Raw genomic sequence first — 144,179 nt, forward strand, 5'->3', positions numbered from 1 at the left:
CTTTTCCCATAATTGAGCTGCTGACTACTAAGGTTAATGGTCATCCTTCCAAGCCATCGTCATAGCTGGACAAGATGCTTAAGTGTTCTTGTCAGCTTGTCTGTACATTGTTAATTACATACTGTTATCATAAGGGGTGGGGGGGAGGCCAAAGTCAGCATTGTCACCAATTGATGATCTACACTCACCGACCACTTTATTAGGTACACCTGTTCAATGGCTTATAAAAACAAATAGCTAATCAGCCAATCACATGGCAGAAAATCAATGCATTTAGGCATGTAGATGTGGTCAAGACAACATGCTGAAGTCAAACCGAGCATCAGAATGGGGAAGAAAGAGGGTTTAAGTGACTTTGAACGAGGCATGGTGGATGGTGCACGGCAGGATGGATCCATACTTTCATGTTGTTAACGACAAATTCTGAACCTGCCATCTGAATGTCGCAACTGAAAAAGAGACTTGTAAGACCAGGCATGATTTTTCCAATCTTCTATTGTCCAATTTTGGTGAGCCTGTGTGAATTGTAGCCTCAGTTTCCTGTTCTTAGCTGACAGGAGGGGCACCCAGTGGGGTCTTCTGCTGCAGTAGCCCATCTGCTTCAAGGTTGGTCATGTTTTGCGTTCAGAGATGGTATTCTGCATACCTTGGTTGTAACAAGTGGTTATTTGAGTTACTGTTGCCTTTCTATCATCTCGAACCAGTCTGCCCATCCTCCACTGACCTCTGACTTCAACAAGGCATTTTCGTCCACACAACTGTCGCTCACTGGATATTTTTCCTTTTTCGGACCATTCTCTGTAAACCCTAGAGATGGTTGTGTGTGAAAATCCCAGTAGATCAGCAGTTTCTAAAATACTCAGACCAGCCCTTTTGGCACCCTCTATATTGCCATGTTCAAAGTCACTTAAAACCCCTTTCTTACCATTCTGTTGCTCGGTTTTAACTTCAATAACTTGTCCTGTCCAGGTCTACATGCCTAAATGCATAGAGTTTCTGCCATGTGATTGGCTGATTAGTTATATGTGTTAAGAAGAAATTGAACTGCTGTACCTAATAAAGTGGCGGATGAGTGTATGTTTAGGACTGAAATCACATTGTTCTTGTACTGCAGTGTAGACCTCATTAGTTCTACTATTTCAAGAATGGAGAAATGTCAGATCAGACTGTTATTTTTTTTTTAATTAACATTTTACGTTTGATGTACAGTTGTTTTGTTGTTCCGCTCATTTTAAGCCAACAGGTGGAGAGACATAAAAAGTAATATTTACAAACAACAAAAAGCATTAAAGCTGGGGTATGTGATTTCTGATAGGTCAAAGTTAACATGAGCTGTACACTTTGACCAATCAGAGCAAGGCTCCGATTCTCTGTTCTTATTGGCTGTTTGGACTGTCCATTCACTTTGGCAAGACTTTGTTGGTGTAGAGCGTGTCAGGGAGGGACCATAGGGGAGGGACCAAACAGAACAAGTGGAGCGGTTGAGGTATTTGTATCTCTATCCCAACTGCCATTTTCTCCCCAAATCCTCCACCCCAGCTTTAATCAAAATAACATTTGATTTACATGTTCGAAAATGGGTGAGAAGTTTAACAATTTATTTAAAAATCACTGGAGAGGAAGCTTTTACGCCTCACAGTGACGCTCTTGTTGACGTCAGCGGGTCTCACAGCTGTAGTTTATTTTGCTCTTTCCGCCATGGCCTGCTACACTTTACAGTAGACATCGAGGCTTGGAGCCAATTAGGCTTTAATCACACCTCCACCGATACTGCTGATTTATCAGCATCTAAAAGCCAAGTTGTGATGGCCGCATCAGCTCCTACTCATCAGCAAACGATTGGATAAATATCTTTTTCCATCATTGTCTTGGGATGGCCTGTTGCATCCAAGGGGTTTAATGGTGACAAAGAGCCGGTGTGGTGCTGTAAACCCAATGCAATACCTATAACTCATAGCAGGGAGTCATCGGCGGCTCAATAATCCAGCCCATCGGATGTTCAATAGTATGGTGTTGGAGAGAGGGAGGAAAACAAGATGAATAAAAGATGGAAGAGGATCAGACAGAGAAGGGAAAGGAATTTAACACGCACCTCAATTCCAAGATAAAAAGTGACGAGTGGGATTTATCTATACGCTAGATGGACTGATGCGCTCCCTCTCTCCCCGGACCACAGAGATCCTTATCTTGATAAAGAATGATCTGTGATAGAACTGAAGGTCTCCATTATTAAGGTGGAGGTTTGGATTGACAGGCATGACCTGCAGCAATGTTTCTCAACCTGTGGGAGGCAAGCACAAGAGCAGTCACAAAACGAAATTTAGAGGCCATTAGAGAACAGCACGATTAGCGTTCACTGTACCTTCCACTGTATTTGTCTTCGAAGGGCAATTCGTTTTGCAGCCAAGAAAACACAGAAACACAGATAAACGACACAAGATTCATACAAAATACAAAGAAACAAACGACACAATGAAATACAGTGATCTTGGCAATCAATAACAACAGCCACAGCACCATGTTGTGACCAGCATGTTTTGATGTCAGTACATTAGATAGATAGATAGATAGATAGATAGATAGACAGACAGACAGACAGACAGACAGACAGACAGACAGACAGACAGACAGACAGACAGACAGACAGACAGACAGACAGACAGACAGACAGACAGACAGACAGACAGACAGACAGACAGACAGACAGACAGACAGATAGATAGATAGATAGATAGATAGATAGATAGATAGATAGATAGATAGATGGATGGATGGATGGATGGATGGATGGATGGATGGATGGATAGATAGATAGATAGATGGATAGATGGATAATAACATTACGCAAATGTTCTCCCTTCCCCTGAATTCAATGGGGAGATGGCTGTTGGGATGAAGGAGTTCCTAAATCTATTGGTCCCCATAACAATAATAATCTAAACCAAGAGCCGAAACTCACAGCGGGTGCAGTCAGATAGGATGCAGTGTAGTCATGCTACACCTAATGATAGTTACACAGTGTAAAGATAGAGGGAACCTCTACGTCACATCCTGACAATCAAGATATGATTCAAGACTTCCAGGCGTTGTGATGGGTTTGTTATTGAATAATTGTTCTGGTTATATTTACCAGAACTCTGACTTTGATTTATGTCTGTCCTATTTTAATGGCTTCCCACCATTGGAGTGTCATTGTGTCCCCAACCACTCACAATGTTCCAATGGTATCCCTCTTGGATGTGGAGGAAGAGAGGATAGCTTAAAAGAAAATAAGTAATTTTAAGAAAACAGAAGGAGTCAGAAGCGGAACAGGAGAAGTCCTGCAGGAGGAGAGAGGGGTAGAAGAGGTGAGTGTGTGAAGGAAAGGGGCACTAATAGAGGTCAGAACCATTAAGCAAAATAAAAGGGGGAGAGAGTGAGATGCCCGACCCTATGGTTTTGAGGGGTTTTCCACCCAAGGATCAGTCCAAACCAAGATTAGAAAAGAGACTCAAGGACAGCTGGATCAGCGAAAAAAGTGCAGAAATGTTTAACCAGGGACTTCTGAAACAGTAAATGGTTCATTGAGACACACGCTCCTGCAAAGACTTAAACCACACACATACACACACACACACACACACACACACACACACACACACACACACACTCACTCGCTAGACTATTTTCTTTCCTCTGGGCTTTATCTGAAAGAGGAAGTGATTGGTGTTCAGCAGAGCAGAGAACAGAAACACTCTGTTATCTAGCAGTGTTCCCTGGATGCTTCTCTTCCGCACACACGCGCGCGCACACACACACACACACACACACACACACACACACACACACAGTCACTGAATGACAATCATGCACTGCTTGTACATGCATGCAGTATTCCATGAGTAGAACTGAGCGCTTGATTAATGATTAAATCCACTTAAGTGTAAAAAAAAGAAAAAAGTTTAAAAATAGGGAACAGAGTTTAATTAAAGGGCTGGAACAAAAATCACTGTTGCAACCAGAGCTGATGCCGTGTATTGACTGGTAATGACAGTTGACGATGGAGTTCAGAGGAACAGCGGAAAAGAAAAAGTGGCTGTACGTTATGTAGGTTGTGTGGTGCATTGGAGAGTACAGCATCTCGCTCTCATGCTGGTGTTCAATTTAAGTCACATGCGACCTTTAATATTGACCTACAAAAACTTAATCTTAATCTATTTTAAATTTAACAAGGTGTTAAAGGTCACATATTATGCTCATTTTCAGGTTCACTATAGTAATTTGGGTTTCTACTCGAAAACTGTTTTCAGGGTGTAGTGTCCAAAAAAACAGTTTGTATTTCTCACAGTACCATTGCTGACGTCCTGTTTTCAGCCTCTGTCTGAAACACTCTGTATCTTTAAGCCCCGCCTTCCAAAAAGTCTGCTCTGATCTGAATCTAATAGCGGTTTAAATCTTACTGGCAGTATCTGGGGGTTGTGCTTATCACAGGTGGAGGTAGTGCTACATGAGGTTGGTAATGAGGGGGTGTGTCCTCTCCACTTATGACGTTGATTAAGGTTTTTGAACAGAGGTTTTCAGAAAGGCGGAGGCGGGAAAAAAAGAGAGAGGGTTGTTTCTCGTACTTTGGGAGTTTCTCACAGGGAAGACCTACAGTATATTAATGCTGAAAAAAACATGAAAAAATGCAATTTGCATTATAGGTGGTGAGTCTTTCTCCAGCAAAATGTTTCGTAGTTGTCATGCACAGATATTGCAAAATTGACAGTAGTTAAAAAGTAACTTACTACGTGTGTTTCACATGCATTGACCCCACCTTGGATTAAGAAGGTTTACAAAAACAACATTCTCAGCTGGCATTTACTTGCTCTTTAATATCCATCAAATATATGAGCCTAAATTAAAAAGAAATACTGTAGATGTATGCAAAAATAAAAGAAGCACATGCATTAATCCGGGGCTACATTTGTATATTGGAAAACATACATTGTGAAAGATATCAGCAACTTGAGTAGCAATGGTCCAAAAGTGGCACAGGGGAAGCACAAAATGTCCACCGAACATGTGATAAAACAAACAGGAGATTAAATCATAACCTGGCCATCACAAGCCTCTTTCCTAGCTTCTATACCACCGTGTTTGAAATAACCCTGATAACCTTGACGTGTGAGATCAGCCACACAAACTCCTGCCGTTCCCTAGTGAACAGTACAGACCCAGGAAGCACCAAGTTGAAATGTCGATGAAGGAACATTCGATGTGGCTGCTGATGCTGGTTTTCATCACTGTCTGCTTGTCTGGTGGAGGCTTAAAGATTTTGTCTGTACAGGAAACACACACACACACATCATAGCGAACGTCATAGTGTAGCTGTTCGATAAGTGCAATGTCACTTGCAAGCCTCTTCCTTCAGGTACACCATGTTAATTGACAGTAAGTTAGTTGTTTAAGTCTTTATTGAACATGTTTAAAAAAAATAATACAAACTAAAATAAAACGATTGAGCAGTAAAAAAAGGAAATAAATAAATTCAAAACAAACAAATGGGATCCTCAGGATCCTAAGCAACAAATACACAACTCAAATAACATAGTTCATGTTCAAAAGGGATAGGAAGAAGTTAAGAACAACTTTTCTGGTCCTACCCCCTCTTATTTTTTATAATTGTTTACAAAAAAATAAATGTTCAGTATGAATCAGTGATGTTTTAGCTTGTGGGTTAAAGTTCTTTATTTGTCAATCTAACACACTTAGGGCCGGTTTCGCAGACATGGATTAAGCCTAGTTCTGGACTAAATTGTACTTTCAATGGACAATCTCCATTCAAAATTCCATTTAGTCCAGGACTAGGCTTAATCCATGTCTGTGAAACTGGCCCATAGACTCACACAAGGTAGCTCACACACTAGGGGCCACATCAACCAAGAATGGATTGTGCATGCTGCTACCTCCATGAATTGCGGCGAAATATACCTGCAATCTGCCCCGTTTTAGTAACTTGAGTAGCAATGGTAAAATAAAGTTTATATTTCTTTCTGTTTCAGTTTGCCCTCATTTTGTGTTTATGTGAGTAAACTGTTTCAGGCTGCACCGTGCGCCTGAACGCTTTACGCACAGTGCCAAGACGATCGTCCAGGATTTGATGGTGATGAATGTTGAATGCTTCACATCCTAACAGGTCGGCTGTTACACACAGATCACATGTTAATACGGTGACATTGTTTTTAATAAAGCAGCTCTTATTCAATAAACCTGAGCTCCATCATAACTGTTTTTTCCTATAAAAGTACACAACCCATTTCCTGTAGATGATATGACTCAATATCAATTCAATATGATTTAAAGCTGACAAGCGTTGAATAGAGGGAGGGAGACAGAGAGACAGATAGAAGGTAGTACAGAAATATATGGAGCTATTTGCAACAAGGCTTATTTGCTTATAAGGGAGCAATTTTGCGCTGGATTTTGAATATTCCCTCATATAAATCAATATAAATGGGCCAGGAGCACCGTGCAGTTCCACCTTTGAGCTTCCTCTGTGGATAGGGTGCTCTTTTTTTCTCTCATTTGAACCGGTTTAGCGGCCCAAAAGTGGCACAAACCGTGGTGCTTGGTCTTTTTTCGCATTTCCCCTCCCACACCTGTGACACCACAAATGCAATTCCTCAGAGGGGGTCCTCACTCAGGGTCAGCCATATTGCGGCGCCCCTGGAGCAGTGCTGGTGTTGAGTGTCTTGCTCAATGACACAATGGTAGAGATGGTGGGCACTGTGCATGTAATACCAACAACTAGTTTTCCAACTCACACAGTCCTGTCCCATGCTGGGGATCGAACCGGCCACCTCGTGGTTACTGGTCGGCCCCTCTTTTCCTTCTATGCCATTCTACAACCTCCATATGGGTAAGTGAGTTCAGGGGTAATGTAGTTTCTGTCTACGCAAGACAGACACCATGAGTGTTTCCCCGGGCTGCACGGGGGAAAACCCTTGGGCCCTGTTTTTAACCACAAACCAGTTTGATTTGTCAGTGGTCACCGATGCAGCGACTGATTAGATTGGCCTAAGTAATGAGCTCATGGCCATAAAGCTGCTAAAGTCATTAACCTGATAGAACCCTGCTGTAATGGGTGGCATTATTCTGGCATGGACCCCCGCCACAGAGGCCATTACGAGCAATTCACTGTCTCATCACCAGGGCTCTGCTTTTAGCCTCATACCTCCACCCCCACCGCCTTACCAAATCCCAACACTAACTGCAGCCCTAGCCCCACAATGCCATGCGCAGAGGCAATAGGCAATAAAGACAATTATATTAAGCAACCATTTGAGATCCCATTAGGGTTTGGCTGGCTGGAGCTTCAGCTATTGGGAGATGTGAGGGGTTTGATGCATTGATTTGCCTCTTGTAATGGACAGGAATACATCGTATTGCCCAGGTCACGACTATGTCCTCAGGTGGACTGCTTCATATCATCTTCAGATGTTAAACATCACCGGACAATGTTGTTCTCAGGCTGGGGTAAGGTTTGGTAATCCAAAATCTGCGTCAAACAAGTTTAGAGGTCTGTCTCATATTAAATATTTACTGTAACTGGCTGGTAAAATACTATGGGACATTTTTTTAAGTTTGGGGATGGACAAGTCCGTCTGACTGACAGTGATGGTTTCCCAAAATAGCTGTAAGGCTCACAAAACCTTGATAGAGCGAGTGACATAACAGCTGTGATGAAAAGATTACTGACTGTCTCCTCTAATCATCCTCATTGTGTTTGTGTGTGTGTGTGTGTGTGTGTCAGACCTTTTTTAAACTCTTTGAAGATGATTTAATCACCCTCAGGGCTACTCATTGAATTGGGGTGTGTGCGTGCTCGCATCTGCATGCGTGTATGAGCACAGTATAGTGTAAGTCAGTGACTGTGTGTGTGTGTATATGTGCGTGCCTGCATCTGTGCGTGTGTGTGCAGGTGAAGTGGATGATCTTGCCTATCTTCTTAAAGTCTGTGGGTCTTTCATTTTGTCAACCACTTGAGAAAACCAGACCGGCAGCTGAATCCATGCAAATACTAGGACACTTCATAGTGCTAGGTAGTTCAATAGCATTAGTCTCCAGAAATCATCTAATGAGTAGCACCAATGCAGTCGTGTTAGGTTAAACTGTGGCGGTCCATCCTGAAGCTGACCAGTTAGTTTTCGACATAGTGAAATAACTCATTCTATCCATCCAGATGTGGGAGGGAAGAGATATGGAACAACATGAGGATGCTAAGAGAGAATGAGAGAGATAAAGTGATGGAGGTGGAGATAAGAAAGGAAGAGCAGGCACTGCCCACTGTGCCCAAAGCATTAGCATAAAGTCCCTGTGCTGTTCAACACAAACACAACCTGAATTTATATCATTCAAAACCAAAAAACTCAAACACAAACATTAGGTTTAATACAAGTGGGGAGCCACAAAGCAAACAGGTAGTGAATACAGAGGGTGAATGAGGAATGAACAGAAATAATCTAATGTTGACATGAGAGAGAGGCGGCAGGTTATAGAAAGAAGAAACACAGAAAGGGAGGCTGAATTACAATGTTTTAAAGCTATGCAAGTCTTGCTCTCCAAATGTCAAGTTCAAATCCACACATTAAGATCAAGGAAATGTTTTTTTCCCCTAGGGCAAATCCCCTCAAACTCGCTATCAAGCTCAGTTTTTGGACATTGGCACTTCAAAAAGAACTGCAAGGTAGACAAGGGCAAGGTATAACCTGAGGGCTTAATAGTACAAACTCTGCATGATTGCCACAAAAGCACTGAAATTGTCTCTCTGTGTGTGTGTGTGTGTGTGTGTGTGTGTGTGTGTGTGTGTGTGTGTGTGTGTGTGTGTGTGTGTGTGTGTGTGTGTGTGTGTGTGTGTGTGTGTTTGTGTGCGTGTGTTTGTACAGTAAACTGCCGGAGGGCAGCCTCACTCAATTATGTGTTTTTTCCCGCCTGGATTTCCCCAGGCCTTTTGGGAATTCAACAAAGCAGCGCAGCAATCAGCAGCTGGCTCCTGTAACCTGCTGGACTGCTGTCTGTCTGCTGCAGACAGGGCAAAAAAACAAGAAAAGGTTGGTTAATGTCCACTTGTTGAACACTTAATATATCACATTATCACTGTGTAGTTTCCTGGAGAATAATGGAAAACAACCCCCAAACATTCTCTGGGACATTAAGTTATCAATGGATTCAAATATATGCATCTGCGAAAGACGATGAACTCTGCAGATGTGATATTATCCCTTTTACACACAACAGCTGACCCAAAAATGATCCAGAAATGACCATTATATCATGATATTGCTTTTCCATGTGCCATGCTTTAATAATGTTGGAAAAACCCCAACAACTGACTTTTAGGTAATCATCATTCATCACACACAAAGCAGATACACACACACATACACATACACACACACACGTAAATACACACAAACATCTCCTGCTTTGGTCTGATTAGTGGCCGGAACAATTACTGTAATCGTGTCATCTCAACCAAGGAGCAGATAAGGAGTGAGACCTCCCCCCTCCAGCTCGCCGCTTCTGTCACTCACATCGCCACACACACGCACACGCACAACAAGCCAAAAGAAAGACAGAATAGGAGAAGGCGCCACTGTTACTTTTACATACATTGAATGCATGATACAAAACGCATCAGAATGGATCAGATACCTATAAAACTATATTCAGGTTCCTAAATGGTAACTATTATTTACACAAAAAATACGTTGAGTTTAATATGTTCCCCTTTCTAATAAAATACTTAATTGTTACTCTCTTGTTCTCATTAGACTTGGCCTCATCCAGTGTGCCAATACACATGACCCATACAACATCACACACACTATGTAACCATTAGGCTCCTCCCGCAATTGTTGCTCCCTCATACAGTACTGTTTGAAAGTTTGTGAACCCCTTGAGCCTTTTTAGCATGTCTGACCTGTATGGGTTCACTTTGGTGAGCCTGCACTGACCTGGTTTGATCTCTGTTTTATATAGTTCTGCCCAATTTCTTCCCTAAAGATCTCTCACTACATTGGTCCATCTCATCACTCAATTTGGCCCATCTGATTGTGTTCACCTGCACGATTTAAGCAATGCAGCTCAGGGTTCACAAACTTTTGCACATACAGCAGTTGTCAAATAATTTCTTTTATCTGTTTTTTTCAATTTTTTCAAATTCAATTGATTTCTGGAAAAGAAACATGTTGAATTGATAAACAAACATCTGTTATTCCATATAAAAAATACTGGTATTGATAAAAAATGAATTAATAATGGTTAAAATAAATAAAATTCCAAAAGGCTCAAGGGGTTCACACACTTTCGAGCAGCACTGTATATCCTTTGCATAATTAAAAGATGCTGCGTGCGAGCAAGGGCTCAAGCAGAGTGTGGGGTTGACCATGCTTCTCCCTGTTGATCTCTGACCTCTCATTTGACACAGATTTACCAAATGTATACCTGTGTGAGTGAGATAACAACATGCTAATTCCTCCTCATGCGCTAAGTGGAAGATGCTCATTGAAGCTGAATAGCATAAACAGTCAGGATTGTCCTTAATGTTCTCCAAAAGCCTGTGACCTTTGCTTAGGAAAACCCTCTTGGGAGTCTTAATCACTCAACCAGCCCTCCAGGTTTCCTTCGGTTGTGGGGCGGCGCAAACATTTATTTCAAATGTACCAGCTTGAAAGAAAATAAACAGACCTGTGGTGCATGAAATGTTTTGTGTTGTTGTTGTTGTCATTGTTGTTGTTATTCTCATGTAATTTGCAATGTGTGGTGGTGTCACACAAACAAACACCCACAGACACACACACACATGTGCACGCACACACACACACACACACACACACACACACACACACACACACACACACACACACACACACACACACACACACACACACACACACACACACACACACACTTTAAACGTGTAATTTCCAGCTCTCCTATATACAGTTCTGGAAATACTGACAACATTTCTCCCAGTTTCCAAATAACAATATACTGTCATGAATAGCATTTTTGTAGAAATTCCAGTTGTCTCGAGAGTAAACCAAATTCAAGCAGGCCTGATCATTGAGAATTGTAAATGAAAAAAAAAATTCAGCATGTATACTTTAATTTAAGCATTAACCTATTTCTAGTTTTACTTTTTGCACGGGAAATGATGAAAGACTACAATGGATGACGTGGTCCGTTGACTTTTCAAATTGTTTGTCTCCCATCAGCCATTGAGTGACCATTGGGCTGGATCCAGGGAAGTTTGCGTGTTCCGAACGAATACATCAGAATGAAGAGGCAAGACCTGTCCAAACAAATATTGTTGCAATTAGGACCTTTCTTTTGACAGTATTTGTAGGAAGGAACCACTGCACCCTTTACAGCCACAGCATCCAAGAATCCCCTGCACACCAGTCCACACTTTAAGGATTATTCAAGCAATTCATTCATATTCCTTTATTTCTAAGTAGATATCATTCACAACTAAATATGTCACATAAATTGGACCAATGAAAATTCACAATCTGCTTGTTCTTGTCATAAGCAGCTTACATGTGGTGTTAATCACAGTGTTTTACAGAGAAACGCAAGCTAATTACATGCATGTTATGCCAGTTGTTCTTTTAAAATCATCCACAGCTTTACGGGTGCTGGTGAGTGGATTGTGTTACCTTTGAGCAGAACCAAGCTAGCTTTCTCCCCTTGTTTCCAGTCCTTAGGCTGGGCTAACAAGCCGCAAGCCCCAGCGTATATTTATCACTCGAGAATGGTATCAATCCTCTCATCTAACTCAGCAAATAGAGGTCCATCCTAAAATGTCATCAGTTCATAATGATTTGTCTTGAAATGATTAACTCACCAAGTTGATCTGAATCTCATGGAGGTGCATATCCAGCATGGCTTTCTCGACCCATGTTTTTCAGACTAACCTGTTAATGGATCCACCCACTGAATTGGGACATTTTCTATCTTACAGCCTATATTTACTCTGTACTGTAAAACGTACAGATAGTTGCAGTTCACCTGGGGAAAGGGGACTGGTTTAAATGAGCTCAAGGGATGTCAGGAATGTATCATTTGGCAAACCATCACTACTAACAAAGTTAATCATATTTTAAAGAAGCCCATTAGTTTGCATTGATTTTCTTTGTGATTAAACATAATTGGAATTTAGGCTATGCCATGAAGAATTACAATATTGTATATAAATGTTAAGAAAGTGGTTAACCCTACTCTGCCAAAATGCCCAGTTGGTATCCACCAAAGGTTCAATACTGCTACATCTTGGACCAGAGTGCCCTCTAGTGGTCTCCACTGCTCCACTAATCTCATCCTAGCTGCTATGGAAGCCATTCTATTTTCTATTATATATTCTATTCAGACATTTTGGCTAACACTTTTACCCTGACGATCTTAAAATACGTTTTTAAGTTTTACTAAAGGCTACCTTCCAGTAGGCTAAAACCTAACAAGGTATTTATCAATCACTTTAAAATTCTACTTTTTTAAACTTCATATAAACACATCCATATACATCCTTCAAAGGGGAGCCTATCAGCACATTTCCTTTCAAATGTTTCAACCTTTGACCCCCAGCCTCATATTAAATATTTTCCAGACACAACACACAAATGGAGCCACTCGTTCACAAGCTGTCAATAGATTAGGCAACAACAACAACAACAACAACAACAACAACAACAACAACAAAAGCTCTGTTTATTGTTATATAAAATGATATTATAATAATCTGACATATTATCATATTATTAAGAAAAAGTATTAAGTATATGTATATCATATTAAGTAATAGGCCACTAATTATTTTCTAATGATACTGTATAGTGGCATGCAGTTCGGCCAGTGTTCAGCAGGTGTCAGAAACGATCAGGTCCACACCGCAGCACAATCAAAATCGAATCCTTTGTTTCGTTGAAGGATGTGACTGTACTACCGGTACTTGTTTTTCAAAGTAATAGCTGGCGTTTTTTGTCTTTTTTTAAAAGCCATGGCAACAATTTACATGATATTTTGTACAATTTTAGATAGTTTTAGTAAGATTAAAAGAAATTGTATACATAAATAAATTAATCGGTCAAACAATCATCTGTAATAAACAAAACAAAGATAGCCTTATTGCTGATGAATCACTCCTGAGAGCAGATAGTTTTTTACCATTGTAATAGGCTACAACACATATGTCAAAATTCCTATATACAAGTATAAACTGAACTGAATGTGTGAAATGTGACTGAAATAAAGTGAATTATCTCGAGTTTATTTTGAAAACAATAGCGGGAAATGTCTCGTTATTGTGTATGATTGTGTTTAGTATGACAGGCAGCGGATGTGTCGCGTGACCGACTGGCGTCTTGAACACATCTGGTAATAAACAACTTTCCCCCGTATTTTATGTTAAAGTAGTGTAGTTTAAGTGTTTTTGTTCGCCTAATTTCTAATGAGTAGCGTGTTAAAGTACGAGAGGCCTTTTGACAAACGGAACCTGACCGACTGTGGCTTTTACCCGCTGACTGGACTAACGGTTCCTGTCTGGAGTCATGCTGATGTCCACCCGCAGAGAGAGGACTGAAGTTTTCACCACAAACTAATAGAGTGATGAAAACATGTTCAGTAGATAATGTCAGCTATATTACACGAGGAATTCAACGTCAACAGGTTCTTCCAATGAAAATTAATTGTAGTCCGTATTAAGTATAGCTATAAAGACAAGTTATTACGGTTTGAGAGGTAAACGTTGCGGTAGTTTTGGTAATTTTGACAAAGTATGGACGTTTAAGCGACTATTCGTCTGCGTTCGAAGACCCCGTCGAGCGATTAATGCATTGGTTTGGCTAATGTTAGCGGCACGGACCAATTAAAAAGCGACAGGAGCTAATTCATGTTGCCTTAAAACGTTACAGGAGCAATAAAGCGTCGTCTCGTGTTACCCAGCTAGCAAAAAATCATTTTACTACTTCTTGAGTTTGACAGACGAGAGTTCACCCGGTGTCCGCACTTTTAATTTGAAGGGGTACTGCTCATGCGGAAAGGCGGGTGCTGCTAGCTGCGTGTAGCTCGACACACTGGGTGGACATGGTGGATTCCGTTGGGAAGCTGTTACTCATCGCCAGGCGCTTTTCCTTCTTGGGGGCTCTCGCTCGGTTGTATGCGTAGGTTAGCGGTGTCACCCCTGGGATGAATCCACCAAGGTATGTAGATCGAATGGTGGGCAGTGTCTGGGGATGTTATCCAGTCAAAACGTTTGGAAACGGCCAAAACTTGCCTGTCTATTGCCGCTGCTGCCCCTTCAGTTTGCCTGGCAAATTAGCTGGCTAGCCCTTTTTTTCCTCTTCTTTTGCAGATAGCCTATGTTTGCTCAGTCACATCCTGCAGCTGTTGTAATATCTCACTGAATTTGCATTTCTCCCTTTCCCTTTCAGCCTCCACGCCCTGGTGGATTTAAATTAGCCTGGAATATGAGCAGAAGGAGAGGATAAGCAGCGGCGGTGAGGACTGGCTTCCTGCGGGACTGTGCAGCCCAGGCTTTTTTTGTTTTCCCGTGGACATGCCTGGTCTATGGAGCAACGCTGAGCGAAGCTAGCTGGCCGACAGTGCGGCTAGCGCACCATTTCCAGGCTTGTGGATGTTTGTTTAGCTGCAGAGCTGATTTACTTTGGATCCCCTCCCTGGTTTAAGGAGTCAGCATGGGGGACCCCAGCCTGGACGACGCCAATGTCAAGGTGGCTGTACGTCTACGGCCCATGAACAGGAGAGGTGAGAGGGTTTTCAGTGTGCTCAATGTGGTAGTATGCTGACAATCATAGGGATGTTGTACACAGAGACTGCATCTGTCCATATAGTCTGAATTTAAAGGATATCTCAATGGGTACATTACATTGACACTATACTGCTATGGACTGAATGTCAGGCTGCTATTATTATTATTACTGCACTAAAATCAGAAGTCTTATTGGTAAGACAATCTCGGGCTTATGTGATGCAGAGAAGGCTTCAAGGTGAAGTCAGTGATTCTGGAGAAAGCTTGTGGTCAAAATAACTTTGTCAAAATGAGTGAATATCTCCACAATCCACTACCTGTGTTTGTGCAGACAGTGCACTGAAAAAAAATCCAGTGTTAAAACACAGCCTAGGGGCTATGTTAACTGGCTTTTTGCTAGCTATGGTGGGCCCACTTTGTTAGACACCCTTTGTTTATATACCAGTTTACAGAGGCTGTGTATTGACACCAGATTTTTTTTTTCAGTGCACACAGAGTGTAGACGGGTAGCATAGTGTGGGGATACACACTAAATGTTGACAACAAGCATTCTCCAGAATCTCTGACTTTACCTTTTAACTGTAAAGAAACTACATTTCTCCATTAACACTATCCACACGAGTCTGGCTTCAGTACAAGTTTCTCCTCGGCTAATTTCCCGGGAATTGGATGCAAGGCAGAATTCGCCACCCATTAGTGAAATGAGCTCTTGCAGATTAGAAAAAAAGATCTGGTCTGGATGGCACATGTTTGTACAGTGTTGCTGCCATAAGGACTTCCCTCTCCGGTGGCCGCCTGCCATCCAGCTGGATTTAAAGCATTGCTGCTGCTGCTTTGTGAAATCTGTTAGAAAGTCTAGACGCTTTGTCTCCTCGACTAGTTGATACAGATGCGAATAGCTTCCAGTCACTAACTACAACAGTGCTGTAAGGGTAGTTTTAACGGCGTGCCTATGGGTCGGTATGGCTTAAAGGTGGAGTCAGCAATTATGGAAAATGCTTGTTGTCAAAATCACTTTTTGTCCAAATCAGTGACTATCTCCTAATGATCAGCAACCTGTTTGAATTGTTTTTGTGCTGAAAAAAAAAAAATGTCAATACAGAACGGGCATGTTGCTAGTAGAGCTGCAACGATTAATCGACGAATCGATTATACATTGATTATTAAAATAATCGCCAACTATTTTGAGTAATTTAATAAAACATTTCCAAATTCTCTGATTTTAGCTTCTCAAATGTAAATATTTTCTGGTTTCTTTAATCCTATTATGACAGTAAACTGAAATATCTGTGTGTTTTGGACATAACAATACATTTGAGAACGTCAACATGGACTTTAGAAAATGTATCAACATTTTCCACCATTTTCTGACATTTTACGGACCAAAACACTAATCGATTAATAATCGAGAAAATAATCGACAGATTAATCGATTATCAAATTAATCGTTAGTTGCAGCCCTAGTTGCTAGCTACGGAAGGTCCCTTTGTTAACATTACCCTTTGTGTTCATGCCAGTCTACAGAGCCTATGCTGTTTATTAACACCAGATTTATTTTCAGTGCACACACAGTATGGACAGGTAGCGGATCGTGAGGAGATATTCACTGATTTTGACAACAAGCATCCAGAATCACTGACTCCACTATTTAATGAGGACATCTACTACTGTGCATCATCACTCACATTAGGGTAACATGCATGTGTGTGTTGAGTCCAACAACAACCTTCCCTGGGCTGCAACATGTCTACATACTGTACACAGCCACATCTTTAATTTTGATATTTTTGATAAACCGCCGCCGGTAACAATGGCACAGTGTTATACAAACCTCTGCGTGCAAAAGCGCTGGTCAATTAAATTGCACATTTTTCTGGGAGGCACAGATGACATTTCCTGGTCGATGGCCAAGTCGTGTTTTTGCCGTGGGAGACCATGTGTCCCCATGAAAGCAGGAGGCGGAGAGAGAGCTGCAGAGTGGTTTGACTGACAAGTGGGAGAATGAATCACGTGTTGTATATCCCTCTCTCTCCCTCCCCAATCTGAGCCGGAGAAGTCGGTCACAAGACCAAGGCAGTGGATTGCCACACTTGTTTCCCACAGGCAAAGATGTACAGTACCATTGACATCTAGAGAAACTCAGCAGCAGTCACTGTGACATTTCTCACCGATGGCTCTCTCTGCAAGCTCTGACGTTTGTTTTGGACACACAGAAAATCCTGTGTAATTCTGTTTCCGTACAACAACCCAGGGTCAGCTGACGTTGAGTAATTGACCTGTCAAGGTAATGGTTATCTAGCCGGTGATAGGCTACAGATTAGCTCTGGTGGAATTCTGCCTCAGATCGGGTACATTTACATTTATAGGGGTTAGGGAGTGCATTTCTCTGGCCATATTCCTTTCATTTCTAATAGTTGGTTCTTTGTACCCACTACTACTCAGTATTCCAGGTTCAGGTGATGGCTAACTGTCTTCCAGATTGACTTGACTTAAATACCTCCTCCTTTTCTGTCTTTTCCTTTATTTCCAGTGTTAATTTAACTCAAATTAGACCAAGTATAGAACAGAAAGCCCCACTCAGTACTTGTTTTGAAATGACAATGAAGCAACTCAAAGACGCTCTCAGGAGTAGATTTGAAGGTGTAGCCTGCGTTAGTTTTATTTGCAGACTTTATAGAACAAGTGTGGGCGAAAATGATGTTGACATTGTATCAATGATTTTCAGTCTGGTAGTGGCATTTCCTGTTTTGTTTTTTTCTGTGTGTGTGAGACAATCATATTATTTTACATAGGAGATTTTTAGTTCTAGTAGTAAGGCAATTTATATGATACTTTCATATTGTTACTGCTGCAATATGTCCTTTTTAATTTAGCAAACTAGAATATGTTGTATATGGATATTGGACTGTCACTGGAAGGCTTGGAAGCCATAGATGAAAAGGCTTTTTTATTGGTGTCACATTATTCCATATGGGATGGGCCACTTAGTGGCATGCCATGTAAATAAAGAATAAATTAATCAATCAGTAGCAGCCATACGTCTAGCAACATTGCAAACAAATGCCTGTATGTCCTTCAGCAACGAAAGACAATCGTGCTCTTGAAACAAGGGAACAAGCTGGTAAATGGATGGCTTACCAAAGGTAGTGGGAAAAGGTTTCTTTACCACATGTAGCTCTGAGTGAGCACATCATTCCTCCATCACCTGTCAGTTTAGAAGAGCTGTCATTTAAAAATCTATTTAGTAGCTCTTAAGATAAAATCCATCTCACTGCTTTTTTAAATAGCTCCACATTATTTTGAAATTCAGGCCTGTGCCCATTTAAACCTTTAAGCTCTTCAGCTCTACTGTACCTGTGTCTCCTCCTATCAGGACACAGTAGCACTAGTTAAGGTAGGGCACATTCTCTTTCCTTACTCACCTTCGCCACAGCCAGTGCAGTGATTCAGACTGGAAATAATAAGTGTGCCTGGAGGCTACTGTCTATGTGTGTCCCAGGTTGAGGAGGAGAGGTGGTGGTGTAGCCGCCCGCCTCTAGCTGGACAAAGACAGGAAGGGAGTGAGTCTTGAATGAATATTTGCTAACGTTGCGTAATGCTCTCCATGTTCCCATGGCTGTGGCCTTCGAAGAAACAGAGCAACAACCCCCAGCCAGGCGTAGCAACGGCAGGCAGCACCTCGGCCAAAAGGCTTCCTGACTGATGTGCCAAACCTCAGCACCGACCGGTAGCCCAGGGAAAAGGCTGAGGAGACCGCCAGTGGAAAGTGGGAGCTGGTCATGGAGCAGTCAGATTATAACAATGGCTACATTTGTCCTCTCAACAACCACACCACATCACACTTTCCCCCTGTGCTAAGCAGGAAGCAGGGCTGCAGGATCCTCACTTAAAAGTGGTTCGCAATTTTCCTCCTTGAGAATTTAGATCAAGATTCTCTCATAAAATTCAGTTTTCTTTTTCAACAAAAACCTTTACTGACACTTAGACACCATAAAACAGGTAGAGTGTAAAGTAACAGCTTTAGAATACATAATGTAAATAAATAAAACCTAGCACCCAGTCTGTATGGACAATAAACCACTGTATTTAAAGCTAATTGTCATTAATACTGCAGCTGGACTTGTTCCCAAGCAAAGAAGTTATCATTCAGCGTGACTTTAATGAACGGGGAATATGAGCCAAAGAATTGTCATCATTTGGAAAAGAGATCACATAGATGTATGAATCAAGATCATTTTACAAGTAATTGTGCATCCCTACTGTGCTCAACAGGAAATACAGCTGCTGCACTAGGAGCACATGGGTAATGTAGTCGGCAGCAGCAGAAGAGAAGTCCAAACAGAGATTTCTTTCTCACTCAGCCTCTCTTTGTCTGTCGCTTCCCCTGTTTAACTTCATCTTGTTCTTTCTTCCTTTTTTGTCACTGTCTCTGTTGGCTCACCCTGCTTTTTATTGCTGTGGTGTCTTTGACAGAAGAAGAATTGTAGGGTTGATTCAGGTCCTCTGACCTTTGACACCAAGTTTCCATGGCTCTCTACCCCTGTGTTCCTGCCAGGAACAGAAGTGTGTGGCACTGTCTAAACAGACCATTTGGCCTCAAATCCCTCATGTTCCCTGGTTTGTACAGGCCCAGCAGCTAGCACCTCAGATGTAGATAAGTCTACTTGAGCAGCCCGTGGCACTTTTAGAAAAGGATGCCTGTGAAGTGACAATGCTTTATTGTACCTGCCAGATAAAATGGTCATTTGCATGTGTGTTATCTTGGCAGGAAGAGAGTGGGCAGGTATGGCCAGGTGCTGTTTGACAAAGCGCTCCTTGCAACAATATATTCACTTAATACTTAATCACCAAGGCAATAAATGGTGTCATCTCACATCGAGGTAAGGTTTATTTGAAGTATTTTGTCCGCCATCAAATTAAATTAAACTATGCTAGTGCATGGATGTTTGAGAATCTTGTGCTATTTCTCTATTAAGAGAAACAAATGGCACATGCTCCACTGCTGACTAGCTCATCATACTGTATGTATGTGCTCCTCCCTGCTTCAGAGTAGTCATGCAGTGGCCAAAATTAGCAACTGATGGCTCTAAAAGCACTCTATGTAATACTGCTCTAAACTGTTTGCATAGAAGAAAGGAATTGAAACCACAGAATGCCTTTCCTGTCGTAACACATTTGCTGATGTTTAAAATCATTGCATGCTGTTGCACGCTCCCATGATGATGCATAATGGAGAAAATGATTACTGACAATCATCTGGGGCATGACGTGACTGGGGCCAATGGTGACTTTAAATACAGTGGTAAGATACCCACCCAGTAAACCCTTTCAGTATTAGAGGTCCTGTTTTAATGAAAACAACTGATTGCTTCTGTAGGGCATTTGAGCAGGGTGGATATGTGTTTACATGGGAAGCTTGAACCAGGTGTTAAAGTTGAAGGACATCTTCCTATTATCACCACTCTCTTAGTGATTTGCATCTAAAGGAGTGCTGCTCTAGCCCTGACCTATGACCTCATTCTGTTAGGGGCCAAAATAAGAGGATATCCTTACCAGGACCAGCACGGGGAGAGGGGACAAATATCTCATTCTAATCTTATCAGCTAGGTTAAATGTAATGGTTAAATTAATGGGTTGCTTGCTTTTGCATAAAAGCTTCGGCATTTGTAGTGATATCATGTGACCCGTTGCAATTTTACTGATTAGGGCCAGTTTTATTTTAATTCAAATCATCATCATTTAAGATTAACACATTTATTCAAGTGTTTTACTGAAGCTAGTTGGACAATTAAAACAAAGTATATCAGTGTCTGTTGCTAAGGCTTTCACAAGCAGCCCCTCAGTAAAATAATAGCATCTGCTACTGCTAAATAGTGCAAGTAACCAATTGTTGAATCATGCTTTCTTTTTATATGCACAACCAGTTCTTGCCAAAAACTGGATGCCCAGGCCAGGCTGGCAGAGCCTTGCCTGTGTGTGTGGACAACCATCATAAGGTCTCATTGAATAGAGAGACTTAGCAGTCTCATGACTTTCCAGTGCGGTCCATGGTTTTTTTCCAATGCTTTTGCTGGTTACTTTCACAGCAAGGCTTCTATGAGACGCTTCGAAGACTGACTCAGCTAGGAAAACTAATATGAGGCGCTTAATACTTAGAACATTGAGAGATGTTAATTTGAAGAGTATTAGAAAGAGATCACGTATGTACTCGGTTTTGCCTTTGTGCATTTTTCTTTTACGGCATTTGTAGAAAATGACTTGTGTTCTTTTGATTGGATAGTGGAATTATAGAGCTACATCCTCTGATCAAGTAGCTCCACAATAGGCATACATTATATGCTGACATATGCAAGCTATCAACTTACATACCTGAGTGGATGAAGCTTTACCACTCCTTATGCTGAGTTGGAAATGGCCAGTTGGTGTCCTGAAGGCCACTTCTGTTCACAAACAAACCAGGGTCAGTGTGTTTGTGTGTGTGTGTGTGTGTGAGAGAGAGAGAGAGAAACTGATTGCCTACCGAAATCCTGTTTTATTGATTAGTTCACTGCTCACACACCAAGGTAAAAGGTCAGTTTAAGAGTCGCTGTTTCCCAGCCCGCTCTCAACATTATTTGAACTAGATGTTCCACGGGAAATGATTGTGCTATCCTGCTATTGAACGGTGGAGTCAGTGATTCTGGAGTACACTTGCTGTCAAAATCAGGGAATATCTCCTCACGATCCGCTATGTGTGGTGTGTATGCTAAAAAACAATCCAGTGTTAATACACAGCCTAGGCTCTATAAACAGCTGTGTTGCTTGCTACAGTGGGCCTCCTTTGTTTCCATACCAGTTTACAGTACCTAGGCTGTGTGTTGAAACTACCTAGATTCATCTTTCACATATTTTGATTAAAGGGGTTTTGACCAAGCATTTTCTTAAATGTGTCCACCTTTTAACTTCTGATCCATCCTTTTATGTATAGGCTATGAAGTAACCATCAGACAAATGCCTAGGAAAGTTTCTGTGTCACAGTAAAGTTGTCAAGGGAGCTTGTCAATGTTGGCAGTTTTTTTTCCCACCATGAGAATGATGTAAGGACAAGATGTTTGTTATTTCTTGATGATATTGTTGACAATACTATATCATTGTTGTTTTCTACCACATTTTCCATCAGAAGAGCTTGAGATACATTACAAAATGCCACTGTTTAACAATGTTTGGTTGTGTCGTCTAATCCACAGAAAAGGAATTAAACACAAAATGTGTTGTGGAAATGGAGAAGAACCAGACGATCCTCCATCCCTCCGGAACCAACCTGGGCAAAACAGACTCCAGGTACGTCTGTCAATAGCTGCACTACATTTCTCTGTCCTCCACAATGATGTCGTTGTTAATAATGAAAATGGAAATAATTGTCAGGGGATTCCCATTTCATCAATAACATTTGTAATACAGATGAAGAAAATGATACTTAAGTGAAAACTACTTTCCATTACCAAAACACATCCTCCTTAAATACACCTTTATAGCTCAAGAACATTCCTTAGGATATTCACGTTGTTAAGGTTTTTTCATTGTCAGAGACATCCAGCGTCTGTATACTAGATCCATGGTTACATTCAAAAGATGAACTACTAAGCCTACTACTTAGGCATACTTTCAATGGATTTTCCCTTTTCCATTGCCTGATGGGCGATAAAGTTAATGATACGTCAAATACCAGATAAGAAGATGGTGGGCATGGGTAGAGTTAGCTTTATTTTCCTTTGGCAATTGTAATTTAAAACACAAACAAGAGTAGATCATTATTTATAGCACATAACGAAAAGCAAAAATGGGCTTGTGTGATTCTGTTTTAGAGACTAAACCTGTTTACATATGGCCGTGACTGAGGCAAAAACTCAAGAGGAAATACAAGTTGTTCTGGACACGGTCCCAGTCTTCTTAAACCAGATTCCCAGCTGTGCCGTATAGGTTTTGATTCTCACTATGCTCTGAGCCATATTCAGGTCCTTGGAGATGTTCTCGTGTACTTCTCCTTATTGCTCCTTTCAGAATGCTTGTTATTTGGTCTTGATGATGTAGTGGTAGGCAGGAAGCTGACCAACCAGCTGTTGGGCCTCTTGAAGGCATGTGCATTTCATCTCAAACGACTTGGCAGTGGCACTTGTTTTCTTCTCTTAGCTGTAACTCTGTTTCCATCCTGTTAACCAGCTGCTGTTTGTGGGTAACGTTGCATTGTGCTTGGAGTCTTGATTCTCTCACTGACCATGTTTACATGCTAATTATATTCTGATTAAGGTCCATACTCCGATAAAGACAATAATCCAATTAAGGTAAAGGTGTTCATATGCGAAGCAGCTATGGGACTATCCCAGTTTGCATGTCAATCAGCATATTGTGAATGGTAGAAGACCAGATCAATATTCTAAATAAGAAACTGTTCTTAATGTTTTATCTGGAAAAATAAAGGTTAAATAAAAAAAATAAAAATAAAAGAGGCGTCAGGCGTAAACTGCGGCAAATGCTGAACAATGGATTAAACACTCCGGTGGGAATATTTAGTGCGATACTGGTACATGTCTCAATAATGCGATTAAGAGCGGAATACTCCAGCTGTCTTAATGTGATTATTGTGTATACTCTGACTTTGACCTTATTTTTATTAATGTGAGCACAAACGGCATATGGTCATGTCTTAGTCGCAATATGTTCTTAACCAGGTTCATTTTGGGAGTATTACTGTGGATGTAAACGTGGTCATGCTCTGCACTGATGGAGGCTTTAGGACGTGTTGGATTAGATAGGTTGCAATGGGCAGAACACAAATTGTGTTGCCATGGGAGGACAAACTTCGAAGTTAATCACCGCATCTGCAATGAAAAAGCTGTAGTTAGTTATAGCATATTTTTGAATAATTGTATTAATATGGTGGTTAAAAGTAAGACAGTAGGCCATGCTTAAACTACCCAACCACCATCTTGGAGGAAGCCAGCTGTGTGGGAAGAATGATCTACTTGTGACTGGCGGAGCTGACTGCAGACAGCCAGATCAGGGGTAGTGAATAACGTGGGCTTCAGGCGGAGATGGGGGACTAGACAACAAGAGCAGTGTGTGTGTGTGTGTGTGTGTGTGTGTGTGTGTGTGTGTGTGTGTGTGTGTGTGTGTGTGTGTGTGTGTGTGTGTGTGTGTGTGTGTGTGTGTGTGTGTGTGTGTGTGTGTGTGTGTGTGTGTGTGTGTGTGTGTGTGTGTGTGTGTGTGTGTGTGTGTGTGTGTGTGTGTGTGTGTGTGTGTGTGTGTGTGTGTGTGTGTGTGTGTGTGTGTGTGTGTGTGTGTGTGTCAGAGGAGCCTGCGCCTGGAAGAAAGGCAGCAGCAATAAGACAGAGGCAGACGGAGACAATTACACATAAAAAGAAGACAGACTCCACTCCGCTTCTCTCTCCCCTCACTCCATCGGGTCGTAACTCCCCACCGCCTGGCCTTCCTCCCTTTTTTTTCTCAGCTCTTCCGTTTCCTTGGCAACACAGGGGGAGGTTAATTCCGGGTCGCCGTCGGTGACCGCGAAGCCCCTTCCTCGAATGAGGAGACGATGGAAGAGGGGCAAAAACCCTTGTTTACCCGAGCATCTGTCGACCATAAACTTCCCCGAGTGACTTTTATGGACGACTAAACAAGAGCAGAGCCGTACTTTCTGTCTGTCGGTCTTGTGACAAAGGAGCGAGGAAGCAGCAGCAGGAGGATGGGCTGACTGACTGCTGCTCTCAGCGTGCAGATGCTATTCTTTAAATTTATTTAGCTTGTTTACCATTTACATACTGTTTACGTTGGAGGATGATCTTTCATTATTTGTTAATAGCAAAGAAAGGCTGGAGTGGGTGCACAAGGAATGAAGTATACAATAAACTGAGGATGTTGCAGGTGTACGACTTTGCATTCTTGGCCAACTGAAATATTTGAAGATGACGTGTATTAAGAAGTGAATATTATGTCTCTCTCCTAAGCTGTTGCCTGGGCAACACTACAGCTGAGGTTGTGACAGTGCGAAAACACAGCATGGAACGTAGGGCAGCCTCTAAATTGGGCAGAGCTCTCGTTGTACAAATGCCTCGAGCTGTAGGAAGGATGTCCTGAGGTAGAGGTCAAGTGAAGCTGCCAAAATAGATGGGTCAAATATTCCTGGACTTTCACAGAGGTGACAGGTTGTTTTACTGCAGGGTAGTACAGGAAAAGATTGAGCATTGTCAAGTGATGCGGAGGAAGCCTGGTGTGTGTATTCTCATTCATCTTGGGGCTTTGTTCAGTCTCAACACCCCACAAGTTAGTTGCCATCCTCAGCAGTGGACCCCTGACATAAAGTTTGATTTAGTCAGATTGCAGAATGTCTGCACTGTGCTGGTGATTTCTGTGGGGGCTGTAAGCCAAGGCTGAGATAAGTTATGAATATAAATGAGGGATTGTCTCTATCTCTTTGGCTGTCAGAAACGGCTTGCCATCCAAGTATTTAGTGAACGCAGTTGATCTGATATCCATTAAGACGATTCACTCCAGCTGGGAAGTGCAACTTTCATGTTGACGTGTGGACTGTTTTTGCTGTAGAGCTAACTCTCGGTTCTTCATATGGGTGAATAAGTGCATTCAGACACACTGAGTTATTGCAAGTCTATGAGCCTGGATATAAAGTGCCCATTCATTTCAAGGAGAGGCCATTTTTCCTCGTCCTCCTTTCTGTGTTCCTGCTGACAACATGGCTGGGAAATGATCCTGAGGGAGCAAAACAATGACTTATAGACGTGTTGAAGACTATCTCATGAGCAATGTTTTCTTGGTGGAATTAGGTCAGTTCCTAATTTTGTCTCATACAAGGGTCAGCAGATCGAAAATGAAGGGGGATTCAACTTTCCAAGGAATGCCTTATCAAGGGGTATAGCCCAATAGTTGAAAGTTCTGTATAGTGACTGAGTGTACATATGCTTTCGGTCTGTGTGTGGCCTTCTGAACTTGTCATTCTCTCACTACTTAGAAACGACCGTCTTGTCCGTCACTGAAAGGAGAGAAGGCCATGTAAAGAATTGGTTAAACACTGAGCCTGGAACAAACCTGACACACAATACACCTTGTCCAGCCAGCCTTGTCTCTTAACCACATGCTGTAATATTTAAATAAGGCCCCAAGCCTTAATCAGGGAATTTTAATTATTCCTTTGTTAGAAAGAATTAGATAATAAGGTTGTGGTTTCATAACTGGTTTCCAATTGAATATTTCCACTTTTTCTATAAAGCCTTATAAATAACCGTCACCATGGAGCTGAAGTTACAGTCTGTTCAAAACATCTCTAGACTATTTTTGAGTTCTCCACTATTAATAATTTGAAACCTGACTTTAAGGTCATTTTTCTTTTTCTTTTTTCCACTCCTCAGCTGTCAAATGTGTGTTCTTCTTCTTGTGTCACATTCAGTTTTTCCACCAGCGGTGCACACTGGGAAGGCTAGGCTTGAGTTCCTCACGCTGCCACTCTCAGTGACTCACTGCGGTGGTGACGTTAATCTTATTTTATGAAGTTTGAGTCATTTCGCTTCCTTCAAGCCTATGAAGGATCATCAAGGAAACATTAATGTCATGATGTACAATCTCTCTATGCTCTAATATTACATTACCACTTGTTTTCTTTCTGCTATTGCACCTCCCTAAATCCCTTTGCAACCAGCAGAGATGTCCTAACCCCCAGTGTTTGGACTGCAGGGCCAGGGCACTGTGCACTTGTGTGTGTCTGATAAGCAGACAGCTAACCTCCCTGCAGGCGTGGAATCAGACACTAGGGTTTGAATGATGACCTGAGGCTGTTTGCTTTGGACTGCTGACTATGGCTCACACTGACAACGATCTGTCTCCTGTCAGATACCAGTGAGGCTAACACAAGCAGCTCAGTTTGTTTCCAACACAATTCACAAAACAGACTGAGGCTACGGTCCTGCCTGAAAGTTTGTAACAGTCGACTAACATAATGACAGGGTTAGACATCAAGGAAAGAGAGTGTTATTCATCCACAGGCCACACCGGCTCATTTCCTCCAATATTTCCCTGCTTTGAATTTAGTCTGAAACAGGGTGGAGAAAAGCAACTTGAACAAAGCATGAATTCCGGGTACAGTTTATAGTCCATTTGGTTTGGCTCAGGTAGGGCCTTTGGACAGTTTTTTTTTAGGGTTGTTGCATTAAACATTACTGTTCAGAAGTTCATTTAGATAGTGAGTATAAACTGAGTCTGTCAGGGCTGAAGTGAGAGGATGCTGAGATGAAATGTAAACACATGGACATGCTCCCTGACTGGGGCACTGGTCCCTCTCGCAAATATGTGATGGGGCTTCCATAGTCGTCACCACCTATGCAGTGTGCCTTTCCAACCACGGATAGTCTCACAGCAAGATTGTATGCAAATGCTCAGTAAGGCTGAACCCTGACTGGGGCATTTATTAAATGAGTATGGAGCTTAGGTTTGGCAATGAACACAGGAAATGATGGAGTGTTGTGTGGCTTGGACCTGAACATCCAGAGTCAGGGCCCAGCTGAAGTCTAAATATTTGCCCTTTGTAGACTAATTTAGTGCCTGTGTTAAACGCTTCCACACACAACGTGAGTTCACACTCCATCCTCAGGTTGAAGAATGTTTACTCACTGTTCTCTTCCCACAGTCAAATCTTCAATATTTATCTGCTGGCACAGCTAGAAAATAAATGTCTTGCTTACTTATGAACTGGTTCATTGTTAGCGATGGAAAGATGCTAAACATTAACCATGCTAGCTGTTTGTTTTCTAGGTCAGCCTTGCTGTTAAATGTACAGTTTGTGAAGAGCATGACGGCGCATAACTATCCAGAGGTCACATGGATAGAGAGTAGATAAAATATAGAAACAAGATATAGATATAAAAATAAGGTTTTCATGTCAAGATGCATGCATTAATTCAAATGGATCATGCGTGATGCATCCTTTATAAGCTTGGCCAAAATCAATCAGCGTAGGATTTATTAATATATATATATATATATATATTTGCTTTACTGGCCTTTTCAGAAGGATTCTTTTGAGTTTGGCCCATTTTTAGGTTTTACTGCCAATTGATATTTCAAATAACTTTATAAATATGCAGTAAAACATGTAATATTTTATCATATATATTGCCGGATTGATTTAATGGCTTCAGGCTTCCTCCTTGATACTAGTTGGCAAAGAGAAGTGAAAGTAAAAGCAGACTATGTTAATGCATTTTATTGTACCATAAATCTGCATTGGCTGAATTGGATTGATTTGAATGGTTGGCATGCATTGGAGGAACAATTGCAAATCAATTTGGTTTAAAAGAAATGCAAGGCATTCTACATGTAGAGAGGCTGAGATATGAACTGTCCGGCAACTCACAGAAGTTCCTCGCCATATGGAGCCCTGTGCTGCAGCACATCAGGGACTGAGGTTTATGCCCCCTTGGTGCCACTTGCCCTGTCGGGTGCCTTCTTTAAGTCCTGCAGTAAAGAGGCTATTGTGATGGACATGTGAGATTTGCCCCAGTTTTTTTTTTTGCTTTTTTTTTTAGTTTTTTTAAATGTATTTGTAGCTTGTTTTCTTGGTCATTTTGTCTTATTTATTTATTTCATTTTTGTTTGTTTCTTGTCTGCTTGTGTGGGGGTGGGGGTTGTGTGAGTATTGTGTGTGTCTACTTGTTCAGTTTTTTTTTGTTTTTTTTGTCCGTGTGTGAAAACATTTGTAAAATCCACTAAAATAAAAGTTAAAAAAAAAAGGGAAAGGGAAAGAAATGCAACACATTTGTCTTAAGGCGGCAGCTATATTTAAACTACATAAATCAAGCCAATCTCCTCAGGCGTTGTATAATAAAGCCAGCCTCAGACTGGGAGGTGTAACTTTTCTTCCTTGACATGGCAATGGAAGGTATTCATTTCAGCATCATTAGGCTGCTATTACAAACATGCTGTAGGTGTATAATACTGGACTTTGTGTGCACATTTGTAAAGTGATACAACAGCACCTGAATAGCGATTGTTACAGTATAATCCACTTTATGTCCCCCATTACAGCCGCAGGATATGCTAAGGCTGTCAGCCATACGTATAATCATGTTCACAGTATGTGGGGAGCCATTGTCCTATACAATATTATTCAGTATGCGCTGAACTCAAGTATCAGCCTGTTACATGTCGCGTTGTCCCGTGCCATCAGTATGTACTGTGTTACGCTCATGCCATTTCTGCTTCAGCTTAACATTCCAGTCTCAGGCCCAGCCCCCTGTCTACCTTCAGCCTCCTTTACCATGCTACGTTTCTCATTCCTCCCCACACAGCACCGTGGATGGTACAGTCCTGACAGTAGAGAAAGAGGGGGAGGGGGAGGAGGAGGTGAGGGGCATCCATGCATTAAGTGATTTTTTAAATGACGGTGATCAGAGCATAGGAGTAGGCGGAAGGGAGGGAGGGAGTGGGGGGGACGAATAGACGTGTTCCAAGACCGAGGAAGGCGGGTTCATGGCTCTCCTGACTGCCTCATTCTCCCCTCTCATTGGCCAGAAGGGGCCCCTAGCTTCATTAATGGCTGTTTGAGCGCAAGACATGGGCGACCCTTCTCGCCTGCAGCCTTTGAAGCAGATATGACAGCTGTCATCACTACGAACGTCAAATCCTGCCAAGCCGATTGCCCCCCCCCCTACAACGTGTTAGGAGATACAACCGTGGGCGAGATAGTGGGCCTGCAGGATGCTCCAAAAGCTCTGAGAGGAGCATTCAGAGAAACAAAAATATTGGGGATCAGGACTTTAAAAGAAAATATTTTAATGGATAGGACTTTACTCCCTGCAAACCCCATCCGTGAAGATTGCTGTTGGTAAAATAGTGTGTTGAAACATTTTGGTTGCATCTGGTTTGATCCCTTCTTTCGTTTTAAGAGAATAAGATGCTTTTAACACATCTTTCCCTTCACATTTAGACTCAAAGTGAAGCACCTCTAGAGTCTGCTGTACATTCTGTGGACTCAAAGACAGTGCTAAGAATAAACGTCAAAGCTGTGTAAAGGAGGAGGTGCTAATCGTATCCCGGTTTGACGAGCTGCTGGAATCAATAAACCTTTTGATAGGAATTACTCTGCAATTCTGTTTAGCTCTCTGAAAAGCAGCACGTCAGCATATGAACGTCAGTGTAATATGATGTGTTATTGGCTGGCTGTTTTGTGCAAGAGCTGCAGCTCTGGCAGTTTATAAAGAATGTGCATGGTTAAAAGGAAACAGGTGTGTGTGTGTGTGTGTGTGTGTGTGTGTGTTTGTCTCTGTGTCTTCCACATGATATTGTGATGTAGTTTAGGTCACACAGGGTCAAGTTATATATGATGTCAGCTCAGGTGTAAAGCATTTATGGTCAGCAAATACTAAGACATGGAATGAATGTAGTTGAGGATCTTCATAATGATGAAACCACTAGCAGTCTCTTACCTCTGGCCTCATCATCTGTCTTGACGACGCAGCTTTCTGACAGCCGTGGGTGGAGCCACTACACCACAGATGGTGGAGGGAGATGACAAAAGGGTCGCCTGTAGTAAGAACACAACAGAAGAAAGACAACAGAAGGCAGCGGTGACAAAAATGTTTTCAATAGAAACACCTGACCAGAGATGATTTTATAGATCTGAGAAATGCATTAGAGCGCTGCAGGTTTTGTATGAGTTAACGGGAAAAACAAAACCGCCAGACACATTCTGTTCGCCCCAGGGACCACCAGTCCCAATGTTTTGTCATTTTGCAGTAAGCCTATTTGATTAAAGTGCCTACCAAATGGCTGACGTTAATGTCCTATTTTCATTTCACAATCAAAAGAAAGCCTGTCACTGAGTTCTATTCAAATTCCTCTGCCAGTTTACTTGGCATTAGTGGAACTAGATTCCGCCAGCTTTGATGATTATTCTTTTTCCTACCAACTACAGTATGTGCTTCAAACAAATGTTATACAGAGTGGCAGGTTACCTTTTGCAAGCCTAGATTTAATAAGATTGGACAGGTCAAATATAGTTGTTTTACTACTGTATTCCTTACAGTAGTAATCATCATGATGGTGCTAAATATACTTCCAAAATTCTCTGTCCTTGTGAATTTTCTTTGCACTGAAAATAAACAGAAATCCTCGATAACGGCCGAGTATAATTTTAACATGAGTAGTTATGTTAGAACAGAACACGTTAAAGTGTTTGTTTTCTAAAACAGGAATTTCAAAGAGGCTCTGTTTAAATCTCTTGCAATATTAAATGGAACACATTTATAGCTGTTGGTATCTCATTATTCCATCAGCAGGATTGTTTAGGGTTGTGTAAATGCTCATGTAATGGACTGCTGGGTCTATAAAAGAACAACTCCAGGGCCAGGTTTGTAGCTAACTTTGTGGCAAACATCCGTCACTATACTCGGCTGCCTATAAACAAAGTCAACTCAGGGTCTCTGCTGGGCTCTTGAGAAGCCGTAGCCTTTATTTTTATGACAAGCGGTAGCTCATACTGAAAGTTTGCCACCATCACATCCATGACTTACTGCTGCCAACCCCTCTCTCTCTCTTTCTCGCTCTCTCCATCTCCTGCACACTTCCCTTACGCACTCTGCACTCAATGCATCAAAAGATGCCATGCTGTTTTGTGACTGCATTTAGCTTTTCTTTTTTCACTGTATCAGGTGTGCCCAGTCAAACTGACACCTTTTCTGAACCAGCCCTTTTCTCATCTGAACTCTTACATGCCTTAAAACTACTAGGCCCAACAATGCCAACTGGACTTACGAAATAAACCCACAGTCACATACTGTAAAGGAATAAATTAATTAAATATATACATGTATATGACCTAAATGTGTTCACTTAGAGCGTCATAATGTAGGTATCAACATTTGTATTTTAATCATGCTGGACTGCAGACTAAGTGTTTAATCGGTCCATTTACTGTACAAATACATGATAAAAACTTGAACTGTTGGTAACACTTTACAATAGGATACATTCATTAACTGTTACGTAATGCTTAGTTAATGCTTAATAAGAATCAGCTTAGCAATAACTAACCATTAATAACTGCTAAGTTAATGTTTAATATGCATTAAATAATCATTCACTAATTGTTATGCTTAGTTCACGCTTAACTAAGCATTAATTAACTAAGCATAGTTAATGCGTAACCAAGCATTGACTAACCTTTGATAAGTAAGCAATAACAGTTACTTAATGCCTAAAAAGCATGACCTGACCGTTAATAGCGTTAACAAAGCATTAACTAACAGTTAATTAATGTACCCTTGTTGTAAAGTGTTACCGAACTGTTTAACCCTGGTTGATGCATTATCAGTATAAGTTAATGTAATTGAAAGAATGGTATTGCTATTTTTATGTAGCATTTTTATGTTTCCTGCAGATGATGTTAAAGAAAGCTTTATCTTTAACTTTAAGCAATTGTTTTAGTAGGTGTAATAGTTTAAGTAGGGTTATTTTTATTTTATAACATTGGTTTTAAAAAAATGGGCCTGTCTGGGAGCGTTGACATTCCTCACATGCATAGATCGCCAGATGGGGTGACCGTGTCTTTGGGAGTTCAATTTTGAAGGACTGGGCTGTCTGCTTAACGCACAGAATTCGGACATGTTTGTGTGTAGTGAGTGAATGTGGCTGTTTTTGTTCTGTAAAATATTACACAGATGTCGGGGCCAATTCCCACGTGGCCCTGATCATTCCTGAGCATGACCTCTCTTTGCTAGCTACCATCTGATTCCACCATACACTACCTCATCCCTCTGTAGCAACCCCCCCTCCACCACACACACACACACACACACACACACACACACACACGCCCGCGCACACACACTGACACAATAATTCAACCAGTCTGAGAGATAGTTTCATGTCTCTCCAAGCTCTCAGTGATTAATGCACGGCCTACCCACACATCCACATACACCAACATCCTTACCAAACCCCCAAAGACATTGGACATGTGACAAACAGACCAACAAACAAATTGTAATCAAGATACACGCAACATGGCTATTTCAAATCAAATGTGTGCTAAAGTGTCTTGTGAAAAAAAAACTAAAACATGGAAAGCCTTAGGCAGTGGCTCCAGTTGTGTCTTTGTTTTACTAGCACACGTGTTAATTGATAGAAAACATTCATAAAATGCATAGACTGATGATCGCTAGATAAATGGTTTCTATTCTTGGGTCTGGAACGGATTATACCTAAAGCAATAAAGACTTGACTACAGCCTGCTCTGAAGCAGCTTTCCACGCTGCATCCTCTCTAACATGCATAACACTAAATCTCATCTTCCTATCTCTCCACATGCTGCTGTGGACCTTGACTCTCCCAACATCATCAGGAGTCAGTCCAAGGTAACGGCACACACACACACACACACACACACACACACACACACACACACACACACACACACACACACACACACACACATTCACAGCCATTTTTAACACTGACTTAATGCCATGGTTGTGAATCATCTCTGTGTTAAACAAAGAAGCCGCTTGTTTTTTCAACTCCGTTTGGGAACTGTGTGCAACCGTACAGGCAGTTATACAAAGTAATGGGCTGTTTAAAAAAAATAATAATAGATTTTTTAGCCAGAGGAGTGTTGTTTAATTTATTAACTTGAAACCCTTATTTTCTACTTTTGAAAATACTTTTGGCTTAGCAGCCAAGTTCACTGTAAATCAAGACTTTTCCTGTCCAAAAAATTCCCATAGTGCTGCATAAAGAACATGACACTATGCTTACAGTATGTTCACAGCTGTTACAGCTTATTTAACTAAACACAAGTTACTGGTAAGTTCAGGGTATCTATATCATATTTCCGAGTTGTTATTTAAAAGCTAACTGTTGAAAGAGACACCACATTCACACAACCTACCATTGAATTCAATACAAAGGTCAAAATAGTTATTAAATGCTAACTGCTGAGCTCAAATCGGCTAGTGTTGTTTGTGAGTCTCATACTGTGGCTGTTTTCTCTTCCCAGGTCTTCGCCTATGACTACTGCTTCTGGTCTATGGACGAGACGGATAAAGAGAAATATGCAGGTAAGTACATTAATAGATCCAGATCACAGTTTTTATAAGCTTTACAATTGTATCACTAAAGTGCCATTCAAACAGTTCAGTTTAGAAGAAAAAACTATTCAGTCCTGTAGAATAACGTTTATTTTTTATTTATTTTTTAGATATCGTTGTTTAAGTGCTTTCATTCCTTTTTATTTATAGTGCAGAGAGACAGAGATGAAATGGGGTAGAGAGGGGAATGACATGCAGAGAACTGACCACGGGTTGGATTCGAACTGGGTCTGCTGTGAGGACTGAGCCTCATGGGGGGGACGCTCTAACCACTACACCACCTCCCTAGAATAACACTTCTGTCTGTTTGTGTGTGTGCGTGCGTCTGCAGGTCAAGAGGTGGTCTTCCAGTGCCTTGGGGAAAGTCTTCTCCGAAACGCCTTCCAGGGCTACAATGCCTGTATCTTTGCCTATGGACAAACTGGTAATTAACCATGAGATGCCTCATTGCTCTGCGGTCAATACAACGCGGCTGTATTTTATAACAGAGCCTGTAACTACAGGAATTTGTCACAATATGAACAGTTCATGTTAGCCCTTATTACCGTGGTGCCCTAAAGCCTTTTGTATAACGTTTAAGAGAGGTGTGTCAGTGTGGATGTGTTGTGGCAGGAAGGTTGCACAGCGCTTCTCTATTCTCCAGCATTTAAAGGTCACATATTATGCAAAACGCACTTTTTAAATGTGTTGGAACATAACTATGGGTCCACGGTGTGCCTAGGGACTGCCAAAGTTTAAAAAAAAAAAAATAAATCTCTCCTTTCCTCACCCTCCCCCTTTCTGAAAACCTCTCCAATATACTCCAGTCAGAATTCTCGACGACTGTAACGTCACAGACTTCCCCATATTTTCTTTATATGTCCATGCTTCCCCCCCACATTAGTAACCAGAAACTTCCACCGTGCAGTAGTCTATGATAATCCCACCCCCCCATTTCTTATTCGTCCACGGCCCCGAGATCCGATGGAAAATTTTCCGAGCGACAGCCATGTTGTTTTCCCCGCTAAGCTACAAGATGCCCGTAGTACAGCAAAGCATGCTGAATGTTACATACACCAACACAGAATGCTTTTGCTCATACTCCACTAATTTATCTTAACCACAGCAGTCTATTAATGCCTCGTTTTTAATAACACAACGGATAGGAAGCTACTTGTGCTTTTTTTTAAATGGTGAAACTAAAAGAATTGTTTTTATTGGTATTTTTGCCTGACTGGTGTATAGCTATTAGCTTTGGGACAAGCAACCAGCTTTTGCTCATAACACGCTGTTTATATTCCCCACAGCAGTCTGAAAATGCCTCGTTTTTAGCAAGACAAAGCATAGGAAGGTAATAGAGTCGAAGTCTAACTTTGAAGCTAATTTTTTCACTGATTTTCGTGATATTTTTAGCGGTTAGCTTCCGAGCTAGCTTCGGGAAAATCATTGATCTTTTGCCCATAACAAGCTCTTTATATTCCCCACAGCAGTCTGAAAATGCCTCGTTTTTAGCAAGACAAAGCATTGGAAGGTAATAGAGTCGAAGTCTAACTTTGAAGCTAATTTTTTCACTGATTTTAGTGATATTTTTAGCCGTTAGCTTCCGAGCTAGCTTCGCAGTAGCCTCCATCTTTTTTTGCATTTTTATTGTGAACATGCCGTTTCCATTAGCTTGTAGCTGTCAGTGCATCTGTATGAACATAGTCTTTCATGTAGACAAGGATCGGTCATGTCAAACTGTTCAAAGTGCGGCTGAGCTCCTGCGTTACTAGCACTAGACATTCTCAGGGTAAACCTAACCGTGGTAACAGTACAGGCACGGCAAGCTATGGACCTATGGGCGGACGCCAATGGCTTCGCTTCCAGACAGGGGCGGGGGGAGCTCATAGATTGTATATTTACGAGGGGAGCTGCAGCTCGGTTTCAAAAATAGGCCATCGTGAGATTAGCTGAAAATCAGGGTATAGAGGCATACTACAATAAATGATCTGAACGGTTTTTTCAGCAAACAACTAAAGAAAAACATATTAGGGACCTCTAAGACCATATAATATTGACAGAAAAGTGTATAATATGAGACCTTTAACAAAATACCAAAGTTTAACCAACATCAGACAGGCTTTCGGCTCTGTTTACACATCATTATAACACTACAAATCTTTCAATAAACACACATCAGAGCAGTTCATTCAGTCCAGTGTCTGCCAACACGAATCACAATAAGTTATGCTCTCAGTTACCAATTTATTAAGTCCTATTCATTCAATCATATACAACTATTCTTCCATAAAGTCTGCTTCTATGAGCTCATAGCTTTCCAGTTTTGTTTTGGCATTCAAATCATATTTGGTGATGATGTATAGGACACCTTTTATACTCAGATGTGTTTTGTAATATTTTGTCACAAAGATGCCAAATTTTCCCTTTTTCAAATCACCTATCCCAAATTGACAGTGCATGCATTTGTGTTGTTACCAGGTTCGGGGAAGTCGTACACCATGATGGGTTCAGGGGACCAGCCAGGTCTGATTCCTCGGCTGTGCAGCGCTTTGTTTGATCGAACCCAGAAAGAACAGAGGGAGGAGGAGAGCTTCACTGTTGAGGTGTCCTACATGGAGATATACAACGAGAAGGTCCGAGATCTGCTCGATCCCAAAGGGTAGGAATTTAAATGGCAATACAATCATATACTGTTATGGTAAAAAATTATTCATTTTGGCAGCTTCTTCAAAGTAAAACCCTTCCACTGAAGAGAAAATATTAGGGCCTTTACTGTTAAGATACCTGAGGAAGTATTGTGGCCAACAGTGGTAAATGAGCTTAGGTTAGGTTTATTTCCAAATGCCATTGGGTGAAACAGAGAAAGTGGCTGGTGGATTCTGGTACCACCAGCTGCAGTGGATAAAAAGCTCACTCTTGCATCCTGCGGTCCAGTTCACGTCCAGCAGGTTAGCAGTAAATCATGGGCTCTGGCCAGTGTCTGCTGCCCCAGACAGTATAACCTTTGACCTCCACTCTCTATTTGATCCTTAACCTCTGTAAAAGGGGCCAACGAGAAGCAGACCATCTGACACCCATATGGGCTTAGCTGTGGAGCAGAGAATGATGAAGTTCTCAGTTTTTATCAGGGTCACAGAGCCAAGTGAACTGCTTAAATTTTTGAAAGTTGGCCAGAACCAGCTGAGCAAATATTGCTGCTCCTGCTGCTAATACATCAGATAAATAGCCATTTAGAAATAGTGAGCATGTTGTTTATCTGTGTTTTAAACCTGTTTTCACTTTCTGTCCAGGGGGAGACAAACTCTGAGGGTGAGGGAACATAAGGTTTTGGGTCCCTACGTTGACGGCTTGTCTCGACTAGCTGTAGCCAACTACAAGGTAAAAATCTTTATCTTAAAGGGTCAGTTTTAATTTTTGCTTTCATGTCACATATATTGACACGCTCACTCACTGACGTCTTCTATGTTGCATCCGGCAGTTGCTCTGTGTCAGTGTTAACAGACACATGTGCAGAGGTTTTTAGTTGCATTCTCTCTCACTTTGGCCCGTGGGCTGGTTACAGTGTTGCTGACTTGATGGCAGCAGTCAAGCCAATAAAACCAGAAACTGTCTATAAAAAATGTCAGAATCAATTACATGTTATAGTTTATGTTAGGCTTTGCCATATATTCAAACATCCTCTATAACCAACTGAAGTGACTGTTAAATATATAAGCATGCATAGAATCTCACCAATATACTTCTATAGTATTCTTCAGTCTTAACAGGTTAGTCCACAATGAGAATCAAAATAGCAAAATATGGCATTCTTCATTTATTTATTGTATGATTTATTTTGTCGTTTCCAGGACGTTGAGTCTCTGATGTCAGAAGGGAACAAGTCTCGGACTGTCGCTGCTACCAACATGAATGAAGAGAGCAGTCGGTCGCACGCTGTCTTCAACATCATCCTCACACACACATTAAAAGACTTGAAATCTGGGGTAAGACATTACACGCAGACGTAGGCTCTGGTAGGGCATAGTTCTAACACATACTATTTTTAAATTCCTTTTAAGGAGAACTTTCTCAGATGTTGTCGGGTTAGCTGTATTTCTCAATAGAGATGTAACAAATTGGTGTGGATAGCGGGTATATAAGTGATGCTGTTTAAAGTTGTGGTACCACTATAGTACTTGTACTTCTATTCTGTCAAAAGAATCTAGAAATGTTTGGCTGTACCACAAGAGGTGTTACAAAAGGGATAATGTGTCAGCTGGGCTATATAACCAGGCACTGCTAGTAAAGACCTAAATGACCTAATGATCCTCCATCCTCACTGACCCACTTCTCCTCTCCTGCTCCTTGCTCTTATTTCCTGACAAACTTGCCACTAGCAAATCCTGTTAATAATTCACAGGCTTGACTTTGAGTTTGTGAGCTGATACAGCCTGCTCTGTTTTCAAGGCACACCAAGGTCCCAGAGTCAATCACCAAGTGTGTCAGTCAGTCAGACAGACAGTCAGTCAGTCAGTCAGACAGTCAGTCACTAGCTTCATAAAGCAGACATGTAATGTGTAGACTGTGTAGTCAGAGTGAATCACAGGCTGGCGCGTCCTCTATCTGGATGTGTCAGTTCTGTATTGTCTTTGTTGCTTTATTCTTTTGTCGTCATTCACATTACAAATAATTACATTTCAGATGTAGTTTGCATTCTAACAGCAAACTTCTCTTCTACCTTCTCCACGGCAAGCCCCTCTAGACCAGAAGTCAGCCCATTTCAGTGCAATTGGAACTATATTCTGAAGTTGATTCACTTTTTACACCATGCTGCTTGTTAAGTGTTTACTGGTGCATGTGTTATTGTTCCAATTTGTGTTGGTTTGTGGTGCTTCGCTAATATGATGTTTGTTGGGCCTGCAACTATTTTGATATTTTACCAATATTTTATGTTATTTATCAGGAAATACTGCGGCAGAGTCTCTGGTTCCAGCTTCTCACAAAACATGATTTTCTCTGTTGGTCAAAAATCAAGTAATTTCAGGAACTGGTTATGATTCACTATTCCCCACTTATTATATGTGAATAGATAAATATTAACCAATCAATCGAGATGAAAAATTACCAAAGTAATCAGTAGTTGTGGCCTTAAAATGATTGTACATTTGATTTACTTGCTCAAAAACCTAGATGTAATGTTTACTGTTGCAGATACTCTTGACTTATATGCTGACCTGACTCCACAAGTTTCTGGGTTTACTGTCGTAAAATACAAAAGGTTATCCCCTCAACACACACAGCCTGATTGCCTTATAGCATATGATATGTTGTTAAATAACTCTTGAACTGAGTCATGGTAGAATTGGAGCTCATCTGTGCCCCCTAATGGCTCAATGGATCCGTTTTATAAAGCCACACATGGCTAAATGAGTCATACTCACGTTCAGACAGCTCATCACAGGATATCCTTTCAGAGACGTGCCCTGCTCAGACTTGTCAACCAAAACACTCCATTCAAAGTCCAGTCAGTTTGAACTTTGGCCCCATTAGCCATGCATTCTCACTTGTTTTCTATTTTGTTACCAACGCTTGTTGATGAATAGGTCGAAACCGCTTCAAGGAATTGTTTTTACATTGTTTTGTTTCATCATGAAGCATCTATTGGATTATTTACCATATGAAGTGCCTTTTGTGTGCTGAAACCTTAGAGTATCCTGACAACCTAATGTCTGTGTCATCTCAACTGGTTACATAATACATTATAAAAGCAATACACTTTGCTTTGCTAATTTTTTCCAGTGTTCAAGATAGAAATCTCTTGTTTATTTAATCATTTGCTTTTCTCTCGGGGGTTTAAGCAGAAACTGGTTATGAGGCTGATCAGTATCAGTGCAGTTGTGGTTGATGATTATCAGTGAGTCTCAAGTCTGGGTCTTTTTAGGCTTCAGGTTGTGGGTTTGCTTAAAATCAAATGTATCTCTTTCTCATAAAGAGATTGTTCTTTTTTTCACAATACAAGGGAAACCCGCCTTGCGCACAAACTAATTTTACAGTAATGCATACACACTACTTACCTCAATGGTACAGGATAACACACACACACACACACACCATAAAACCATTCTTCCCCCTGGATGCAGGTGCAGAAGGGCTCGCTATGGCAAGAGCCTGGTGCCTGGAGCCATAGCAGCCCCAAAACACACATATAAAACAAACCAGTCCCACGTTGTGTGTGTGTGTTATTTTCCTGCTAGTCCTTTTGTTATGTGTGTACTTCTGTTATTGACTGTTTATCTGTAAGCGTGCTGTCCATAACATTAGTGTTGTGAAAAAGAGTTTGCCCTCGGGGACAATAAAGTTTAAGTCTTCTTTCCATCACACAGAGCTCCACCTGCATTATTTGACATTATAGAATCACTGTAAAAGGCGTGATATGCAACAGAATCAAGTGTTTGTGTGTCTTACAGCGTATCTATTTTTTTAAATTCCAATTATTAGAAACACATCACAACAATAGAGCCTTTTCAGTGTAAAGGCTTTATTCTTGTGATATCAACATTGTGATCCATGAGTTGGTGTAACGTTTACACCATCTCATATAATTAGAATCACAATGACCAGAGAAAGCAGTGAGCATGTCCTCTAAACAAGAGTGGATCAAAGCATTTGGCCGAACAAATTCAACAGTAAATCAATGGGGAGGTTTCTGATTGAGCCAACAGTTGCTGTGTATTCCTGTGTTGTCTATTGCTGCCATGTTTGCAAATCAGACTAGTGTGCTTAAAACCCAGCAGGGATTGCCTTAATGTAGTGCCTCCTTTATAATTTCTGCCATCATTGCTGTGAATAAAATGCATGCCTTATTTAATTCTGGAGTATGGTGGTGTATTTCACTGTGGACAATATTACCTAATGTGAAAAACATACCAGTTGTGGCCAGTGTTAGAAGGAACATAGTTTTGGCGAAGTTCACCTTTGGTGTAGAATTTCCCCCCAAGATGAACAGAAAGCTGATAAACAATCATCTGTAAAAATCTAGGACACAATGTTTAGCTAATAAACAGTATGGGAGGGACTAAATGTTTAAAGAAAGACTATGCAAGTTGCTAGTTGTGGCTGAATATAAATCCTAGCGAATAAGAAAATAATCAGTCTTTCTTCTGTTTCTTTGCAGACGAGTGGGGAGAAGGTGAGCCGCTTGAGTCTGGTAGATTTGGCTGGAAGTGAGCGAGCAGCAAAGACCGGAGCAGCAGGAGAACGACTCAAAGAGGGAAGCAACATCAACAAGTACGCAAAAGCAGCTGAACACAGATTCACTCTGAACACAAACACAAACCTAGAAATGGGTGTTTTCCTTATCAGGCGGTTCATTCGAGTCCCCTCAGTTTATTTGCACATGTGTTTTTCAGTCTTACTTTCTTTCACTAGACATTTCTTTCTAACCACAGCGTTGTCATTTCACTGTCGACTCATTTTTTGGGGGAAGAGAGATGCACACACTAAAGAAACAGGGACATTGTTTGCCCAACCTTTGGATGCATACATGAAATAGAATAGATTGAACTTGACTGTCCTGTTCCTGTTTGTCAGGTCTCTCACTACGCTGGGCCTGGTGATCTCTGCACTGGCTGAACAGGGAACCGCCAAGAACAAGAACAAGTTTGTTCCTTACAGAGACTCTGTGCTGACATGGCTGCTAAAGGTACATACACCATTACAATAAATGTCCATTAGATACAGAGGAAAATGCTATTCCTTTTTTTGGTTTGACATTCAGTACATGTTGTTTATTTAGTTATTTAAAAAAGTGCAACTTGTTTGCCTTTCTCCAGGATTGTCTGGGTGGCAACAGTCGCACGGCGATGGTGGCTACTGTGAGTCCTGCAGCAGACAACTATGAGGAAACACTATCCACTCTGCGCTATGCGGACCGAGCAAAGAGCATTGTTAACCACGCTGTTGTCAACGAAGACCCCAACGCTCGCATCATCAGGGAGCTCAGGGAGGAAGTAGAGAAACTACGAGTACAGCTGACTCAGGCCGAGGTTAGATAGCTTCCAAATCTTCAAAAATCTCTATTTTTAAGTCACTGCTTTCACATGCACTCATCTGCTATTTTATTCCTCCAGTCTTTGAAGGCCCCGGAGCTGAAAGACCGCCTGGAAGAGTCCGAAAAGTTGATTCAAGAGATGACCATCACCTGGGAGCAGAAGCTTCGCAAAACTGAGGAGGTTGCACAGGTAAGACACACACAGGTTGAAAAAATGTATTTAAAATTGTTTAAATGTGTATATATACTGTATATACAGTATGTATGGATTAGACACTGTGTAAATATGATCTTTGTCTCTATGTTTGTAGGAGCGTCAGAAGCAGTTAGAGAGTCTGGGTATTTCTCTCCAGTCTTCAGGGATTAAAGTTGGAGATGATAAGAGTTTTCTTGTCAACCTTAACGCCGATCCTGCCCTCAATGAACTGCTGGTGTACTACCTGAAGGTAATATATATTAACTTTAATTGAATTTACCGCCTTTGTTTGTCAAGCGTCCCATCTGCCCTTAAACATAACATCTCAACTTTCATAGAAAATCTTTGCACGTGCAAAGTTTCATTTTCATGACCAGGCTTTTGTAAATCATTTATTTGTGCATTGGATAGCCTCAAGATGCCTATTTAAATCAATGATATCGAAATTGAAGACAGAACAAAATCTAATTTAAAATCAAATCTGGCAGAAAAAAAAATTGTTCAGGTCAGTTCTGATTTCATTGATTACCAAATTGGACATTCTTGTGTGTAGGCTTTACTCCAGTAGATATTATTTGGTTGCATTTTTTTTTTCTGTCTCTCAGCTAATAAGATCTAGTAACATTATGTATGTTTTGCCTCAGGAACACACAAAGGTGGGCTCAGCAGACTCTCAGGACATCCAGCTGTGTGGGATGGGGATCCAGGCAGAGCACTGTATCATCGACATAACAGCAGATGCTGCCGTCATCCTCACACCATACCGCAATGCTAGGTAAGGAACGCCTATGTCACAGACCCAGAGTCCAGGCTGAGGGATGAGAACATGTAGCCGTGTGTAGGACAGATCGCCACATGATTATTTAACTGCTGCCTTTATTGTGTTACAGGACTTGTGTTAATGGTTCCCCAGTAACCAGTGCTCTGCAGCTTCACCACGGCGACCGAATCTTCTGGGGAAACAACCATTTCTTTAGGTGATTTTATACAGACTCTCATGTTTCTGTGTTTAACATTTTAAATACACTATTGTTTTTCTTTTAATAAATAAAACAAAAATTTTCACAAATAATGTTGTCAGTTTAGATAAGTGGCACACATTTTTTATTTAACACCTAGTTATTCGTATCTTAAAACACTTCATGACATCTTATCAGCGTTCGTCTCTTATTTCCCTACAGAGATAACAATAAACTCATTATAACAATAAACTAAATCATAAAAAAAGATCCCAGTCAATCAACTGCTCATTCTATCTGCAGGATCAACCTTCCCAAGAGGCGCTCCCGTTCGGCTGAGGATGAGGAGGGTGAGGGCGGCGTGATGAAGAACAGTGGCAGCAACGAGCAGCTGGATGCGGACGGGGACACAGCCAGCGAAGTGTCCAGTGAGGTCAGCTTCTCCTATGAGTTTGCTCAGACAGAGGTCATGATGAAAGCCCTGGGCAACAATGGTAAGGAAGCATTAGGCAAATGCAATATCTATATTGACTCATCTACTTTATCATACTGAGTCATTCTATATATTTTTTTTTTTTCGCCAGACCCAATGCAAGCAGTGCTGCAGTCTCTGGAGAGGCAGCATGAGGAGGAGAAGCGCTCTGCTCTGGAGCGACAGAGGCAAATGTACGAGCAGGAACTGCAGCAGCTCCGCAAGAAGCTGAACCCAGACCGTCTGTCCACAGGCAGCTCTGGAGGGCAGACGTCTGGCCAGCCCGGTACGGGACAGCAGTCTCACTACCGCAGCCTGGAGAGACTTAGTATGGGAGGGATGAGTCATTCAACTAGCGCTCAGAACAGACTCAAGCAGTGGAATGAGGAGAGGTGAGAGTACACACTGAATTACAGGCTTTTTACTTCCATCTATTGTGCTACCATTTGAATACAAATTCAAACTGAACACTTTGTCCTTATTTTCCCTCCTTCAGGGAGGCAGTGTTGGTGAGGAGTCTGCGGCGGTTGAGGGAGCAGATAGTGAGGGCAAACCTTCTGGTGCAAGAAGCTTGTTTCATCTCCGAGGAGCTGGAGAGACACACAGAGTACAGGGTCACTCTGCAGATCCCATCAGACAACCTCAACGCAAACCGCAAGGTCTCTCTCGCGCACACAAATTAGGATAATCATACACAGTTTTCCTATCATTTGCTTTTGCCATAGACAATTCTCTAAGTACATGCTTGTGTTAACAGAGGGATGCAGTGCTCAGTGAACCAGCTATTCAGGTTCGAAGGCGGTGTCGGGGGAAGCAGATCTGGAGTCTGGAGAAGATGGAGAACCGTCTGGTGGACATGAGGGAGCTGTACCAGGAGTGGCAGGACTATCACCAGAATCACCAGGACAACCCTGTGAGTGATTATGACTAAATCTGCCATGTGAAGACGTACAATGACCTAGCCCAGTCATTAGAACAGTGCTGTCAGTTAGCTCGAGTACACAAATACAAGCAAACATAGAATACATTAATTGATAATATAAGGAGAAAAGGGGAGACATACAGATCATAGTTGAGAATTTCCTTTTTTGCTAAATTGCTCAAAATTGCCTTTCCGGTAATTTTTTTTGCCATGCTCTCTTTTTTCCCCCTTGTTCAGGTGATGCGCTCATATTTCCGCCGAGCAGATCCCTTCTTTGACGAACAGGAAAACCACAGTCTGATCGGCGTTGCTAATGTCTTCCTCTCCTGTCTCTTCTACGATGTCAAGCTGCAGTACGCTATTCCCATCATCAACCAGAAGGGGGAGGTACGTAGCGTTACCAACATAATTCCTACACCTTTTACTTAATCTTCATCTTGTTGTCATGAACAAGTTTCCTCAAGTAATAAACCAATGGGGAAGCAGCTTTCATTAGAGTCTTTTAACTTGGTCTATTAGGACTTTAATCAATGTAGTTTATTGTAACCCATCAAGCACTACTTTGAGTGAAATCTCTAGTTCAAACTGATTGATGTCAATGACGATCCAGGATTAAAAGTCACATGATTTTCAGAGGATAATCATGTTGCTTGAATGCTCAAGTACAATAGAAAAATACTAGAAAAGGGAAATGTCTAAATACATTTTATTTGGATTTTATTTTTTGAAAATAAAACTCTGGAGCTTTGGAGTAGACTAACTTTTTTACATTTGCTTAGTGTGATCAGGGTAAAGGTGTTTTCTGATGTCTCCCTCCTCCCTGTGTTCAGGTGGCAGGGCGTCTTCATGTGGAGGTGGTGAGGGTCGGAGGGGGAATAGAGGACAACATGGCTGGAGGAGATGAACCAGATAACAACCAAGACAATGAGGTGGAGGATCGCAAACTGGTCTGCATGGTAAGACAGGCTTAGTATCAGAGAGACCGCTTTTGGTCTAGTGGAGCGTTGCTTTACAGTTCAAGAAGCAACTAAGTGTGTTTAGTTGACCTTAACTTTCATCATGTTTTTAATGTCCTTTTTAACACGTGTGTCCTCTACAGATTAAGATTCTCCAGGCCACTGGTCTTCCCCAGTATCTGTCCAACTTTGTCTTCTGTCAGTATGCATTCTGGGACCAGCCGGAGCCCATCATCGTGGCTCCTGAAGTAGACCCATCCTCCTCATCACCCAGCACCAAGGACCCACACTGCATGGTGGTGTTTGACAGCTGCAAGGTGAAGCATGGGAGCGAGACCACAAGTGTTAAACAAAGAATATGACTATGATATCTGTATGTGGATTTAATTGTTATTTTATTAAGCTGCCAAATAGGGAGAAGAACATCATATATTTAGTTTACAAGATGGTGCAGCAGGGGTCAGTTATAAGTTGTTGGTATAACACTGATCTTTCCTTGGTCTCTTAGGAGCTGGCAGTGTCTGTAACGGAGGAATTCATTGAATACCTGACTGAAGGGGCTGTTGCGATCGAGGTATTTGGACACAGACAGGCCGACGCAGGAAGGAACCCCGCCCTGTGGGACCTCAGCATCATCCAGGCCAAGACTCGCACACTACGAGACAGGTACAAATATACAGCCTTTCCAATACCTGATGAAAGCTTTTTCTGTTGCCCACATTTGCCTATTTAATGTTGTTGTTGTTTTTCTAGGTGGAGTGAGGTGACAAGGCGACTGGAGCTTTGGATTCAAATCCTGGAGATAAACGAGAACGGGGACTTTTGCCCAGTAGAAGTAGTGCCTGGTAAAGATGTTAGGACCGGGGGCGTCTTCCAGCTCCGCCAGGTAATGAGGGATACGCCCTTAACACAACCACATTCAACCTAGTCACAGCAAACCCTGTATGAAAAAATCCAACTATGGTCCCGTCCCCTGTCCTCTCTGAACTTCTGTGTCCTCCTTATGTCCAGGGTCAGTCGAGGCGAATCCAGGTGGACGTGCGTTCTGTCCAAGACTCCGGCACCATGCCTCTGATATCAGAAATAGTGCTGGCCGTGTCTGTGGGCTGTGTTGAGATCAGAAACACCACAGCAGACCAGGAAGGAGATGAGATGGACAGTTATCAGGTAGACTAGTGCAATACAACTGTGTTTGCGTCTTTCAATAAGTCTTACATTTGACTTAACGTGTGAACTGAAACTGAAGATGATCAACTGACTGGTTTTGTTGTATAGGAAAGAGACCTGGAACGTTTGCGGCGGCAGTGGTTGGCTGCTCTCACCCATAGGCAGGAGTACCTCGACCAGCACCTGCAGAGCCTGGTCAGCAAAGCAGGTAAAAACACACACACACACACACACACACACACACACACACACACACACACACACACACACACACACACACACACAGCAGTATGCAAACATTCACTATAAAATGCTCACACATTGAAGCAATAAGAGTTTTGTGGTTTTTAATGTGGGAAGTTTTTCAATGGTTGTGTGTTGTCGTGTCCACAGAAAAGACAGAGGATGACATGGAGAGGGAGTCCCAGCTGCTGGAGTGGCGCTTGACTCTGACAGAGGAGAGAAACGCTGTCATGGTGCCCTCTGCTGGCAGTGGCATTCCTGGAGCACCTGCTGAATGGTACGAAACATGGCTCTGTGTGTGTTGATTTATTTAAAATGCCCCAACACTACTTCTGTTAGGCACATACAAGTGTAAATATGTTGATCTCAATGTGTGTTGCATGTTTGTTCTCAGGGCTCCTGCGCCAGGAATGGAGACTCATACTCCTGTCCTCTTCCTCAACCTAAAACGTATGACACTTTTTGCTTTACACTTCTTCTTCTACATGTTTTTCTACTCTCAGGCTAATTTACAATGTTTTCTTTTTTCAGCTGATGACCTCAGCTCCCAAGACCAGTTTGAAGTTCCAGAGGCTGGAGGTTGGGATGCAACGCTAAGTGGAGAGGACGAGGACGACTTCTTTGACCTACAGATCGTCAAACACTACGATGGAGAGGTAAGGCTGCGTCTGACTGACCTTTTTATTCAGTGCTCCAAATTCATGGATTACTTTGCAAAAATGACCACTCTTCCTACTCTTGTTATATTTACAACTCTGATTTCTGAATGTTACACATCTCACTGTTCTAGTTGAATTTCTCACTCTTTTAGTATTTCACCACATTATATCGTTATTTTCTCTGTGTTATCTTTATTATATGTTATGCTTGTTTATTGTGTTTATTCTTGCTCGCCGTCACTGTTAATAAGGGCAACCTCAGTGTCTCACAAGTTGAAATAAAGGTAACTGAATTGAATTGAACCGTTCCCTTAACCTTGTTTGGCGACCCTGTAGGTGAAAGCCGAGGCGTCGTGGGACTCTACTGTCCACGAGTGTCCCCAGCTGAGTCGTGGAGGGGCGTGGCCTGAGCAGCGTGTTTACCTGACTGTCAGAGTGGTGGTTCAGCTCAGCCACCCCGCCGACATGCAGCTGGTCCTGAGGAAGAGGATCTGCGTCAACGTTAACCCGGGGCGCCAGGGGTTTGCACACAACTTTCTCCGGAGGATGTCCACGCGCAGCACCATACCGGGCTGTGGGGTCACCTTCGAGACGGTCTCCAACATCCCCGGGGTAAGGCCAGGGAGGAAAAAATATCAAGTTTTTAGTTGTTTAGTAGCTGAACAACACATCAGCGGTGTGGGTTATTGAACTCATTTTTATGATGCTTTGCCCCATCAGGACGCCCCTGGTACAGAGGATAGAGAGATGCTGGCCCGGCTCGCTGCCAATGCACACAACAGCCAGTCGGGTGATGACGAGGCTGCCATGGAGAAATACCTCCGCAGCGTCCTCAGTCTGGAGAACATCCTCACTCTGGACCGACTCAGACAGGTAGACTCAAAGTGGTGGATATACATAGAGACTCACAGAAATGTTATCCATTGATCGATTAAGATATGTGACATTTAAACAGTCACAGCAACCTAGGAAATGTGTAGCTTAGCTTATCAAAATTTGTTTTTAAATGATAATTTTAAATAATATAAAGTATTTTCCTTGATACTTGTATTTTTCTAACATGTAAAAAAAATGTCCCGTGTGTGTTTTTAGGAAGTGGCAGTAAAGGAGCAACTGACAAGCAGAGCGAAGGGCAACAGACGGAGCATCAGTTCTCCTTCTGTCCACAGGGTAAGTCACACTTCCAATACCATTATACCATACAGTGTGTTACAGTGCAATAGGATTTCTCTTCATATATTATCTCTGTCTGTCCATCCACAGCTGTCTGGAAGTAGACAAGACCTGTCCACGTCCTGCCTGATGGAAGATAAGGTAACACACACTTTCCGCTTCTTGTCTTTACTTGACTATTTTCAACATAAAAACATTTGGGGATTATTTCTACCTCTTGCAGCAATTATTAGTCTGACAAATAAACAGCCTAGGCTCTGTAAACGATTATGTAAACAAATTACATGTAAACAAATGGGGCCCACTGTAGCTAGCAACATGCCCGTCTTCAGACCCTCAACACCAGATTCCTTTTCAGCGCACACGCAGTAGAGACAGATAGTGGATCCTGAGGAGATAATCCTTGATTTTGACAAAAGATTATTGACTCCAGTGGCAAAAGTGAAAACCTAAATAAACTAAATGTCATGTACGGATCTGTCCATAAGTAGCAGTGAAATCTAGTTTAACATGTTGCCAAATGCACACACTTGAGCTCATTTCACTTATTTCAAAGCACTGACCTGTCATCTCTCTGCCCGTGTGTTTCTCAGGGTCGATGGGAGAGTCAGCAGGATATCTTCATGCCCTCTCAGTTCCACCGCACCCTCCCCCGGCCCGCCTCTTCCCCTTCCACCATCTCCAGCCTCCCTTCTTCATCCTCCACTCCCTTTGGCCTGTCACCATCACAGAACCAGGAACCAGAGCAAGGTAAATCTCCTCTCTTTAACCCCCCCCCCCCAACCCCTATACCTCTCCCCTCTTCTTCTTTTCTTTTCTCTACCATACATCAGTTTTCCTCCATACTCCCAACTCTTCCTCTCTTTCCAGTTTACCTTCATCCTCTCATTTTTCCTTCCTAAACCTTCTTACTGTAAGCTGATTTCTTAGGTGACTTTCAGCTTAACCATGAGACTCTATATTCCTTGCCTTGCTCCCCTTCCTCTTCCACCTCATCTCCGTTTTGTTTGATGTTGCCATAATGCCGTAGTTTAACACACAATGCTCTCATTGATTACATAATTACGCGCTGGGTCTCCACTCTGTTTCCTTCCTTTCCATCAAAAGTGAAATATATCTTCTTACCTGTTGTAGCGTTGCTTGCATCCATTTCTGTAGCCTGATTGGTCTAACACTGTGTAAACCATAATCATAATCTTAACCAAAGCTCTTCAGTGTCTAGTCAATTGGTATTGGTATTCCTATCTCATTGTGATTTCTGTCTCATGTTGGAAATCATGTTACTGTGACTGTGCTCTAGATTAATTCTGTTCCCGAAATGAACATAATTAATCCTTTTGTAAAAACATTTCTGTTTCATAATCCAGTGATTTAGAATGTTTGTCTAAATCACACTGTAATTGATAAATCGGCCATCTGTGTCTCAGTGTGTCTAATGGCTGGCTGGTGCTTCTTCTGTCAGTCTATCACTGTATTGGGGATTTTTGTTTTTTTCCTGGACTCGCTTTCAACTTGCTATCTTTAATCTTTCACACCTCCTCTACTTCCCACATCTGCTCTTCTTTCCTTGCTTCCTTCCTCTCTCCTGCTTCCTTTGTCTCTCTCTCCCCCCCCCCCCCCACCACCACCACACTCCCTCCTCCCTCCCCCAGGTCGTTCAGGACTTGCTGCCTCTTATCTTTCAGTTAAGGCGCTGGTCCCTCAGATGCCCAAACTGCTCAAGTCTCTGTTTCCGGACAAGAAGGAGCTCAGGCCTTCACCACACAACCAGCAGGTCAGCACAGAGATACAGTGTAGTAGAGCAATATGGAGCAGGGTGGGATTCAGTTAGCCATGCTGAATATAGAATGAAGAATAAAACACTCAAATACTGTATGTAATTATTAATGAACATTTCGAGCAGTGTTCGTGTTTCCTTGTCATGACCTTGTTTGTGCTTACTCAGCAGCATGTCCCTCGCATCATGTCATCAGGAGGGGACGACAACCGAGTCAAGACTGAGACGGTGAGATTGGGCCCATGAACTCCAGGAGTAACTGTGGAACTAACTGTGGCTACTGCTTTAACGTTTAATGAGTCACTCCAGCTTTAGTCCCGTTCACCTGACAGTGATGACCTGTGATGTAAAGTCAAAATGGAAGCAGCAGAAGCAGTGGAAGAAGCACTTTCAATATTTCAGCCATCCGTATCTTTTTTCAGTATCTCTGCCTGGTAAATTCCCATGTCTTTTAAACTCCACGCCCCCAGTATGTAGGGCACACTTTATGTTACAGCAGAGATAAGCTAAGATAACCCACATGACCACATTATGACATCAACTGGTGTGTGTGTTTTTTTTTAGCTCCCATAATGCCTTTGACATGCTGAGAAGTATTCAAATTGAACTTCTGTACCCCTTTCATCTGCATTGATTCTTGAGCTGGTCCCATGGGTTGCTCCAATGCAGTAACATCAATGTATATCTACATTGGGAGTGTTTTGTTCCTAAGGCCTATTCATGCACCGAATGGCAACTGCGTTTATTGTGCAGTCAACCAGTATGTGGCTGCAAATGTCAAAAGGAAATCATAGCAGAAGACACAACGGGTCATACAGAGTGCATTCTTGCTGCACATTATAGATCAGACTTTATAGCACCTGATGGGTCGATTATTGTTTCTGATTATTCTTTTGTCGTTTTGCTCTGTCTGCATGCTCTCGTTCGTCCTTATGTTCCTGCGGCTACCGTTGGTTTCCTGTAGACTGCTATACTACGGCCCCCAACCAAAGACAGGCGGTCTGAGTTCCCAGAAGTCCCTCCTCTTCCTGTGCATGACCCGCATGACATCACCCCCCTCAGCCCCCTCAGCCAGTCATCCAGCGGCTACTTCTCCAGTAGCGTTTCTACGGTTACCCTGTCTGACGTGCTCCAACCCTCCTTCTCGTCTTCCTCCCTCCTGGCTGCTGAGACTACGTTACCCACAAACCCCCATCAGCAGCAAGGTGCTGACAGGAACGATGTTGTAACCTCTCCTCCTCAGTGTGGCGCCAAGATGGCCGCCGTCGCCCCAACTGCCAACCATAACAGTGTTGCAGCAGAAAACTCCATCTCTGAACACAAGCTGGTCAACTCAGGAGGAGGAGGGGAAGGCTTGGAGAGGCTGGAGATCTTTGTGGACGATGAAGAGCGTAGCCACGACGACGTACTGCCTGATTGGCTGACAGAAGGGGCTTATGTTACAGTGGGGAGCAATAAGCCCGGGACGGTGCGCTACGTGGGAACCACGCAGTTCGCTGAGGGAGTGTGGGTGGGGGTAGAGCTGGACACCCCTGTAGGTAGGTACACAATTAAAAGGGTCAGTTCACCCAAATTATGCAAATATGTAAGAAACCACCTCCTTTGGCAAAGAAAAAGAGCAATGGTCATTTAATAAATAACCATACTATAATAAATACAATACTGTATTGTCATAGTCACAAATCATATTTGAAGCCAGGCCATGATTGGCTCTCCTGTTAAAGAGATATTAACTGATTTTGACAAAGTGATTTTGATAAAAGGCGTTTTGAATTGCTGACTGTACCTTTAACATCTGATATCTGATTGTTGATGATGACTATCTTTATTTTGCTCTCCATAGGTAAAAATGACGGTTCAGTGGGAGGTCATCGATACTTCCAGTGTAAAGCGGGTTACGGGGTGCTGGTTCGCCCGGACCGGCTGTTTTGTCGCGATCGGAGCAGTCGGCGCACGGGAGACTTCCCCGCTCCTCCGGCTCACGTCCCCGTTCTTCGAGGAGAGGCCATTGTTCCCCGCCGGGGGGAGAACCGCAAGTCCTGGAGCAGTTGAGACAGGATCACTGGGAGCTGGACTGGGAGAGATGAACTCCCCACAGGCCGCCCTACTCTCTTCTATGCAACAGGCTCACACATCACAACTGACATACAGTATACTGCCTATCCCCCCCTATAGTTTGAAACTACGCTCAACACATCCACTTATAGATAGTGGATGAATATAAGAATAAAGAGAGTGGAGAGACAATTCAGAACGAATGCAAGTAAGTTGATGAAAGACTATGCAGAGTATATAGAAAGTCCATGAAAGGACTATGAATCATGTGGGAAGATGATGCTTAATATCTAGCGGTCATTGGGAAGACTGCAGAGAGAGTGAACAAATGTCAGTGCAGACCGGGACTCGTACGGGGATGTGGATCAGATGCTGCCAGTCTGGACGCTTTCTGAAAACTAATATACAGGGATGCAAACTAGTCACATTTTAATATTTTAAACTTGATAAGATGATCATTTCTTATACTTTCCAGTAGCTGTCTAATGGATGTATTGGCCCACTTTTCTCACCATTCATAATGATTGCTTATTTCTCTGTGGTTTTCACTACTAGAAAAGAGACTGAATGGCCGTTCTGATTTTATAACAGCACTCTTGTTACAAGCTGAAAACTAAGTCGAGAATATAGAAGTGTCTACAAGCGCTGCTTTGGTATTTCTAGTTCTCCCTATAATATGTTCTTTGTTCTTTTTGTGAATAAGGAAATTAACATGGATACACATTAGACTTTTTTTTTTAAAAGACACTTTTACAGACTTCCGGCTCGGAGTCATCCAGTTTTTTTTAACCTGTGACGTCTTTGCATCCCTGAATATGATGTCATCTACCTGGTAGTCCTGAGACTCTGTATGTCCCAGAATCCCCCTGGGCTCTGGCGGCCGCCCCTCCCCTGGACTCTCATGGTCTAAGTCTGCAGACCAGGACATTATGACTCATTGTTCCAGACTTGTCTCCTCCTCCTCCTGGACTCCTTGTCTTTTCTTTTGGAAGATGGATCCTCCCAGAATGTGCCTTCACCATGGCCTGGGTTTTTTGCATTTGTGTTTTCTGTGTATTTAATGTCTGTTAAGCTGTGTCTGTGTTGAAGAGAATGCCTTGAGCTAAGTGTGAGGTGATCTCAGGGACTGCAGAGGGGAAAGGAAATGGATGGGCGTGTGTGTCTGTGTGTGTTTTTGTAAATGTTGTACAGTGTTGCCCTGTGTGCACAAATGAGTTCATATTGTCGTAGTATTGTGTCGATGTTGAAGATAACGTGTAAAGCAGGAAAAAAGTGTGTGTCCTTACTGGACAGAGCCACTATGGGAGCAGGTTGTTTATCCTGAGAGGCTTTAAAAGTCGATTTTGCACTGGAGACGTTGGATAAGCGGGACATGTCTGTTGTCATGGTGTAGCCAGACGGAGACATAGATGAGTGTGAACGGTTTCCTCAAACCAACTAGTGATGTGATGAGCTAGATGTCTGTCTGTAAGGCAAATGTGCTGGTAATCCATCAGCTGGACACCAGGAGGCGCTCTTAAGTCGTTCTTTGGTGTTGTGTTGTTGTTGGGAAAAGGCATGTGTAATGTGTTGAGGAATAGAAAGTGAGATGGACACGCCAAGTATTTCACATTGAGAAGAGAATAGGTTGGCTTTTATGCATTTAATCTGTTTTAAGAAAGGTCTATTTTAATCTTTTATTTCTAAACGGTTGAAACTAGCTGGGATCGTATCCAACACGAAAGCAGTTCTGACTGCTTGAACATTCCTGGCACGGTCTGTTGGAGACGATACAAGACAATAAAACATTTGGGATATTTTTTTTTTATTATCTTTTTGACACATTCCAGAGGAACTTAAACATTTTACAGTGACCTTATTCATTGTGTGTGGATTTGTGGGAAAGCGTTAACAGTGCACCACAGCGCTGTCCATTCATACTTTATGGAAACCATCAAGTCATGAAGAATGTAGACGGTGTACACGTGTGCCCCCCAATACTTTTATACAGGTTAAAGGAGCACTCCACAAATGTTGCACATGAAGTCCAGTTTGCTCATCCTAAGGAGCACAGCTCAGCCTGTGAAAAACGGTTTCATAAAGTCGACTGTAGCTCTGCAGGGGGCTTGATAAAGTCTGAAAACTAACTAACTATGATGACATCACTCTGCATGTATCACATGGGGAGAGTCAAATTAAATAAATCATAGTTGCAATATGGGAGATTTTCCATTGTTTATTTTTCTAGCCACTTCCACTTAGGATATCTCGGCTTCTGCTTCTTCCATTTTTAGCATACATTTTTAATTCACCTTTTACAAACTGGACTAAGGTCAGTGTAAAGTGTCTCGAGTCTCACCAAGTGAGCGACAGGCATGTGCTGATGGTGGATGATGAAAAAGTACTTGGTATACCTTAGTACGATGTCTCAATTACAGGGGCTAAGCTGAGTTCATATCCTGATGATGCCGTGCCTGTATATGCTGTTGACATGTTTTTGGTGTCCATAATAGCAGGGTGTGCAGTCTGCAAGCTGGTTTATCCATGTATACTAATAATGAATATAAACAGATTTCCTATGAGAGGATGTGACGATGCCTGCATGTGAATACGCTATCTGGAATACTCTGTGCTCGATAACGCACTCGGTATGTCAAATCATTATCATGTTTATATTGGATACAATATTTTTTTCCATTCTTGTTTTTTTTTTTATCATGCAACTCCTTAATTTGAGAGGCGTGAATATGCTATTTATATTGAAATGCTTGTACACATGCATTTATCGCATGAACATTGAGAAAGCCTTTATTTTAATGAAATATTGCACAAGTGATTCCATGAAAATTGCTGCTATTAGCATTGTAAATTAACCTGTACATGATCAATTGATGTATCTACGACTCTCCATCTATTACTGTATACTTAAATATTACTTACTGTATACTAGATTAAAATATCAATATTTTTTATTTTATTTAATTTTAAATCCCAGACAAAGAACTGAAAGTCAGCGCTTTGGTTTAGTGGCCAAATTATTTTCTAATATGGAGCAATACAATTCATAAAACAATGAGGCACTTTGTCATGTGAGCCTTGAAGAAGATGTGAGAGTAAAGGTTTTAATATTTTTTGGGTGAAAAATCCCTTCTACATTGATTCATTTTTTCTGAAGCGGAAACTATGTTGGAGTCAAAGTTTGAGACGAAGAGACAATATATCACCATAGTCTAGTTATTATTATCGTTTGTATTTATTACTGTTATCTGGCCTTAAATCACAGGACCATGGAGTCCTCTGATTGGTTGTTTGAGTTACTATAGGTGGCTGTCCGGTATGTTATTGGCTATTGGCAGGTTGTGAAGTGGTTCCGTAAATCGGACTCTTGTTGGATCGGTTATTTTTGTACAATACTGTGGTTCATAACAGTTAATGTGGTAATGAAGGAAGGGAGGAAAGTTTTCTCGTTTGTGTGTGTGTGTGTGAGAGCGTGCGCGCGCTTGTGTGTATGTTGGGCGGAGCTGTTTTAAAGGGGGTATGAGATCACTTCAGGCTTTCTGGATGTCCCTTTATGTTATTGTGCCTCAGAAACCATGTGTCCATGCATCTTCTACACACACTGTTTTCATATCAACGCGTCAATTCATTTGCACAAAAATCTCCAGCGGGGAATCTTACGAGTTTACTTCTCGAGAAAAAAACACTTGTATATAGGGGAAGGAAGAAAAAAAATATGATTCAGTGTCCTCAAGTTTCCTGTTTTTAAATCAAACTGAAAATGTCATTTTTGTGTTATGGGAGCAATATTCCTCAACTATATTCCTTTTCTCACTGCTAAACTAGCTCTCAATTAAAGAGATGAGAATCGGATAAAAATCGGGAGCTGTTATTCTGCATGACAGCAGAACAAAAGCTCCAAAATGGTAATTAATAACCAACTTAATCTTCCGGCACTCCTCCTCTGTAACTCTCTAAATGCATTACTTAAATAGCTGAGGTGTGATGCTGACATGCAATAGAAAGGGCACAGCTCCCATGCTGTGTGATGCACATGATCCACAGCGCAACACAAGAGCCATTTCAATCAGGAACTGTAAAAAAAAAAATATAATAATAATCAGTAGTGACTGTTGTGCTCTGAATGGATTTCAATGTTGTGACTGTGTTTCAGTGGTGTCCATCTCTGCCACTGTGGACATTGGAGCGAAAGCCAGCAGCAGTATTATTTATGTGACTGTATCAACCATAAGTTATTTATTGATGTGATTAGTGTCCGGGAATATTCAAACTGCATATCGATTTGTATGAGTCTTTAGCCCCTCAGAAAGTTCTTTTCTTTCTCCGGTTTTATTGTTCTTGGTCTTAAGTGCTTCTGTTTGTGTTGGAATTGGTCCCATATCTGTGGTGCATTCGCCTGCTGTTAACTATGGGATCACTGGTCTGGAGCAACATGTCCTCCTGCCTTAACGTGGCCTTTCATCCTGGAGCCAGACTGGTTTTAACAGGAACAATCCCAGCTCTCACTTAACATGCTGTGGTGCCCTAAACCCTCAGTTAACCACCACCACAAAAACCATAGTCTAATCATGTTCTCATTTATTTATTTCTTAGTTTCTGATAACATTAACACTATTTGATAGTAGGTGATCTGCTACAGATCAGGTTTTGAATACTTCAAAGGGATTTTGGAATACAATTTCCACCGTGGCTCCCCCTGGTGGCAGCTGTTACACCTCTGTCACAAACAAGGGTTTTTTTTTATACCACCACTGCCCTACAGCAGCATGCCTGAAAAGCTTCTTCCTACCTGGGATCCTAATACCACAACCACAGTATATTTACCTGCCCTTTTTTACTACCTCTTTCTTGCCTATCCAGGCTGTTCTGCCAACATTCCCCCCCACCCCTTCCTGGGCCCTGTTCAGCTGACAGAGGGTTATGTAACCTGCTTCACTACTGAACTGGCCGTGTACCAGTTCCTGAATATTAGAAAAAAGCCACACAAACAAGCAATACGTGGCTGTCAGGTGATCTTTCCCTTTTTTCCTTTTTTTTTGGCAATAGTTGAACCTTTCTACAGCTGTATCTGCTTTACAGGAAATTACAGATACAACTTCTCCGCGCATTTTAAAGCCAGTTGCTATCAACACAATGTTGGGCAAAAATATCCTAGGTACACAGCCATATTTAACTGAGCTGGGTTATAAGTGAAGGCTAATAGGAGCTTAAGGAGAGGGCTTGGTGCTTGCTAAGTCAGGGAGTTTTTGTAGAACTGTTACTACTTCCTCTTTTTCTTCAAAAAAAAGGGCCCTTCAGTCTCTGTAACCTTTCACACATGTAGCTGAAGGAAAAATGTAATAATTCATCATGGCTTTGTTGGTAAACAGTATTACTTTATCATCCTGACTGATCATTTTCAATGATGTTTGTGCTATTGTTGATTCTGTGGAGCGGGTTTGTCTTTGATGTGTCATTTGTTTGTGCGAGTGCAACATTGGAGTGGTTGTTATGCATAATATGTATGTGTGTGTATATATGCGCATATTCAGACTTATAAAAAGACAAATCTGAGCACAAGTTTGGGTTTTGATTAATTTAATTTTTAAATGTAATTCAATGCTGCAATCCAAAGAATAAACGTGTATTATAATACATTTACAATTTTCCTTTTTTATCATCTGAACAGTAATCTGGTTAAAAAAAACAATAAAAAAGGAAGATTATTTGCATTTGTTCTTTATTTGAACCAAACGGGTCTAATGTTTAAAGAAATATGGTGGACTGCTGCTGAATGTAGTGTTCTGACTACAGTCCATCAGTGGAGTATTTTGAGGTCAAGAATGAACTTTGGTTCAAGTACACTGCTGTGTTAACACAATGTAAGAATACAGCTGGATGCATCTAATAATGAATATGGATTAAAACAATGTATCTACATTGTAAATGAGCTTTTATTTATATATCTGAGATAAACACAAAATAATCAATTCTATATTTCTCCTGTGCACACTGATCTGAAGTGCTCTTGAACCTAAAGCCATGTATGGTAAAGTCTTGAAGCTCTCACAGTGAGGAGAGCTGGCTCAAGTCTACAGTGAACATCCATTCACAGCTGCCTCCAGTCATTTATTTAGATATTCTCCATAAAGACGGGCCAGGATAAACTATTAACAGTTACTTTAGGACACGTTCACAGTACGTGGCCCAAGTTGGAACAGAAACGCATGCTGTGTTTGTGCCAAACTCCTAGACACTGACATACTGTATGAATAAAAGAAACCAAGACGCACTGCATGGATCAGTTTTTATTCCCTTGTAAATAGAATATCAATAAAAACACACCTTTTAAAAATAACAAATAAGGTTTATCCAACAGATGAAAAAGTAACAAAAGGCATATGTAGATTTTCTACACAGCGATTACAGAACAGTCTACCGTCCAAAAAAGGCACTAAATCTTGAAATAGAGAAAAACAAGAAAGGGTTTAAAAAGAATCAATTCAAACTGATACAAAACACGTCCTGCTGAGGTTTGATATCCATCAATCTATAGATAATGAAGAGTTCATGGCCAAAATGAAATGCAAACCACTGTTTGAACCAGATCCTCATTGGGTGATTAAAGGAGTATATTAATGACAATACATTTCCACCTAAATAACTGAATTTTGGAATAGAACTTATCCAATGTTATGCTGCATCTCCTGTCTTCACAATGGAATACAGGTAAGAAGCGGTCATAAAAAGACACAACTGAAACAGTAGGACAGCATGTGACAATTATACATGGAAGAGCAGAAGCTTTTTATGTCACTTCTAGAAACAAATTGCATTTTTGTGTTTGTATTTCATGATAACTTTTGACTTCTTTCATCAATCCTTTCAAGTTGATTGTAACATAATTACACACTGTGTGGCACTCAGATCTTTGTTGAAAGAAATAAAAAAAAGTACAGAGCCAATTTAGGGTCAAAACCTGAAGGCAAAATCAAATGTAGTCAATGAACAATGACCAATCAATAGGAATGAAATGTGTAAATGAGAAGAGTAACAATATGATAGTGTGAGATTGCTGTCATCAAAAAAAAGATAATTTGTTCTGGTTTTGTTCAGCAAAGTAATTATGTCTAACTAGTTTGTATACTTGACTTGTAAATAACTTATCTGAACAAGCTGGTCCGGGGTGAAAAGGAAGGTTTCTGGATCACCTTGGGAAATGATGTGCAATGTAATAAGATGATCTGAGAACAAATGAACTGTTTTACATGATTAAACTAAAGACAGCAAACTCACACTGATCATTTACAGTTAAGGTCTTTTGGTTTCTCATTTTACTTGTGTTGTGGTTTTCATTGATTTTCCCTTCCAGACCTTTTGGCTCTAAAATGACTAAAAATAACACTTATACAATAGTTTTTCCACTTCACAACAATGTGCTGCTTCAGAACTCTAAAGTCCACCTTCACCAGAAGACCATGAAGGCAGCAATTGAAATGATTTAAAACCCTGAAATAGTCTCAAAACAGCACAATGTCTTTAATGAATCCACAGATTCACTTCAGGAAGGCTTCTGCTTGGCAGATTTCAAAGCAAGAAAAAACAAACATTTCCTAACCCTTAGTGGGATAGTATATTTTGGTGTAAATAATTCAAACAAATGACAGACGGATATATAACTGACTAATGACGCCTCAGAGTTTTACAAACACTTAAAGCAAAGACACCCAAGGACAGCTCTGCTGCCGTACAATTACAGAGAATATCAACCACACAACTTTAGTTTTCTCGGACATTCAGTCTTAAACCAACATTGACAATTTGTGTTCTACCAGGGCGACTATTCCATGGACTCTAGTGGAAGCAGGGGAATACGAATGAATATTTTTTGGAGTGGAATTTCCCTTTACTTGTCCAACTTTAGATCGAGTTTGAGAAGACATTTCCCTTTTTTTATTTTTTTTAAAGACACTGACATTTCTGTTGTGCCAGATCGGCCAGTGAACCATGTTTACGGCCTCGTCACAGTTTGCCGTCGGTCTCCTCTGAATAAACAAACCCGACGGTTATTTTTACTCTGGAGTGTCTGAACTTTGATTCACATTGAAGCAGCTGTGGAGGAACCTGCGGGGTGTAGCTTATAGCTGCAGGAGGGGGGAGTGAGGTATTTGTGTTGAGTTTATAACTCTGAACTAGTAGCTTAGCCTGTAAAGCACCTGGTGATGAACAATGATGAACCCATTAGAATGAAGCCACCTTAGCGTTGGCTGGTACAGAACATCATTGTGTTTAGCTTTCTTGTATTAGTTTCTGATGTACAGTGATGCATGTACAGCTATTGTAGAAGTCCCACCTCGTGCACTGATCCTGGTTTAGCCCACTTTAAAAAATAAGGCACTTCAACTTAAAAAACCTTCCTTTCTTTCATGTGTTTTATGTAACATAGCCTAGATGAAATGAATGTGGATAGCTGGATCACCATATCAATGATTTACTAGACTCCAGTATTATTTACTTTTTTAACAAGAGAATATGTGTAGTCACAGTTCTTAATGGGTCACAAAGAGGTGAACTACACAGTCTAATATGAGCTAAGCTAAAGAGGTAGATACCACTTTCGACGTCTGATAGAATCTCTTAAGTGTGTAAGAGTATCAGCAGTGATCAGCTACTGGACTAACTACTAACTTTTAAAAGTGGTTCCCTAAAATAACTTCTAGGCCACATCGCCACTCTTATCAGCCTGTTTCCAGCCATAATCTGGGGTGTAAGGGCAGGGTGTCATACTGTATGGAATGTAAAGCCCACTGAGGCAAATGTCTATTTGTGATATTGGGCTATACAAATAAAACCGATTTGATTTAAGCACTTTGTGCTTTCAGTGAAAAGGTTCCAATAAACCTCCTTTACACCACCGACCCAGCACCACACTAACTAGGTTGGCCCATAACTAGAAATCACAGTGGAACATTTAGCGGCTGAAGAGCAGGATATTCCCCTTAAGAGGTTGGTCGGAGCGAAAAGCAGAATTAATATTGGACTTGATTGATCTATGCTAATGTTTCTCTGTGTAGTAAGTTGGATAGGCAAACCGGCTAACATGTTAGCCATAGTAACGTTATAAGGTGTTTCTATGTCCGTGCTGTTTACAGCTGCTCCCATGTGACTAAATAATACAGTAAATTCCACCTTATAGATTCAAACTTCTACAACTTTACCCATACAAATAAGTGTTTAGAAAAAGTGCATACTAGAGTGAGATACACAACAATAAGCTAATCATTTCCTCATAAACTATTGAAACAAATGGTAATGACTTCTTTCAAATAAAAAGAAAGTTTGTATTTTGAGACTAACTGCGCGTGTTCTTATCCAACCAGTTTAGTAAGCTATCCCATGTCCAAAAAGAAAAACTTAGGCAATACCCGACTTTAAGTCTAGTGTGGGGACGGAGATACGTGCAGATAAAGGAATTCTACAATGGCTGTACTGGGATAAATATTTCTTGATTTGACTAGTTTGATCAAACATTTATTGTTCAGCTAAAGAACACTTCTTGTTGGTTGTTGTTTCAAGAGAATCTTGAATCTATTATCTTTCTGAGGGGAAAAGAAAGTAAATCAGTTTACCCCCAAACAACTCACTCCTCATTCTGCCTCTCTGGTCCATCATTCATACTGATCAATGAAATGTTTCAACAGCAGGGACTCTAAGCACCATGATATTGATCCAATAAAGTGTCATCAAAAAATGGAAAAACACTATGTGTTTTGAACACATGGCATATCCAGCACAAACAACAGATATGCCTACAAAAAGGAAAATGCATTTTGCTTGCAATAATTTGACACATCTGATGCATCTTTGATTAGCATATCTCTAATACATAATTTCACCCGTGACTATCATACACTCAGAAAATACAACCAAATTTAAACTTAATAATTTGGCTAATGCTTGACCCACCTTTCATCAACAAGAAAAAGATTCATACTGATTTCTCTCATTTGAAGCTAATATGTCTCTATACTGTAAATAGAAATGGGTTAGGGTACATATATACCCCCACTGTTTATATAATGGACTATATATATGTATGTGTATTAGGGCTGTCAAATGAACGCGTTAATTTTGATTAATTCATCACAGAAAAATTAACGCGATTAAAAAAATTAACGCAGATTAATCGCACTTCTATATTGCCCTTTGACCCGGTGCAAAAGAGGTGAGACGTTAGCGGAGCTGCACCTGTATCTTGCGGACACGACCCGCACGGGATTAAAGAGTAAAGAAAGAAGCAGAGCGGGCTCTATGGATGTGTTATGGGCTGCTCCGGGCAAATAAGCATGAAGGTAGGAATATGTTCTCCGCCGTGTCTCACTTTTTGCTAGTTGCGATCGTCTAAACGGACACCAGCACCCTCTCACTCTTCCTAGCATATGCCTGTCTTTTTTCCTCCTTTGTGTATGTGTGTGTGTGTGTGTGTGTGTGTGTGTGTGTGTGTGTGTGTGTGTGTGTGTGTGTGTGTGTGTGTGTGTGTGTGTGTGTGTGTGTGTGTGTGTGTGTGTGTGTGTGTGTGTCATTTAGCCTGCTTGTTTTTTTGTGTTTTTTTTTTTTGGCGCTAGTAGCCTAGTTCCTAAATGTATTTAATGTAGAAGCCTGGCTGAGGGGAAGAGACAGAAGTTACGAGAGACGGCAAGAGAGAGAGAGAGAGAGAGAGATAGACGAACGGTAGCCTATAGGGCCAGGCCTACAGTTGTTTATAAACAGGCATAAAAGTGTCATATAAGTATGCGATTAATTCATCACAGAGCCTGTAATTAATTAGATTATTTTTTTTAATCGCTTGACAGCCCTAATGTGTATGCATGCATACACTCTTTTGGTATATGAATGTATTCACGTTACACTTTAATCTGTACGTTTTTGTTACACTGTTGAATACCTCCCAACTGACTGATCTGTATTGATTCTAGATCACAGTGGTCGTTCATTCTGCCTGACAACCCATCGGGTAAGAGGGCACCTATGAATAACACTTGGTCACCTGGACATTGACACACATTTGTCAACAGTTTCAGCTTTCTACGACGTCTATGTGTTGACTTAATTCTCTTTTTCTAATGACTTTTTATTTATATGGAAGCAAGGAGAGGCTTTATGGATTTGAATATCATTCGCAATTAATTGATTTTTGTTCTGTATACTAATTGTTCATATTCGATACAGCTGCATTTATAGCATGGCAGTATTGTATCTAGAAACCCCTCAGTCATTTCTTTAAATGTAATCAATTTTAATTGAATTTAATTTCAACATTATTCAGTTGTGGTAAAAATATATGATTCTGGCCTGTCTTTGCTTCCATACATTGAGCTTATTTGACCAGGGAAGGGGTAAGAGGAGAGGGTCATTCTGTTTCTTTCTCTCTTTTTTTACCCTTTCTAATCGTCTTCACAAACAGAAACGAGCTTTGACCTCAGTGACACTAAGCTTATTCTGCTGACTCTTCCCACTGGAAGGAATTAACAGCAAACATCTGAAATATAATCTATTGTGGCGAAATGTGCTACATCATTTTTTTCTAAACAATCATTTAAAATGAGCGTAACTTAAAAATTCACGTATGTATCTTTTGAGGCTGTTCAGTTGTGTTGTGATCACAGTGCAAGACCCTGAAACTATCTGAACCCCGTGTCAAATACAGTGTTGTCCCGCTGTGAGAAAAATGCAGTTCCCTATGAAATCTGCACAATGCATCATGTCCTGTCAGACAGTCGGCTATGGAAGATTTAAAATGCCTAAATAAAAACACATCTAGAAAAGAAATCAAGTGGAAAAACAAAATACTTTGCTATGTGCATTTATCTTATGTAGGCTATGCATTTACTGTGCCATAATTACATGATTCCTCATTTATTCATTTCTCTTTATTCGACTTGTTTTTATTCAGATTTAAATCTTCCGTAGCCTGGGGAGTACTTTAACAAATACAAGTTTATAATTATTAATATCATTACTACAATATACTAGTAATGCCTATAAGAGTGTAGCAGAGCAGGTTGGTGGTTGGAGGTAGGGTTGGGAGGTATCTCAGGGTTGGAGTTTACACGACTTTTGGTCATTTTTTCCCCCACCTATTACATTCCTATAAAATCTTGCTTGCATATTAACGCACCTCTGATCCTGTTCCGTTCATCACAACCAACTACTTGAATATTCACTGGACCCCTTCAGTCGTCCTCCAGCGTTTCCGTCTTGATGTCATTATTACCCATACTGCCCCTTGCCCCGACTACCTGATTGGCTAGGACTTGGTTGCCGTGAATGACAGCCGCCTTCTCCAAAGCGATTGGGTCCTCGGACAGTGCGCTATGGATGGTGGGTTCGTCCTGGAGGGAAGGGGAGGGGGGAGACCAGGACACACCTGTCAACCTGGAAGCTTCCGCCTGAGGGCCCGCCCCCGACACTAAGGAGCGGCCAATCAGAGAGGTGGCCCTGTGTCCGGACAAGCCTCCTCTACTCAGGGCCGAGAACCAGCTGGGAAGCAGCGTGGGGAGCTGAGCCGGGAGATGGAGAAACAAAGGGGACGGTTAGTAGAGATTTCTGGCTAATTCTGGATTTGCCTTTTCAACTGTAAATCTGCCATTGTCTCTTTATCTGAGGCCGAAGCTCTTTGATTACTGCAGCTGTAGTGAGGAGGCAGGGCGTGTGTGTGTAGTTGTATGTAAGCGCTTTGAGTGCGAGAAAAGCACTATATAAATCATACATATTATTATTATTATGGAGGGCTGTACTGTACCTGGGTTGGAGAGGACAGGTCAGCTCGACTGAATCCAAACTGCCTGGCGGAAGCTCTCTTGTCAAATAAGGACACCTCACAACCCTGTGACAGGGCCAGCAGCACAAGGGTTAAACTGTATCCAGGTCATTCTACTGTCATCAGAAAGGTGTTGTCATGCTAAGACATCTGACTTAACATCTTTACAACAAGTTATTACACAAAGTTTCCACAAACAGGATAAAGAAAGTAGATTTTGTAATGCGGTATAGGGTATTACCGCATTACGCCCCAACCCTAACTAGAGTCTTTATATGATTAACGAAGGGTTCCAACTCATTGACTATCTACGTCTAGTATACCTGGTCAGGGAAGTCGTTGCCATCCACCTCGTCACTGTTGGACTGACCTCCTGGACTCTGGACCTCGATGCCATGGCTCTCCAAGATGGCTGCTTCTTCAAAAACACAAACCTCATCATAGCGTATCGCCCTCAGACAACTACACACCATAGACTGTGCAACACACTCAGGTGCAAGCAGACAGTGACACAAAGTAAAAATGAAGGGGAAAACAAGTTGCTCTTCTAGATTAGGACAACATGTGGCTACTGTTGCTGGGGAAAATCACAACACTGACAGAGTGCAGGCAGGAATGTGTGTTCCTCACTGATATGCCCAGGTGTGTGTGAAATTCTACAGCTGTGTTTGTGACGAGCAGGATGGCACCTAAGTGTTGGATGGGTGATACGAGGAGCAAGGCACATCCAGTTGATCAACAAGGAAGTGCGCTGGGGAGTATATAAGCGCTTCGTTTGAGAATCCGCTACAGCCAGAGTGGATTAAAGGTTCATAAGGGAAGACATGCATAGAGTTTCTAGGGTTCTTGTTCATTTTCAGTTCTTTAGTCACACTAGCACATATTGTGTGTATAACTCCAACACAGAGGTAGACATTACCAATGTTAGCACGTCTCTTGATATCTTTGCGGCGGTTGGCAAACCAGTTGTAGACCTTAAGAGATGTTACCCTCTCCAAATCTGATAGCTTCTTTCCTGTAACACATATACACACACACACACACACACACACACACACACACACACACACACACACACACACACACACACACACACACACACACACACACACACACACACACACACACACACACACACACACACACACACACACACACACACACACACACACAAACACATTATCAGACATAATTAAAGGGTGTGTTTGTCATAACGTGACTCATCTATCCGTTTTGTTTTCAATTTTGCACTCTCTGCTGACTCTTAGTATACAAAGCAATGGGCATGGCAGACGGAACACCACCTTGTTATTCTAAAGCATCATTGATTTCCCTTACATACAGACTGAATGGAATATATTTCATAGCTCATTACAGTAATAGCAGTAATAGAAGTATCCACTGTGTTACATTTGAACCATATGAGTACCTGACATTGACCGGTTATCAAGGACACCATTGGACAGCTACGTGCCTTTGAGCATGACAAGAACCCTCACCTTACTTTGTACTACAATTGTTTTAACAAACTAATGATCAGCAATTATATATATTCAGGATTTAGTAAAGATCTGTGGAGTATCATTTTACTGGAAGTCATTCATTCTTGTTTTCTCTCCCGACCTGGTTTCTGGATGACAGCGTTGCAGGCGGTGGCGATCTCCTCTCTCTTTGCTTCATCGGGGTACTGGTTATCACCGAAATAGCTTTGGAAGGAAGGAGGGAGGGAGACGGACACACAGACAGTCACACACACACACACACAATGCCAATTAGACAATGTAATTTGTTACCTTTTCAGACAATGCACACTGACACCCCTCTCCTCACCTCTCCATGACAGCCAGACACTCCTTCCTCCAGGTGAACCTGCTGCCTCGCCGCAGACGGAAGCCCCCGTGGGAGGGGCCAAACGCTGGCTGTGCTTGGTGCCAGTCCATCACGTCGTCCAGAGCCAATGGGGCGGCTCGCATGGCCAGAGTGGCACCTGTCAGTCACAGAACACACCGGGCATGCACTGGTCAGCAAGTTTGGATTCATTCCAGTTTCTCACTTTGACTGTTTATCAGGGCTGGATATTAGCTCGGACTTCACCATACGATACGCATCGCGATATATCGGTTACGATATGATACATAGCGATACAATGAATATTGGGATATTCCACAAAGTTCACTGAAAATGTAAAAACAGATTGAATACATGTTGCTGTGTACAATCTGGGTGGTTTTATTAAATACATCATATCACATTAAATTAATAATTCAGTGGACACATTGAATCAAATCAAAACTATTTAATTCAAAACTTTGATTTAAATTAAAAACCAATCAATTTGAGGCAACTAGCCGTACTGCAACATCTACAGGAGCAGAGGTTGTAGTTCATGAGGTTATTTTTTATAGTTTTTTTATTCTTATCGTTGTCCACAGTCGTACTGTTTATTCACAAGCACTTTCCTACGATTATTCCACCACCTAAAAGATTTATCTTGTTTATTGTGTATTCGCAATGTATCTTTGGTGCATACTGTAAGTACATAATAAGGGCAATCAGTGACATGACAAACTTACATTCATTTAGTTTTGATCCAATAGACCAAATTAAAGTCAAGAGACCAACCAAAGCAACATACCAGTGTTTATTATTTTGTTTTCCTTCATGGGAAGAGACAGGCTTACTTTAAATTAGTCAAAAGCTTAAACTGGTACAATACATCTAGTTTCCTTTTGTTAAGAGTTTTGTTTTTCTACATGGTCCCTGATAAAAGAATGTAATAAAAAAAAAACTAAAATCAAGGTTATATGTATGTCCAGAGTCTCATTTAAGCCTTTCAAAGCATGCAATGGACATACTGATTGTCCATTTACACCATGCGTTTAATAGATAACTAAATCTTATCAATGTATCAATGTAACTCATTCATGCATTCAGTGACTTGGTTCTTGAAAAAAAAAACATGTTTACAATTTTATTTCACATTTAAATATAAATCACAAGTGGAAGCAGGGCAGCCTATAGGCGAGATGCAAGCCTGATGACAGAAGGTGGCGTTTACCAGGGCTGGTCTTCTCCAGCTGGTACCAGCGGAAGAAGGCTCGCTTCTTCTGCTCGCTGAGGTCTGATCCCTGCTGCAGGAGCCAGTGGGAGATCCGGCTCTGACTAATTCCTGGAGGCAGGGGAAGAGGAACAGAGTGAGATCTGTATCGTCGGTCAGTAGGCTTGAAGCTTGTCGACGTGCCACCTCCTTTCTGCCGGTGGTTCAGTGGGCCTGGCTAAAGTCACTCACCTGTTACCTGAGCGACCACAGCCTGGGAGATCCGCCTGTTGGCCAGGAAGGACTTGATCTCCTCTTTGATCACAGCACTGTCCCTTCTACAAGCAGAGAGCAGAAGCTACTGTTGGTTTGTTTTCTATAGTAAACATATCCAATAGTTATAAACATTTACTACTAACACATATTGCACGGGATTCCAGTCACTATATTTAAACAAGCTGTACATTCTGCAATCCACACATGTATATATATTCTGTCAGGAGCTGTTCAAGCTGAATACTGTATTTGAAGGAATCAGAGCCCATACTCTGCTGCTCTATTTCTGGTTTGATTTCATCTTCACACACACCCTCAAATCAATAGCGCTCTGATTGCTGCTGTCTGACTGCAGACTACAGATGAGAGGCACTAGTGTGTGTGTGTGTGTGTGGACCTTATTCCTTGTATCATATTCAGATTGAGTGTGAGCTGAAGGCGGGCTTGTGGCTTTCTGTATTAACATCTGCTCTCTGGTGCAGTTCAGAAATCATCCCTTTTATACCAAAGCGATGAACATAATCACAGTCATTATAATTCTGAGCACGTCGTGGCCGAGCGAAAGCGTACACAATTTATTTATAATCCAACAGCTCCAAATACAGTTGGTTGGTACAAGTGACTTTGCCCTGGGTTCTTTAACACTGTCAGCAGCAAGGTTGGGTTACTTGGTAGTCTAAGGAAATATTCCATTGACTACAAACATGTTTATGCTTGTGGTCTCTTTCGTGTCCTTTCCTCTTTGTTTACAGCTGACATGTTATCGGTTTCAGCTGAACAATGAGCTTGAACTGGAAACACTGGCTGAACATTTTAGTCAGATAAGAATGCCTCAGCCAGGGGCGCTCCGATGGCGTAGTGGATAGAGCACGTACCATATTGGCGCCGGCCTTCGTTGCATTGGTCGCGGGTACAAATCCGACAGGTGGACCTTTACTGCAGGTCATTCCCCCTCTGTCTCTCTCTCTCTCTCTCTCTCTCTGTCTGTCTCCCCATTTCAACTCTGTACTATCTAATAAAGCTTGAAAATGCCCAAAAAATTATATATAAAAAAAAAGAATGCCTCAGCCAACATTTATTTTCTTTAAACAACCCTTAACATAAATAAACAAACTATTGATAAGTTTTAGTTTTTAGCATTGTGATGGGCATTTTACATTGAAAAATAACTTGAGTGACATATCTCTGGAGGACAAACTATAGAATGATGACACTGTTTTGAAATGCATATTTAATATTTCTTTAAATTCCATTTATTTTGATTTAACAGCTGACATAAATGAAGATACCAACGTGCCAGCATTGCTGATATACCAACATGACTGATTTATTGCCCATGCTCTGGTAACTATCAGTAAAGTCATTTTAGGGACTTGAGGGATTTTTGCTATAAAAACACACCTCTGCTTGGTTGCAAAAGTGTTGGTGCCATTTTTTACAATGCCCAAGCTTAATAAATTGTTTATTGGAGAGCTGGACTGCTGGTCCATGTTCTAGTCCTGTTTAGGGAATTAAATTAAATTAAATTAAAGTGCTAAAGTTAAACTGTATTCATTTGGTTTTCCCAAGTGCAGTGGACGAAACACTCCCAAATACTGAGACCCTAGGCCCCTCATATCATGCATTGAATATGAACTGTTTCTATCTGCCATTTTCCTAAACACAATGCACTGTAATCAGAGACACGATCTAAGTTACCATCAAAAAACACCATTCCCTTGAATACCTGCCTCTCTCTGAGCTGGCCCTGGTTCTTCCTGGTCTAGTGTTGGTCTGGTTCTAATCCAACAAGAAGTCTTTAGTCTGGGGTATTTACCTCATCAAGTCCTCCACCTTGTCGTCAACATCTAGGTCTTCTTCGCTGGTGTCAAACCCGTAGCTCGGTGCCGTCACGCTGCCGCCGACCACGCCCAGAGGAAACCGGGGCGGTGACAGCTTCCCGTTGGTGACCGCCACTAGACCGTTCTGAGCCACGGCCGCTGCCATGGCGACGGGGGAGGCGGCCACAGGAATGGGTAATGGCGGGGAGGAGGAGGAGGTCCCAAAGTTGTGATTGGGTGACAGGGAGAGCCGGTTGTCGGGGAAAGTGGTCTGAGTGGCGGTGGAAGTGACGGAGGAGGAGGAGGGAGGCATGTAGGAGGAGGCTCTCCGGCTCAGCAGCTTGTGTCCGTGCTTGCGGTCCAGGTGTTCCAGGGTGTCCAGAGCGTGGAGGACCTCGGCCTGCGTGATCCCCGTCCTGCGCAGCCTCTGGAGCAGGTCGATCTGCTCGATGGTGAAACGAGGCTCCTCCTCCTCCTCATCACACTGCTGGAACATCCTGCGGGGAGGGTCCAGAACAGCAACATTAAAGATATAGTGTGTGACTTCTGTGAATTCTGAGTAATTACAAAAACACTGTCTGTCGGCGCATCTACATGGAGGTAAAGTCTTCAGTGATCACGCACAGATTGTTTTTCTTCTTGCAGTACGTCTAGGTTTTTTAAAGGATTTGAATCAACAACTGAAACATTTCATTGCCGCTTCTTTTGGATTTTTCTGAGCTCCTGCACCAGTGTTAGGGGGTGACACCAGTTTGTAAACGCTGCCGTACTGAGAAATACAGAGAGAGTGTTTGTGGCTTGATCACCTAATGCTGGGCTTACACTAGAGGACTTTGAAAAGACTTTGAAAAGACTGAAGACTGAAACCCTCTTACAACTAAAGACAATCAACTCACACCTGAAGACAACTAGTCATTAGTTTTCAGTCACAGAGTGAGATTTTGAAAAGACAGGTGGTCTTATATTGCAAGACTACAACTAGATTCCTTTTGAGATAAATATTATTTCCGCAAACGCGATGGTGATTATTTAATTAAAAATAGTTTAATTCAATATTCCGAGCGGGGGACTTCCTTTAGTTATTTGACCATCTTTATTTGCTGATCTCGTCCCCCAATAACTTTAACTCCTAACCCTGTATTTGATGGTAAAGTGTTAAGGTTGCGCGGCTGTCAGCCTGGTTCTCCACCGAGGCTTCAAGGAAAAAGTGTCCGAAATAAGTGCCTGCACAGGCGGACACAGGTCGCGACTAATGCCGCTCCTCCTGCGTCGTGCTTGGTGCATGCAAGAGTGTGACAGTGTTCACATAATTTCGCTTGAGCCAACCCCTTAAGACTAACGATAATATCAAACCTGTTTGATAATGTCGGAACGTCAAGACGGGAAGAAGACTGGCTGAAATCGGGTCGGATGACCACCATACACTAAACAACTGAGATTACGGGGGCGCGCCACAACTCCAGCACGACTTCTGTGAATTCAGTCCGACATTGGAAGATTGTCGGCGACTGTCAAATCGTGTGAAAAGTCGTGTAGTGTAAGCCAGCATAAGTTGTCAACTCGTTTGGCAATGGCTTGAATGTAACCGACATCTATTTATATGAAAAACTTACGCAGTATAGCTTTAATGGCTATTAAAAAGCTTTTAAAAATTTGAAGAAACTCAGAACATTTACTTATTTAAACATAAGTGCTGTAAACATGTTTTTTTTTAAGATATTTTTTTGGCATTTTTATGCTTTTATTGATAGTGCAGAGAGACAGAGGTGAAATGGGGCAGAGAGGGGAGTGACATGCAGAGTACGACCGCGGGCGGGAATCGAACCCGGGTCTGCTGCTGGGCCCGGCCCGGGGGGGGGGACGCTCTACCAACTGAGCTAAGGGCGCCCCCTCTGTACACATGTTTGAAGTATTGGTACTTTACATACGTAATCCCACCTAGTAAGATTTTGGTGCGAGCCGCTGACATTTTGGAGGTAAGATGTCGTACATTTCCATTATTTCACAGCTGTAGGTAGCAGCTACTATGCACATTATGAAAAAATAAAAAAACAGACCACATTTTGCCTTCTACAGTTCAGCCAGTTCAACAGAGGATAAATGGATATAGATCGGCTTTACCCCTATTATACTTCTTGTAGGTTATGCCCAATGATCAAATTAGACTCTCTCAACGAAGAGCCAATGCGTTTCAGACAGCACTGCAGCTGTAAGGAGCATGGCATGCTACATAGTACACGAATGTACAGTACTATAACACGCACCAACAATGACAAATAAAATCCCACTCAATAAAAGGTGACCAGTGACAATTAACACTACTTCTGTAGAGAGACAATAAGAAAATGGTCCTTCACTAAGTGGCTGTTGCACAAAAAAATACTGGCCATGAAAAAGTGTCAAAAATGGTCATCACCATATAAAGTTAAATCTACATTTTCTACTTTGAAAATGTAATTCTGAGCTCGACATCCCTGGGAAAAAAACAATGAACATATCATAGTCCAATATGGAAGTACTGTCACATCTGTTACACTTACACACACACACACACACACACACACACAAAGACATCAATGCAACATATGGCGCTTTACGTACACAGAGCAAGACCAAACATAGAAATGAGATAGCACATCTGGGTGCTTTCTTTCTCTCTAATGCAGAGAAGAAAAACAGGCCACAGCCAAGACTCAAAGTGAGCAGACATGTCAGTCAACACATATATATAGAGGGAGGGAGGGCGAGGGTGTAGATCAGTCTGTGTGTGTCTGTGTGCGTCTTGGGAAAAATGCCAACAAAAATTTACATCACACAGGCAGCCTAGCTCCATACTTTCTGCTGCAGAGGATGAGTCACGCTGAAGAAATACAATTTCCCTTTGGGGATGAATAAAGTATATATCCATACATTTAGTCTTCATCTTGAATTACAATTCAATCATTTTAGTGTAGTATTTTATCAAGTCTGTCTACAGTCTCCCTGTATAACTGTCGCTGCAGTTCATTACAACACTGACAATTAACACTTTTATAACAGCTGTGAGGCATTATTGGATAGCCGGCAGCAGATATATGACAGGAAATGAAGATAGAAAGAGACATGCAAAAGGTCCCTGGCCAGGTGCAAAGCAGACCAGGGACGTTGACCTCCATAGTGGACACCTTAACTCCTGGGCCACCAAGCTGAACAACCAAATCACTTTTAACTAACCATACACATCCTGCTGTCTTTTGCCTCATGGTCTTATCCCAATCAAAGTTTGTCCGGAAAGTCAAATATGCCAGATTGCAACATAGAGTTCTAAAGTTTAGAATAATCAAAAGGATGTGTTTGTGCTATTGGATGGTCATCAAAAGACCAGTGGCCACTTTGTGAAAACAAAACAACAAAAAATGTACCTAAAAATAACACTGAAGCTAAAGTTCAGTGAATAGATAAAAGTGCCGAGTAGAATGGACACCAGACTTCTACTGCAACATCGTATCTTAATCTCATCACCAGCAACATTTTGAAAAGGAAAAGGTAAGAGGGGTCTCATTTATTATAGGGAGCTGGAGTCCAGTACAAATCAATCCCTGTTTTTAAACTACAGTAGGTTTAGGCAGTGAGGGATTAGCTAAACATACACCTGTGTCATCTGTTTTAGTAAATAATGAGACCAGCCACCAAAAGGTAAAAACAAATAAAATAAGGTATTTTGGGATAGCCGATCTGCTGAGTTAGTCACTAGCAGCGACGTTGGCATGAAACCAACGTTCATTTAAAAACAACTTCAAATGAAACACACAGTGACTTTAGAATGCACAATGACACCATGTGACCTGGAGGCAAAACGGTACTTTTCCTTCATGCCCCGAGAGAAGGATCTGTCTAATCAATTATCACAGCCTGGCAGACGGGAAGAGTGTGCCTTTACTCAAAAGCAAACCGCATCAGGAAATCAACCACAGTGGCTGCCAAATCATGATGAGTTTGTGCTTCTTTCTTTTTTTCACACCATCTCTACCACAAAGTTCCTCATCAGCAGCCACAGCAGCCACGCTCCCTTTGGAAATAAGACTGGACTGATACAGTAAGGAGGACGAGGCACACCTCCAAAGCATTATCGTTATAAAAAGAGACAATTTAATTAAAGCAATATTTTGGTGAAAAAACAACATGATGTGGTTCATGTTTTTAAATTGATGCTGGAAGCTAGAAAATGCCTTCAGCTTGTTTAGTGAACTGCCAGCAAACCAGCAGAACACTGAAATGGAGATTGTGTGTTACAGGTAACAGCACGTGTGGCAATGTAGGGGCTGGCATAGAGTGTATGTGTGTGTGTGTGTGTGTGTGTGTGTGTGTGCGTGCTTGCGTGAAGGGATAAGGTCTAGTATAGGCCTAATTAAATAGTGCTGACTGGCATCATCTCCGAGAGCCCTGTTAAGCAGGAGCAACATCAGGAAAAACAAAGTATAGGTATGGACATGCACACACAAACAGAAACACACACTCATTCTCTCTCACACACACACACACACACACACACACACACATACTGAAGTCACACCCTGGGAAATAATAAGTCACACCCAGCTGTCTCTAAAAATGTGCCCTTCCAACTCACACAATCAAGAAGTGTCCTTGAGCAAGACACGCCAAGAGCACCTACCATGTTTATGTGCTGCTCTTTAACTAAACTTGACTTGACCTCTGACCTCCCTGTGGAGCAGAGAACTTCTCAACAGGATCCCCACAGGGTTAGGCTACAACAGATCAAGAGACTCCCCAACTCTGTCTAGGTTACACATACACCATGCAAGGCAAGCTCTCCCTCTGTCTGTCAGCAGTGCTAATTTATAATCAAGTTTAACAGGCTAAAGATTTAAACTGCAGGTCTACTACTAGTATTCTCGAACCCAGTGACCTGAGGTTAAATCCGAACCAGACGAGGGGGAAAAAAAGTTGTAGCCTGCTTGCAGACATGAGCACGCTGAACGAACACACAAAGTCATGTAATTACAGTATGCAACTTTGTAACTGGGCTCTGAGAAAGAATGTGTATCAAAAATAGCAGCTGGCTCACTTCAAAGAGACCTCAATGTTTGTAACGTTACAAATGGCAAGGGAGCAGCGACGGCGAAATGTTCTCTCGACTGTCACACCAAATCGCATTTAAAAATAATGGGATTTCAATTTTGACTTGCTTCTGGAGACATACGCATGTCTGATATAGGGTGTCTTAAGACGTCATATGGATAATCAAGAACAACTCCTCAGTTCGGCATACATATCTATAAACTAACCCAGTCCAAGCACAACAAAATACCATGGTATTACTGATTCGTCTGTTGTTACCAGTAATTAGCACACTACGTAAATACACTGTGCACCGCGGTAGCGAGCATTGTAGACCAAGTGGAAAAGTTAACGTTGTGGCTGGTTAAGAGTTTCTTGGTGAACTGCATGCATGCCGAATGATAGACTGACTCTTTATTTTTCAGAAAAGACCGTTCAAGTAAGTTCAGGTAGAGTGAACATTGACCGCCAAGGAAAAAGCCACAGCACTGCCGACATTTTTGAGGAGTTTTCAGTTATCAGCATACAGAGGAAGGGAAATGTATCGGGCTAGCAGGACCGTTTTAAGAAAGCAGTAGTTGGAGCTGCTGCAGGACTTAACTTACCTTATTATTCCAGTCTACCAGCCTCCACAGATGTTAATTTTTACCATAGGTATATTGCCTTGCGGCGCCGGGAAAGCACGGACGCTGACAGTTTTCCCAAAATGTCTCCTCTATTTCTAATTGGGTTTCAATCCGCCGTCAGACAGATTCGCCTTTTGTCCAGCAGACAGGCGCCATGTTGACACAATGACGCAAGGAATGACGGGAGTCGCAGTTTACAGAACTTACTGTACTCAAATAGTTTAATAGGTACATATGAATTCTGTTTTGTTTGTGTTTTTTTTTATGTCAACCCAGCAGGTTTATGTTACTTCATTTGATTTTGAACATTAATAATATGCAACTTAAAATCAAAGTATTTAGTTTATGGATTTTTTCACAATCACTATAACAATAGGCATATGTGTTCCTTATTTTATGTGTGTAATCCAGTGATAGTATAAACATTTAGCTAACGCGTTTTAAACACACACACACACACACACACACACACACACACACACACACACACACACACACACACACACACACATTTCAGTCTCACCAAATTTCAAAAAGATTCAAAGAAAATAGTCCACATCCTACCTAATCATAATACACAAAAGCTCTCCCAAGTGCCTTATTGTTCTTAGCTGCGGAACTTCAAAGCAGAGGGAGACAGGGCATAGCGCCTGAGAGGGAGACAGGGCATAGCGCCTGAGAGGGAGACAGGGCATAGCGCCTGAGAGGGAGACAGGGCATAGCGCCTGTGACCTTTGAGTAATTTGAACCACCAAGTCAAAGCATTGTGCACACATTGGTGACATGAAACATTTGTAGCAGCAGGACAGCATTTCATCATGACAGGTGGTGTGTACACTAGTGCATCTGTGCCTCAGATGGACAGCCTATATAACCTAAACATTAGGGTTGGTTTTAGGTTAATGGATTCTTCTCAACAGTGTGGGGCTTGAGCAGTTTCATACCAGGGTATTCGGGCTCAGCACTGGGTCATGATGGCTGCTAAAACAACAATTTTAGTCATGTCATGTATCATGGTTAAATTCAAGTTGAAAAAAAAAAAACAGAATTCCAGCACTCAAAACAAAAAAAGTGCAGGGGCCGGTTGTCCTACTTGCGACTCTTATGGTGCTGACATCATGGTCCAGCTGGTTTACATTATTGCCGCCCAATCAGTGACTTATTAACCCCTGGGAGACGATGGAAATAAAATGATCAACCTGCTAGGTTAAGGCCTGCATCGTGATCACTGCCGTGTGACAGGAGAAGTATGGTGACACACTATTAACTGACTAAACTGTGTGTACGGCGGCATCAGCAAGTCCTGCATCCATTTTCTAAAGTTCCATAATCAACCAGAACTTAATGTTGAATCAGCATATTTGAAATAGTTATGACACTTGATGTGTAGCGATTTTGATTTGACAGAAGTAGTCTGTTCTTGTAAGATCTCAGGTCAAACTCAGTGAAATGCTGAATTTGCTGCATTAAGCCAAAATATAATCCCAGCTAAATGTGACCTCTGGACACATAAGGCATATTGTTGTGCATTCCATATTGTATGTTTTTTGTCTACAAAATAAACTAATCACGTATCTCCTTTCACATTGCTGTTGCAAACTGTACAGAAACAGACAACATCTGTACTACACACAATGACAAACATTATTCTGTTTATTAGTGGAAAACATGTGAGTCTACAGTACAGTATAAAATATAAAAATAAATGGTACTGACAACTAACACAGACATAGTACTGACAGTTACAAACACAGCAGGTGTGTGTTTCTGTGTGTGTGTGTGTGTATGTGTGTGTGTGTGTGTGTGTGTGTGTGTGTGTGTGTACGTGTACATGTACGTGTGTGCGCGCGTGTGTGTTCAAGAGGGAACCCAGATGTTGCCATGTGTGTCGGGAGCCTGGCTGTACGGAATGTTCCAGATCCAAGGCTGATCTGAAAACAGAGGAAGAAGACGGGTCGGTAAAATATAGATGTGAAACAAAAGCGGCATCGCATTGGACTAAATGGCAGCACTTCTGCCCGCTGCTGAGTCTTGATTCACTGTCTGAGTGGAAGAACATTCCTTGTTTTGTAACAACGACCCGAAATCCAATGTAATGTAACAAGTGGTCGATAATGTAACAAAATGCTGAGCCCAAAGCGTTATGACTGTTCGCCCATAATTTAAGGTAACAACAACATATTACATTTTGGGTCACTTATTACATTATGGAGCAAGAAAAATATTGTTCTAATAGTATCATCATTTTATTACAGTATACATAGTGAGTCAATACTTTATGAATTAAAGGGGTTATTGCTTCGATGTAGAGTGTAGACTCAATAAAAGCATTCTTTCAATAGTTTTAATGTAATTCAAAGCTCAAAGTGTTCATACACTGACTATTGGCTAAGTGACACTCAAACCTTCCGATTCTTTACTGGAGACTGAACATGAGCTAAAATGAGCTACAATGCATTGTCACTCCTACCTTACAGTACTGCTGCTGGCAGATCCTTAGAAAACTAAACACTGGAAACCTAAAGTGAAGTGCTACAGGAAAACTACTGGTCCATTCAACCTCATTGATAGAATAATTAAGATGTGCGTTCTGCTACGACTCGTAACACCGAACAAAGCTTAGGATATACAGAGCCAATGGGGATCTAGCGATATTTCTAAAACCTCTTTACAGCTAAGGTTTTCATTTTAAATCGGTGTTGTACAGTTCACCTATTTGCCACCAGATGTCAGTGTAGCTGCAGGTTAAGCGGATGTTTAAGACCACACAGATCAGTATCAAATTGGGCTTTGGAAAACTGAGGAAAAAAAGATCTAATTTACCATTTGCCAAGAGAAATGAATACAAACAACATCATTACAGACCCTGTGGCATTTTAATCAGAGTGACACCTGAGGGGATCCATGTTAGCTGCGGTTCTGCAGAATAATCAGGTCTATACATGAATACATACAGAAAGCAGAAAATTACATGCACACAAATTCACACACACACACACACACACACACACACACACACACACACACACACACACACACACACACACACTTCTGTACCTTTCGGAGAGTAGCTTGTAGGGGGGAGGTCAAAAGGCACGGGGAAACCAGAGGATGACGATACAGGAAATGGATTTTGGGAAACTGGGAAAGTCTTCATGTCCTGTAAGTGGACAACCATCACACCACATATTAACACACAACAGCTCTGTAAACTGTTTCAGCATTTTAATTCTTCTTTCTTGTGTGTTTTCTAAGTGTTTGTCAAATGACAAATGTATTTTGTGCAAACCGAATAAGGCAAGATTGGCATCCGTCAAGCAGTCAGACATATTAGCATAGAGCTACTGTTTGTCCATGTGTGTTGTTCTTACAAAGGCGGAGGGCAAGTAGAGGACTCCCAGCTCGTATGAACGAACCATCACCTGGGTGTTGTTCTTCTCCAGTGCACCCCATGCAGCTTTGGACAGGTTGGCACTGAAACACACACACACACACACACACACACACACACACACACACACACACACACACACACACACACACACACACACACACACACACACACACACACACACACACACACACACACACACACACACACACACACACACACACACACACACACACACACACACACACACACACACACACACACACACACACACACACACACACACACACACACACACACACACACACACAAAAAAAAACATCAAACTTTGATGTTTCGATATAGCAGTGTGGTTAAGGAAAGGATCATTTCAGCTCATGAATGATTTGAAATGATCAGTTCAGTAAATTTTCACACACACACACACACACACACACACACACACACACACACACACACACACACACACACACACACACACACACACACACCTTGTGACGAGGAACCAGGCCAGCTGAGTGGAATCTGGTGACGCCCTCATATATGTCTTGATGTGTGGCATAGCATGACTCCTCCCTGTCGTATTCGCCTTCCAACGGCTAGGCACACACACAGAGACACCCAAACATACAGTATTTTATCCATCCATTGAATTCCCCTTTAATAAATCTATAAATATGAATAGGGCTATATTAATTCTTAGATCATTTCTAAGGCAAAAGCAATTTAGGAAAGTAGAAGCTTGTAAAATGTGACCACCAGCTGATGTTATTTGTAATATTGGTATTACACACGTTTTTTTTTTCAAGACAGATATCATGACTAGCTAACATGAGTTACAGATGGAAGATAGATAGAGAGAAGTATTAGTAAAATATGTCTGAATTTTGATGGGTAAAACTCACTGGAAGAATGAATGGAGCCAGAGTTGTTTCTGAGCCGTCTGGATGCTGTAGGGAAGAGAGCCGCCCGCTGGGGAGCAAAGGAGACGACTTACAACCAAATACACAGCGGTCACTAAATACTCACATGCTACACACCAATCAAGCAATAAGTCAAACATCGTTGGGATGGAAGATTAAAATAATATTTAAGATGTCAAAACGTGATCATGCTGAAATTTATCTACATTTAGTAAAGTAAACAAAAATACATTCTTCAAATGTACTCACCTGGATAGCCTTCTAAACTGGTCCTCACATCTTCAACTGATGGATAGAGCTGAAATAAAAAAACACTTGTTATCCATTTGTTTCACTATTTTGAGCTTTAGAATCTTAAAATTGAGGTTAAGTCACTTTTTCTACATAGTGGTTAATGGCAACAACAGTGATATCAGTGATAATAATATTTAACGAAAGTTTGCTAACCTTAGAAAAACTACAAGCTACTGGTCATACCCAGACCAAATACAGCGATGCAAAAAAGTGAGTAGATACCGTCGACTCGTTGGGCGCGTGCGACGCCGCGATGCATGTTTTACGTAACGTCTAGGTTTTCACGGTAAAGACCCCCCCCCCCCTTTTCCAAAAACAAAAACTCCTTGGATTTGCATAAATCACACAAGTGACCCATTTGGCCATCAATCAATGAGTCTCACTTAAAAAGTGAGCTGTTTGCATCGCTGCAAATAAGGACATACGTAGCAACAACATCACTGAGAGTATTGAACTGAGCAAATGTGGGTGACGAGAAATATGTTATTTCAAAAGTTACATAAATTAGTCCCACTGTCATTTATACAATTCTGTCTTGGGCAAACAGCGAATGTTTTAGATTTGAGTCAGCAGTGCATGTGAGGCAGATAGGGCTTACATTTTCCATCAAGCATTATGGTGTCTGAAAACCTTTGCAAATTGGTTTAAGGGCAATCAAATATCCTGCACGGACTCACAGGAAGTGTCAAAATGTAATCCGTTGCATTATTTACCACTTGCAAGGTTTGGTGAATGCTATTCTCCTAGAGAGAACATAATGATAATGGTTGCAGCAGCAGTCGTAGAAAACTTAATTTGTATTGTATTGTGTTGTACCATATTTCTAACAGCATTCAAAAGCGGACTGCCAAAAGCTACACACAGCATCAAGTTTGTGTTAGAGGAACGTACCAAGTGCATGGGTGTGTCTGAGCGAAGGGAGGATTTCCCCAGTGTGGTCATGGTGCGCTGGAATTCCCCTGTCAACCATTTGCTCTTATCCGGCCCCATAGAGCCGATGCTGGAGAACTGGCCAATCACAGGCCACCTTTCATCGCCGGGAAAAGGATCTGTGTGGTTGTGCAACAGCTGATAAAAGAAGAGGGAGAGAAGAAAAATATGTTTATGAGGATTATTGTTAAAAGAGGTTTATTGGGGTGCTGCTGAGCTGAGATTTATTCCAGAAGGACTACGTTCTTGTACCTTAAAAAGTATTTGGGAAATGCTTTGAAATGATATAGGAAGTTTTGCTAAGATGCAAACCATCAGCCAGTCAGCATTAAAAAAGAAATGTATCTGTGTGATACATGTTTTAGACTGCGTACTTCAAATTGCGTGAACTGAAAACATTTTCCAAACTAAACGGGAAGTTTTTATATGGATATCCCTCAAGGCAGCCATTTATTTTGATTACAATTACTAATGTTAACTGCTTGTCAACTGCTTATCAGGTGAGGAGAGCAATCCGTACCTTCCTTAGTCTCAGGTGGCCCCAGCGCTCCATGTCTGAACCAACATATCTCCCTGGGGTTGAGCCGACTAAATAGACCCTGACAACAGAACATATGAGTGTAAGATAAGAGGTGATTTCAATTCGTATATTTACTACATTGGATTTTGGCAGTACCATCGTTTAGCTGTAGGCTAATGTTAGCATCATTATAATATCTCCTTTTTTTCCAGCATGGTAACTTCCGCCAACAGTAAAGTAGGTATTGAGTGTGTGTTACAAACTATGCATTTGTGCAACTGTACGTGCCACGCGTTTACCTGGTCTCTGACAGGTCGTGCTCTTTGATTCGTTGGATCCACTCCTGGAGTTCAGGTGCGCGGTAGGAGGCCAGGTATTCTAGCAGGTCCCTCTTGAAGAAGGTTGGGGACTCACCTGCACTCTCACTGCTGTCCTTCGGTAACCGTGGGAACAGGGGGCTCATCCACATCCTGGTTTGAAAAGTATATATTCAGGGGCATTCCCATAACAAAACCAAAAAATAACTATCTGGGACCTATCTGTGCAATAAATATGAAACTGGTGTTTCTCAAGTTGGACTATCTTATATTTGAATGTGGCTGCACAGACTTTCGCTGAAGGTTTAAGAACCCAGAAGACCGACACACTCACCCTTGTGATTTCTGGTACCAGTCAGCTCTGATGAGGTTGGAGGTTGTTATGACGACTCTGAAGCCTTCCTCATACCACAGCAACATCATCTTCCTGCACAAAGGCACAGACAGATTTTTTATTACAAGTACAACAAAGAGTACACTATGCGACCTGTAATATCTGCAATGTAAGTCACCAAGCGGCGCTAGGTGACTTACATTGCTAGCGCTGAATGTAATTGTATGAGTTTTACTATTTCATCTCATCAGAATGTAAGGGAAGATTGAAAATATATTAAACCGGGGCGCCCTTAGCTCAGTTGGTAGGGCGTCCGTCCGTCCGCCCCCCCCCCCCCCCCCCCGGGCCGGGCCCAGCAGCAGACCCGGGTTCGTTCTCTGCATGTCACTCCCCTCTCTGCCCCATTTTTCACCTCTGTCTCTCTGCACTATCAATAAAGCATAAAAATGCCAAAAAAAAAACTTAAAAAATAGAAATATATATCAAACCGTAGTGCGTAACTTTTTCATATAGATTGTCAATGCCAGAGAGTGGTTATAACTCTGATGAGGGCAACAGAAGTTATGCACTATAGCTTTAAACAACTTCACATAGGGCGATACAAGTTAAACATGAAGTTTTTTTTTTTAACTAATTTTAAAACCACATGTAACACAATATATAAGTCAATATTTAAAGGCGTTAGACACCCACAGTTTGTACATGCAGTAGTTTTCATTTATGTTGGCCTCCTCTCGTGTGGGCGTGTACAAACTGTGGTTGATTGACATTTACCTGACTCTACAGTTAGTTCTGTTTTTGCCAAGTAGGAGAGCCAGAGGGGTTCCTGCACAATTGAAAGACTAAAGTATTTGACTTTGACCGGAGTTGCCTGAACTTCTAAGTCGTTATTACAATTATACAATATTGCAAACTCTTCCTTTTATCTTGATGGATTATTATTTTAGTGGCAATAAAAACTGGGATAACACAATTTTAACACAACAATAGTCTACAGCTATGCTAAAGACAGAGCTGAGATTTCTGCTAAATGCTTACGTCACCCTGCAAACATGCCAACAATTAGAACGTTAACATACGCCAGTTTTACAGATACAGAGTTTTTCATCTTACTATAGTGTGTTATCGTGCTTACATTGGCTAAAGCTGAGAATGATGATAATGTAATTTGTCATAAACCAAAACACAAGATAATTAAACTTAATGCACTATTTTTTTTAATTTTTTTTGCATTTTCAAGCTTTATTAGACAGTACAGAGTTGAAATGGGGAGACAGAGAGAGAGAGAGAGGGGGGATGACCTGCAGTAAAGGTCCACGGGTCGGATTTGAACCCGCGACCACTGCAACTAAGGCCGGAGCCAATATCATATATGGTACACGCTCTATCCACTACACCACCGGAGCAAAGATAATTAAACTTAATGGAACATCAAAGTGATTTCAATTAATCCCAGGGGGAACATTTATATATGTACCTGTATTTTCATGTCTAAAAAAACAGGTGTAATATTAATCAGGGAAAGAAATGCTTACGTGTGGTGAGTTCCAAAGGCAATATCCAGCTTGGCCTGTTAAGGACAATTGCAGACATTAGTTCCGTTTGAAGGAAAATCCAGAGTCCTTAAAGAGCAGCCTCAATAACAGGCAGAATGTGTAGAATTAGAATATCAGCTGGCTTTCACTCCAGAGAAATGGTTGTTAAACAGCTGTTTCCTGTGGGGTGGTGAGTCTGTACCTGGCAGAATCCAACATGTGGAAAAGGTTGAGCCTGCTTGAGAAGTCGGGCCTTGGCCTCCCTCTTATCTCCGTGGATAATCAGAACTGGACGATCCCTGTAAACGCAACACAAAACCAAGACTGAGCACAATCCAATGTACTGTCAACAGTGTAATTCCTTTACACTTGTACATACTTGTATTGGCCACAACTATTTATGAAAGCAACTTTAGAGGAAATATGAACATTTGTTGGGAATACTAAAACAATGTAATTGCAAAAAAGACGTTTGTAAAACCCTTAACCTCGCCATGAAAACAATCTCCTAGTGTCACCTTTCTAATGTGAGTCAAGGAAAGTGTGTTTGAAATTCTTCAGTAATACATTTTAAAACATTTCATACAAGCCATATTACACCAGAGGGCGCTGTCATGAGCATGATGTGGACATGAGCCTATTCCCACTGATTGGAAACATTTGATTATGCTGATGTGAGGGTGGTAAAGACGTGGAACTAACCTAAACTCTGATGGGTACTGCTCAACCATCCAGGCAATATCAAAGCAGTAGTTAAACTGTGAAGAAAAGGAGTATTAATTGCAGAAATCCCCTCCAAACCTTTTTACAAAGAGTCAACAGCTATGCTAGCGGCTAGATTTGACACTACACTTAGTCACAGTGTTGTCTAACTGTAAACGCTAATGTCAGCATGCTAACATGCTCACGATGACACAGTTTGATATGGTTACACACCTGAGCAGATTCTTTCAGGGTCCCGAATAATGGAGAGAGGATGTCTAGATGAAAGAAAAGAGTAAACATGAATATATAGAACTACAGTAATGTATAAAAGAATGGAATCACTGCAGTACAGATACAGCCTCTTGTCAGGCAGGAAGATTCCCACAAGTTACTGGTTAAAAAAGAAAAGAAAATGCATTTGTATTTGACCAGAGGGTCTTCTATAGGGAATATGGGGGACGTCAAACATTCAAATGCTCTGTTTCTTTGACTTCTGGTTTGGGATTTTAACCTTCTGATCAGAGGCCTGGTTTAATTGGCACAAAATTATCAAAATGTGTATTTCCCAAACTGTCTAAACCAAACGAAATGCATTCAACTGTTCTTCTCACCTCTGATGTGCAGAGCTCCACTGTTGTACTTGGGGTCCAAGCCTGTGACTTTGTTGAGGTAGAACCTGTAGGTGTCATTCAGACAGGGAAGGCTGGACTCAAAGAAGTCGTCCGGTTCGTCGATATAGTACGTCCGGCCGTGTGGACTCGGAGGGCGCTCGTTCTCCACCTTAGCTTTCTTTGTTTTGGGGCTCGGAGAAGGCGCTCTCTTTGGTAAGTTACTGACACTCTTCACCTTGACATCTCTATCATCATCATCATCACTATCAGAGAGAGCCCAGCCTGAGCCTTCAGACACCTCTTTCTTCCGCTTTCCAGCCAACGACACACTTGTTTCATACTTTGTTGGATTTAATTGGTTCTTTGCTGCCAACTGTCTGGCCTCGGAGCCAATGGCAAGCGAGGAATCAGTGGTATTAGTGGGCTCTGGTTTCACCTCCACAGTGGCTGGTGCTGGCTCAAGCTTAATGCTGGGGGGAGAGGCAGGCCGATGGGAGCTGTGAGCAGAGGCAGCAGGTGGGTGGGGCTTAGATGTTCTGGCCCCGGAAGGAGGAAGCTGCTCATCATCATCATCATCACTGCTGGAGATGGTCCACTTGCCATGCTGACTCTCCTGAGACATGTCTGATACAGAAAGTTCAAATATTAGCTGAGTGACAAGTGACTTCACTTCAGGCTCACTTTCATTCTCAAATTTGACACCTTCACCACGTTGCTGAGTGTTCCTAAGATCAACTGAAATCCACTTATTTCAACCAATCCTGTGTGGATATTTTTTAATTATAATAGTTCTGAATGTTTGTTTGGGTTTTCAGCTGTAGAACCCAATACTCAGTATATGGGTGCATTTCGTCTATTTTGATTGGTGGTATACATTGCATAGGCTAATGCAAAGTCAATGCATGGGACATATATTGTCAGAAATATAATATCTATTAACAACAGGCATGCAACAACAACAGCACAACATGCTTGGGTGAAATGGTTAAATGTGAAAAAATAATGAAAATAGGAATTCTTGGGAAATATGCAGCAATAAAATAGATTAAACACTGAAGACGAAATGTCAAAATAATATTATAAGCAACAATAACAACAACAATAAGCATGCATGCATGCTGTGCAAGTTGCAGCACAAATGCATGCCATTAAGTATAATGGACGGCGCGGATTCAGTAATGGATTTGTGTGCTTTACCGAGTCAGATAAGTGAGCGGCGGCACAGGCAAACGATGCAGTCAATGCAGAGATTCTTATCAAATCCACCGCTAAACACAATAAATACACACTTCCATGCAAGACAACTATGAAGAAACCACAGTAAAGGAGGTGCACGGGGACTACGCGTCCGGGTCGAAACCAACTGTCCTGCTCTTTCTGGTAGTTCCGCCAAAACGGAGCGCTTCGAATACAAATCACAAACCAAATTTATGGCAAGCAAGAGCGGACAATAAACGTCAACCCTGACTGAAATAAGTGCCAGTTTATACTATAGGATAAGTCTGTTGAACATGTTTGATTTTTAATACTATTGAGTTCAACAGTAGCTTTTTTTCAATACTTCTATACCAAAAATCAACTTCTGAAGCACTTCAACTAAACTTTCCATAATAATTCCTAGCACTATTTTGAAAGTTTTTACAGAAGGATTTGTTCATATGTTGACGATCTAATTTATGATAAATGTTCTTCTTAAACACATGCCAAAAAGGCAATAGGCTACTATTTTTTTGATAGTATTTTTTGATTTATAAAATGAAACAAAGGCTTTATCCATATGTTCTGGAAAATCTTTGAACACATATAAGTTGCAAAAATGAAATAATAATGTATCTGTGACTATTTCAAATCGTTTTTTTATGCAAATGTAGACATAATTAGATAGATATTTCCAAACTTGCATAATTTATTCAAATATTTCCGAAGAAAATTGTAATATAAAAAATAATTGTTTTACTGTAAGTAATTAACTGGCAAAATGTCATGATGATACCTTTAAGTTATTTATTTTTTACCCTATTCACCCGCAGTGTATCACCTCCAATTACAGTAGCCCATACTTTAAGAGGGGATCACCACTAAAAAGCTACTTATGTAAAAGGTCTATCACATCAAAACCTCTGCTAGGGATGTATAGGATACAAAATAGTACTGATATCTGGTCTGGCCCCATAAAGTACCACACCTTTCAGCAGCTCTCACGGATTTTCCTAGGGGAGTTTAATTTCAACTTTTAAAAATGTGTTAATTTTTTTTTTATTCATTTTTATATACTAGCTATGGTTAACAGACACCTTTACAAACACATTGGTGAAGAAAGCTGGTGGTACATCTGACTATCCGTCTGTCTTTTTTTCTGGGGTTTTCACACTCCTGTCCGCTGGGTGGCAGTGGTGCACCATAACGTTGTTGGTAAGCTGTCATCAAAATAAAAGTGTCTTCACGGTCCTCTTGTACCGCTGCTGTGAAGGGTCCTCTTGTCTGCTCGCTGACTGCTGTCGGGTGCTTTAAACAGTGAGAAGGCTTCACCACCTGTGTGGAAGAAGGATTTAGCAGCATGGCGTTAAACCTCACCATCAACATAAGCAATCCGCCTTTAGGTGAGATTCTGCCTGCGATTCTTGAACACATACTTTATCAATGAGCAGTGCGCGTGCACTCTGTGAGAGCTCGCGAGCTAGCTGTTAGCACTGCTACGTGTCAAACATAGACTGTCAATTAAGGCAACCGTGACAAGTTTGCATAATGTTTATTTGCGTACAAGCAAACAGAGATTAAAACATTATAAAAAAAAATACTGCACTTGCTCCGTTATTGGGAGTTAAGGTTTGGTGCAGCACTCATAAAGACAATAGCAAAACTAGAATACTAATTTAAAAGTTGTCCAGTTTGTTTTACGCTACTGAAACCAGTCCAATGTATTGCAACTCGAAACAATAGAGAAGTAGCATTTCATTTTGCAATTTAGAAGCGTGGGTAATTTAACCTAAATAGAAAACTAAAATTAGTATTTCGGTACGGTATGTCCATAAAAGCTGACATGGGGCGTGTTGAGAGCAGCTAGGCAGCTAGCAAATACAAATATATCGTTTGGCTGCCAACGTTAGCAAGCTTGTCGTCGTGGGACTCCAAAACAAAACATATGGGCATTCAGTAAATTGTCCTGTTAATGACAGCAGCTACCTTACTTCAACCTTCACTGTGTTTGCCGGTGAACACTGCTTCATAGCATGTACAGTCTTAATGAAGTTGGAGATGCCACATGGACATACCATTCACATAAAGGGACAGGTTAGCGTCACCGGGTATTTCTGGTGTAGACATACAGTTTTACGTGCATTTTTTTAAACACCTACATGTTCATTGTGTTGCTTTGAATGCAGTTCAATACAAACCTTTCCAAGGGTTTTTGTGTCAATGTTTTGTAGCCGACCATGATAATTTAATCTGTTGACACGCTTTGACAGCTGCTAAACAGCGCCACTTTGAGTTTAGAGTGAAAACAGCCGGCTGATGCAAGCCTGCTGAAACGTGGTGTAGGACGTGTCGTGGAGTGTATATTTTGTGCACTTTGATTTGTTTCATTTGATCAGCATCTGCCGCCCCTCTCATTCTCCTTCTACTAGATCAACTACATTAGCTTTGTCCCATTTGTAAAAGTAGTTCTGCCTACCGGCGGGGAGTCAGTGATTCTGGAGAATGTTTTTTGTCAAAATCACTTTGTCAAAATCTGTATATATCTCCGCACGATCCGCCAACTAAAAATGAGACTGTTTCAGAAATATTTAAAATGTCCTCGTTGCACCTTTTTAAGTAAGTAATACTTCTACAAGGGGGACACAGCTGCTGCTGTTGTTGTTTCAGCAGAAAGAGAGAGATTGCAGGTTGAGCAGAGGAAACACTACCTGTGTGCAGGTTTTGCAGTTTCAGGACCAGTTCAACTGGCTTTCAAACCAACATGCCTATGAAGCTCGTCAGTCGTCCAAATCATACTTGTTGAACTCTAAAAAATCCTTTTGGAAAATGAAGCTAGACCAAATGCCCTTGAGACACAACATTTTTGTATTCTATCTGTAAAGCCGGTTTACACCACACTGTTATTGCAATGTTTACCAGGACTCGCAAAAGACACTGAGTTTTCTCCTCTTCTCCTACAGGGGCGCTGCTGGCCGCAGAGCATGTGAAGAGCAGCGTAAAGGTGTCAGTGGAGGAAGGCAAAGACACCAGCCTTCATGTCTCAGAGTAAGTGACGTAAATATTTAATCTACGGAATCGTCTTAAAGAGTGATCGGACCATTTTTAGTCACCTTTATATTTTGATTATTTAAGATTATGCATTTGTCATCACACCTATGATGTATTATTTTGACTAGTCCTCATAGGGGTTGCTGCTGGAAACTGTGTTACATTTTGTTCACTTGACTTATGGCGCTTATAAAATCATGTTTCATGTGCAAGTAGTTATCTTTTCCAAGCAGCAGTTTGTAAACACCATTGCCCGTTAGCGTTTATCAACATAACAAATAGTTGTATTTCACTCTCGCTTTAGTCGGGCACAAAATCATTTGGACAGCAAGACACAGACACACCCAGAGATGCACTGCTTAGGCAGACGTAGTGGCAACCTGGCAACCGTTACTGTTGAGCCCTTCTCTTTCATTAGTAGTTATATATCTCAACTCTGTGTTGTCTTTCCTTTCCTCAGCGCCATCCAGTTCAGTGATAATAATTCTATCTGTCGCTACTTGGCTCGCGTGGCTCCTGCTCTTGGCCTCTATGGAGCCAACATGATGGAGCAGACTGAGGTGTGTGATTGTGTTTGTCTGGGATTTTCTCTAATAGCATAGTGGATTTTTTTTGTCCTCATTTTATTTGCGATGCTGTCTGTGGTATGTGCAGGTGGACCACTGGTTGGAGTTCAGTGCTCGGCGTGTGTGTGGTCAGAGTGGACTGGCCGTAGCGCTGGGGGAGCTGGATAAGGCTCTCTCCCTGAGGACCTTCCTGGTTGGACATGCCGTCACGCTGGCTGACCTTTCTGTCTGGGCTGCGCTCAAAGGTCAGTTCCCTCCAGGCAGCATTACCAATAACCATCTCTCTTTTTCTCTGTGGGATTTCCTTAGTTAAACATGTGAAATGCAGCACTTCAGATTGTGGTTGTTTCTCTTTAGGTCACCGGGAATGGCCTGGCCAGGGCAAAGCCTTCTCCCATGTTAGTCGCTGGTTCTCTTTCCTGAGCTCGCAGGTCCCTTTCACTGCAGTGGGCAGCAAGTACGCCAAGCAGAAGGCTACAATGAGCAAATCCAACGTAAGTGTTATTTTGGATGTTAAAAAAGTGATTTAAGGTTTATGACATTTGGAGAAAAATATCATCAATGTGAAGAGCATACTGAACAAACGGTTGAAACCAAGTCCCCTGTCATGTTGTCATCCTGACTGTTTGTGTCCCTTTATTGACAGTCGGATGAGAAGAAGCAGGATGTGGGCAAGTTTGTGGATTTGCCAGGAGCTGAGATGGGAAAGGTGGTGGTTCGATTCCCTCCTGAGGCCAGCGGGTGAGGCTTGAGCTGGTGCTAAGGAGAAGTTCAGATTATAGCTTCTTAGTAGATTCCTAAATTTGCATTAGGATTTTAGTATCTTATTTTAACAGGGACTATTTTTCTGTCTCTCTTTTGCCAGATACCTGCACATTGGTCATGCCAAGGCTGCTCTGCTCAACCAGCACTACCAGGTCACATTCAAAGGCCAGCTCATCATGCGCTTCGACGACACCAACCCGGAGAAGGAAAAGGAGGACTTTGAGAAGGTGAAAACTTCAAATAGAAAAAAAGCAAATAGAAGTTGGTCATTATTTCCAGACTATCCGTGAGACACCAAAACAGTACTTCCTTTTTAATTAGTCACTTTGGTTTCTGTGTTCTCATTTGCTCACGTCTTCATTGCTTTCCCCAGGTGATCCTGGAAGACGTTGCCATGCTCCAGATCCATCCCGACCAGTTCACCTACACCAGCGACCACTTCCCCACCATCGAGAAATTTGCTGTACAGATGCTCTCTGAGGGCAAGGCCTACATCGACAACACACCTCCTGAGCAGATGAAGCTGGAGAGGGAGCAGCGCACTGAGTCCAAATGCAGGAGTAACAGTATGTATTCCTGGGGGAAGGATACATGACATGACATGACTAGTGGCCTGCACATTCCTGAACTTTTTTTTTATCAAGCTATAACATGCAACGTGTCTGTTATCCCCCGTAGCGGTGGAGCAGAACATGAAGATGTGGTCTGAGATGAAAGCTGGGACAGAGTTCGGTCAGACCTGCTGCATGAGGGCCAAGATAGACATGAGCTCCAACAACGGCTGCTTGAGAGACCCCACCATGTACCGCTGCAAGAACACCCCCCACCCGCGCACTGGGACCACCTACAAGTACTTGACCTTAATTTGTTCAGGGCAAATCAAATCCTTAAAGTTGGAGTCAGCGTCTGCTTGTTGATAAGATCACTTTGTCAAAATCAGCAAATATCTCCTCACTATCCGTTACCTGTCCGTACTGTGTTTTTGCTGAAAAAAAAAATCTGGTGTCTATACACGGCCTAGGCTCTGTAAACGGGTATGCCAACAAAGGGTATGTAAGCAAAGGGGCCCCCCATAGCTAGCACTATGCCTGTTTACAGAGCTTAGGCTGTGTATTAACACTTGGTTTAATTTGTTCAGTGCACACACAGTATGTACAGTATATGTAGCAGATCGTGAGGAGATATTCACTGATTTTTGACAAAAAGAAAAAATTGACAACAAGCATTCTCCAGAATCGCTGACTCCACTGTTATAATCCATCATGAGGATATGTAAAAACTAGAAACGGCCCAATTTGCACATTAACATTCAAAGTATTTGCATCAAACATTGGACGCATATACGTAAATATTGCTGAAACTGTCCCCCTCTTTTTTTTTTTCCTAGAATCTACCCAACGTATGACTTTGCCTGTCCCATCGTGGACAGTTTGGAGGGTGTGACCCACGCTCTCAGGACCACCGAGTACCACGACCGTGACGATCAGTTCTACTGGATCATCGAAGCCCTGCGCCTCAGGAAGCCTTACATCTGGGAGTACGCCCGGCTCAACCTCAACAACACAGTGCTGTCCAAGAGGAAGCTCACCTGGTTTGTGGACCAGGGATACGTGGATGGATGGTAGGTTTAATTTGATCTTTCTGGTGACTAAACATAATGATGTAGTCGGTTACTTGTACTACGTCTTGGTGGCCACTCGCTTATTTCCTCCCACTGTCCCCAAATAACCTATTCCCTTTCTCGTAACCTTATTTTCCCTCTCTCTACCTCCATGTTCTCATATGATTTTTGTCATGTCTTTAGGGATGACCCTCGCTTCCCCACTGTCAGAGGAGTCCTGAGGAGAGGAATGACCGTGGAGGGCCTGAAACAGTTCATAGCAGCTCAGGTACGTCTGTCGTAGTTTGGAGATGGACAGGGGGGAAAGCCAGGATGAATTTCTAAAAAAAAAAATATGGGTGTTGACGATTGCAGATGAAGAATAAATGATGAATAACATTCTCAACTCTGTCAAACCAGATGGCCTGAGAATGCATTTTGCATGTTACAATGTAGAAAATTAGTTTTTGTATTCATAATGGCATATATTCTTGAGCATTGATGTCATAGTCCTTGTTGTGCCATCCTTGAAGTGTCATAATGTCAAAATGTAGGACTTAAATAGTGTAAAAATGTTTCACTGTTAGGAACTAAATAAATGTTTTTGATCTTTCCCATGTAGTGCAATATGCTTTTGTTTCAGCTAACATGTGTTTTTCCTCAATCCTGCAGGGTGGATCGAGGTCCGTGGTGAACATGGAGTGGGACAAGATCTGGGCCTTCAATAAGAAGGTACATTATCCTCCTGTGTCATCTCACATTTAGGCCAGATTGTCTGAACCTAGCTGTATACTACTGATACAATGAATTTGGCTTTTGGCTTTACATTTTTATTTAAGCCAGGTATGCCTCGTTATAACAGTAAGATGAGCAAAAAGTTACATTTCTTCGAAGGGGTCCTTCTGTAGAACACTGAACGTGTCGAAGTTTAAATTAAATACATAATATAATCCCATCTTTACAATCAGGCCACTCAACCAGTCTGCCTGAGAATCAGACTGTTGAATTGTATCTTGTGGGAGACATTTGCAACTAGGGCTGCAACTAACGATTATTTTGATAATCGATTAATCTGTCGATTATTTTCTCGATTAATCGATTATTAATCGATTAGTGTTTTGGTCGGTAAAATGTCAGAAAATGGTGAAAAATGTTGATACATTTTCCAAAGCCCATGTTGACGTCCTCAAATGTATTGTTATGTCCAAAACACACAGATATTTCAGTTTACTGTCATATTAGGATTAAAGAAACCAGAAAATATTCACATTTGAGAAGCTGAAATCAGAGAATTTGGAAATGTTTTATTAAAAAATTACTCAAAACGATTAATCGATTATCAAAATAGTTGGCGATTATTTTAATAATCGATTAATCATCGATTTGTCGATTAATCGTTGCAGCTCTAATTGCAACTGACATTTGTATAACATGCTAGTTTTAAAGGATGGTGGGCTAATTTGAAGCTTGTTGGAGAAAGAGGGAACTCCCAACTTACTGGCTGAAGCCCTGTAATTGACAGAGGTTCAGAGAATTTGCCTGTGGGTTCACTGCTTGGCATGGCTTCTTTTTGCTTTGCTGTTCTCATTCTGTGAAACGCTTTAATTTGCCACATTGTGTCCTGCCTCATTACCCCACCCTCACCATCCACATCAGACCCAATAACATGAAGAGCCTCAAAACCAAAACCAAACCAATCAGCTGCTTCATTTCACGGCCCACATTTGTTTGTATCCCTCCGCCTGGACATCAGCATCGCTTCCTCTGTGTGGTATTTCCTTGTTGGCACTTGCTGCTTCATCTCTAAGTCGGGTAGAAGGTGTGGAGAATAGATAGCAGTGTAGAAATATACAATAATCAGGGACAAAATACAACTGAACAGCTTCCATAGGTAGAGGGCACAGTTGGCCTCTTCTGTTTATGCAAAGGGATCCATATGCATGTTCAACTAACTCCTCCTCCTCCCCCGCCTCTTCAGACAGTTCTGTGCCCTCTAAAGTTCCTTCACGTCAACCTTAGGCCATATTTAAAGTAACCGTCACAACAGCTGCTCATGTTTAAATGTGGTTGAACATAAAACAGGTGTATGAAGGATAAAGCGTTGAAGGGGAAATTCTGTAAACGTTCCATTCTATGTAAATGTCTCTCTACCTCTTTCCTCTCTCTCTCTTCCCCCCCTCCTTGTATATGACATTAAACAGCATCTCACTCTTCTGTTTCCAAGCTGCAAATTAGCTGTCTGAAGGTACTCCTCCACCACCACCACCACCACCACCTTCCCCTCCTCCTCTTGCTTTATTTCACCCACTCCATTCCTGCTTTCATCACGGCCTTATATATTTTACCAACCAAAAGCTGTATATGTAGTGTAACCATATGTTTTGGTTACCGGTCTTGGAACATATTGGTAACAAAGGAAAAGGGGGTCAGAGTTGTGTAGTTATCAGCCACCACAGTCTCTCCACCACTCTTTTAAAGATGACCTATGACATAATAGTGGTGACTGCAGTAGAGGAATTACAGGATTTAATGATGCGTTTGGTTAACAAGTGATCTTTGGCCGACAATGACATTCCTGACATTGAAAGCACAGCAGCATATGATATGATAATTTACTTGACGTATCCCTCACACCATGTTGTCCATCATCACTGATTATGTTGTGTCAAACTGTTTGTGTCTGGGAAGGATGGAACTGTGGAAAAGACATGTTTTTGTAGGTTTTCTGTGGTCATATTTACATGGGCCCTGATTTTAGTCCAAGCTAAAACATGTTTGCAAGAAAAGTGAAAAATAACAGATCATTTGCCTGTACCCAACGCCAAACCAGTTAGGAAAATAATTTTGATGACGGCAGTGCACCTGCAAAGTGTTACTTGGAGTGGACAGGATGATCTACTTAGTAGCCCCTTCTGTGATACACAATGGTCAACCTTGACGGGTTTTCTGTAGCAACTGTCACTTGACTATAAAAAGCTAACATATGTTTGCAACATCTGATATAATAAAGTGAACACTCACGGCCAGACATATTGTAAGTTTGAGACTTGTGTGACATAATAGGTTGTGTCTGGTTTTGTTGCAGGTCTGAGGAAACTGAGCTATTTCACAACTGTTAGAAGAACTCAGGACTGTTATTGATGGCCTAGTGTGCAACTCCTTCAGTTATGATTTGGGCTCAAATGCTCAAGCTGGCTTCTAAAATGGTGGAAAGTGTATGGTGGCTGAATAAGCAGCTGGAAAAAAAAATGTTTCCCTTGCTTGCTTCCTCGCCTGCATACAATCATGATTCACTCATCTTTCTTTTTCTTTCTTTCTTCTTTCAATACTGAGCTGGGGTATTTTTGTATCAAGATTGTTTTGTTTAAAGAAAAATGTTTTTTTTTAATGAGTTGCATCATTTTCTGCTTTTGTCCTTTCATTACTCAGCATGTGATATTTGCAGATTGTTCTAAAGCACTACTCTGCCTTTTTTCTTTTACTGACCTGTGTTTGTGTTTGTCTTTGTCCATGTGTTAGGTCATTGACCCGGTGGCTCCCAGGTACACCGCTCTGTCCGGTTCCTATGTGGTTCCAGTTTCTGTCACAGAGGCTACGGAGGAGACCAAGGAAGTGGCCAAACATCCTAAGGTTGGAGCTCACTCTCTCCCTCTCTTTGTTTTAAATTTCATTTGTCATTTAACAGCATCCATGTATCTTTGATTTGAATCCCATCATTCAGAAGAACAGAAATTCTACCTCGGACATGAAGGGACTTTGTATATCACGTAAAAACAAACGAAACAAAAAACATTTTATCATTTCCGAATCAACTTCTCTGTCCATCCAGAACGCAGAGGTGGGCATGAAGGAGGTTTGGTACGGACCTCGAGTTCTGGTGGAAGGAGCCGACGCCGAGACGTTCTCGGAGGGAGAGATGGTCACCTTCATCAACTGGGGCAACCTCATCATCACCAAGATCAACAAGTATGGAGGATCATCTCTCAGTTCGCTAGTTCATATTGTTGAGAATCACGTGGGGGGTCTCCTCAAAGTGACAATAAGCTCTCATGGTACTCACATGAACTCACCCTTTTTTTCTCACCGTTCAGAGGGGCTGATGCCAAGGTGGTGTCCATGGAGGCTCGTCTCAACCTGGACAACAAGGACTTCAAGAAGACCACGAAGATCACGTGGCTGGCCGAGACCAACAACGCCCCGCTGCTGCCCACAATCTGCGTCAACTACCAGCCCCTCATCTCCAAAGCCGTCATCGGCAAAGAGGACGACTTCAAAGATTACATTAACAAAAACAGCAAGGTCTGTTCCTCAGTTTCAAGGCACGTGTGAATTTTTTTTTTTCTTCATATTTTTTATTTTGTTGACTCACTCTGTCCCTCTCTCTCTCTGTCTCTCTCTCTCAAGGTGGAGGAGAAAATGCTTGGAGATCCGTGTCTGAAGAACGTGAAGAAAGGTGACATCATTCAGCTCCAGAGAAGAGGTTTCTACATCTGTGACCAGCCCTACGAGCCAGTCAGGTGAGGCGAAAGGACCATTGCACATTTGTTTGTTGATGGAGATATCCAAATACCAAATGTGACTCTAGACCTATACAATCACACATTTTACCATGGCAATTTGTCCTACTGTCCCTGTGTGTGTAATTGTGGTTCACATCTACAGCCCTAACAGTTGCAAGGAGGGTCCCTGTGTCTTGATCTACATTCCCGATGGACATGTCAAGGAGCAGCCGACTGCTGGATCCAAGGACAAGAGCAAGGGCCAGGCCGCTAGCAAAACAGTGAGTGCTTTAGATAAAAAGCCCCCATGCTAATGTTTTAAAACTCTATTTACCAAAAACTGTTGCACTAATTTTTATTTGCAAGACCACTTAAATGACCCAACAGCAGCCCTCTGATAAAACATTGTTCTACATTACCTCACGTGAGCTTGTTGATTATTCAGACACTCTTTTTGTTTCTGAACACCCACTGGTTGTGAAGGTAAAAATATTTTTTTAGACTGATATGTACTGATGTATACAAGGTTCCCTCTTATAATGGTGTTCAGGCTTAGGGTGGTAAAACACACACTAATGAACACCACTATAAGAATTTGAGATAAAGATCTCTAACCGGTTCAACCAGTAATGCATAGGTTAGGCCAATGAAAATAGATAGGCTCACTACAGGGATGTCTGTCTTAGAAGAACTTTCAGTTATCTGTTTGATGACAGGTTCCTTTCAATTTCCTTCTCTTCTTCTCCATATCTCAATCTACCTTCCCTCTCCTCTCAGCCTGCCACTGCTGCCAAGGCGGCTTCAACCCTGGCCTCAGCGCCTGCCTCAGCCTCAGGCGGGGACATATTCTCCAGCATCGTAGCACAAGGTGAAACTGTGCGCCTGCTAAAGACTGCCAAGGCTCCTAAAGAGGAAGTGGATAAGGCAGTTCAGCAGCTGCTGTCTCTAAAGGTACATCAGCAATCAAACCAATTAAAGCATCTTAGATATTCAAATCATCTTTTGTAAAATCATTCTTTTCTTTTCTCTCTGCAGGCCCAGTTTAAGCAGCAGACTGGTATGGACTACAAGCCGGGCATGACCCCTCCTACCTCAGCTCCAGCCCCGCCTACCACACAGTCAGACTCCGCCCCCTGTCCTTTCACTCGTGTTGCCCAGCAGGGCGAGCTGGTCAGGAAACTCAAAGAAGAGAAGGCGCCTAAGGTACCTAGACATTTGTCTAATTACTGATCCTAAATCTGTTTGTCCAATCTTCCAAGTCATCTAGCTGGCCATTGTATTAATGTTGAACTGAGTGGTCTGTCCAGTCTTTTCTTGTGTCCTCATTCGTTGTCCAGTGAATTCTCGCGTCCATCGTTGTTTGTCGAGTCCCTCGCTGCACATGTCCCACGTTTGTCCAGTCATTGTTTGCGTCCCCTCGTCATTTGCATTCCACTCAAGTTTATCTTAAACTGCCAACATCAATAAGCTGATTTGTTGATGGTACTAGGACCAGATTGATGGAGCCATCAAGCAGCTCCTCGCTCTCAAGGCGGAGTTTAAAAAGCTGACCGGTCAGGATTACAAACCAGGGATGGCCCCGCCCACTGCCGCTGCCCCGGCCACCACTGCCTCTTCCTCCTCTCCTTCAGGCCTGTATGAACGCGTCTCAGAACAGGGGGAGGTTGTAAGGAAACTGAAGTCTGAAAAAGCCTCCAAGGTAATCTGATGCATCATCGCCGACAGTAGAGACGTAGTGATTGAAAAGTACGGAAAATAAAAACTAGTGCATGTCAAAGCCCAATGTATAATTGTGAATATCAGTGTAATGCTGCATGTATCTCAAATATATTTCACCTTTTTACTCTCACAGCACCATTTAGAAAAACAAAAAAAAAGACTACACATTTCTTAGAGGAACAAGCAGATAATTATTGCGTCCATAGTTGTTTGTCGAGTCCCTCACTGCATGTGTAGCATGTTTGTCAAGGTATTGCTTGTCGTGTCCCTCTATTGCATGCCAGTCAAGTTTATCTTAAACTGCCAATATCAATAAGCTGGTTTGTTGATGGTACTAGGACCAGATAGATGGAGCAGTAAAGCAGCTCCTCGCTCTCAAGGCTGAGTTTAAAAAACTGACCGGTCAGGATTACAAACCAGGGATGGCCCCGCCCACTGCCGCTTCCTCTGCTTCTTCCCCTGCGACCTCTTCCTCTTCCTCTACCCCGTCTGCTTCAGGCCTGTATGAACGCGTCTCAGAACAGGGGGAAGTTATAAGGAAACTGAAGTCTGAAAAGGCCCCCAAGGTAATCTGATGCAACATCAGACAGTAGAGACGTAGTGATAGAAAAGTACTTAAAATAAAAACTACCGCATGTAAAATCCCAAAGTATAATTGTGAATATCAGTGTAATGCTGCATGTATCTCTAATATATTTCACCTTTCAACTCTCACAAGCACCATTTAATACAAAATAGACTACACATTTCTTAGATGAGCAAGTTGATAATTCTCGCATCCATAGTCTTTGGTCGAGTCCCTCACTGCACATGTAGCACGTTTGTCCTGTCATTGCTCTTATCTCTCCATTTGCATTCCACTCAAGTTTATCCTAAACGGCCTGTTTACAATAAGTTGGTTTGTTGATGGTACTAGGACCAGATTGATGGAGCAGTAAAGCAGCTCCTCGCTCTCAAGGCGGAGTTTAAAAAGCTGACCGGTCAGGATTACAAACCAGGGATGGCCCCGCCCACTACCGCTTCCCCTGCTCTTTCCTCTTCCTCCTCTTCTTCCACTTCCTCCTCTGCTTCAGGCCTGTATGAACGTGTCTCAGAACAGGGGGAGGTTGTAAGGAAACTGAAGTCTGAAAAGGCCCCCAAGGTAATCTGATGCAACATAGTCGTTTGTCGACTCCTTCACTGCACGTGTAGCACGTTTGTCAAGTCATTGCTCGTGTCCCTCCATCATTTGCATTCCACTTAAGTTTATCCTAAACAGCCTGTTCCAATAAGCCGGTTTGTTGATGGTACTAGGACCAGATTGATGGAGCCATCAAGCAGCTCCTCGCTCTCAAGGCGGAGTTTAAAAAGCTGACCGGTCAGGATTACAAACCAGGGATGGCCCCGCCCACTGCCGCTTCCCCTGCTCTTTCCGCTGCGACCACTTCCTCTTCCACTTCCTCTTCCTCCTCTGCTTCAGGCCTGTATGAACGTGTCTCAGAACAGGGGGAGGTTGTAAGGAAACTGAAGTCTGAAAAGGCCCCTAAGGTAATAAGATGCAACATAGTCGTTTGTCGAGTCCCTCACTGCAAGTGTAGCACAATTGTCAAGTCATTGCTCGTGTCCCTCCATCATTTGCATGCCAGTCAAGTTTATCCTCAAATGTCTGCATCAATAAGCTGGTTTGTTGATGGTACTAGGACCAGATAGATGGAGCAGTAAAGCAGCTCCTCGCTTTCAAGGCGGAGTTTAAAAAGCTGACCGGTCAGGATTACAAACCAGGGATGGCCCCGCCCACTGCTGCTTCCTCTGCTTCTTCCGTTGCGACCACTTCCTCTTCCTCCTCCTCCTCCTCCTCTCCTTCAGGCCTGTATGAACGTGTCTCAGAACAAGGGGAAGTTATAAGGAAACTGAAGTCTGAAAAGGCCCCCAAGGTAATCTGATGCAACATCAGACAGTAGAGACGTAGTGATAGAAAAGTACTTAAAATAAAAACTACCGCATGTAAAATCCCAAAGTATAATTGTGAATATCAGTGTAATGCTGCATGTATCTCTAATATATTTCACCTTTCAACTCTCACAAGCACCATTTAATACAAAATAGACTACACATTTCTTAGATGAGCAAGTTGATAATTCTCGCATCCATAGTCTTCGGTCGAGTCCCTCACTGCACATGTAGCACGTTTGTCCAGTCATTGCTCTTATCTCTCCATTTGCATTCCACTCAAGTTTATCCTAAACGGCCTGTTTACAATAAATTGGTTTGTTGATGGTACTAGGACCAGATTGATGGAGCAGTAAAGCAGCTCCTCGCTCTCAAGGCGGAGTTTAAAAAGCTGACCGGTCAGGATTACAAACCAGGGATGGCCCCGCCCACTACCGCTTCCCCTGCTCTTTCCTCTTCCTCCTCTTCTTCCACTTCCTCTTCCTCCTCTGCTTCAGGCCTGTATGAACGTGTCTCAGAACAGGGGGAGGTTGTAAGGAAACTGAAGTCTGAAAAGGCCCCCAAGGTAATCTGATGCAACATAGTCGTTTGTCGAGTCCCTCACTGCACGTGTAGCACGTTTGTCAAGTCATTGCTCGTGTCCCTCCATCATTTGCATTCCACTTAAGTTTATCCTAAACAGCCTGTTCCAATAAGCCGGTTTGTTGATGGTACTAGGACCAGATTGATGGAGCCATCAAGCAGCTCCTCGCTCTCAAGGCGGAGTTTAAAAAGCTGACCGGTCAGGATTACAAACCAGGGATGGCCCCGCCCACTGCGGCTTCCCCTACTCTTTCCGCTGCGACCACTTCCTCTTCCACTTCCTCCTCTGCTTCAGGCCTGTATGAACGTGTCTCAGAACAGGGGGAGGTTGTGAGGAAACTGAAGTCTGAAAAGGCCCCTAAGGTAATAAGATGCAACATAGTCGTTTGTCGAGTCCCTCACTGCAAGTGTAGCGCGATTCTCAAGTCATTGCTCGTGTCCCTCCATCATTTGCATGCCAGTCAAGTTTATCCTCAAATGTCTGCATCAATAAGCTGGTTTGTTGATGGTACTAGGACCAGATTGATGGAGCAGTAAAGCAGCTCCTCGCTCTCAAGGCTGAGTTTAAAAAGCTGACCGGTCAGGATTACAAACCAGTGATGGCCCCGCCCACTGCTGCTTCCTCTGCTTCTTCCATTGCGACCACTTCCTCTTCCTCATCCTCATCCTCCTCTCCTTCCGGCCTGTATGAACGCGTCTCAGAACAAGGGGAAGTTGTCAGGAAACTGAAGTCTGTAAAAGCCCCCAAGGTAATCTGATGCAACATCAGACAGTAGAGACGTAGTGATAGAAAAGCAATTAAAATAAAACTACTGCATGTAAAAGCCCAACGTATAATTGTGAATATCAGTCTAATGCTCAATTCATCTCTAACGTCTCTTACCTTTTTTAATCTCACAAGCACCATTTAAAAAAATTAAATAATAGAATTACACCTTTCTTAGAGGAACAAACTGATAATTCTCGCGTCCATAGTCGTTGTCGAGTCCCTCATTGCACGTGTAGCACGTTTTTTTCCAGTCATTGCTCGTGTCCCACCGTCATTTGCATGCCAGTCAAGTTTAAACTGCCAACATCAATAAACTGGTTTGTTGATGGTACTAGGACCAGATTGATGGAGCCATCAAGCAGCTCCTCGCTCTCAAGGCGGAGTTTAAAAAGCTGACCGGTCAGGATTACAAACCAGGGATGGCCCCGCCCACTGCCGCTTCTTCTGCGTCCACTTCCTCTTCCACTTCTACTTCCTTCTCTGCTTCATACGTGTATAAACTCGTCTCAGAACAAGGGGAGGTTGTGAAGAAACTGAAGTCTGAAAGAGCCTCCAAGGTAATCTGATGCAACATTGCAGACAGTAGACGTAGTGATATAAAAATACTTAAAATAAAAACTAGTGCATGTAGAAGCCCAGTATAAGTAGAATTGTGAATATCCGTGTCATGCTGCAGTTATCTCTAATGACTTGTGCCTTTTTATTAGCCTGGAAATCCAGACCCTGATATCTTGAACGATAGAGGGTCTGGCCACGATCAATAGTAATTTCCAACTCAAGGGGCGGCTCCTACTCGTGCATTTCAAATGCCACTGCACGCAGTTGGATAGCACTACAACCAATCAGAGCGATGCACAAGGTGACGTAAGCCCCGTTCGTTTAGCAAACAGCTGTTAAACTGTTAAATTAAACGTTTGCCGTTGTCGGTCGGCAAAACAGAACATTCCACTTACTTGCTAATGAAAGATTTGAGTGCCGTCTTCCAAATTGTTAAGGGTCGAGGCCAAAGCAGTCTCAAACTCAAACATATCCGCAGCCATATTTGATGTTTACTATCACGGCTTCGACGTCGCATGCACGTCACTGTCGTCATCCGGTTACGTCCTCCCCAGAGTACCATATAAAGGGCTCTGGCGCGCCCATATTAGATAGAACCAATTGAAACGTGAGACCAGATTTCTGGTCTTCTTGATAAAGCTTCAACGGAGCGTGTCCAGACCAACAGGCGCAGCAAATTTTATTTGCCAGCGCCTAGTGGCAGGTCTGGGAATGCCAGGCTACATTTTTATAACTCTCACAAGCAATATTGAAAAACAATCTGATATCCCATTGGGATGACCTGCTAGTGATCAGGATGGTGAGTGAGACAACAGTACATACTGCAACATGCAAATATACCTCATGAGGTCTTAAGCTCTAGAAATGAATCTCATCAGTCCATGTTAATACTGTATAAACGATTGACAGAAAACAGTATGTGCATTTAGGATGCCGAGTTGGATCCGTTTTGGTTATTTAACTTTACATTTACTTTTTTTCTTCAGATATATTGCCTTTTCTCACTGGTTTGAGGTGGGTGGAGCTTAATTGGAGAAAGTTGATGTCATGTACATCCGTGCACTAATCATTCTTTAGTAATATGTCCATCTTATGCCTGTCAGTGGGGCTGTTGGGGCCAATCAAATCGATTGGCAGATTGAATAATTTCATGTTAACCTGCTAGTGTCTGAGGGGAGGCCTCTATGGCAAGTGCAACTCCAAGCTGCTTTGAAGTAACATAGCAATACGCAGGGGGAGTTTCTTACACTGTGAATATATAAGTAAGAATTAATTTTATAATAGGAAAATGGAAAAGACAAAGAAATGCCAAACATATTAGTAGAACATGCAAAAAAGGGAATTCCAGATATGGTTAATTAATTTTAATTAATTCATCGGAATATTAATATGTATATCGAGCGCCCATGTCCAAATTTCATTTATGCATAGGTGCTTAATTCTGTATAGTTCATCTTTCTTTACCCATTAACGGGCTATAAAGTCTGCTTTGCATGGAGTAACAATGCCCTTGTCTGTGTGTCCTCAGGAACAGGTGGACGCAGCAGTGAAAAAGCTGCTGGTCCTGAAGGCAGAGTACAAAAAAGTGACAGGAGAGGACTACAATCCTGGAGCGGCCCCAGTACAGAAAGCCCCCGCCCCAGTTCAGAAAGCCCCAGCCCCGGCCCAGAAAGCCACTGCCCCGGTGCAGAGCAGCCCCAGCCCTGCTGCCGGCGGCCTCTATGAGAAGGTTGCTGAGCAGGGAGAGATGGTCAGGAAATTGAAGGTTGAAAAGGCCGCTAAGGTGAGACTATAAACTACAGATAACGGATACAACAAATGCATCGACTGCCAGTGCCTGCCATGTCTGTACTGTGTCTTTGAGGTCATGGACGAAAATAAATTTTTCTACTACCACTACTTGTTGAGTAGTTCTGAAACTGTTATTGCTGATTTGACTAAACAATCCTTTTCTTGGTTGATCAGGATCAGGTAGATGCTGCGGTGAAGCAGCTGTTGGCTCTGAAGGCGGAGTATAAACAGCAGACCGGACAGGATTACAAACCAGGATCACCAGCCCCAGCTAAACCTACCCAGACCCAGTCCAACTCTTCCTCCACTCAGTCTGGCTCCTGCCCACAGGCCCAGAACCTCGTCTTACAGGTGTCCCAACAGGGAGAGCTGGTCAGGAAGTTGAAATCCGAAAAAGCCCCAAAGGTAGGCATCCGAATGGCAGCGTTGCCAAGTCCACTTTTTATAAGCAACTTTAGGAAGATAAAGATAATAGTAGATAAAGTATTTTTATTTCAAAGAATATGAATGATGTCAGTAGTAAGAATGTAACGTTGTTTATGAAGTGGCTGCAATGAAAATCCTTAGGATTATTGTAGAAATGGACATGCTCACCTGATTATATGATGTGTACAACATGGGTCGTATAAGCTATTTGCAATTGTTGAGTGTGACATGTTCGCTTCTTTTGAGCTTATTTTTATAGGCCTGGTTGCTCGCCACACTGCTTAACGGGGAAATGGAAATAAATGCAGTTAGTTAGCACTGTACAGGGAACGAATAGAACAACTGTCCTTCCATTTCAGGACCAGGTGGATCAAGCTGTGAAGACTCTCCTGGACCTGAAGAGCCAGTACAAGACGCTCACCGGACAGGACTACAAACCAGTGTCTGCTGCCGGAGCCACCGGAGGAGAGGACAAGAACCGCAAGGAGAGAGAGAACAAGTCTGAGAAACAGGGAGGAGGAGGAGGGAAGAAGGGGAAAGGAGAGAAAGGAGGCCAGGGCAAGGAGGCTTCAGGAGGAGCAGGGGGCTCCGGAGAGGGTCAAGGACCCAAGAAACAAACACGGTGAGAGACTGGAAACAAGTAAAGGGTGAGAGGTGATGGTGTTAAACTAGCCTCTCTCTCTATCTGCTGGTAGTTTGAAATGTTACCAGCAAGCACAATGTTATTAAAACATGGACTCCATATCTGCGAGTTCCTATCTGATTTCAATTTAAAAACAAAAAAACATGATTACAATAAATACTGTGAAATACTTCCAAGGCTATCGTGGAGCACTTTTTTATTTCACTTTTTGCATCTTAATGAAACGTTTCTACTCTTGTCTCTCTTTGTAAGTGCAGATTTAACCTCACATCATGATTTTCAAAACATTCACCTGCTGTCAGTTTTGTTTCTGGTGTCTTAACTTTAGTGACAGGTGGAACAAAGCTCTGCAGCCCGAAATAAATGTTTAGGGCAGTTGGATGAATACATTTTCGGAGAGATGGTATAGCAGTTACAGCTGGTTGTGCTGAAAATGATTTGGCTGACACTGGCCAGTAGCAGAGTTAAGTTAAGTTGCTTTATTGGTCAATTAACACAAGGCTACATTGAAAGTTGTCTTTTTGCATATCACCTCGCACACCACACTCCAGAGGGGGTCCTCACGCAGGGTCAGCCATTGTACAGGACCCCTGGAGGAGTTTGAGCCAGAAGCTCAACTGTAGTTGAAAGGGATGCCTCCTGAGCAAAATGCATGGTTATGGATGGAGGGGTTTAATTGTTGCCATAAAACACTTAACTTACAGTCACTGGCAGCCCATGGATAGTTTGGAAAGTTTTTCCAACCCTAAGATACAAAGAGTTGTATATTTTAGCATTTAATGGAATACTGGAGCATTGTGCGGTCAGGGGGTAAAGATTTGGATTTGTAGCCTGGACACTGAGGATGGATCATCAGCGCATCACAGCCCTCTGCAACTGTAGCTTGTTTGTACTGAGATTCGGTGAGTTGCAAATGGATGGTGTGTTTTGCATCTGCCTGGCCAGTGCTTGTGGTTTGCTGTTAGCCTCAGGAATGAAACTTGATCACTATGCGATAGTGCTGCCCTACTAATATACAGTATATATGAATAGTTATTGTGCACATGTTTCTATTCATACACATATTTGGCTCATCATCCTCCTTAAACTTCTTCATTCTGAAGATGTGTTGAAGTCGAAAAATGTTTAAAGGATTTGGTATGAGATGCAAAGAGTTAAATAAAAATGTTCCGAAGATAAAAACTAATAATAATGATCATATTTTTTTTGCACCAGTAATGGGGATTATGCCTTTTCCCCTCATCTTTTTTTGTCAGTTAGCATTGGGAAATTTGCTGGCTTTAAAGCTACTGATGTGAGCATTGAGATGCATGGTTGGCTGGACTGGGAATGGCTGTGTGTTTTTAAAAACATTTTCTAAAATTGATTGAACGCACTCTTTCATGTTGTACCTGCACCTCCTTGATTTACTAATCAGTTTTAGTGTTGTGGTTATTTCCCAGATTGTTCTGCCACTGCCTTTTCAATTAAACATATTTTACTTTCAGTGGGAAAACAAATCAGTTGAGTCCAGAAAAATTGATAACAGTACTTGACTTTGGTTCTAAAATAAAAAGCAACACTTTATTTGGAAAAATGTGATGCCTACATACAAAATAATACATTTAATGAATGATTACAAGAAAGCACTACCTAAGCTAACATTCATACCTTATGTATTGTATCACACTTACTTGGTTGTCTGTCTCCTGATAGGTTGGGCTTAGAGGCCAAAAAAGAAGAGAACCTGGCTGACTGGTATTCTCAGGTGAGTTTTATAGACACTTGTCTCCTTTACTACAGCTAAACCTTTTTTCTACCTTCAGAAAATCCATTATAAACCCACACAAAACAATTTAAAAAGAAATGTCTTAACTTAAATTTATTTTGTATAATTTTCTCCTCTCTAGGTCATCACTAAAGCAGAGATGATTGAGTACTATGATGTGAGCGGCTGCTATGTGCTGCGACCCTGGTCCTTTTCCATCTGGGAGTCCATCAAAGATTTCTTTGACCGGGAGATTAAGAAACTGGGCGTGGAGAACTGCTACTTCCCCATGTTTGTCTCTCAGGCCGCCCTGGAGAAGGAAAAGTCCCACATTGAAGACTTTGCTCCAGAGGTAAAAAGGCATTTTCACCCCTCTCTTGGATAAATGAACGTAATGGAGAAAATAATTGTCTGCAGCATTACAATATCAATACCGGCATTTAATAATTTATTTGGTGTCGTCTTTTCCAGGTGGCCTGGGTAACCCGGTCTGGAACGACTGAGCTGGCAGAGCCCATTGCTGTGAGACCCACCAGTGAGACAGGTCTGAATCAGAGATCTTTAGATGCTTTTGACTTTAACACCAAACTGTATACATCAACCTTCTCACACGCATAAAATGTCTTATTTTGAATGTTGTTTTGCTTCAGCGATGTACCCTGCCTACGCTAAATGGGTCCAGTCCCACAGAGACCTGCCAATCAAACTCAACCAGTGGTGTAATGTCGTGGTTAGTATCCTTCTATAGTCACATCTCCACGTCTGACTTTCAAATCATAAAATTATTGAAGAAAACTGGCAACCCTGAGGTCATTTTTCTCTTGTCTCACATCTTTATCTCACTCTCTCCACTGTCCAGAGATGGGAGTTCAAGCACCCCCAGCCCTTCCTGAGGACAAGGGAGTTCCTGTGGCAGGAGGGACACACAGCCTTCGCCACCAAAGAGGAGGCAGCTGTGGAGGTAACAACCCTGACGCATAACTACTACAAACACGCCTCTAGCCATTATGTCTAATGAAATACACAACAGCTTTTGATGCATAATTGCTGCGATGCATATTACTGTCGTACCTATACAGTATTGTAAAATTGGTGTTATTGTTTCAACCATGCTGCTGTTTTGTACAAAGCATTAAATCTGTGTGTGCTTGTGTATTTGTAGGTGCTTCAGATCCTGGACCTGTACGCCAGGGTGTATGAAGAGCTGATGGCCATCCCGGTGGTGAAGGGCAGGAAGACGGAGAAGGAGAAGTTTGCAGGAGGAGATTACACCACTACTGTGGAGGCATTCATCTCTGCCAGCGGCCGAGCCATTCAGGTACTGTAGGATTCTGGATCCCTTCACTTTATACCCATTCATTCTCAAAGAGGCCAGCTGAATATTTAGCAAATCTCAATTAGGTGAAACATACCATGATCCATGAACATTTTTTCTGTGTCACACTTAACCACATGCACTCAGACAGCAATTGTAAACAAAGTTAACAAAACAAACTGAAGTCATGTTTTCCTTGGCTTTGCTTTGGGCTTCCTCAGGGTGCTACATCCCACCATCTTGGACAGAACTTCTCCAGGATGTTTGACATAACGTTTGAGGATCCCAAGAAGCCGGGTGAGAAACAGCTGGCTTTCCAGAACTCCTGGGGAATCACAACCAGGACCATCGGTGTCCTCACCATGGTCCATGGAGACAACATGGGACTCGTACTGCCACCAAGGGTGGCCTGCCTGCAGGTACACACACACACACACACACACACACACACACACACACACACACACACACACACACACACACACGGAAAAACAGTGGATATTCTTGATGGAGAATTTTCAATAGACATCAATTTTAGAATATTCTTACTGAAATGACATGTCCATTCAGCAAGGCCATTATACAAGACATCTCCTTTTTAACCTATTCTTATATTTTGTATGAATAAAAAGAAAAGATAAAGACCAACGATAAACACTGATACATGCAGAAAGAAGGCATTCACTTAATTGTTCAAATACCCCTTTGCTTTTCTAGGTTGTCATTATCCCGTGTGGGATCACTGCCTCCCTGCCAGAGCAGGAGAAGGATGCACTGTTGGCCCAATGCTCTAAATATCTGAGCAGACTGCTGGGGGCTGGCATCAGGGTGAAGACCGACCTGCGAGACAACTACTCCCCAGGCTGGAAGTTCAACCACTGGGAACTCAAGGTCAGGAATAACATGGTCTTAACACTGTAGGCAGTAGGAATAATGGCTACGAGGAATTTTCAGTCTGTGCTAATTCTAGCGGCCCATTTGGACACAAGCGGTACAGTTTTGTATGACACCAGCTGTTGTTCCTGGGTGAGCGAACCTGGACAAAGGCATTAAGAAAAAAACTATATAATAATAGCATGCGTTGCACTGATGGTCTCGTTTGCTGTGACATGTAATGTATGATAATCAGTCGAAAAATTGACAGTAGCTACTTTAATGAAGGGCATTTCCTGAAGGCATAGATTCAACTCTAGGAAACAGGGGTGCCTGGGGGATGAAGATAACAATTAACAATTGATAACAGCAGAGGATGTTGCTGAAAGCCTTGATAATGACGGTAGCTGTTTCTCTCCATCTTTATTGTTTGTTTGTGTGTGTGTGTGTGCGCCTCTCGTCCAGGGAGTTCCTATCCGTCTGGAAGTGGGTCCTAAAGATATGCAGCAGCGTCAGTGTGTAGCAGTGAGGAGAGACTCGGGGGCAAAGGTGACAATTCCAGAGGCTGAGGCGGAGAAGACGCTGGTGGACATGTTGGAGGACATCCAGACTTGCCTGTTCAAGAAGTAAGAAGCAGCAGTATAAAACAGGATCAGACTTGCACCAGAGCGCAGACACAGTTGGCTATTACCATCTAAAAGAGCCAGATATTTCCCTCAGGAGTTGTTATAGGCCAGGAACAGAGCTAAGCCATTTGTCAAAGTTGACAAATCACCACTTGTCTCTGCTGCCCCCGAGTGGCCAAAATAAATCTGTAAGAAAAGAAAGCAGGTTTAAAGTCATCCAAGCCAGTAGAGGGTGACATTTTGTTATTTGTGTGTCAGGTTCAGAAGTAAATTAATATACACCAGCACATTGTGACAAAATGAAGAGATGCTTACAAGAGCACTGATTGAAGTGTGTTATGTGTGTGTGTGTGTGTGTGTGTGTGTTTGTCAGGGCTTCAGATGACCTGAATAATAACATGGTGGCTGTAGACACAATGGAGCAGTTCCAGAAAGAGTTGGACAATGGCAAGGTAAGTTACACAACCCACGTTCGTCAAAAAACCTTTCACTGTGTGTCCTTGCCGGAGTTAATGATTGACAATACATTTTTCTTGCTTGGTAGATGATCCAGATCCCGTTCTGTGGAGGAATTGAGTGTGAGGATTGGATCAAGAAAACCACTGCCAAGTATGTCTGATAATGTCTCTCTCTCACATGATGCACTTAGTGCTTTGCTCAGGCCTTTTAGGGAGCACAAGACAAACAAGTCGCCCGCATAATTCCTGTGGACTGATTTCCAACGGTCCTCTGTCAGGGTTATTTGTTTAGCATTGTCTTAATTTGTCGTATTCACACCAGGTTTGGGTGAAAATACAGACAGTTAAGTTAGTACAGCTGTGCACATAAACACTAGCCTGGAAATCCAGACCCACATCTAGAACTAAGTAAGGTATGGCGATGAGCAATAGACCTTCCCAACTCAAGGGCTGTAGGCGGAGCAAATTTACATTTGCACCATAAACACATTATGTATGAAAAGTGCTATGCAAAAAAAAATTATTATTATTATTATAAGGACATGTTGTGCTTTGTACCCCCATAGGGACCAGGACCTGGAGCCTGGAGCCCCATCCATGGGAGCAAAGAGCCTGTGTATCCCCTTCTCACCCCTGAAGAAGCTGCAGCCTGGTCAGATGTGCATCAGCGGCAAGGAGCCTGCCCAGTACTACACCCTGTTTGGACGCAGCTACTAAAGACCTGCCAAGGATGAACATTGTAGTAGAAAAAGGCCTTTCCTACCCTCTGTCATCTAGTCTTTCTGATCTCCTGTGGGTGTCTCGGGCTATGTAGGGGATTGGAAAGTATGATTTAAAGTGGGAGTATGTTTTTTTTTTTTTTAACATTTTATCATTGTTATAATGGAAGAAGGTGGAGGGTAAAATAACTGTTCCTGTTATCAAAGAAAATAACTGTAGCACTGTTTGTTTACCACATGGCTGACTATTCTCTCAAAACGCTCACTTCCCAGCAGTGCTTTGTATAAGAATTTAAAGTAACCAGGAAAATAAATAATCAATTAAATCTTTCCTATGTCTGGCAAGTTTGTCAACATTAAATGAGTTATCTGTTGGAGTCCTTTCAAACACATGATAAGAGCAGCTGGGGGATTTTGGAAACCACTTCTGAATCGATTTTTTTTTTAACAAGATTCAAATACTGTAAACATTTATAAATTGTGTGGGTTCAGGCCTTTTTAAATTCTGGAAAAACTCCCCCAAAACAATCACTGTTGAAAAATACACATGAGGAATGTGCTGCATTCATGTCTCAAGAACAGCACAGGTACTCTCTGGCTGTCGGCTGTCCCGTCTCTTGCAGCCAAACCGGTTTCTCATTGGGGTGCTATCCTTCCTCTTTACAACTGCGTAATACAAATTCCCTCAGATCTATCAGTCACATGAGAATAGCTTTGAGAAGCTGGATAGGGTTAATATTCAGGTGTGTATCCTTCTGTTACTTCTCTCCCAGTGAAGAACTCTTAAACTTGTCTATAATAAAGTCATTTCCATGGCAAACTGCCCTGCCTTGTTTTTGATCCTGGAAAAGAGAGGAGTGGAGATATCAAACTAGGGAATCCCTTGCCTGCAGTGCTGAGTGAGAAAGAGTAGCAGAAAGAAAGCCTGGGAAATGCATTACAGAGGGATTAAGGCCTCACATTTATAACAACTACAATACTGGGAGGGAGGTATTAATCTGAATATTGTGAGCGTCATTATTAGAATGTGTTAGTGTGAACCAGTATACCTAATAAACCGATAAATGAGTGTGTAGTGGAAAATGCATGGTAGGTCTAATAACGGTAACCAACATTATTCACGCTATGGCAAGCTTCATACATAATACCGGTAGTAGTATCTTGACCAGCCACCAGATAAAAAAAGATCACTTCCTGTTTGTATTTTCAAGCCAAAATTGTGTGTGAAGTAGCCGCTTGCGCTCAACTGAAAGTTAAGTGCAAGGGACAAAATTGGCTACTACTGAACCTGGAAAGTAGATAACTATTTCGTGGTCAATTGCTTAATTTTGCCGGGGTGTAAATTATGCCAAAACAGTAACGTGTGAAAATATATGTAGGATTCCTTCTTTTTTTTAATGTTCTGGATTATACCAGTTTCGCGCTTTCACAGCATTTCAACTTGCATCTTTATTATGCTGGTTAATTAACCAATGACTACAGTTCCACTGGAGAGGATAAAACGTTAAACCCCTATGTAATTGTATTTTTTTCCAGTTTAGTTTATTTATTTATTTCCCCGAACAAGTGATTTAAAAAAAAAGAAATAAACATAAGAGAATAGAAATATTCAAATAATAAATAACATTTTGATTTTTGTGAATAAATAAACCAAAGTGTGCTACTTTCCCGAATGGACCACACAGTCTTCATGACATAACTCCTAAAATAATGGCACGTGATGTACTGATGTTATAGACCATTCATATGCAAATTAATGTATATTTTAGATTGGACAAAGGGCTGCTGAAGTGTCAATTCCCCCCAGTTATTGCAGCTCTTATTTTGAAAGCTGCTACCGGAGAAGTGTTTCTGTTAAAATTCCTTGAGCTCAGTCCCGAGTTCCACTCCCTGTCAGTCCGCCGAGCAGAGCTGCGGTCCAGCTTCGTATCGTCCCTTAGCAAAAATGAGCGACAAAGGTCTGTCAGACGAAGCAGCGGCAACAGCGTGTAAAGATGGAGACCCAATCACTAGGGTAAGAGCATTGTTGTTCGTCTTTTAGTTTAAGGTAACTACAACTTATTCCTGACGCTGTCAATCTCAGGCAACCCAACAGGCCACCGAGTCCCAGACAGGTAAACGAAACGTCCATTATCGGACAGCGGTGCGTTTCTTCACACTATGTGCGTTTGTCGCAAGGTGACAAGTGATTTGGGTATGTTAGACATTATTGCCAGTGGTTGTGGTTTCACACGAATCTCGGGTAACAAATGTGACGCGGTTTTATTACAGCTTGCCTTGCTGTAAACTAGCTTAACTTCCAGCAGGACTTTCTCGCGTGGAGAACAACTCATTCCAAACTTGGTGAATATGCTGAGACGCAATGTATCAAAGCGTGCATAGAATCCTAACCTCTTTTATAAACAGTATATGCTCCTAACGCAAGAACTGCCCGTACTCACAAGTAAAGCTGGTATTTAGGCGCGGTCAAACCAGAATATACTCGCATGATGTAGCGAAAAAAGCAGGCGGGACTGGGAATGGCTAATGTGGGGCAGTGTTGCATGCATAACCTGCTGGAGCTAACTAACCCAGCTATTTGACAAGAGCATAAAAGCCAATCGGCTGAATTCATATTCTGGAGCCTGTAGGCCTATTATTCACTATACATGGACAGTATTAGTCTACAGTGCACTGCAGCCTATGCAGAGTAGGCTACCATAACAGAAATAGAAGCCAATGCTACTTGCTCAAGTCCTCCCAAATCTGTAGTCCATTGGTTTCAGGATAGCTTTCCTATATTCTGCAGGCCTTTTTTATAACAAGTTGAACTGTCATTCATTTCCATCCAAGTCCATGTAAATTACTTTGAAGAATGTGTGAGCTCTGGCTATTCCAACAGATTCACAGATCAAAGTTCACATAAGCTATATTTGACCAGAGTAATAAGATACTTTATAATACTGTGTCAAGTCCATTAAACCTCTCCTGCAGCATGGCCCACACTGCTGTTTGTCTGCGCAGTTTTCCACATAATCATAGATTTGCAATAATATTGTAACACCCGGCTAGATGCAATACCTCTGTGTCATCCCATTTAACCCCTTTTAAGTTTTATAGCTCCGCTTGAAGAGAGGAATTTGGCTACAAGTTGGCAAAAACTGTCAGTTTGTAACATCAGAGAATGCTGCAGCAGTGTTTGAAGAGTTTCTATGGATGCGTAGATACATCGTTACACTGTGAAAAAGTGAAAACATGACATGCTTGGAGGAAGGGCGCAGGAAAAGGAGAACAGTGGCTAGCCACAGAGATAACACTGACTGTGAAACATACACACGCACACGATCGTACTGTTAAAATATCAGCATCAAAGTGAAAACCGGGGACACATTTAACCAAATTTGCAACGTGCAAAAAAGGTTTAATTTCTTCCTGGCATCAAAATACTCACTGAACTTCTGACCCATACATGGGCATGCAAGATCTCCGCTGGTTTAATCAAGTTCATGTCACAATCCTTTGTGAAACGTGACTTGTGAAAGTAGCACTGGCATGGAGTGTAAAAAAATATTTTGCATTTATAAAGAGGTAGTTAGTCCATGTAACTTATCGGAGAAGCTCTGATTTGTTCAGTGTGGTAATATATCCGTGTGATTCATTTCTCACACGGATGTGTTGATCATGGAGTTACACTGGCTTCAGAAAGTATTCAGAGCCTTCACTTCTTGCACACTCAATAGTGTCATTATAGAAGATGTTACTTGCCTATATCAATCTACCCGCAGTAATCCATAACAGCAAAGTGAATGATTGTTTTTAGAATTTTTTTAGCAAATGTATTAAAAACCAAACACTGGAATCTCTCATTTAGTGTTCAGATTGTTCATTGTAGAAGCCCTTTTAGCAGCATTGACAGTTTCCAGTCGTCTTTGTAAGTCTCAAGGAATACACTCTAAAGTGTATCATCCCTTTCTTCCTGGCAGAGCTTCTCCAGCTCTGTCAGATTGGATGGAAAACGCCTGTGTGAACTGCCATCTTCAGGTCTCTTCACAGATGTTCCATGGGGTTTAAGTCTGGGCTTTGGCTGAGCCACACAAAGACAGTCAGAGACTTGTCCCGAAGCTGCTCCAGAGTGTTCTATAGCTGTGTTCTTTGGGTCATTGCAGTGCTGAATAGTTCCATCGCCAGCCTAGACACTTGTGCAGCTGGAGGCGTTTTTTTAATTTTCTTCAAGTACCTATTTAACTGCTACATGGGCAATAATGTCAATTTTATCCATTTGAGAATAACTTCTAAAAAACAATAAAGTGTCCAAAAAGTGAAGGGGCCTTCTGCAGAGGTATACCGTTTGGCAGACATCTCTCCCTCAGGCACGAGTTGCAGGATACACAATTCAATTTGCTGGAATTCAGGCACAGGCAACGGATCTAAGGAGAATTGTTCTACCGTGCAGCAAATCCATGTGTTGTGTTCGCTTCTCCTGTGGTTGCAGATCCCAAGTATATAATATACACAAACATGTTCTCACAAGGAATTGCCACAGTACAACCAGTGATAACTAAGGCCACTAGCCCCTAATTGGTAATTGCAATCAAAGGGACGATACACCGCCATACTGTAATTTTTGGGATCAATAAATGATGTTGCTGACTATCAGTGTTGCGTGCATATGAAGCTTTTTTGTTGTTGTTTTATTTATATATTCATGTATTTTCTATTGTGTTTCTGTGTCTTAGGATTTCATGATGCAGCAGACTATGCTGCGGGTTAAAGATCCAGTTAAATCTTTGGATTTTTACACCAGGATCCTGGGCATGACGTGAGTGTTCATGTTTCTGTTCAATGAACTCCTAATAAACCTTTGTGTTTCAGTGCATGTTGTTGAGACTATTTCCTTTACCTATACTGGACTTGTTGACTAAAGATGGTTTTCTCTCCTGTGTGCCAAATCTTTCAGGCTCCTGCAAAAGTTTGACTTCCCCTCCATGCGATTCTCTCTCTTCTTCTTGGGCTACGAGGACAAAAAGGAGATTCCCTCAGAGGTCAAGGAGAAGACGGCCTGGACCTTCTCCAGAAGAGCCACCATCGAGCTGACACAGTAAGGCTTTACGTTAATGATTTATGAATAGCAGTTTGGTCACATGAGAAAAGAAAAAAAATACTTTACGGTTTATGGTCTCTTAGAAGGACACTCCTAGATGTTATTACATTTTTTCAAAATGATCTCGGCCTTTAAATTTTTTTTTTCAGGTGTTCGTTTTATTATTAGATCATGGGTTTACTGTGCAAAGTGGTGGAGGATTTTGAGCGTTTTAAGTTAATTTAAATGAGTACTTCTTATATTCTTCATCCTGTCCCTCTTTGTCTTCTAGTAACTGGGGCTCTGAGTCTGACGAGAGCCAGTCTTATCACAGTGGAAACTCAGACCCACGTGGATTTGGTAAGAATACTTTCCCCCTTTTACGAACTCACAGACAATGTCAATAAAATAGAATAGTAAAGTTACATTTATATAAATATATATTTACAGAATGGTATGAAAACACATAAACAACACGTTTCCTATGTTGAGCCTTTGCTATCAATTATTCCAAAAAGTTTTTAAAATGAATCCTCAGAAGAAGCAATTAATCTATCATGTATTTCTGACATAGTTTGCTGCTAACTGTGTCCTTCTGTTTTGGTTTGACGATACTGGATGTGCTCATATTTATGTAAATGTACTGGCTCACCAGAGGCAAATTCTGGACAAGTGTAACTGTAGTGTGGATAACTAGTGATCCTTTGCCTACCTGACCTTTGATAGGACACATTGGAATCGCCGTTCCTGACGTCTATGCAGCCTGCAAACTGTTTGAAGAGCAAGGAGTCACATTTGTCAAGAAACCAGATGATGGTGAGATTTGAAGTGTTTGGGAATATGAGGCGATGGGTTAATTAGATAGAAGTGGCCATGCTTGACAGTCTATTCAGTATATTTCTTTCACCTTTGTAACCTTGGCTATCTTAATTTACTGTTTTAGTTGGCTTATACACTGAAAATTGACAGTATATCAAACTTGAAATGTGGTCCAAAACATGCACAGTATTCCAGTTAAGAAAATCCGTCACATGTTCACAAAGTGTTGTTTTTTCACTTTTGAATTGGAGGAACGGGCACCAAAATGAATCAATTTCAGGTAGCTCAGACATGCTACGAAATATACAGTGACTGTTCTTTTTTTTGCACTGTACAATTTCATTCACTTCACCTAAAGATAATAAGCAAACCACAAGCCAATTATTTTATATGTATTCATGCAGCATTTACAATTATCCCCCCTCCTTTTTTTCTTCCTCTCAGGTAAAATGAAGGGCTTGGCCTTCATTCAGGACCCTGATGGTTACTGGATTGAGATCCTGAGTCCTAACAACATGGTGTCCATTACCTCCTAAAACCTCTCCAACAACCAGCTACCTGCAGCAGTGCATACAGGCCAGACCTGCTTCTCTGGGAGAGCACAGCGTTGGGCTTTAGTGAAACAAATTGGCAAGATGAGCCGGAGAGCTGAGGGAGAGTGGAGCGGGATAAACTTGCACAGTGGCAATCAGTCTGCCCTGGGATGGGCTGGACTAATATTGGACAGTTTTGAGCAAACAGCTTAGAAATAGGAACCTGGGTTATTGCTACAAATAGCAACTTCTTTGTGTCGCCGTTACGTTTGTCTGCCATCATCGGTGTGTCTTCAAACAGTGATGCTGAAATAAAGCGGTATCACTGTTTTAATAAATGTGAAAGCATTGTTCAAATGGAATGCATTTGTGATTTATTTTAGTTTTGGGACACAAAGCAAAAATGTAATTTATCAGGTTCAAGTAATAAAGACATTCAAACATCAGTTATTGAGATCAAAAGATAATGATGAGCAAGTCAACTTAACCGAATAAAGAGCTGCCTTTGTAGTTTTCCATTCAAATAAATGATGGAATTCCAAGGATAATGAACTGAATAAGACTCATTTAGTCCACATATATATTATAACTTTAAATTGTATAGTATATTGTCAAGTTTGCAACAAATATCAGAGGTATTCACCAGTGTTACCTACAGTAGTTCATTTAGGATTTCTTCATCATCACCCTAGAGATTGGTCCTGCCATCAAACTGCTTCAGAGCTTGTCTTTGCTGCTATTGCCACACATTTTTCAACCATCACATTTGCTTTGCCTCCAGTATTCTGTACTAGTCCAGTATTTCTACCTTGAGTGCACTCTACTTTGTTGTGGTCATTGTGCTTTGAAATCCTGTTCTCCTCAATGTACTTGTGGGCATAGTGGTTCAGAGCTTCCGACGTGGCTTTTAAGTACGGCACACTCACACGCTTACATACACACCTATGCTGAACTCTAACTTCCTGTTTTTCCAGTGCTCGCTCACGCATGCACACGCACATACATACACACACACACACACACACACACTTTCACAATCAATCTCTTAAATACTGGTTTCATTTGGCTTTTTTATCGTTTACATAATTAATGGCTTTTCCCATCATACAAGTCTACACTAGCTGAGACGTTTCTTATATTCAAATGATGTAACCGGATTCATTAAGTCAGTAGTTTGAAACTAGCAAGTAGGTGCTAAGAACTTAGGAAGGACTTGACACGTTCCAGTGATGGATTTACAAAAAGCTGATGCAACCCAAACTCAACCCACACCTACTTTTATCCTTTATCCATGTTTTTATATCAGGAGGCTGAGGATGAGGAAGAAGTTACTTAGATCCAAACACACACCCATTGACTAACAGTCAGATGTTTTTATTCAGATTATCTGCAAAATAAGACATGAGAAAAAGGCACAATTTTTAATTTGTGTATTTCTATTTACATAGGCCTATCTGTTGATGTAATGCCCTTGTTATCTCAAATAGGAACCTTTTATCTGCCAGACAAGAGGACTGCGTTGTTTTCCAGCTGGTTCGCAGAACGTTAGGGTTCCAATGCAGTGATTCTTATAATATTGAAAGAATACTGAATAAAAAAATCTTCTTCAGACAATTGCAAACTTATATATTTAATATTGTTTTAATGCATTCTTTTGTGAATCGATACTTAGAAAAAGAAACATACAAGTATAAGAATTATTTAAAAAAAGTCATTTCTTTTCCCATGAGGCACAGGCATCAACACTCTTCATGTAGAGTTTGTCGCTTAAAGCGACTGCTAAAATTTAGCAGAATTTCCAAAGCATTATGAAAGCTTTATAAAGAGACTGTTTGAAACTTTTTAGGTTTCTTACTTATTGAAATGTTGCTTAATAATACACTTGAATGTATATCTCTTGTATATGTGAGAGCAAGATGAATAACTTTTAAACCAAAGTATATTCATTGTTTATCTGTGGTAATGAATGATATTGCAACATTACAGCGAGAGAACACTCGGATCACTCAGACAGGGCTGAAGGGTTTCGCAGAGTCAGCCATGAAAGCCTCAATCTCCTCCACGGTGCGAGGGACACAGGTGAGCAGCTCTATACCATCAGCTGTCACTGCAATGTCGTCTTCAATGCGTACCTGCACACAGTGGTGACAAAGCAGCCAGTCAAACAACAGTGAATAAAAGCAGGAGACATTCATAAGAAAACCCAGACATTGCTAAATGGATCAGTCATTGAAAAGTCTATTAATTAGGTTTTAACTTTTTTCACCAAGACTATTCAGTTGAGTTGGAATGTAAAACAGCCCTCATAGAATTATTAAGTTTTAACAATTTTATAATTAATTCAAGTGTTGCTCCTCTCGATCTCAGGGCTTTATAATAAATAAATATTAGTCTCAGTATAAGTGTGCTCTGTAGCAATTACCCTGTAGGCAACTTAATTGCTTTCTATTTCTATCCAACAAAAATAACAAATGATATCTTTGAAGGCAGACTGACCCCTCCAAAGCTGCGGAAGCGAGCCAGCACTTGGTTGTTGATGAAGCAGCTCTGGGCAGGGTTAGCCAGGGCCTGGTCAAGCAGGTGGTTGATGAAGTATATGCCAGGCTCCACAGTGAGGACCATCCTCTCCTTCACCACGCGGCCCATCCGAAGACTCTTCAGTCCAGGCTGGTCGATACGCTCCACCCCCTAGACAAGAACCACAGCTACTCAGTGACAGAGAACTACTTTGATAATGGAGGATATCTGCAGGCCAGACTATGACTTTAAAATAATAGGAACCACTACAGTGTTCAAGATATCACACAAATTTTGTGAGCGCAGCTAGGTTGGGGTTTACCCCAGTGGACGAGAGGGTCGCCTCCCTTGGGGGGGATCTCTATCTGTTACCTGTGCACATGCATTCAACAGCAGCTCAGAGTTCAAGGCAACCAGTCAATCTTTGTGGTCATGAAAGCTGGGCCATGACCGAAATAACTAGATTGTGGGTTCAAGCAGCCAAAATGAGTTTTCCCAGGAGTGTGGCTGGCGTCTCCCTTAGAGATAAGGTGAGAAGCTCAGTCATCCGGGAGAGAGCCACTGCTCATTTGAATGGAGAAAGTCCATCTGCACACTTCCCTGGGAACACCTCCGCCCGGGAAAGTTACGTTTGGGGTCCCTTGCTGAATCAGTTGCCCCCGTGACTCGAGGAGATTAAAATTGGAGGAACAGGAGAATGGTTTCCTTCTCTACTGTTAGGAGATTATGGATGGTGACGATGTGGGCTATGTCAGAGCTGCAGTCTCCTGGTCTTACCTCAGGGTATCCCCCCACGTCGTGCACATCGATGCCCAGCAGGTGTCCTAGACCGTGGGGCATGAAGACGGAGCCCATGTGGACCTTCAACATGTCCTCCACACTGCCAGTCAACATGCCCATCTTCACCAGCTCCTCCAAGTGAACCTGGTCAGCCAGGCGGTGCATGTCAGTCCACTTCACACCTTTAAGAAAAATGGCTTTGTTAATTAAGAAAATGGGCAGACCATTAAATTGTATGTACTTCACCACACTTTACTTTGTATATATCAGCAATACATACTCAAAAGTAAAACTGACTAAAAGATGATAACCTGGTTTGATGGCAGCCATGACAGCCCGGGAAGACTTGAGGACGGCCTCATAGATGGCCCTCTGGTCTGGAGTGAACTTGCCGTTGGCTGGGAAGGAGCAGGTGATGTCGGAGGAGTAGCAGTAGTACTCTCCACCCATGTCGAACAGACTGCAGGGGACAAAACATCAGAACCTATTGAGTCATATTTATTTCCACTGTGCTTTTTATTTTATTTTATCCAAAGTGTTCCTGAGCCTAAAGTTGAGAAGCTACTGACGGCTACTCACCACATGTCTCCATCCATAATGGTCTTGTCATTCGGAGCCCCGGCGTGGCCGTAGTGGAGAATGGAGGAGTTATTGCCCCTGTTGTTAAACGGTAACATAATAAGCAAATTGAATTACCTTATAAATAGTTTAAAAAAAATGATGAACTACTAGACTGCAAGATGGTTAATAACTTGAATGTGATCTATATAAAGCTACCATAAAAACCAATTAGAATCAAGTATTGTATTTCAATACAGCATCCAAGTGAGGCCAACATTTACCATGTAACTGAAAAGCCCAGACACAGTGCCTCTTTGAAGAATCACTGTAATGAGCTGCTCCTCATTTAGCAAGATCTCAATTTGAACAGGTAAATAGCTTTCATCCACTGAGCACTAATCCCAAGGAAGTATTGATTAAAAATGGCCTTTAATACAAAAGGCCAAGGCATATATCTAATTATTCACCCATAATGATGCTGCTAGCTGTCAGCAACCCTGCAAACTAAGTGGATGTTGATGTTGTACTCTTTTTAGTTATTAGTTTGGCATGTTGGATACAATAACTAATCATGGTAAATACTGTAAATGAGTAAGGCTGTAAATATTTTTCTCCAGGCATCTCGGCTATGTTTCTAACCCACCTCATAATAAGATCATAAACAATTTGCTTGACATGCAGGTCAGCATAACATGTAATTGATTAGTCAGCTCCTCTGCAACCTACATGTATCTTTTCAGAAGTGTTATACTGTATCAGCACAAGGTAAGCATTCATTGATAAAGCCTTACGTTCCACAGATACAGGTGTACGAGGTGTGGCGCATCCCTCCTTGCTTGTAGCAGTAGTGCTGGAACAGGCTGCAAAGAATAATAAAGCAAACAGTAAGGAAAAGGCAATTTAACAATTTCAGCACAACAAAAAATATATTAGCTGGAGGACTTTGAATAAATCATCCAGCACTCATGCCTTAATCGTCACACAGTCAAGCAAATCAAACGATGTGTAGGGTGATGGGTCCGCATTTCTTGGTTCCTCTTCCACAGACAAATGAGCATGACTCAGAACATACTGTATATAATAGACTTCTTTGGATTGTATAAAACTAAGCTTAAAGAACACCTGGAATTGACATTATGGAACTAGAGAACAAAATTAATTAGGACAGCTTCAATCCCTACATCCAGTGTAAATCAAATCAAAATAGATAGAAGAAAGAAGACAGACCGTCTTTTCACCAAACGTGGATCTAAACATCTCTGGAATAAAAACAAAAAGGGAGCCACTGAATCACTTACCTCTCCATTTCATATTCTTTCTGTCCAGGTTTCACATTCTTCATGAGCTAGAGAAAATTAGAGTTTTTAATAAATGTTTTACATGTGAGTATTTAACTTAAAAACTACAGGATAAAATTGTAACAGACTCTTTTGAAATACAGGTGGGGAAAAAAATCTGTAAACTAAGAATGCTTTCAAAAATATAAATCATCACTTTATAACGCTGGATCTAAGCAGCTTGATACTTTGGGTGTTTCATTTATGTTCTTTCTTTTATTGTTTAAACATTTAGGAGGTAGCCATTTGCGCACCATTGCAGACAGTTCTGTCTAGAGCTTACCATTTTGTGGGCCTCACTGGAAATCCTGTTGGTGTAGCGCAGGACCTCCAGCTCCATATCAGTCTTAGTCAGACGGCTAAAAACAGAAACAAGAAGTGAGAGACCGACTCTCTCACCACATCATTTAACTGCCAGGTCAAACACCATAGAGAACACATACAACAGTCCCATTGAGCTACAATAATACAGTATCTGTATTGGGATGGCTGGAATAATAATACCATTCGTGAAATCCATTTCTATCATGAGCCAGAAGCTGATGGGCCTCTATCATTCCCATCAGCACTGTATATAAAAAATACACTTTCTCTTCGTCTACTGTTTCAGAGTTGCTGAAAATGTTTCAAACCACAATAATTTGGCCGTAGTAAACCAATAGGAACACGAAAGGAAGTAAAAAGTCCATTAAAAGAGGGCCATGTGAACTCTGCAGAGAGAAGTATAATCTAGTCTTTCTCCCCAGGAGGCGTGCCTGAAAAGCATTCCCCCTTATTTCAGAAAATGTCAATTAATCTGTAGGGCGAAAACTCTAATGCCGAGGACGAGCGAGCGAGCACGCAGTCCATTACATCAGTGCTGCCTGGCTTCTCAGTCTCAGAGGGGAAAAACAAGCCAAAGAAAAGCTCCTGTTTTCTGATTGCAGACACACAATTACCCAACTGTAATGGCCAGGGGTTGTGAGTTACAAGTAGAAGAGTGTTCCTGAAGTTAACTGTGTTCAGTACAGTTTTTTTTCCTTATCTTGTGTTGGCTAACTAAGTAAGCATTATAAAGCATATCTTAAATACTTACCATTCCACAATGACTGGGTGTAAAAGAGTGTTGTTCACTTGGAAGCTGATAAAAAAAAATCAGAAGAAACATCAAAATTATGAATATAAATAAATAAATAGATAGATAGATAGATAGATAGATAGATAGATAGATAGATAGATAGATAGATAGATAGATAGATAGATAGATAGATAGATAGATAGATAGATAGATAGATAGATAGATAGATAGATAGATAGATAGATAGATAGATAGATAGATAGATAGATAGATAGATAGATAGATAGATAGATACTTTATTGATCCCTTGGGAGTGTTCCTTCAGGGAAATTCAAAATGTAAACTTTGACAGAGGTTCAAAATGGAAGATCTATTCCCTCAAGTTATTCCTTTATTCCTCTTTAGCCAAGAGAACACCATTTCCTGCTGTTCTATATCTCTATATCACCTTTGCTTTCCCACGGTGTCAAAACCCCAACATTCAGCATGAATGAGAGTCACTTGGTGTCCTTGGTTATAAAAGAAAGAAAGAAAAACAACAAAAAAACAAAGATATTTAATGAATTATGTTAATCTAAAGGATGCATTAAACCTACCCACTAATTCCTTCAAAGGAGGCTTCACGGCAGACGCTCCCGCTGTCTGTATTCAGTCCTCGCTGGATGGAAAACAAACAAAAACAAGAACAATGACATCCGTATCCAGGATGATTATCTATCCAATAATTACATATATTGTCAACAACTGAAAAAGGTGTTAACATTTACTCTCACTGCACTTTTCACAGTATCATCAAGTTTCAAGATGGAAATGTTAAAGATTCAGTTCATGGAAACATTTTACGGACTACCATCTTTAAAGAATTGGCTCTGTGATCAGTTTTCTGATATTAAATTAAAATATATACATAATTGGCCGTGATCAGGTAGGCATGAGTGATGCACTCTTCTGACTAAACTGTATTGTATACAGGATGAAGCAGCATACCAGTGTTAGGAGCACTGCTGGTTTCAGGTTGGTTAGAACATCGACAATCTGCAGGGAAACAGAGAGCAAGAGATTAGTAGACTGAGACACACCGTAGAGCAGGTACTCAGTCGCACACTGAATTACAAACCTCAAGCGACTTTATAACTCCTCTGCCAACAGCCTGAATGTCATGTTACCAATGCCTGACTCAGTGGTCACAGACACCGTGATATTTCAGCATTTTTATCATCATTAATACCCCTAAAATTCACTTTAATAATCATTCACTATATTTTCTGTGGAAAGCAAAGCAAAGTAAAATAAAAATGTAGTTAGAATTTTTTTCATTTTACTGAAATCACTGCATACTTAGCATACTAAGAACCTACTTGCAGCGATACAATTTAAAAATGCAAATGCAAATAACTCCTTGTACAAACTTGAAAATGTATCTAAATACCGTCACAGATCAGGAAATGTATGAACATCAAGGACAATGCCCACAATAAATCAAAAAGTGGTAAACACCTGCCATGTATTTAGAAACAATGAAAAACACATTTGCATTATTCCGCACTGCTGCATGCAACTGTTTGCATGTTAAGCAGGCAAGTGCTGATAAAGGTGTGTGTGTGTCTGCAACACACCTTCCGCATCTTAAATTAAAAAACTGTTAAAATATTCATCAAGACCTGGTTCCAACAATAAAATTAATAGCCTACTGTTCTACCTTAGATCTGTCTAAATCAGCTGCCATCGATTTACGGTACAATTGGCTGTCGACTGAAGTGATAATCTGAATCTTGACCTGTGAATAATAAGGACATCTAACACCTCAGGTGTGAATACCTGAAAATGTAATCAGCAGGATTAGTCATCATTTGATTTGTCAAAATTCACACTGCCTAATTAGCTCAGGATCCGTCAACCCTGCGACATATGGCTCCCCTGGGAATCTGCTGTCAACAACAACATACTGACTGCTTTCCCTCTCAAAATAGGCAATAACAGACAGACAGCCTGAACAGTAATGTGTTTTTTTCAGACGAGGCTGAAATCTACAAATGTAAAATCTAATTTAAAATAAATCTCCCCAGTGAATTTTGGTGCTTGATCTCTGTCAGAGGTATGCAGACGGATGAATTGTTCGCCCAAAAGGATGATCAGTATGATGCTCTATGTAGGGGAGAACGGAGTAAGTAGGCACACTTTTTACTCTAGTGAGAATTGCTCATCACCTAAACATATATCAATAGTCATTACTACATTAAATTGAAGTTTAAGGTGTTGGCTTGAAATGTGTACCCCTCACTTTTTCTATCTTATTGTAATAAAGAAGAAATTAATCATCAAAGACACCCTTACACATTGTGACAACCAACCCCATCAAGGGGTCGGTTGTCACACACTATGGGGTTGTTTGTCACAATGTTATCTTAATGGGAATAATCTTAAAAAGAAGGCAAGAAAGTAGAACTAAATTTGAAAGTTTAATTGCATTGTCAAGTTGACAAATAGGCCTACATAACTTACTGTAGCCTTGGCAGCTGGTCTAGTTTGGGATGCACTGGGTTGTTTTGATTTTGTTGCCCTTTTTTCTTTTGCATGCTAGCTGCCTTTTCCTGCTCTATTCTTTCCTTCTATGGGGTATCATGTCGGTGAGGATACAGCTTGACAATTTATTTCGTTATTGGTGCCTTTTCTGGCTGCAGCCTTGAGATAACATGTGACAACCAACCCCCGAAAAAATGTGACGACCAAAACCAACTTGAATTTCTTGCTAGCATCAAGGCCAACAACCATCTGACAACTAATTAGCTTGCTAACCACAATCTAAACTATAGTTTACCCTTCACACTTTGTATGGGTAACAAGTGTTTGTTATAAACCCATTGTGTAAAAGCCTAGAAGAAAAATACTGAGGAGCTAAATATTTTCAATTTGACATGAAAAACACAAACAGTCATCTCACCTCAAATTCAGCAGTCTAACTCCAAGGAAGACTATGTAGGTGACCTCTGATCCCAATTCTGGATATTTACATACTAAAATGTCACATACAGCGCCTTCTGGTTCCGAGATATAACGAGTGTGACAACCAACCCGTGTGACATATTACCCCGTTCTCCCCTACTTTGTACAAATATGTCATTCAAATTCACTTGACATGGGTAGTTGAGCTGACCCATGTCCATCTTCTGTACTAAAAGATGCCAGGATGCCTTCTGCAGTCAAACGTGTCCTTGCACAAACTGAATATTGGTCCTACTACCTGGCGCCACCCATATATTTGCCAAGAGGTTTGATTAAAGAATGATGACTTTAACCTTTAAAAACAGTCTATGGAAGTTCAGTTTCTGCACAGAAAAAGGTCACACACACAGAGGCTGTAAAGAGCAGCACCATCACAGACAGACTTACATCACAGGTGTAGTGCACCTCATCCACATCATACTTCTGCTTGAAGTGATCTTTAGGGAAGATCCTGAGAGAAGATACACAAATACTCATTACACTGTTAAGAAAAATGTGTTGACTAAACTTGACTCAGTCAAGTCATCTTGTTGCTTTGACTGAGACAAGATTGGTCAACTTTGTCACATCTACTAATTTTCTTTGTTTTTACTTTTTCTTAAATGCAATTCCTAAATGTCAAAACTAATTATCTTCGACTACAAAGTTACTTAAGTTTACATGAGTTGGCTCAACTTGGAATCAATTTTTTTCCTCAACTTATATTACTAAGGTTTATATAAGGAATATAATTAGGAAAATTATTTTTATCCCAACTTATAATACCAAGTTTTAAATGTCTAGGCATTTTAGGAGGTCAATCTCTGACATAAAATAAAAAAAATATGTAAAAACCTAAATAGAACTTATTGACTCTTCTTACATATGTGTAATGTGTGCACTGAAAATACTGCAGCAGGCTTTGGTCTCAGGTTTGTCAAATATGAATGAGGTGGTTTGTGTAATGACCACAACTTAAATGAGTCTTTAATGATTCATGGTGGCATTTACAATTAATAAACTAAATACAAGCATGTTTACGCTGGGTGTAAAATATTGTTGGACATGTGCACAGCTCTTTGAAGATTAGTGTGACTCACTCTCCCATCCAAGTGGCATAGCTATCAGGCAGTTTGGGAACAAAAAGGATGGATTTCCCAGAGTTCACTTCAATGGCACCATAACAGTCAGCCTCAACTACTCCAAAAGCCCAGTGGAAGAACGACTCCTGCAGAATTGAAAGAATCCACCAGAGCATCGGTGAGGGAGATAATAAAATTCAGCAAGAAGAGAAAGTTATCTCATTCTCATAACTACATGACAAAAAAACAAGATGTCCTCCTTGATTAGACTAGTTAGGTCAAGAGAGGTGAATACAGAACTCAACATCAAAACAAAACATTCAAAAGTTACACAGGAAATTATGGATGGACCTCGAACTACAGGATGGATGGATTCCCAGAGTCAACTAGCCTACAGACAATATATTTCATTATACGTCCTGCACTGGATTTACATTGGTACAGCAACAAATGTAACAATGTATGAAAAACAAGTATACGTTTAATAATAACAGTCAGTTAAATTAGTCTAAGTAAGTGTAGTAGGTGAATCAACCAACCGTCTAAAGTAATGAACAAGTATAAAAGTGGTAAACATTGAACAGTGATATGATTTTTCACACGGGTTGAACAGTGTCCACCTACCTGCCTGAAGAGGAGGTCAGTGTCCGTGCAGTATCTCTGCTTCTGCTCTCCTCCCTGCAGCACCACCACTGACTGTGGCTCCACACCGTCTTTGGCTTTCAGGCCGGTGCACAGTCGTCGCCGGTTCTCTGCAAACAGGGCAGCAGACACCCTGAGGGTCTCATTACCCAGCCAGTAGACACTTCTAAAAGGACAGGGAGACAGAATATAGGGTGGGTCAGGGTGGAGTGGTGATTGCACACTGATTGCATTGCACAGACAGACAGAGGTGCACAGGCCTAAAATAATAGCATAAAACAATGTTGTCCACAATCATGCAAGAGAGAGTATATAGCAGCTTTAGTAGGAGGTTGTGACTTGCTGAGCTGGAGATCTTGTGGTTTTTAGAGCATGCACACACGCACGCACAAGACATTATATTAACTGTCGGGTCTTGGCTATAAACCTTGGTCTCTGGCCTGTGGCTTTGGTGATAAGATAACCAAAACATATCAGATTCAGCCTTTACAGTACCAAAGGTTAATCCATAACTTTGGAGTCTCATTCGATGTTGGATGAGTTGGCATGTGTAATTGTGTATCTATGAGGGCAGATACAAGTGGTAAATTATATTTTTTGTTGTTTGGGGACGTGGACATAATCATGTACTGCAACAAACCCTGACCACGAATTGCGTAATGTCAGAAGGTTTCCATGATGTTTTTTCCTATGTCCTCATGTCTGCTGATTGCTGCTGACTTCATGATTACCACAGCAGATTCTTGTCTGGTTTTATCATATGATCACAAGAAGTCTGATACGATATGTTACACGGCCCAGTTCCGCTCGACACAAAGAGAAACCTATTCTATATTTTCAGAAAATAGATAGATAGATAGATAGATAGATAGATAGATAGATAGATAGATAGATAGATAGATAGATAGATAGATAGATAGATGTTCATGTTAACTGCAACATTACCATTCACTGCTTATCCATTGATCATTAACCTCAGATTTTTTTTCCTAATTGAATACTTCACCGTTAATGCAAAACTACTGTATCACTAACATGAATTTACCACCATGAAAGGGCAGTGTGTTACACTACAATAAGCGTAACACCAATTAACAATATACAACACAAAAGGTGGTTCAGTTTATTAATTTAATCGAGCTGATCCCAACGTATTGGTCGGGATCCACCAAGGGATAATAGGATAATAGGGTTCAGAAATAAATAATGGAATAGAAAAAAAATATATATTTCTGTTACTTTAATGGTATCCCCCAAATGTTCCAATTAAACAGTAAACACATCTGTGGTGGGGAGTAACAAGTAGACTTATTTTTAAGTTAACCAGCAGCAGGCACTATTTTTCATTTTGAAAAATGAAGAAATTGAAAGAAAGCTACTTTTCTGAGCAGTTAAACTTGTTCATAAACAGCTATAAGTGCGCTATCTCTATCATTTAGATAAATAATGTAAACGAGTTTAATTACATAAGAGCTACACTGCTCTGCCTGTTGCAAAAATGTGTTCTCTATAAATATTTATTGAGACAGTTTATAAAATACGTAACCCATCACTTTAGTGTTGATATTTCACTTCATCCTTACGAAACTGAACTCTAAAACAAAGAGTTAAAGAACACAGCAAAGTAAAATGTATGTCGCGTTGGTCCAAGTAAAAGCTAACACGAAACTGTAAATTATCTGTCATAAAATAAACACACATTCTGGTCTGTCAAAACCAAAACACTGTCAGAAATCAGAGACAACTCACTTTGGTGCTGCAGCCATGTTCCTGTGCTGGTCCAAACTGTCACGTGCCGACAATAGTCACGTGAGTTTTGTGTGGTTCTCGCCCTCGCGGTGTCAAATTACGCTGCACGTATGCTGCGTCCACGTCTCAAGGAAATACGAGCTTCAACAGCAAGAAGTGGCATTCAGAGGCTCTGTAATGTCATGATTACCACGGTTGCCGTTTACGAAGTGTTGAAGTCAGTAGAAGAAAAGGCCGACCAACAAAGTAAAAGTAGCCATCTTTAATATAATGCTAGAAAAAAAGATAATAAAAACAATGCAGGCCCATGATCTACAACAACTAAAATAAAACGTTTGGAATTCTAGACCCCCTGAATGTCACATCATTGCAAGTACCGCCTACTTGTAGTTTTTTGTTGTTGTTGTTGTTGTTGGCCGTCATTATAATAGCCTACAACAGGCTTAAATGCAATACAAACAATGTGTAGGCTACACACAATTTTTTTGAATGAATAATTACAGATAATTAGGCAGAGAATAGCACAGAAGCCAAAACACAGAAGACAAAGAACAAAAGACAAACAAAAAACGAGTAGGCTATGCAATATGTTGGAGCCATTATGCTACTTTATTGTTTGTTTTATTTGGTGACATGTTGTTCTGCGTTTTGACCACTGGGTGGAGCTTTTTTGCGGGAAGAGCAAACAGTTGTACCGTGTCAACGTGAACTTGGGTTATCTCGGAGCCATACTTTAGCTCTGTACAAAACCAATGAATGAACTTACCTTACATCAGTGCGTCTCAAATGGTGGGGCGCGCCCCCCTGGGGGTTGTCAGGGGGGGCGCGGGCTGCCTTGATTTCCAACTGACCAAAAAAATGTTATTTTATTTGTTTTGCTAGCAAGATGTGTGCTTGTGTATGGTCATATCCGCGCGAAAGGCCGCGATTTGCAGTAAATGATTGTCCACATGTGTCTCCAAGTGTCTCTTTAGGCTATTTAACAAGACATCAAGCAAGTAGACAATAATAACATTAATTCATTATTGGTTATCGCGTCACAGAAGGCTTATTGGCCTATAATAATTAAAAAAAACACCTTGAGATTCACACAGACTGAGCAGTCTTGTTTAAATGTTACAAATTGAGCTAATAAACTGAACTTTGAATTTTTTTGCTGCAGAAGTTATCTCAGCTAATTTTTGTTTTCTAATTTGATAATAAGGTGATTGTATGCAGAATGCTTGTGCCAGAAACTCATACTAGTCTACTTGCCAAAATGTGAACCCAGACATGTTGAGTACCCCAAAGTTTTATGTTAGAAATGTAAAGTATGGGTCCCCAGTAGGTAGAAACTGCCGGATGCTAACTTGCATATGTTGGGCAATTAGCGTAGCATAGCATAATTAGCATTAATTAGCATAGTTACCATATTGACAATATTTCAGCAACTGCTTTGCCGATTTGGACAATATTGGAGTGGTTTTGGGGGTTATTGAGGAGGATAAATCCATTTCTGACATTTTCAAAATTCAAAATGGCCGTTAAAACCGGAAGTGGCCATATTTCCACTCAAGGTGGGACGATTTTGATGAATTTGGAGTCTATTTTCCGGGTTATTTATATGCTTAATACATTGGCTATCACAACAACCTTTGTGCTAATATGATACAGGAAAACCTAGTTAATTCCTATCCAGATCCATAGTTAGCTAGCTAGCTAGCTAGTTAGCACATTAGCTAGCATGCTAAATTAAAGCAGGAGTAAGCAATTTGATTATTTTAACTTTCTTCCTGTCATGTCGTCCCTACAAACATTTTACTGTCGCGGAACTCTCACGTCACATCAGGTGTCAGGGGCGGGATTATTCTGACCAACTAAATCAACTAAAATTTAGTGACCGCCATATTTAGAAACAAAAAGCTACTACAAGACGTAGTCAAAGCATAATCCCAGACCGTCGATTTTGATGAATTTGGAGTTGATTTTCAGTTTATATATGCTTAATACATTGGCAATCACAATTAGCTTTTGGCTAATGGGATATAGGAAACCCCACTGAATTCCTCTCCAGATCCCTAGTTAACTAGCTAGCGAGCTAGTTAGCTCTTTAGCTAGCGTGCTAAGTTATTTTGTTTAAGAACTTGTAACCAGGTTACAACTGACATGACAATGGACATTAGCTAGCTAGCTTACTAGCAAGCCACTAAAGCAGCAGAGAGCCCCAGTTTCAGTTGATTCACAGACTTAAAGGTTCAGTAAGTGATATGGTCCTTTTAGCTAACTTCCTGTCAGTGACTGCAGTTAGCAGTCCCCTCTTTATAGCACTTTGTCTCTTGATTGGAAAAAAATGAGCGGGATACTTGAAAATGTAATTTGCAATTACTGCAAAGCTGAATGACTCAGAGACCTGTGTCATGGACTGTGCATACTGTTTAAGTGATTGCTGTATGAATATAGAGAGATTTAACATGTACATTAACAAAAAAATCCCTTACTTCTCATTTAAATCCACCTGCAACCTGATCTTTCAAGTACAAAAGTAACCGATGCATCCTGCTTCCCCCTTCACCATTTACCAACCTTTTCCCTAACAGCAAATAACAGTAAGTTAAACAAAGCGGAGAGAGAGAGACAGAGAGAGATAGAGATCCACACCAAAAGGAAAATACAGGCAGAGGGCATGATGTTCATGTTTTAAATTATCGGAACCTTTGCATAAAGCAGCTGCTATCCACCTTGTGTGATTCCTATGGTGTCACTGCAGTTGTGCTGATGGTTGAAGGATGCCTGACTATTATTGGCTTCAGAGAACTTCAAAAGTTTCCTGAATAAACAGATCACTGAAGTCCAGCCCTCCTCAAACGTGTCTCCAGTCTTGTGTCCAAGGAAGGAGAAGTTACTAAACCATCACTTATACTCGCTCAATGCAACCAGCAGCACACCAGTAGGAGCTGGAATCAGAAAAACTCTGGGGCTTGCTGTAAAACTCCAACATGAGCATGGTAGCTCAGAACTGATTCAGAACCTAAATGAGCATTGCATTGACACAACCTATGAAGAAGTCCTACGTGTCCAGAAGTCAGCTGCCAACTTTGCTTCTGATGACCCGGATAAGTAGCCGCACGCAGTTGGCCTGGTGAGGTGCATTGGCCCTATCCACAGTTAGAGTGATCATTTTGATCTTGAGGTCTTCACACCCAATGGTCATCGCACAACACATTGGGATGGCCACTTCGACTCACAAGCAGATAATGGCACTGAAAGTGAAGCAGCACCGCATGGCATGAGTCATGCTGCGACCATTGGGTGTGAAGACCTCAAGATGGGGTTTGAATTGAAAGATCAGGTTGCAGGTGGATTTAAATTTGTGAAGTTGCACACACCGGGAAAAGAGGCATAACATACTTATGCTTCTATAGTTGCTTTCTAGCTAATGGCAATTGCCATGTTGTCATGTTGTTGCTGTAATCTCTTTATGCATGCAGCAATCACTGTGTGCGCAGTTCATAACACAGTTCCCTCACACCCCTTTTCCTAGCCTCATCAGAGACCCTGCTTGCTTTCCACATAGCAGAGTCTAAGAGCTATACATCCAAAACTTTACAAACAGCTCCTGCTCTTCCCTACGTGCAGTACGCAGAATAAAACTCTACTTGCCAGGTCGCCAAGGTTGTTATATACGTGTAGACGGGGATTGCGTAGTTTCCAATAACGAGTGGAAGACCAGATGTTTTTACCTGCTCATTGGCCAGTGACATCTTTGATTTGAGAGGGAATTTTAAAAAAAAACACTGGTTATTGGAAACTACGCAATATTAAATGAAAGGAAAAAACCCATCTATAGTACCTTTTTGATTGTGATTACTGTAGGAAAGAGCAGGAGCTGTTTGTTATGGTCCGATTTCCAGATGTATAGCTCTGAGACTCTGCTATTCGTTTTTATCCAATCAGGAGACGCTATAAAGAGGCGGGTCTCTGTGCCCGTGAACAATGACTCGCTGCTCTCCATCGCTGCAATATCTGATGAAGACGGCTGTTCATGTGGTGGTGACGTAGGGACGAGGGAGGGGAATGTTAACTGCAGTCACTGACAGGAAGTTAGCTAAAAGGATCATATCACTTACTGAACCTTTAACCCATTGATGACGGCTGCTGCGCGATGCCACATTGGCTCTCCTGCCTGATGCTGCGTCGCCCAGCATTATTACTTTATCTAATTTTCATGGCATTCCAAGCATAGAATGCAATGTCATTGGTTCAAATACACAAGAGGTGGGTTTTGTTGATTTTTTTAAGACCACGTGACCACCCAAAAGTTGTGTGGTTTGCCGAAAATCACGTCAATCAAAAAAATAAAAAATAAAAAAATAAAACAAAATAATAAAAAAAATACGCCGGCTATGTCGGCGACAGAACAGTTAGTGGCGTTTGGTGCGCAGAATCAAGGTCTACTATAGACTACTGACGAAAATCACAAAACACATTGCATCTATTTATTAACAATATTTAATAATTTTCTAATTCATCTCTTTTTGACGATTTTTAGAAATATTTGTTGGTTTGTAAGCGCTAAGGGAGCATGTTTAAATAAAACCTGTGAACCTTAACTTTTAAATGTATTTTATTTCATGTTTCTATGTGCTACACAGGCTTAGATATTAAGGTTTTGGTAGACTTGACAATTCGTACTATTTTTTCAGAAAACCCTCAGGCATTAAGGACATGCATCCTAGATTGCCATAGTCATCAATGGGTTAAGTCGGTGAATCACCTGAAACTGCTGCTTTAGTTGCTTGCTAGTAAGCTAGCTAGCTAATGTCCATTGTCATTTCAGTTGTTGCTGTAATTTCATTACAAGTTCTTAAACAACATGATAACTTAGCACGCTAGCTAAAGAGCTAACTAGCTCGCTAGCTAGTTAACTATGGATCTGTAAAATCAACTCCAAATTCATCAAAAGTAGCTTTGTTTTTAAATATGGCGGTCACTAAGTTGTAGTAGATCTGGTTGGTCGGAATAATCCTGCCCCCAACACCTGATGTGACGTGAGAGTTCCGCGACAGTAAAATGTTTGTAGGGACGACATGACAGGAAGAAATAATGGATTGGATTTATATAGCGCTTTTCAAGGCACTCAAAGACACTTTACAGGGTTCCAGGTTCCATTCATTCACACACAGTCATACTGGTGGTGGTAAACTACCATAGTAGCCACAGCTACCCTGGGGCAGACTGACGGAGGCGTGGCATACAGCAGTCATACACATTCAAACCAGGCAAGGAGGGTGAAGTGTCTTGCCGAAGGACACAACAACCATGACACAGGTGGCAGAGCGGGGATTGAACCGCCAACCCTTGGATCATTGGCCAACCCGCTTAACCACCTGAGCCACGGTCGCCCCAGAAAGCTAAAAATAATCAAATTGCTTACTTCTGCTTTAACTTAGCATGCTAGCTAATGTGCTAACTATGGATCTGGATAGGAATTAACTAGGTTTTCCTGTATCATATTAGCACAAAGGTTGTTGTGATAGCTAATGTATTAAGCATATAAATAACCCGGAAAATAGACTCCAAATTCATCAAAATCGTCCCACCTTGAGTGGAAATATGGCCACTTCCGGTTTTAACGGCCATGTTGAATTTTGAAAATGTCAGAAATGGATTTATCATCCTCAATAACCCCCAAAACCACTCCAATATTGTCCAAATCGGCAAAGCAGTTGCTGAAATATTGTCAATATGGTAATTATACTAATTAATGCTAATTATGCTATGCTATGCTAATTGCCCAACATATGCAAGTTAGCATCCGGCAGTTTCTACCTACTGGGGACCCATACTTTACATTTCTAACATAAAACTTTGGGGTACTCTACATGTCTGGGTTCACAATGGGGCCCTGTGGGCTGGCAAGTAGACTATACAGTGGTTTTGTACAGACAAATACATAAGTAAATATTAGCAGGTTCTCAATAGTATTTCAATTTGGGGGGGGGGGGGGGGGGCGCGAAAACATTTCTGTCCCCTAGGGGGGGCATGACAGAAAATAATTGAGAACCACTGCCTTACATGAAGGAAACCACTGGAATATGTGCTATAGGTGAGCACGCACCGACTACAGGAATAAACGGGTCACAGCACTCAAAGAGACAAACGTACTGGACATTTATTACTGACACAACAGAACACGCGTAGGCTACGGCCGGTTCTCCCACACCACACCACAGCACACCACATAGGCCTAATGCAGAGCCAGTTGGCTGAGGCTCTACACAATAGAATTAGCCAAATGGCCTTAATATATGATTAGGCCTACTATTTTTTTAGTAGGCCTACCATATTCGTTTTTCCCCCATTATGACTGCAATTGCATTTTATCAGTAGGGCCTAGGCTAAGGCATAAAGATAAATGAGTCGGCAAGTTCATGAAGGCAAAGCCAATAAGTCCACTCACCGCTATAATAAGTTAATAACTTTACATGACATTGCTTTCAGCTGTTAATTATGTAATTGTTAATGTTGATGGCTAATGATTGTAGCTTTAACAACCATCTGATGTAACAGGCTATAATATGCAGAGTTAAACAGATACTCCTGCAGACACCAGTAGATCCCTGTTGGTTTCCTTATCATTCAAGCTGCATCTGCAGTAAAAAACAATCAAACACCTGACCTTGTGGCGTCACGCATTAGATCTGCTTTTGGTTCTGTTTTTTCTTTTCTTTTTTTCATATGCTGAGGAAGGGAAGTTATCCAAGGTCATGAATAGGCCTAAACAAGTTGACACGAAGAGAATAACAAAAAATTGAACTTATTTTACAAACATGTTCTGAATAACTTGGCTTTTATCTTCAATAAACACTCAGTTGAAGGCCTTTATATGACTACTAGGGCACATCCTTATTAAACCCTTACTATTCTTATTAGGCCGACCACTTTTTCTGGTGAGTAGCCTGGCAGCTGAATTTTGAACAAGCACAGAATCAATGTCCTGCTGATGCTTTATGAACCGTCCAGAGCTCTCAGGTTACTACTTACAGTCCCCAGAGTTAGGACCATAGATAGTATTTAAAAGGTAAGGACTTAACAAGGAGAAGCAGCTTACAGTTTTTATGCACCAAATATCTTGAATAAACTCCCAGAAAACGTGAGGTCTGCTGCAACTCTCAGCTCCTTTATACCAAATCTGTAGACTTTTCTGTTTTCCATTTAACCTGTCATTTTTATTTCATTTAAATATTTTATCTCTATTCATATTTTTTATTCACTTTTCTAATGTGTATTCTATACTTTATGTATTTTAATCTTGATGTATTTCATGACCCCGTAAAGCACTTTGAGTGGCATTGTGTCTGAATTGTGCTATATAAATAGCCTAGGCCTAGCCTATTGAGCCTCGCTTTGCCTATAATATTCATTGTTATGATGGATAAAATACTGTAAAGTGGAGAATATTTGCAGTGTAGACAAAACAGACTGTAATAATAGGACCCACTATAGGATGTTTTCCTTTTATTTGTGAGCCCTGATTCACAGTTCAATTCACACACTGACACTAGAGGGCTCCACTGGAATGGAGGATGGGTTAACCGTTTCTATGTTTGGTTAGGATATGTATGCTGCAGTACTGTGCTGTGATAATGTGTGGATTGTCTGCTGTGGTCCATTATGTATTTTTGTTGCGTTGAGTATAATATATTAAAAAAACAAATTCCACCTGGTTGAGTGGCTACAACAACAACCTATTCTAAATGTAACCATCTGGATTAAGTTGTCAGAAGAGCATTACTGTACTCTTCTCCACCACAATCTGAAACCGTCTGTGTTCAGAGTTCAGTCACCATTACATCTTCCTATCTCTCCTGACCTCATCCTGAACTTATTCCTGAAGCGAGGTCTCATTTTGTTCTTCCATTTTGGCTCTCACATCTGCACTCTGTATTATTGATGACATCAACATTGGAGGAACAGGAGAGTGTTTTCCTCTGCTACTGTCAGGAGAAGATGGATGGATGCGATGGAGGCTATTTCAGAATTTCAGTTTTCTGTTCTCACCACAAGGTATCCCCCCACATCGTGCACATCGACGCCCAGCTGGTTCCCTAGGCCGTGGGCATTGAAAACGGAGCCCAGGTGGACCTTCCACATGTCCTCCAAGCTGCCAGTCAACATGCCCATCTTCCCCAGCTCCTCCAAGTGAACCAGGTCAGCCAGGCGATGCATGTCAGTCCACTTCACACCCTTGACACAAAACAGCTTTGTTAATGAAGAAGAAGAGTTTCCTTGACTTGAACTTCTAGAACGAATGTTGCTATTGTCAAGCCTGAAGGCCTCTGAAAATAAAGTTGTCGATCTAAGATGGGGTTAACATTTCACTGACAAGCTTAGTTTACATTGAAATATTGTTATAATATATTAATAATTATTATAAATATTGTTTTCAAGCTGTAAAAAATGCAGCGCTTATGACATAATTGGGGAAGCCACACCCCCATTTCCAACCTAACCTAGCAGTACCTTTGCCTGTGATACGCACACCTCCAAATACCCTTGAATCTATCAGGCAGTTTGCCATATTGAGCTGGCTGGGCTTCTTGGTATGCGGGGTTTCGCCTAAACGGCGCGTTTAAGACAGATAGTGAGAAGGGGAGATTTAGCAATGGAACTGTGAGGTTCTTTTGGACACTTCAACTATGAAAAACTGTGTAGTAAAAATCCAAATTACTATTTTGCACCTGAAAATTAGCATTAAATGTGACCTTTAAGTTTCAATGAAGGTTGAAGAGCTATGAAGGCCTACTCACCACATGTCCCCAGCCATAATTATCTTGTCATTTGGAGCCCCAGGATGGCCATAATGGATAATGGAGGAGTTATGCCCCCTGTTGTTAAGCAGTAACATAATACGTGAATTGAATTACCATATGCCAAGTTTACCTATGAACTACTACACTACAAAATAGTTGTTGCATTGAATGTGTCTCAGATGAAAAACTATACAAAATAAGTATTGTATTTTAATACAACCTCCCAAGTAATTCCAACGTTTACCTGGTAAAAATCCCAGACACAGTGTGTCTCTGAAGAATCACCATCTCCTCATTTAGCAAGCTCTTGCGTTGAACTGTAAATAGCTATCATCCACTGAGCACTTCCTGGCAAGTATTCATTAAACATGGCCTTTGACACAAAAGGCCAAAGCATGATTACAAAAGAATATCTCAAATTCTTCATCCTTAATGATGCTGCTAGCAGACAGCAACCCTGTAACTAAGTGGATTTTGTTGTTGGACTCTTTTAGGAGGCATGGTTTGGTTTGGCCAATTAGGCTCATTCAAGGCCACTTCCTCCGCATCCTTCACTCTGCTTTGTGTTCAGATCAATGATGGTACTGTGAGTGCGGCTATTCGTTATCATTTAAAATGTTTCTAATTCTAAGTTTGTCAGCCGTTCTCTGCCTTACACAACATGTGAAAACAGAGTTGATAACATGGATGATATTTTGTCTAGCGAACTGGCACCTTAAACCTCAACGCTACCTTTTATTCAGTTGATAACATACATCCTTACGTAATTAATATGGCGTGTTGATAATGTATGTAAATATGGTAATTATGGTCAACTAATTGTGTGTTATTATAATTCTCCAGGCATCTGTATTTCTATCCCACCCCCTGATAGGATCAACCAATAACTAGCTTGACACGCAGGTCATCATAACATGAAGTTGATGTGTCAGCTCCTCTGCAACCTACCGCATACATGAATGTTTGGAGCAGCATCAATTCAGCAGCATGCACACATCAGTTGACAAAGCCTTACATTCCACAGATACAGGTGTACGAGGTGTGGCGCATCCCTCCTTTTGTGTAGTGTAGCAGTAGTGCTGGAACAGACTGCACAGAAGAATAAAGCGACCAGTAAGAAAAAATATATTTAACAATTTCAGCACAACAGGGATCAAAGAAAACACAAATTAGCTGAAGGACTTTCAGTGTCCTCTCCCTGACTCTCTGCTTTATAATACATCATTCAGCACTCATTATTGAATCATCACACAGTCAAGAAAATCAGCGTAGGAAGAAGAGTCCACATTTCTTGGATCTTCTTACACAGACAAATGAATATGACTCACAGCAATTTCACATAGAGAACATAGACATAATAGACTGTACTTTGGTTTGTACAAAGCTTAGCCGACAGTCAAGGGCCGTGTACACCTGATATACTGTAGTCACTACGAGAGTCTGAGAGTGAAACAAAATACATTGATTCAGTATAAATCTAACCATAGATAGAGCAAACGGGCTCTGCACATCTCTACTGACAAAATGCATCACTTACCTCTCCATTTCATATTCTTTCCGTCCGGGTTTGACATGCTTCATGATCTACAGAGAAACATTGTGAATACATGTGATTATCAAACTTAAAAACTACGGGATAAAATGCAATTTCTTAGTTCCTTATATTCCAAGTGTTTCTGTTTCTGAGAAAAATCTTCACAATGATTTAAAGTCTTCTGCTTTTGGGTCCTTCACCTGCTGCCAGCTACCGACAACCTAACACATAAAGGGTTTTTACTGCAAATATATAGAAAGGTAAGGTTGTATCAAAAAAGGGTGGCTTCACATAAAACATACCACTGAGTCTCACGATCACACTTGTAAAGAGAACACTATTAAAGGCTGCTGGTCAGTGATTTTAGAGGACAGATAAAATTGAGAGGTTCACTGGGCTCCTCAACCCCAGAAGAACTTATTTATGGTAATAAAGTCCAATCCTGTGCAGAGGTAAACTGTTGCTTTAATGTTACAGCTTATTGGTCAAAGGCTATCTCTGTTAACCGCTCGCCTCAAAGCTACTGGAGGAAGTCAAGAGTCGACAGCATTTAAACGCTGGATAGAAGGATTCTGACATCTTGAAGCCTTTGGGCAAGTTTAAAACTTTCAAAGCAGCTTGATACTTAAGGTGTTTGATTTATGTTCTTTCTTTCATTGTAAGAACATTAAAAAGATAGCAAATTGAGCACCCTTGCAGATATTCTGTCTAGCCGAGAAAGAGCTTGCCATTTTGTGAGCTTCACTGTAATCCTGTGTAGTGCAGTAACTCAAGCTCCATATTAGTCTTGGTCAGACGGCTGCAGACACAGAAACAAGAAGTGAGAGACCAACTCTCTCATTGGATCAATACACTGTCAGTGTATCCATGCACAGCATGATCAATATAGAGCCAAACACTATGGAGAATTGAACTCGCATTCAGCTGCAAGAATACAGTGTCTGATTTGGAATGGCTGATATGTCATATGTAAAATCCATCTCTATTTAACACAGGATGTAGAAAGCAAATGTCTAGCGGAGGGTCCTACATTGTATATCATTCCCATCAACACTGTACATTTTTCCAGCGGGAAACTTTCTCATATAATCTACTGTTGCAGAGCTGCTGAAAATGTTTCGAACCAAAAAGAAATGGAATACAGTCATTGATTAGAATCAAAGTTTTGAGACCTTTATAGAACTGAAGCTTTTTTTCGCTTCTGATCTTATGATTTCCAATTCTGCAACTTAAATGGCTAAAGAGTATTAAGGATTTCTTCAATAATAGAAACAAATAACAATAGGCCGCAGTAAACCAATAGTAACATAAAAGGAAATAAAAAGTCCATTAAAAGAGGGCCATGTGAGCTCTGCAGAGAGAAGTTTAATCAAGTCTTTCTCCCCAGGAGGTGTGCCGAAAAAGCATTCCCCCTTATTTCAGAAATGTCAATTCATCTGGAGGGCTCAAACCCTAATGCTGAGGACGAGCGAGCGAGCACGCAGTCCATTACATCAGTGCTGCCTGGCTTCTCACTCTCAGAGGGGAAAAACAAGCCAAGGAAAAGCTCCTGTTTCTGATTGCAGACACACAATTACTAAACTGTAATGGTCAGGGGTTGTGAGTTGCAAGCAGCAGAATTTTCCTGAATAAAGCTGATGTTAATAATGGCTATCTGAAAAGTATTATGAAGCATTCCGGTCTTCATGAGCTCCTACGCTTAATGAAGATATTTCACATCCATGGCGTACAATCAGCCAAAAGATGTTCTCTGTTGCTAACCTCAATAAATATTGTTATACACTAGCAACTGAACCCTCCTTATTGAAATACGATTGAATGCAAATAGATGTATTAGCTTTGAAATAAAAAGAGTCTAGTTTTTCAAAGCAGCTAAGGTCAGCTTGTAGAATAATAAGATGGTGCTATAATGTATGCGATTAAAAATAGAACACAGACCAGTGCACTAAGGACAACAATAACAATGTCATTAACTAACAAACAAAAGCAAGATAGTTTGCATAATTAGATTATATGCAAAATTAGGTTGGCAACAATCAGCATGCATGAGAGTCAGTTGTGTCCTTGGTTATAAAATAAAGAATGAGAAACAACAATAATCTTCTTAAACAAAGTTATTTATTAAATGAATTATGTTCATTTAAAGGATGCCAATTAAAAGTACCCACTCATTCCTTCAAAGGAGGCTTCACAGCAGACGCTCCCGCTATCTGTATTCAGTCCTCGCTGGATGGAAAACAATAAACAAAAACAAGAACAATGACATCCGCATCCGGGATGATTATCTATCCAATAATTACATGTATTGTCAACAGCTGAAAAAGGTGTTTACATTTAATCTCACTGTACATTTCATGGAACCATCAGCTTTCATCCTTAAAGCTATAGTGCATAACTTTTTCACACAACTGAATGTCTGTTACATTCAAGCCATCGGCAAATAAGTTGAAACAAAGTTGATTAAGCCCACAAAATATCAGCTCCACAAAACTCTCTCTGTATTTCTCAGTATGGCAGTGTTTACAAACTGGTGTCGTCCCCAGACACTGGCGCAGGAGCTCAGAAAAATACCAAGCAATGTTCCAGTTATTGATTATATTGCTTATACAATACCTGGATGTCCAACAGAAGAATAAAATCTGTGCACGATCACCGAAGGCTTACGTCATGTAGATGCGCCGACAGTGTTGTTGTATTTACTGGCAACTCCTCACGGGGGAGACAGAGGTTGCCTTATAGCTTGAAAGCTGGAACAGTAAAAAAAAAACTCCCACACCATACCTTAAGAATTGGCCCTGTGATCAGATATTAAATAAAAAGATATACATCATTGGCCGTGATCAGGTAGGCATAGTGATGCACTCTTCTGACTAAAATATTGTATACAGGATGAAGCAGCATACCAGTGTTAGGAGCACTGACATCTGGCATCGACAATCTTCAGGGAAACAGACAGGGAGCAATTAGAAGACAGAGACACACAGTAGAGCAGCAGAATAAAGGTCACAGTGGCATACGCTGCCATGGCTCCGTGGCCTCTCTGGTACTCAGCCGCACACTGAATTACAAACCTCAAGCGACTTTATAACTCCTCTGCCAACAGCCTGAATGTCACATAACCAATGCCTGACTCAGTGGTCACAGACACGGTGATATTTAAGCATCGTTATCATCATTAATACCCCTAAAATTTCTCAGTGATTCACAATATTTTCTAGTTG

At 41.4% G+C, this 144,179-nt stretch overlaps 6 protein-coding genes across 13 annotated transcripts; 3 read left to right on the forward strand and 3 right to left on the reverse strand.

Moving 5' to 3' along the window:
* Positions 1-14,109: 14,109 nt before the first annotated feature.
* On the forward strand, positions 14,110-58,123 carry kif13ba (kinesin family member 13Ba). Its single transcript, XM_080026169.1, has 39 exons — positions 14,110-14,222; positions 14,454-14,787; positions 22,018-22,111; positions 33,177-33,189; positions 33,831-33,891; positions 34,253-34,345; positions 36,379-36,559; positions 37,191-37,278; positions 37,749-37,883; positions 41,054-41,166; positions 41,470-41,581; positions 41,712-41,924; positions 42,009-42,119; positions 42,241-42,375; positions 42,770-42,900; positions 43,016-43,102; positions 43,388-43,578; positions 43,669-43,948; positions 44,053-44,215; positions 44,314-44,469; positions 44,716-44,865; positions 45,309-45,434; positions 45,578-45,751; positions 45,943-46,100; positions 46,188-46,320; positions 46,446-46,601; positions 46,710-46,809; positions 46,995-47,121; positions 47,239-47,294; positions 47,376-47,500; positions 47,840-48,115; positions 48,224-48,376; positions 48,596-48,673; positions 48,767-48,817; positions 49,270-49,426; positions 50,362-50,450; positions 50,625-50,681; positions 51,418-51,991; positions 52,297-58,123. The coding sequence occupies exons 2-39, from the start codon at positions 14,718-14,720 to the stop codon at positions 52,503-52,505; spliced, it is 5,376 nt and encodes a 1,791-aa protein (XP_079882295.1). The 5' UTR covers positions 14,110-14,222; positions 14,454-14,717; the 3' UTR covers positions 52,506-58,123.
* A 673-nt stretch (positions 58,124-58,796) lies between these two features.
* On the reverse strand, positions 58,797-76,273 carry LOC307250521 (homeobox-containing protein 1-like). Of its 3 annotated transcripts, none has more exons than XM_080027639.1 (10): positions 76,104-76,273; positions 70,434-70,934; positions 68,594-68,679; positions 68,363-68,473; positions 67,135-67,291; positions 66,928-67,010; positions 66,224-66,319; positions 65,628-65,716; positions 65,287-65,370; positions 58,797-65,044 (listed from the first exon to the last, which is right to left on the reverse strand). In XM_080027639.1, the coding sequence occupies exons 2-10, from the start codon at positions 70,931-70,933 to the stop codon at positions 64,718-64,720; spliced, it is 1,533 nt and encodes a 510-aa protein (XP_079883765.1). In that variant the 5' UTR covers position 70,934; positions 76,104-76,273; the 3' UTR covers positions 58,797-64,717. The 3 variants fall into 3 exon arrangements, with proteins under 3 accessions (XP_079883765.1, XP_079883764.1, XP_079883763.1); XM_080027638.1 differs by having other exon boundaries at positions 65,628-65,719; XM_080027637.1 differs by having other exon boundaries at positions 65,628-65,722.
* A 1,566-nt stretch (positions 76,274-77,839) lies between these two features.
* tdp1 (tyrosyl-DNA phosphodiesterase 1) lies at positions 77,840-87,013 on the reverse strand. The gene is made up of 16 exons (XM_080033698.1): positions 86,882-87,013; positions 85,685-86,308; positions 85,305-85,348; positions 85,071-85,126; positions 84,571-84,667; positions 84,369-84,403; positions 82,834-82,926; positions 82,482-82,652; positions 82,183-82,261; positions 81,624-81,800; positions 80,688-80,736; positions 80,421-80,487; positions 80,007-80,114; positions 79,496-79,598; positions 79,182-79,284; positions 77,840-78,055 (listed from the first exon to the last, which is right to left on the reverse strand). Exons 2-16 carry the CDS (start codon positions 86,304-86,306, stop codon positions 77,982-77,984), a joined length of 1,878 nt encoding a protein of 625 aa, XP_079889824.1. The 5' UTR covers positions 86,307-86,308; positions 86,882-87,013; the 3' UTR covers positions 77,840-77,981.
* A 1,120-nt stretch (positions 87,014-88,133) lies between these two features.
* eprs1 (glutamyl-prolyl-tRNA synthetase 1) lies at positions 88,134-111,844 on the forward strand. 6 transcript variants are annotated; one of them, XM_080025926.1, is made up of 42 exons: positions 88,134-88,284; positions 89,842-89,926; positions 90,390-90,489; positions 90,584-90,740; positions 90,853-90,989; positions 91,142-91,236; positions 91,361-91,487; positions 91,634-91,826; positions 91,939-92,110; positions 92,648-92,881; positions 93,065-93,149; positions 93,533-93,592; positions 96,380-96,490; positions 96,690-96,826; positions 96,952-97,159; positions 97,265-97,377; positions 97,523-97,640; positions 98,137-98,310; positions 98,395-98,562; positions 98,849-99,058; positions 99,417-99,644; positions 99,995-100,219; positions 100,372-100,605; positions 101,342-101,572; positions 101,725-101,952; positions 102,105-102,338; positions 102,694-102,915; positions 104,445-104,699; positions 104,882-105,112; positions 105,493-105,755; positions 107,472-107,523; positions 107,666-107,875; positions 107,995-108,067; positions 108,174-108,253; positions 108,383-108,484; positions 108,686-108,841; positions 109,060-109,257; positions 109,556-109,729; positions 110,177-110,337; positions 110,711-110,789; positions 110,882-110,946; positions 111,362-111,844. In XM_080025926.1, the coding sequence occupies exons 1-42, from the start codon at positions 88,242-88,244 to the stop codon at positions 111,510-111,512; spliced, it is 6,579 nt and encodes a 2,192-aa protein (XP_079882052.1). In that variant the 5' UTR covers positions 88,134-88,241; the 3' UTR covers positions 111,513-111,844. The 6 variants fall into 6 exon arrangements, with proteins under 6 accessions (XP_079882052.1, XP_079882048.1, XP_079882047.1 ...); XM_080025922.1 differs by lacking the exons at positions 99,417-99,644; positions 99,995-100,219; positions 102,105-102,338; XM_080025921.1 differs by lacking the exons at positions 98,849-99,058; positions 99,417-99,644; positions 102,105-102,338.
* Positions 111,845-113,388: 1,544 nt separating this feature from the next.
* glo1 (glyoxalase 1) lies at positions 113,389-118,545 on the forward strand. Its single transcript, XM_080027878.1, has 6 exons — positions 113,389-113,528; positions 116,230-116,312; positions 116,451-116,591; positions 116,866-116,933; positions 117,300-117,389; positions 117,837-118,545. Exons 1-6 carry the CDS (start codon positions 113,460-113,462, stop codon positions 117,926-117,928), a joined length of 543 nt encoding a protein of 180 aa, XP_079884004.1. The 5' UTR covers positions 113,389-113,459; the 3' UTR covers positions 117,929-118,545.
* Positions 118,546-119,283: 738 nt separating this feature from the next.
* On the reverse strand, positions 119,284-130,669 carry pepd (peptidase D). Its single transcript, XM_080027866.1, has 15 exons — positions 130,633-130,669; positions 128,866-129,049; positions 128,260-128,387; positions 127,568-127,631; positions 125,165-125,212; positions 124,774-124,835; positions 124,196-124,240; positions 123,404-123,479; positions 123,082-123,128; positions 122,575-122,643; positions 121,802-121,879; positions 121,534-121,682; positions 121,220-121,404; positions 120,422-120,613; positions 119,284-120,057 (listed from the first exon to the last, which is right to left on the reverse strand). The coding sequence occupies exons 1-15, from the start codon at positions 130,647-130,649 to the stop codon at positions 119,932-119,934; spliced, it is 1,470 nt and encodes a 489-aa protein (XP_079883992.1). The 5' UTR covers positions 130,650-130,669; the 3' UTR covers positions 119,284-119,931.
* Between the last annotated feature and the right edge of the window lie 13,510 nt (positions 130,670-144,179).

Source organism: Ammodytes marinus, assembly GCF_949987685.1.
Source record: "Ammodytes marinus genome assembly, chromosome: 1".
Taxonomy (NCBI): domain Eukaryota; kingdom Metazoa; phylum Chordata; class Actinopteri; order Uranoscopiformes; family Ammodytidae; genus Ammodytes; species Ammodytes marinus.

Coding starts and splice junctions, on each gene's coding strand:
- glo1 (XM_080027878.1), top strand. CDS start 113,460: ATGAGCGACAAAGGTCTGTCAGACGAAGCAGCGGCAACAGCGTGTAAA. Junction 116,313..116,450: donor ACCAGGATCCTGGGCATGAC/GTGAGTGTTCAT, acceptor CAAATCTTTCAG/GCTCCTGCAAAAGTTTGACT. Junction 116,592..116,865: donor GCCACCATCGAGCTGACACA/GTAAGGCTTTAC, acceptor TTTGTCTTCTAG/TAACTGGGGCTCTGAGTCTG.
- tdp1 (XM_080033698.1), bottom strand. CDS start 86,306: ATGTCTCAGGAGAGTCAGCATGGCAAGTGGACCATCTCCAGCAGTGAT. Junction 84,404..84,570: donor CACATGTTGGATTCTGCCAG/GTACAGACTCAC, acceptor TGTCCTTAACAG/GCCAAGCTGGATATTGCCTT. Junction 80,488..80,687: donor CAGTTTAGAAGGCTATCCAG/GTGAGTACATTT, acceptor TTTGCTCCCCAG/CGGGCGGCTCTCTTCCCTAC.
- eprs1 (XM_080025926.1), top strand. CDS start 88,242: ATGGCGTTAAACCTCACCATCAACATAAGCAATCCGCCTTTAG. Junction 91,237..91,360: donor TTCCCTCCTGAGGCCAGCGG/GTGAGGCTTGAG, acceptor CTCTTTTGCCAG/ATACCTGCACATTGGTCATG. Junction 109,730..110,176: donor TCAACCACTGGGAACTCAAG/GTCAGGAATAAC, acceptor CCTCTCGTCCAG/GGAGTTCCTATCCGTCTGGA.
- pepd (XM_080027866.1), bottom strand. Junction 125,213..127,567: donor AGGTGCACTACACCTGTGAT/GTAAGTCTGTCT, acceptor GTTTCCCTGCAG/ATTGTCGATGTTCTAACCAA. Junction 123,480..124,195: donor CACCCAGTCATTGTGGAATG/GTAAGTATTTAA, acceptor TTCTGTTTTTAG/CCGTCTGACTAAGACTGATA.
- kif13ba (XM_080026169.1), top strand. CDS start 14,718: ATGGGGGACCCCAGCCTGGACGACGCCAATGTCAAGGTGGCTGTACGT. Junction 34,346..36,378: donor CTTTGCCTATGGACAAACTG/GTAATTAACCAT, acceptor TGTTGTTACCAG/GTTCGGGGAAGTCGTACACC. Junction 48,674..48,766: donor GTTCTCCTTCTGTCCACAGG/GTAAGTCACACT, acceptor GTCCATCCACAG/CTGTCTGGAAGTAGACAAGA.
- LOC307250521 (XM_080027637.1), bottom strand. CDS start 70,933: ATGTTCCAGCAGTGTGATGAGGAGGAGGAGGAGCCTCGTTTCACCATC. Junction 68,474..68,593: donor TGTGGTCGCTCAGGTAACAG/GTGAGTGACTTT, acceptor CCCTGCCTCCAG/GAATTAGTCAGAGCCGGATC. Junction 67,292..68,362: donor GCTGGAGAAGACCAGCCCTG/GTAAACGCCACC, acceptor TGTGACTGACAG/GTGCCACTCTGGCCATGCGA.